Below are 144,179 nucleotides of genomic sequence, written 5' to 3'. Positions count from 1 at the left end.
TTTAAAAAGAATGGTTGAAAACTACCCAAATTTGGGGATGGAAATGGACATCCAAATTCATGAAGTCCAAAAATCTCCAAATAGGTTAATCCAGAAATCTACACTGAGACACATTATAATTAAGTTGTCAAAGCTCAAAGACAAAGAGAGATTTTGAAAGCAACAAGAGAAAGTGATTCACCATATGCAAGGGAACCCCCATGAGACTATCAGTGGATTTCTCAGGAGAAACCTTGCAGACTAAGGAGAGTGAAATGATATATTCAAACTAATGAAAGGAGAAAACTGCCGATCATGAATACTACATCCGGAAAACTGTCCTTCAAAAATAAAGGAGATACAGACCTTTATAGATAAACAATAACTGAGGGAGTTTGTCACCACTAGAAGTGCTAAAGAGAATTCTTCAAGTTGAAATGAATATACACTAAACAGCAACATGAAATTATATGAGAGTACAAATTTTCCTGGAAAAGGTAAATATATAGACAAACACAGAATATTATAACACTGTAATCGTGGCATGTAAACTACTTTTAACCCTAGTATAAAAATTAAAAGAAAAAAGTATTAAGAATAACTATAACCACAAAAAATGTTAATGGATACACAATATAAAAGGAAGTAAATTCTAACAGCAGTAACATAGAGTGTAGGGGAAAGAGGAGTAAAAATGTAGAGTTTTCATATGTGATTGAACTTAAGCTGTTATTAGCCTAAAATAGACAGTTATAACATTAAGAAGTTCTTTGAAAGCCTCATGGTAACCTCAAAGTAATAATCAAAGAGAAAAGAATAAGGCACATCACTACAAAAATTCATCAAACTACAAAAAGCAAGAAAGTAAGATAGGAACAAAAGAACTAAAAATCAGAAAACAAATAAAATGGCAATAGTAACTCCTTACATATCAATAATTACTTTAAATGTAAATGAATTAAACTCAGTAAACAAAAGACAGAGTAGTTAAGTGAGAAAAAAAACGAGATCTAACTATATCCTTTCTACAAGAGACGTGCCTTAGATTTAAGAACACAACAGGCTGAAAGTGAAGGGATGGAAAAACATATTCCATGCAAATGGTAACCAAAACAAAGCAGGGTGGCTATACTCATATCAGAAAAAAAAAATGGCTTTTAGTCAAAAACTGTCACAAGAAACAAATAAGGTCATCACATAGTGATAATAAGGTCAATTCAACAGAGAGATATAACAATTATAAATACATGTACACCCAAGATGAAAGCATCTATATGTAAAGCAAATATTGACAGGTGTGAAGGGAGAAACAGACAGAAATACAGTTAAGAGTAGAAGATTCAATACCCCACTTTCAATAATGGATAGATCATCTAGACAGAAAATCAATAAGGAAACAGCCAACTTTAACATTATAGACCAAATAGACCTCACAGACATACAGAACATTCCAGCCCAAAGGAACAGAATCCACATTCTTCTCAAGGGCACACAGAACATTCTCCATGATAGATCATATGTGAGGCCACAAACAAGTCTTAACAAATTTAAGAATATTGAAGTCATTCCAAGTATCTTCCAAATACAATGGAATGAAGCTAGAAATCAATAACAAAAGGGAAATGAAAAAATTCATGTGGAAATTAAATGACACACTCTTGAACAACAACTGGGTCAAAGAAGAAATCAGAGGGAAGTTAGAAAATATCTCAAGACAAATGAAAATGAACTCATAACACAGCAAAACTTATAAGACACAGCAAAAGTAGGACCAAAAGGAAAAATCATAGCAATAAAAACCAACATTAAAAAAGAAGAGTTCTGGTTCAAGATGGTGACATAGGAGGCTCCTGAACTCACCTCCTCCCATGGACACACTGGCTCTACAGCTCCATAAGCAACAATTCCCTGAAAGACATCTAGAAACTAGATGAGCAAATCCCACACGTTCAGGCACACAAGAAAATAACCAGATCAAAATGTGTAGGAGAGACCAAGACACAGTATCACCATAAAACCCACCCCAGGCATGGTGACATGCAACCAGGAGGGAACTCACAACTCACAGTTTCTCCCTGAGGAGCAAAGGGTTTGGACATCACAGACCTTAAAAGGTGTCCCACCTTTCAAGTCTTTCACCTGAGAGGTGGGATCTTAACAAAACATTAAAAAATATAAGCAATATATAAAAAGAATTATACACCATGACCAAAGGGGATTTAATCCAGGGATAAAAGGCTAGTTCAATATCTGAAAATCAATCAGTGTAATCTACCAAGTCAACATGCTAATGAAGAAAATTCACATGATCATACCAATTACTGAAGAAAAAGTATTTGACAAAATTAAACACCCACTCATAATTTTTTTAACTCTCAGAAAAAGTAGAAACAGGAAACTTTCTCAACTTGATGTAGAGTATCTACCAAAACAAAAAAATTTATAGCTAATAGGGTTCTTAATGATGGAAGGCTGATTTCTTTCCCCCAAGACTGGGAACAAGGCAAGCATCTTCACTCTCACCACTCTCATTCAACATGATAATGAGGGACTTCCGTGGTGGCACAGTGGTTAAGAATCCGCCTGCCAATGCAGGGGACATGGGTTCGACTTCCTGGTCCGGGAAGATCCCACATGCCACAGAGCAACTAAGCCCATGCGCCACAACTACTGAGCCCACATGCCACAACTACTGAAGCCTGTGCACCTAGAGCCTGTGCTCTGCAACAAGAGAAGCCACCACAATGAGAAGACCATGCACCACAACGAAGAGTAGTCCCTGCTCAATGCAACTAGAGAAAGTCTTCGCACAGCAATGAAGACCCAATGCGACCAAAAATAAATAAATAAATAAAAATTAAAAAAGAAACATAATAAGGAAAGTTCTAACCAGTGTAATAAGGCAAGAAAAGGCAATAAAAGACCTAGAGATTGGTAAAGAAAAAATAAAACTGTCCCTATTTGCAGATGACGTGATTGTCTATGTAGAAAATCCCAAGAAATTCACTAAAAAAAACTCCTAGAAATAATAAGTGAGTTAATCTAGATCACTGGGTACAAGATAAACATACAAAAATTAATTGTGTAATGAACATGGGAGCACTGAAATTTAAAATACCATACCACTTATAATTGCTCAAAAAAGGAGAAATACTTTGACTTAAATCTCTTGAAACATGTATAGGACTTGCATGCTGAAAAATACAAAATACTGATAAAAGAAATCAATGAAGATTCAAATAAATGGAAAGACATACTGTGTTCATGGATTGAAAGAATCAACGTAGTGAAGATACCAATTCTCTCCAATGTAATATATGAGTAAACCTGTGCATTTGTATCAAAATCCCAGAAAAATATCTTGTATACATAGACAAGATTATTCTAAAATTTATATGGAAAATCAAAGAATAGCTAAAATCATTTCAAAAAAGAAGAATGAAGTACAAGGAATCAGTCTACCCAATTTCAACACTTTGTACATAGCAACAGTAATCAAGACTGTGTGGTATTGGCTGAAGCATAAACACATAGGTCAATGGAACACAATAAGGATCTCAGAAACAGATGCATACAAATATTCCCAACTGATTTTTGACTAATGTGCAAAAGCAGTTCAATGGAGGAAGGATAGCCTTTTCACAAATTGTGCTAGAATAATTGAATAGTCAAAAAAAGAACCACAATTTAAACCTCACATCTTATATAAAAATGACCTCAAAATGGATCACAGAGTTAAGGGCAAAATATGAAACTATAAAATTTTAGAAAAAAAAAGAAGAAAATCTTCAGAACCTAGGACTAAGCAAAGTTCTTATACTGGATACCAAAATCATAACCCATAAAAGGAAAAATCAATAAACTGGACTTCATCAAAATTGAACAACATTTTCTCTGTGAAAGGCCCTGTTAAGAGGATGAAAATACAGGCTACAGACTAGGGGAAAAATTCTGTAAACCACATATCCAAAAAGGACTATTATTTACAGTCTGTAAAGAACTCTCAAGACTCAACAGTAAAAAAACCAAACAATCCAAGTAGAAAATGGGCAAAAGACATGAAGAGGCATTTCGGAAAGAAGATATATACATAACAAATAAGCACATGAAAAGATGTTCAACATAGTAGTCATCAGAGAAATGCAAATCAAAACCACTATCACCTTATATCACTACACACCTATCAGAATAGCCAAAATAAAAAATAGTGACACACAGGGAACTCTGCTCAATACTCTGTAACAGCCTAATTGGGAAAAGAATTTGAAAAAGAATAGATACATGTATATGTATAACTGAATCACTTTGTTGTACACCTGAAACTACCACAGCATTGTTAATCAACAATACTCCAATATAAAATAAAAAGTTTAAAAAAATTTTTTTAATAGTGACAACACCAAATGCTGGTAAAGATGCAGAGAAACTAGTTCACTCACACACTGCTGGTGGGAATGTAAAATGCTACTCTGGAAAATGGTTTGGCAGCATCTTAAAAACTAAACATGCAATTACCATACAACCCAGCAATTGCACTCCTAGGCACTTATTCCAGAGAATTGAAACTTATATTCATACAGAAACTTGTACACAAATGTTCATAGCAGCTTTTTTTTTGTAATATCAAAAACTGGAAACAACCTTGATATGATATTTAAATGAATTTTGATACATCATTACCATGGAAAACTACTCAGCAATAAAAAGGAATGAACTGCTAATAAATGCAACAACTTGGATGGACCTAAAGGGAATTATGCTGAGTAAAATAAAAAGCCAATCCCAAAAGGTCACATATTGTATATTCCTCTTATATAGCAGCCTTTTTGTAAAAATAATTCCCATGCTTAGCTATTTCTTTCTTTTTTTGTAGCAGCTTTATTGAGGTATAATTCACATACAATTCACCCATTTAAAGTATAAAATTCAATGGTTTTTACCATAGTTACTGATATGCACAACCATAACTGCAGTCAATTTTAGAACATTTTCATCACTCCCAAAAGAAAATTCATACTCTCTAGTTGCCACCTCTCGATCTCTTCATCTGCCCCTGCCACAGGCAAACACAATCTACTTTCTGTCTCTATAAATTTGCCTGTTCTGGACACGTGGTCTTTGTGACTGAGTTCTATCACTTAGTACAATTTTTCAAGTTTCATCCATGTTGTAGCATGTACCATTCCTTCTTTATAGCTGAATAATATTCCATTGTATGGATATACCACATTTTGTGTGTCCAATTATCAGGTGATGAACATTTGGGTTGTTTCTAACTTTTGACTATTATGAATAATGCTACTATGAACATTCATGTACAATTTTTCATGTGGACGTATGTATTTATTTCTCTTGGGTATATACCTGGGAGTAGAATTCCTGGGTCATATAGCAATTCTATGTTTAACCTTTTCAGGAACTTCCAGCCTGTTTTCCAAAGTGGCTACATGATTTTACTTTCCCACCAGCGATATAAAAGCGCTCCAATTTCTACATATCCTCACTAAGACTTATTATTATCTGTCTTTTTTTTTTATAGCCTCCTAGTGTGTGTGAAGTGATATTTCATTGTGGTTTTGATTTGCATTTGTCTGATGACTAATGCTATGGAGGATTTTTTTCATGGGCTTATTGAACATGTGTATATCTTATTTGGGGAAATGTCTATTTGGATCTTCTGCCCATTTTTTATTTGGGTTATTTGTAAGAGTGATTTGTTAGAGTCCTATATATATTCTAAATACAACTCTCTTATCAGTTATTATTTGCAAATATTTTTTCTCATTCAGTGTGTTGTCTTTTCACTTTCTTGATAGTATCCTTTAAGAAACAGAATTTTTCAATTTTAGTGACATCACATTTATCTGTTGTTTTCTTTGGTTGTTTGTGCTTCTGGTGTCATGGATGAGAAAACACTGCCACATCCAAGGTTATGAAATTCACCCATTTTTTTCTCTAAAAGTTCTATAGTTTTAATTCTTACATTTAGGTATTTGATCCATTTTGAGTTAATTTTTTTATATGGTTGGAGGTAAGGATCCAAAGTCATTCTTTTTCTTGTGGATATCCAGTTGTCCCAGAACCATCTGTTGAAAAGACTCTTCTTTTCTCATTGAATTATTTTGACATCTATGTAGCATTCTTGAAGTATCAAAATTATGGAGATGGAGAATAGACTAGTGGTTTCCAGTTGTCGGGGATGGGATAGGGGAAGGGAGGGAGGTGAATGTAGCTATGAAAGGGCACAGGAGGAATGCTTGTGATGATAAAACTGTCCTGTGCCTTGCTTGTATGAATGTTACTAAAGTGTGCTATTTATAGTAGATACATATAGGTTTTGATATTTTACCATAGTTTTGCAAGATGTTACCACTGGGTTAACTGGGTAAAGTGTACATGAGCTACCGCTGTATTATATTTTTACAACTACATGTGAATCTACAATTATCTCAAAATAAAAGATTATTTAATAAACATTTTAAACATGCACACATGTAGACACAAATGTCCCCATCTTTTCACTAGACCATTGTCTTGAAGCCTCAAGGATGCCTGAGAATACCAGGAATGTGCTGTTTCGGGAACTGGTATCATTTTATGATGCAGCTTTGCACTTCACAGATATGGAAGGGGAGACTTGACCTTGGCTCAGAGGAGACTCTAGGGATACATGAGCCTGGAGAATTACAGAACATAGTGTCTCTGTTTTTCCAAAGTTGAATCAGGGGCCCCCGGGATGGTGGTTGCAGCGCCTCAGCTTAGCAGTTTGTTCTTTGTCTTCAAGGTTTTCCAAGGATCAGGCTGGAGTGAAGGATCAGGCTTCCTACTCTAACTTTGCAGTGACCTTTGTCCATGAGTGTGGGGCTGGGTTCTGTGTGCATACACAAATATTACCTTCAGAACATTTGTTCCCAGGATGCAGAGAGCACCTACTGTGTGCCTGTTTTTTGTATGGACACTGGAGAAACAGTGGTGAACAACACAGGCAGGTTGACATTCTAGTGAGAGACAGAAAATAAGCACATGAACAAAGACAGAATATCAGAGACAAATACATGCTATGAAGTAAAAATAAGGGAGGGTGAGGGGATGGGGGCTCTATTAAATAGGGTAGTTCTAGAGGTTTTTGAGCAGAGATCTCCAAAAAGTGAGAGAATAAACTGGCTTGCAAAAATTTTGGAAAGATAGCTTCCAGGGAGAGGGAACAATGAGTAAAAACACTCCCTGACCCGCCAAGCACGCCTAGCACTTTGGGGGAATGTGAGGGGAGGGGCAATGTGACTTGAGCTCAGTAAACAGGGCAGGAGGCTGTCGGGGGACAGTAGGGGTGGGAAATGAGATTGAGAGGTGGGTAAGGCCAGATCATACAGGGCCTTGGAGAATATGATAAGAATCTTTTGTTTCATTTCAAGTGTCACAGGAAGCCAGTGAAGGGTGGAGAGCAGGACAGGAGCATAATCTAATTTATATTTTTAAAGTATCCCTCTGGCCTTTGTGTGGAGGATGAGTGTTTTGGGGCTCTAGAAGGGAAGCAGGGATCCTTAAAAAACTGAAAATAGAACTACCACATGGATCCAGCAATCCCACTCCTGGGCATATATCCGAAGAAAACCATAATTCGAAAAGATACATGCATCCCAATGTTCATTGAAACACTATTTACAATAGTGAAGACATGGAAGCAACCTAAATGTCCATCAACAGAGGAATAAAAAGAATGAAATAATAAAAGAAAGATCTACTCAACAAATTTCAAGTATATACAGTATTATTAACTATAAAAAAAAAAAAGAGGGGAAACAGGTAGACCACTATGAAGGCTGTCACGGTTGTCCAGGTGAGCTGTGAAGACGGCTCTGAATAGTGTAATAACAGTGCAAAGGTGAGAAGTGATTGGGCCAGAATGGTTTTGCAGGTAGAGCTGATACCTTGTTTCTGTGGATTGGACTTTGGGTATGAGAGAAAGGGAGTCCAGGTTTGGGCCCTGAGCAACTGGTTCAACAGTAGTTCTGTTTACTGAAGACTGGGGGAAAGCTAATAGACAAATATCTAATATAATGCTAGGTAATGGTACATGCTAAGGAGGAACTAGAGTAGGGTCAGAGTCCGGATCACGGTAGAGCTGGGTTGGGGAGGTGGGCAGGGGCAATTTTAGATAGGATGCCCATTGGGGCAAAGAAATATTAATAGGTGTTCCATGTAAAAGGGGGTTCCATGGGCAAAAAACATTTTGGAAAACAGTAGGTTAAAACAAATTGAAATTCCTGCACAATTCCTCAGAAACATCAATAGCCTAATGACATCATGAATCCAAAGGAGGGCAGGGGGAGGGCAGAATGTAGCACATAAAGGCTATACTCCTGTGATCATGGGTGCCCTCTGGGAACAGGGTTCCAAGGAATGCTGGTGCAGATTGAAGAAGAATACTGTTGATACACCAAGGTCCCTGCACCAGGAGCATGGGGCTCTGCTCTGGGAAGCCCTGTGGCCCCTCAAGCAATTTATCATCTTGTGGTGTTTTCCTTCCTGCCTAGATGTGGTGCCATCTCCCAGCTGGAGCCCAGAGAGCACCCCTGTGTTTTGGATTCGCAGGGGCTGTGAAAGCAGAGGCACAGAGGTCCACCCTGGAGAGTAAAGCTATGGAGCCTGTCTATGCACCCACTAAATGCCCTTACTTTCTTCCTCTCTCCAAAACATGATCAAAGCCTTTCTCACTTAACACACTCTCTGAGGCTCCTAAACTTAAGAAAGCTCTGTACCCTCTGACCTTTATCATTATCTGATTGAGAGTGACCTGAACTCTGCACCCTCCATTAGTCGACTGAGCAGCAATTGCTGTGACAAAGTCCAAGTGTGTGCGCCTCCTCAAACTCTGCCTTCCCTCAGCTTTTTTCAAACTTTCAATTTGGAAATGTTCAAACACATACAAAGTAAAATATAATAAACCCTGATGTATTCATCACTAGCTTCAAAAATTACCAACTCCTGGTCATCTTCTACCATCTAAATACCCACGTACTTCCCCTCAATCCTCCACATAATTTTGAAACAAATCTCAGACATTTTATTATGTCATCCATAAAGACTTCAGTATAAATAATACCACAATACTGTTATCGTGTCTTTAAAAAATTAATAACATTTCATATCATCAAGTATCCAGTCATTCTTCTCATTTTCCCAATTGTTTCACACAAACAACATATAGATATATTTACTTTCTGTGTTTTATCAACATCCAAATAAATTAGAAATATCATCATTAGTTGATACATCTCTTAAGTATCTTTTAATATGACAGTTCTCTCTTATTTTTCCTTGCAAATTTTTGTTGAAGAGACTGAGTCATTTTTCTGGTAGTTTCCCACAGTTTGTATGTTGCTGGCTGACTCTCTTTTAACATGCTTCTCTGTTCCTATATTTCCTGTAAATTGGTAACTGGATGCAGAGAATTGATCAGATTCAGGGTTTTTTATTTTTTTGTTTGTTTGGTTGGTTGGTTAGTTGTTTTTTGTTGGATTATTTGGGTTTTTTGTTTGTTTATTTTTTGTTTTGCTTAGATCCATTCTTTCATTGGGAGTGGCAATGACATCCTAACCCCATGGTTACCCACTGATTATCAGGAAAGCTTTTATAAAGGAGATTTCTCATCAAGTATTTGGTTATACTCATGTATGTACAGAATAAATGCTTGATTTCACATCCCCTCCCCCCCCCACACACACTTTATTTGCCAGTTTTCAAAATAATAAAGTGGTTCCCTAGCAGTAAATGAGGTTGTTACCAAACTCAGGTTTGGCAGCTCACCACTAGAAAGCCAATATTTGAGAGGCAAGTGCTGGTAGAAAGAAAAGTTGCTTTAATCGGAAGGCTGTCAATCTGGGGAGAAGGCAGACTCTTGTCCCCAAAACCAACTCCAAAGATTCTGCTAAGCCATGACAGTTTTTAAAGAGAAAAAGGGGAGAATCTCAGTGAATCATCAAGGCAGGTGGTCAAGCTCTGCATCATTTTCCATTGCGTGCAGGCTGGCTGACTCCTTGTGATCTTTCTTTAGGATGTTATCTCATCCGTGTGATCTGCCTGCAGGATTGCTAAGGGGGCTGCTAGGGGTAGAGAGCTAGTCATACTTTATTTAATTCTTCATTCTTACATCTTTTTTTTTTTTTTGAATTTTATTTTATTTATGTATTTTTTATACAGCAGGTTCTTATTTGTTATCTGTTTTATACATATTAGTGTATATATATCAATCTCAATCTCCCAATTCATACCACCACCACCACCACCATCCACCCCCTCCCCGCTTTCCCCCCTTGGTGTCCATACGTTTGTTCTCTACATATGTGTCTCAATTTCTGCCCTGAAAACCGGTTCATCTGTACCATTTTTCTAGATTCCACATATATGCGTTAATATAAGATATTTGTTTTTCTCTTTCTGACTTACTTCACTCTGTATGACAGTCTCTAGGTTCATCCACGTCTCTACAAATGACCCAATTTTGTTCCTTTTTATGGCTGAGTAATATTCCCTTGTATATATGTACCACATCTTCTTTATCCATTCATCTGTCAATGGGCATTTAGGTTGCTTCCATGAGCTGGCTACTGTAAATAGTGCTGCAATGAACACTGGGGTGCATGTGTCTTTTTGAATTATTGTTTTCTCTGGGGATATGCCCAGTAGTGGGATTGCTCCTACTTCTTTTAATCTAGGGAAAGAGTCAACAGATTCAGCAAGTTATTGTGTGCATTTAGTAGAGTGTAAGTCAGGAGTTAGGTTAAATGTTACCTAGTGATATCATTTCTATAAGGTTTAAGCGGAACAGAAATAGGCAAAAAGGGAAGGGGCAAAAGAGCTGCTTATAAATCTCCACTGTTAGACATCATTCCATTTCTATAGGATTAGGGGCGAAGGTCCATCTTCTGTAACTTCTTCATGCTAACATAGAGCGCCATACACTTAGAGTGGAAGATGTCGACCTGGGTCTGTAGCATCTCTTTGCTGACAATTTTAGTTGTTCACTTACATATATGGGCAGAGTAAGCTGCAATTATTTTGATGCCCCCAAAGATATAGGTTATTATGAGCAATAATGTTAATCCCATTCTCTTGAGGCCAGTTCGTGGAATTGTGCTAGCCATAGACCCTGTACTGCTCAAGATGGAGCAGGTTCTGTCATGGCTATAGTCTGGTCATCATGCAGTTAGCTTTTTCCCTCTGGTGGCAGTTATAGCATCTGTAAAACAACTCAGGAATGTGCATCAGACACTGAAAGATTCTGTGACTCTATTGTCCTAATCATTAACTACTGGAGCCCGCTCTTTTGTGACTCAGGGAGGCCTGGGAGATTTCAGCTTTTCTACAAACAAGAAGCAGGGGACACGGAGGGGCCTTTGTACTTGGCAATGGGGGGGAGGGTTTTGCTCAGTTTCAAGGTGTTGGATATTTTTCGATGCCATTATCAATCCGCGGATTTAAATTTATTAGATGTGTTTGGTCCACTGCAGTTATAATTCTCACTGAAGTGCAAATCAGTTTGCCCAAAGGGGGTAGCTTCAGGTTGGCCCCGGATTCCTCTTGCCTGGCCCAGGCGTTTCAGGTTCACTCCCTCCCCAGTCAGCCATTTCTCCAAGGACCCCTAGTTTCTCTGCTTCGCTAATGGGATTTATATATTTACCAGCCTTTTTTGTTCCTGGCCACGACTGGGGAGCTCAGAAAATGCTTGTTTCATTCTGCAGGAATTTCAATTCATTCCTAAAGGTCTACAGCCACCCCCGGTTTTAGGTTTAACTTTGAAACATGGTAAACTAGAGCTCCGAAAGCGAACTTAACTCTGTGGGTCAGCAGGGCGGCCAGAACCAGCGAGACGCGGTCCTCCCGGCCTCCTAGAGCGGAACCAGAACGTCACCAGAGGGCCTGTAGAGCGCAGCGCCCCGGCGGCCTCTCTGTCTTGGTTCCCTTTGCTCAATGGTTGGGGTCACGGCCGCAGTTGTTGGGGGTACAGGGCAGGGGCCAAACAGCTGTAGACTCCGGGACGTTAGATAGGTGCGGAGAGGTAAGGGCTGGAAGAGAACGTGTTCCCCTGCCTCTGGCTGCTGCGGAGGGAAGGGGTGGGCAAGCGCCTGTTCGTCCGGCGCGGTCCACTGGCTGCGGGAGGGCGGAGCCAGCGGTGGCAGAACTCGCTTAACCCCAAGGAGAAGTGACGGGGTAGTGGTGGGAGCTTGGCCAAGAGGCTTGCTCTGCGCCCTCTCTCAGTCTCCCCGGTTGGGATCTGGGAGGTCACACCTGCAGCGTGAACAACACGGTGTCCTCTCCAGAATCGAAATTTCCGCGTGGCATGGTGGATTTTTTTTTTTTTTTTCCTGGAACGGTGAAGAGTTATTTGAGTGGGGGTAAAATGTAGGAAAGATCATTGAATTAACCCTTCTTTGGGTGGCCCTTACTACCTCTGGCAGGGACCAGACTATGCCATCCCGAAATAGGCCCCTTCCGCATAAGGTTCGTTTTGAGGTAAAGGCAATTGAGAATCACGAGGTACAGAAAAGAGTTCTCTGCCCCTATCTGCCTAAGAACAGGGCATACATTTCCCCATGGGAAGGCGGTGCTCTGTTTGCGGGTACCTGGAAGAGGAAAGCCACTCTTATCCCCAAAGACAGAGTCTGCACCCCAGATAAGTCTGCAAAAATAAGCCTTAGTAAAATAACCCTTATCTTCTGTTGGTTCCCACATATATTTCCTAGTCACCTATCCAGAAATTGTCCTTTGCTACCCAAAACCTCATACCTTTGTTAAGAAGGGTATATAAGCTCTTGAATCTAATCTTTCAGTTTTGAAACTGAGTCCCTCTAAACCGAGTTTCTCTACCTATTTTATGGTTAACGTCTCTATCCAAAGCTTTTTTCTTTCTCTTATCCTGTACCTGTTCCCCTTTTGGAATGAGGAGTATCAAGGAAAAGAGGGGATTGAAACTGAGCAGGATGCTGCAGGGCCTTTCTCGTGCAAAAGCCCTGCCAGACTGCACCCCCCCCTTGAGTTTGTAGGAAAAGGCTTTAGTCTCCTAGCCCTTTCCTGAGTTCCAAAGAACAGATTCAAGCAGTTACTAATTAGGGAAGTGAGGGAATGCAGAAACAAAGGAAAAGCAGTCCAGAATTAATAGTTCAGCATAAAAACAGTTCTAATTCCTCCTCAAGTGATATATATATATACATATATACATATATGTCAATCTATATGTATATAATAATCTGATACATATCTTTGAATATTCAGCAGGAACTAAGGCCCCCACTCAGGGGGCCTTAATTTAACTTAACTACATGCTGAGACCCCAAACTGGTCCGAACCAGAAGGTTGATGATTGAGATTCCTGGAATACCACCCTGTTACCTCACCACCAACCAATCAGAAGAAAGTCATGCACCCTGCAGCCCTCACCCCAAATGTTGCCTTTAAAAAATCTTCCCTAAAAGCTGTTGGAGAGTTTGGGTCTTTTGAGCACAAGCTGCCCATTCTCCTTGCTTGGCCCTGCAATAAGACTTTCTCTGATCCAAACTTCAACATTTTGGTTTGTTTGGCTTCACTGTGGGTGAGGCATATGAACTTGGGTTCGACAGCAGTTTCTTGTCTCTTCTGTGAATTCCTGTGCATGTAAAATTTTAATAGAATTATATACCTTTTTCTCCTGTTAATCTGTGTTTTGTTAGTTAAATTCGTATGCCCTCAGTCACTGAATGTAAAAGGGTAGAGGGAAAGTTATTCCCTCCCTTACACTTCTAAGTGAATACCAGTTCAAAGTGAGTCTTAATCCTTTTTAAGCTCATGGGATAACTCTTTCCCTTTACAATGCTACTGTTGTCCTAAATCAGAAATAAATCCCAGTAAAGGGTCATGGTTGTCTTAAAGCAAAAGGACAGCTTTATTGTTTGAAAGGTTTGCAAACTGGGGATATGCAGTCTTTGGCTGTGACTGAAAGTACATTTCCCGGGAGTGGAGGAGGTGATGGATTTTTAAAAGCAAAAACTACAGAAGACACAGTTGGGAGGCTTGTAAGAGACTTGGATGGCTCTTGAAGCCTGACCACAAGTCCTTAGAGCTTGACTGAAACTCCTCAATGATTTGTTGTCATTGGAGCTTCTTGTTAGGGGCTTTCCAGGCAGGATCCTTAGCAGAATCAGAAGTCCTTATAGCTGTGTGATTGTGGTTTTTCTAAGAATACGGAATACATGACTGAACCCCCAGCCTGTCATAACTGCCTGGCTCCATTTTATTTTGGGTCCCTGTTAGCCATGCTGGGTCCATTTTGTATGTTCCTTCCACAGGGGATTCCTCTTAGTTTTACTTTTCCTTAGGGGATTTTATTTTATCTTTACACTAAGGAGCCCCACCGTACCTGCAGAATCACAGGCTGCATTTCCCCGCAGAACCTCTGTCCAGTCTCTAAACACTTTTTATTTCTGTAGCTTTAACTTTTCCTAGGATATTTTATCTTTCTTTCCACCCGAATCTGCACCTATGAGTTGGTGTTCCTAATAATTACACCTAGATCCATCCTCTCTGTTCCTCCTGGTTTTTGTGCCAACAGTATTTACCTCACAGGATTGTTCTGGGGATTAAATGAGATGGTCTGTGAAGTGCTAAGCCCCGCACTTGGCATATAGTAGGTGCTTAAAATGTTGGTTGCAGTTAATGTGGGTGCTGGTGTGTAATTTTCTCTTTCTTGGTCCTGCCAGCCCTGCCAAAGGGCTCTGCCACAAGCCAGGGTCTAGATGACACAAACTCAGTTTTGTCTGTCTTATCTGATTCACATTATCCAGGCTCACAGTTGACAGAACAACACAAACGCTAACTTATTAATTTACAATGGGCAATCTTATGTGTCAGGGACTGAAATATGCACATGGACAGGCATCATGGGGAGCCTTGGTAACCAGGAAGCTGAATTCGTAGTCAGAAGATCACCAGGATGGGCAAGGATGACTAAGACAAGGATGTTCTTTTAAGTACATGTATGTTCTCCCCCACTAAAACTACTAAGGCAGGCTTTGTTTACAGAAGTTTTGAAAAGTTTTGAAAAGCTAACAAACAAAAATGTCAAAATCCCACCACTAGAAATGAATTTCTTTCTAGCCTTTTTGCCCCACTGTAGAGAATGTTCTTCTGCATGTCTCTTTAAATAGGTAAATCATTTACAGTATAATGCTTTTTATCCTGCTCTTTCTTTCAATAGGAGTATTTTCCACCTTATGCCTACTGCCTCCCTATTTTCTGCAGTTCAGTGTTTCTCAGAGCCTAGTAGAATTCCTTGGAAGCTTGTGACAAATACAGTCTTAAGTACCACCCAGAGCTATTAAAACAATTTCTGGAGGGTGGATCTTCCCAGGGTGATTATTTTGTACAGTGGAGCTGAGAATGAAAGACAGTTCATATCCATTAACCAGGACTAGTTAGGAATGCTTTTGCTGCAAGTAATGAAAGACTGACTAAATGGCTTGAACAATGAGAACATTTCATTTTGTCATGTGTCAAGAGCATGGTGATGCAGACCAACATCAGGACTGGTGCAGCAGACCAGTGGCATCGATGGAGACTCAGGCTTACCCCATGTATTTGTCAGAGTACTCCAGAGAAACAGAAACAATAGCGGGAGAGAAACAGAGAGATTGACTTATTATAAGGAATTGGCTCTCACAGTTATGGAGGCCAGCAAGTTTTAAGACCTTCAGGGTGTCAGCATGCTCGAGACCCAAGAGAGCCAATGTTTTAGTTCCAGTCCAAAGGCAGGAAAAAAGCCAACATCCTAGTTTGAAGGCCATCAGACAGGAAAAATTCTCTCTTACTTGGAAGAGGGTAAGACTTTTTGTTCTATTCAGGCGTTCAATTAATTGGATGAGGCCCACCCACATAAGGGAGGGCAACCTGCTTTACTCAGTCTATCAAGTGTGAATCTCATTCAGAGGTAAAGAAAATGTGGCATATATATACAATGGAATACTACACAGCCATAAAAAAGAATGAAATATTGCCATTTGCAATGACATGGATGGACTTGGAGGGTATTATGCTAAGTGAAATAAGTTGACAGAGAAAAACAAATACTATATTATATCACTTATATGTGGACTCTAAAAATTTTTTTTAAAAAAACTAATGAATATAACAAAAAATGAAACAGACTCAAAGATATAGAGAACAAACTAGTGTTTACCAGTGGGGAAGGAGAAGGGGGAAGGGACAATATAGGGATGGGGGATTAAGAGGTATGAACTATTACGTAAAAAATAAGCTACAAGGATATATTGTACAACATGGGGCATGTAGCCAGTATTTTATAATAACTATAAATGGAGTATAACCTTTAAAAATTGTGAATCACTATGTTGTACACCTGTAACTTATGTAATATTGTACATCAACTATATCTCAATTTTTTTTAAGTTTTTAAAATGTGAATTTCCAGAATAGAAATATCTGGGCACCAGTCAGTTGACAAAAAATCAGCCATCACACCCTATCTTCTGCCCCGCACTCATCAGCTGTTTGCCTTTGGATTCTCCTGTGTGCTGCTTCATGGTTACAAGAAGACTGCAGGTGCTCCAGGCATCATACGGACCTTTAAGCAGGAAGAAGAAGGAGGAACAGGCAGTATCAGCCAGCTCTCTTCTGTGCTGGTTTCCTTTTTTTAATTAAAAACAAAATCTTTCCTAAAGCCCACAGCAGACTTCCCCTGAACACCTCAATGGCCCAAATTGGTTACCTGGCCTCCTTTGGCTACAAGGGGGAAGGCTGGGAAATTGAGTATCTGAAAAAACAATAAGAATCATTACACCAATCCTGAACAGTCTGGGCATGTTGCTCTCCCTTATAATTTGGGGGCTCTGTTAGCCAAGAAGAAGGGAGGAAGAATAACTACTGGGGAAGCGTCCAACAGTATCATCCACAGTCCACAAACTGAAATCCCATCCCAGAGTGCCTCTCTGAGACTGCACTCTTGGCATCATTGGGATTTGGGATGTTTATAAGCTCAATCACATTTGTATAGACAATTTCTTGTCTTATCTCCTCAAAACTGATTCTCTTTATTATACTGAAGTTTAGTAGTTTAATTCCTAGATGGTAGCCTTCTTCCTCCTGTTTCTGTGTCTCTTGGGGTTGAGGGAAGGTGCCTTGCTGTGGACCCCATATGTGGCCAGATTGAAACTTCTCAAGGTGGAGGATGGAGGTCCTGGAACTGACTATCAGCGTCGGTGGCCATGTGGTGCCCAGATCCCAGGGGCAAACAGCTCAGCTCCAGAGTAGCCTCCCACCCCTTCTGCAATCAGAAGCCTCCCCCTCTCCCCTTCTCCTGCTGGTTCTGACAGATGTCCTGGATGTGCTCACAGGTGATGCCTGTGCCACCTCCCTCCGCCCAACAGCCCATCTTCTTTTTTTTTTTTAATTTATTTTATTTATTTTTATTTTTGGCTGTGTTGGGTCTTTGTTGCTGTGCACAGGCTTTTCTCTAGTTGCGGCGAGCAGGGGCTACTCTTCGTTGCAGTGTGTGGGCTTCTCGTTGGGTGGCTTCTCTTGTTGCAAAGCACGGGCTCTAGGCGTGCGGGCTTCAGTAGTTGTGGTACTCGGGCTCAGTAGTTGTGGCTCATGGGCTCTAGAGCGCAGGCTCAGTAGTTGTGGCGCACGGGCTTCATTGCTCCGTGGCATGTGGGATCTTCCTGGACCAGGGCTCGAACGGATTCTTAACCACTGCGCCACCAGGGAAGCCCCAACAGCCCATCTTCTGACCCAGTGCCCCATGCTGTGCCATCTTGGATTGGGTGGAGTGGGGGGGGGAGTGCACATCTCTACAGGATGCAGATGAGATGTTGCTGCTTCCATGATTCAGTTCTTTCAGCAGATGGTACCCCACGCCTGCAGAATGGAGTCACAGGACCTGAGAATTTGGGATTTCTAAAAAAAAGATGGGGTCCAGCTGCAATTCTTACTGCCACCTCCCCCAAGTCTGATCTGTAAGGAAGTTCCTGTTCTTGAACTCTCCCTTCAAAATACACACACACACACACACACACCCAGTTTACCTCACCCTCAGCATGATCACTGCCTGGCCTGAGACAGGGTCTCTATCACTCTAGTTGCTGCTCCCTCAAGGATAGATGGTGTCAAATCCTCTTTTGAGGAGCCTTTACTATCCACTTCCACGCCCCAACCACTTTATTGTTACACTTAGTAGACTATACTGTAATAATTTATATGTCTAAAGTCTGAAGCACTAGGGAATTTGTGGCTTAGTTTTACGACCACTGCAATAATTAATGCTACTTGGACACGGGAATTGCAGACAGGTCATTGCAACTAAATAGATGCCCCATAGCAGAACTTTTTCTATGTAGTAATTTATATGATAAAGTATTACAGGGACTTCCCTGGTGGCACAGTGGTTAAGAATCCGCCTGCCAATGCAGGGACACAGGTTCGAGCCCTGGTCCGGGAAGATCCCACATGTCACAGAGCAGCTAAGCCCGTGTGCCACAACTACTGAGCCTGTGGTCTCTAGAGCCCGTGAGCCACAACTACTGAGCCCGTGTGCCACAACTACTGAAGCCCGCGCGCCTAGAACCTGTGCTCTGCAACAAGAGAAGCCACTGCAATGAGAAGCCTGTGCACCAGAACAAAGACTAGCCCCTGCTTGCCGCAACTAGAGAAAGCCCGCGCACAGCAATGAGGACCCAATGCAGCCAAAAATAAATAAATAAAGTATTACATATAAACTGAGAAGGTAAATGAGTAAATGGTAGTGGGACAATCAGTTCTTCGCAGGAGAGGGAAATTTTCTCTCTCTCTTTTTTTTTTTTTTTTTTTTTGGCCATGCCACACAGCTCGTGGGATCTTAGTTCCCAGACCAGGGATTGAACCCGGGCCCATGGCAGTGAAAGTGCTGAGTCCTAACCACTGGACCGCCAGGGAATTCCCAGGAAATTCATATTTTAAAATAAATTCTAGGAGGACTGTTGTGGTTTTAAAATATGTCCACAAATTCTTTTATATTCTTCCTTTCAAGAGATGAGGTTTATATGCAATATTTTGGTATGGTGACATATCATAACTAGACTTATCATAGTGATCATTTTGAAATGTATAAAAATATCAAATCACTATGTTGTGCAACAGGAACTAACATAATATTGTAGGTAAATTATACTTCAAAAACAAACAAATCATAGAAAAAAAGATCAGATTTTTGGTTACCAGAGGTGGGATGTGGGGGAAGGTGGAATTGGATGAAGGTAGTCAAAAGGTACGAACTTCCAGTTATAAATAAGTACTTGGGATGTAATGTACAGCATAAAAAATAAAATTAACACTGCTGTATGTTATATATGACAGTTGTTAAGAGAGTAAGTCCTAAGAGTTCTCATCACAACGAAAAATTTTGTTTTTATTTCTTTAATTTTTTATCTATATGAGATGATGTTCACTAAACTTATATGTGATAATCATTTCATGATGTATGTAAGTCAAATCATTATGCTGTGCACCTTAAACTTATACAGTGCTGTATAATTGTATTTCAATAAAACTTGAAGAGAAAAAAAAAGAGATGGAGTTTAATTCCCCTCTCCCTGAATGTGGGCTGGCCTTAATGATTGCTTCTAAATAGGGTGCAACTTCAGAGACTAGGGCATAAAAAAAACCTTCAGCGACTAGGGCACTGTGGCTTCTGCCTTGCCCTCTCTCTTGGATCACTTGCTGCCATGCCATGAGGACCCTGGAAGGGAAAGCCCCCCACCCCCAAACTTTAAGGGAAGACTCCTATGTCAGTTGAATATAAGTTTTGCCAACTTGTGTAACAAGTAAGGCCATGTTTTGACCACATCGTTGGATCATGCCAACTGAAGGTGCAAGAGTTCAGTGTGGCCAGAGAGCCTTTCTCTGTTCCCCTTTTTGAGCTTCCCTGACTATGGCAAGACTATTAGTGTTCACCAAATATCCACAAGCTCCCCCACTTCCCTGCCGCCTTTGCAGTTAGAATGGAGCTTTGTGACTTGGTTCTCTCCAAAGAGATGTGGGCGTCAGTGATGTAAGGCACTTCCAGGCCTGCCCCTTGAAACACTCCACAGGATCTTCCAGCTTTCTATTCTTTACAGTGACAACCCTGAAGTCCACCTATTCCAGATGTTATGGCTACAAGATGAAGGAGGGCAGGCTGATCTGCACTGAACTTTACATGAGCAACAAATAAATCTTCTTATGTTCAGCCACTGGGATGGAGGGTTTATTTGTTAATGCATCCTAGTCTAACCCATCCTGACTAAACCATTGCCTCTTTCTAGTATCTATCTCTAGGTCTTTGGGGTATTCCATGTATTCTCCAGGGCAAGTCCAGGTTGTATGTGTGTCTACACTGCTGTCCCCTCCAGCTTAGTTAGATTGCTTTGTACAAACAGATCATCTCCAGAGTTTTAGGAACACTGGTGCCCACCACACAGGTAAAAATATGGACCTCAGCCTTTTCTGTAATTTTCTCTAGCCCAGCCAAGAACAGGCCTTGATGTTTCACAAGACCTCACTATTGGGAGAAAAACCTACCACTGGCTACACTTGATACCCACAGATCCTAGGCAGTCTGGGTCCCTTACAGATACCCCCCTGCTAGAGGCAGGCCTGCTCCCCTAAGTCCTTCTCTGGGCTCCAAGAGAGCCAGACCCATGGAGAAGGAGACCACATTTGACCCTGCATAAAGCTGCACTTCCAAGACCTCAGGTCCTGTCTCAATATCTTTCTCTTCCCTGAGGAATGAAGGAGGATGATCTACTCCCCTCAGGAGCCAATGCCTATAGGAATGTGACCCCAGTAACGATAGTAGTTAATACTGATATAGTGCTTATTATATGTCAGGCCCTGCTCTAAATACTTTATATATACTAATTTATTTTTCACAACAATTCTATGAAGTAGGTACTGTTATTACCAATTTTCCAGATGAGGATGCTGAGACCCAGGGCAGTTAAGTACCAGCCCAGGGTTACACAATTACCTAGAAACCCAGAGCCCAACACTGATTCAAGAGAGATACCTTGGAGCAGGGTTCCATTTTCTAAGAGCTGGCTCTCCAAATTAGGGAAATAGAGAGCTCCTTTGATTTTCAACTTCCCCAAAGTCTTACATAACTGTGAGTTAATCCATGTTTACAACAGGAAGTCTAATTCTCTCTCTTTTAAAAAAAAAAAAAATGGCCTCCTACTTGGTCTTGTTGTCCTGTGGTCTGTGAGCGACAAGTGGAGAAAATTGGCCTCTCCAAGAAGAGATCAGTCAGCTGGGCTTGGACCAGCAGGTGCCAAAGATGTTTTCAAGACAATGTTTCAAAGATGTCAAAGAGGGCTTCCCTGGTGGCGCAGTGGTTGAGAATCTGCCTGCTAATGCAGGGGACACGGGTTCGAGCCCTGGTCTGGGAAGATCCCACATGCCGTGGAGCAACTGGGCCCGTGAGCCACAACTACTGAGCCTGCGCGTCTGGAGCCTGTGCTCCGCAACAAGAGAGGCCACGATAGTGAGAGGCCCGCGCACCGCGATGAAGAGTGGCCCCCGCTTGCCGCAACTAGAGAAAGCCCTCACACAGAAACGAAGACCCAACACAGCCAAAAATAAACAAATAAATAAATTAATTAAATTAAATTAAAAAAAAAAAAGATGTCAAAGATCATAGCTTCTAAACTGCCCAGCTGTGTATCCTTGGGTGATTTGCTTACCCTCTTTGTTTCCTCATCTATAGGATGCGAGGTGGTATATACAGTGCCTTCATCATAGGGTTGATGAGAAAATTCAATATGTCACTATATGTAAAGCACTTAGAACAGTACCTAGTACAAAATACACACCATAAGAGTGCTCAATATTGTTGATTATCACTGCAGATACAAGTTTCAGCCAGGACTTCTGAAAAAAAAAGACACATCTACTTTTGCCCCAGAAATGAGAACAGTAGGAGAACTACTGTCTCTTCCAGATCTTTTTCCAGGGATTGTGAGTTATCCCTTAAGAGTCCCTGATAACTGATGTTTCTGCAGGTTCCTCCCTGTCTCTCCTGCAGCTCAACAGTGCCACATAGGAATTTTACACATCCATTTAAAGCTTCCATCTGTGAAAGGAAATCACTGACATTAAAAGGCAAACAGCAAAGAGAATAGCAACATTTATAGCAAATTCAAAAGGTAAATTTCTTTAATACATAATGCATTCCTACAATGTATAAAAACTCCACAAAAGGTGTCAAGATGATACTTGATCTAAGAAGGGCCATGGAGGAGATCACTACAAGGGTAAGCAAATTAAACAAGATATGATTTTTTGCCTGGAAATTTAGAGAAAAAAACACACCTGTTAAAACCTAATCCTGGAGAGGTGTGTGTGTAAAGGGCTCTGTATTTATGGCTGGGGGCCTCGTAAATTGATATAATCCTTCTTGAGAGTAGTTTAGCAGTCTGATTCCATTTAAGTTTTATTAAGCTTAAATTAAAATTTTGAATAAATACTACACTCTCATGATTCAAAATGCAAGGAGTATAAGAAAGATATGCACTGAAAATTCTCCTTCCCACCTATCTCCTCCAACAACCCAGGTACCTCCCCACAGACAGCCAATGTTAGTGGTTTCTGGTGCAAACTTACAGGGATATTTTTATGTATACAAATATGTACATATTCTTTTCATCCTTTCTTACACAAAGTATAGCATATGATAACTTGGAACATTGACTTCTTGCATCTTAGAGATTTCCACACCATTTCGTAAAGAGCTCCCTCTTTCTTTTTTATGGGTGAATATTAGTCTGTTGCATGGTGTTCAGGGTTGTTTTGTATCCCCTTGAAAATTCTTCTGTTGAAGTCCTAACTCCTGACCCTGAGTAGCTCAGAATGTGATCTTATCTGGAAATAGGGTCACTGCAGACATAATTAATTAAGATGAGGTCACAGTGGAGTAGATGTTTCCAGTTCCAAGCTTGTACTGCTCATTGCAGGACAGGCCAATAAATTGAGAGATAAGTTGTTGGGGCAAGGAATAGCGACTTTATCTGAAAAGCTATCCAACCAAGAGGGGGTGGACTAGTGTCCCAAATAACCATCTTAGTTTTCAGGCTTCTTTTATACCAAAAGGAGGGTGTGTGGCTGATTGTTGCAAACTTCTTGGCACTGGAATCCTTTGTTCATGCAACTGTCCAAGTAGGTCTGGTCACAATGTTCCTATAAACCTCCAACAAGACAAAACTTGTTCTCTGTTCTGCAACTTTTTAATGGAAAAATGTTATATCTTTAAAAGTCAGATCCTTAAGAATGGGCTATCCTGTATATTTCAGGCTATAGGCAACATTTTTTTGCAGAAGGTGCAGAGCCAGCATGACTAAGCACAGGCAACAGAGCACAAAGGTTAGAGCTAAAGGAATAGATCCAATGTGGAGTCAGGTTTGTTCTCTGTTACATAGGTTGGGCCCTAATCCAGTATAACTGGTTTCCTTACATAAAAGGGAAATATGGACACAGACATGCACACAGGGAGAATGCTACGTGAAGATTAAGGCAGAGGTGGAGTGACGTGTCTACAAGCCAAGGAACACCAAAGATTTCCAGCAAACCACCAGAAGCTAGGTGAGAAGCATGGAATAGATTCTCTTTCACAGCTCTCAGAAGGAACCAACCCTGCTGCCACTGATCTTGGACTTCTATCCTCCAGAATTGTAAGACAATAGATTTCCGCTGTTTAGGCACCCCAGTTTATGGTACTTTGTTATGGCAGCCCGAGCAAACTAGTACATGTGGATGTACAAGAATTTATTTAATTACTTTCCTACTTTGGACTTTTTAGGTTTTCTTCAATCTTTTACTTTTAAAAGTGATGCAGTGAATGACTTTTGCACACACCATTTCATGAGTGCATGACTACACCAGTATGGTGAATTTCTAGAGCGGAGTTGCCAAGGCAAAGGATGTATGCGTAATACTGTATGATATTACTTATATGTGGAATCTAAAAAGCACAACAAACTAGTGAATGTAACAAAAAAGAAACAGACTTACAGATATAGAGAACAAACTAGTGGTTACCAGTGGGAAGAGTGAAGGGGGAGGGGCAAGATAGGAGTAGGGGATTAAGAAGTACAAACTAGTATGTATAAAATAAGCTACAGGACTTCCCTGGTGGCTCAGTGGTTAAGAATCTACCTGCCAATACAGGGGTCACAGGTTCGATCCCTGGTCCGGGAAGATCCCACATGCTGTGGAGCAACTAAGCCCATGTGCCACAACTACTGAGCCTGCACTCTATAGACTGCGAGCCACAACTACTGAGCCCATGCACCACAACTACTGAAGCCCATGCGCCCTAGAGCCCACGTGCTGCAACTACTTAGCCTGTGCTCTAGAGCTCGCGAGCCACACCTACTGAGCCCATGCGCCACAACTACTGAAACCCGCTTGCTCTAGGGCCCGCGTGCCACAGCTACTGGGCCTGTGTGTTGCAACTACTGAAGCCCACGTGCCTAGAGCCCGTGCTCTGCAACAAGAGAAGCCACCGCAATGAGAAGCCTGTGCACCGCAATGAAGAGTAGCCCCTGCTCGCCACAACTAGAGAAAGCCTGTGCACAGCAATGAAGACCTAACACAGCCAAAAAAGTTTTTTTAATTTAAAAAAATAAAATAAGCTATAAGGAAATATTGTACAGCACAGGGAATATAGCCAATATTTTATGAAACTATAAATGGAGTATAACCTTTAAAAATTGTAAATCACTAATTATATATCTGTAACTTATATAATATTGTACATCAACTATACTTCAATTTTTTTGCAGGTATTGACATTTATTTTATAAATGAGACAATGGGTATCTGTAATATCCAATGTCATGGTCAAGCCATAGCTGACCTGAAGAACTAGTTTCTCTCTCTTTTTTTTTTTTCTTTAATTTTTATTAGAGTGTAGTTGACTTACAATGTTGTGTTAGTTTCAGGTGTACAGCAAAGTGAATCAGTCATACACATACATATATCCATTCTTTTTCAAATTCTTTTCCCATGTAGGTTATTATAGAATATTGAGTAGTTTCCTGTGCAACACGGTAGGTCCTTATTAGTTATCCATTTTACATATAGTAGTGTGTATATGTTAATCCCAATCTCCCAATTTATCCCTCCCTGCCTTTCCCCCTTGGTAACCGAAAGTCTGATTTCAAGATCTGTGAGTCGGTTTCTGTTTTGTAAACAAGTTCATCTGTATCATTTTTTATTAGCTTCCACATGTAAGTGATATCACATGATATTTGTCTTTCTCTGTCTGACTTACTTCACTTAGTATGATAATCCCTATGTCCATCCATGTTGCTGCAAATAGCATTATTTTGTTCTTTTTTATGGTGGAGTAATATTTGATTGTATATATGTACCATATCTTCTCTATCCATTCCTCTGTCAATGGACATTTAGGTTGCTTCCATGTCTTGGCTATTGTAAATAGTGCTGCCATGAACATTGGGGTGCATGTATCTTCTCAAATTACAGTTTTCTCCAGTATACGCCCAAGAGTGGGATTGCTGGATCATATGGTAGTTCTATATTAGTTTTTTAAGGAACCTCCATACTGTTCTCCATAACAGTTGTACCAACTTACATTTCCACCAACAGTGTAGGAGGGTTCCCTTTTCTCCACACCCTCTCCAGCGTTTATTGTTTGTAGATTTTTTGATGATGGCCATTCTGACCAGTGTGACGTGCTACCTCATTGTAGTTTTGATTTGCATTTCTCTAATACGTAGTGACTTTGAGCATCTTTTCATGTGCCTCTTGGCCATCTGTATGTCATCTTTGGAGAAATGTCTATTTAGGTCTTCTGCCCATTTTTTGATTGGGTTGTTTGTTTTTTTAATATTGAGCTGCATGTGCTGTTTGTATTTTAGAGATTAATCCCTTGTTGGTCACATCATTTGCAAATATTTTCTCCCATTCTGTGGGTTGTCTTTTCATTTTGTTTATGGTTTCCTTTGCTGTGCAAAAGCTTTTAAGTTTAATTAGGTCCCATTTATTTATTTTTGTGTTTCTTGTCATTACTATAGGAGGTGAATCAAAAAAGATCTTGTTGTGATTTATGTCAGAGAGTGTTCTGCCTATGTTTTCATCTAAGAGTTTTATAGTGTCTGTCCTTACATTTAGGTCTTTAATCCATTTTGAGTTTATTTTTGTGTATGGTGTTAGGGAGTGTTCTAATTTCATTCTTTTTACATGTAGCTGTCCAGTTTTCTCAGCACCATTTATTGAAGAGGCTGTCTTTTCTCCATTGTATATTCTTTCCTCCTTGTCATAGATTAGTTGACCATATGTGTGTTGGTTTATCTCTGGACTTTCTATCCTGTTCCCTTGATCTATATTACTGTTTTTGTGCCAGCACCATACTGTTTTGATGACTGTAGCTTTGTAGTATAGTCTGAAGTCAGGGAGCCTGATTCCTCCAGCTCTGTTTTTCTTTTTCAAGATTGCTTTGACTATTCGGGGGCAGGGGGGTTCTTTGTGTTTCCATACAAATTGTAAAATTTTTTGTTCTAATTCTGTGAAAAATACCATTGGTAATTTGATAGGGATTGCATTGAATCTGTAGATTGCTTTGGGTAGTATAGTCATTTTGACAATATTGATTCTTCCACTCCAAGAACATGGTATATCCCTACATCTGTTTGTGTCATCTTTGATTTCTTTCATCAGTATCTTATAGTTTTCTGAGTACAGGTCTCTTGCCTCCTGAGGTAGGTTTATTCCTAGGTATTTTATTCTTTTTGATGCGATGGTAAATGGGATTGTTTTCTGATTTTCTCTTTCTGATTTTTTGTTGTTAGTGTACAGGAATGCAAGAGATTTCTGTGTATTACTTTGTACCCTGCAACTTTACCAAACTTGTTGATGAGCTCTAGTAGTTTTCTGGTAGCTCACTATACCTCAATTAAAAACAAAAAAAATTTTTTTAAAGGATGCATGCATGGTGATCCGCACTGCCCAGTGCCTTCCTGGGCGTTAGGAGAGTCTGCACTTCCTCCTGCACAGCAGGAGAGGGCTGCTTCCTCCCTTTTCCCATCACCACAGTGTGTTCTCAAACTTTTGGATCTTTGCCATTCTGATAAGAGAAAAATGGCATCTCCGTGAAGTTTGGGTTTGCATGGTTATTATGAATCATTTGTACATACGTTTCTGTGAACCCACTTTTCTATCAGATTGTTGGTCTTTCTTTCAGTTTTGGAAGAGCTCTTTGTGTAGCAAGGAAATTTACCCTTTGTGATACAAAATGCAAATACTTTTTCCCAGTTAGCCATTTGATTTTTCACTTTTCTTATGGTGGTTTTAAAATAAAATTTATTTGTGTGTATTTGAATTGATTACTCTTCACTTTTATGGTTTCTGGATTTTGTGTTAGAGCAACAAAGAAAAAAAAAAACCCTTCCTCATTCCAGTATGATCTTAAAAATGTCCTGTGTTTCTTTTTTCTAATACTTTTATGGAGGTGCTAGCAGCAGCAGTGATGGTTAGTGTGGGCAAGTTTTACATTTAATTCTTTGACACATCTGGAGTTTATCCTGGTATAAGAACAGAGGTTTGAATCCCAACATGCTTTTCTAATGCTTGACAGTTGTCCCCACACCATCTTTTCCCCACTGATTTGAAGTGCAACATTTATCAGACACTAAATACCCATGACTCTTTAGCCCTATTTTCAGACTTTATGTCTCATAATTACACCAACTTAATTGTTGATATTCTGTAACAGTGCTCCCCCATCACATTTTCTTTTTCTCAGGCATTTGCTAGCTAGAAACAAACAAGCAAGAGCTTGTTCATTTTCCCACATGAACTTTAGAATCAATGGTATGTTGCTAAAGAAGATTCGGTTGCTATTTTTTATTGGGATTAGTTATAGATTAATTTACAAATGACATTGTTCTGATGCTGAATCCATGTCTGTAAATGGTGCATCTGAGAATCTTTCCATAAGTTTAGCTAATCTTTTGTGACCCCGGGAGCAATGTAACTTTTCTTCACATAGGTCTTGCACATGTCTTGTTAATTTCTGGGTATTTGGCCTTTTGTATATTTGTTTCTACTGTAAACATAATCTTTCCTTCCATTATTCTAATTCTAGTTTGTACATAAGGAAGTGATTGGTTTCTGTGTGTTAATTTGGAACCACACCCCTTACAGAATTCTCTTCCTGTTTATTCTAGTTTTTTTTTTTTTTTGGCTGAATCTCTAGGGCTTTTCAAAAATGAAATCTTTTAATCTACAAATAGGATAATTATACCCCTGCTTTCCAGTGTTTATATTCTGCTTTCTTTTCCCTTATCCAGCTGCAGTGGGAAATAATGGTAGGAGGGGGTAACATCCTTGTCCGGTTCTCTGCTCTGATTGCTTCCAATGCTTCTTGACTCTTCTTACTAACTATTCCAAGGAAAACATAGAAAAGGCTTTTGCACACTACTATGTATTACAGTACCGATTTATTTATTTTTTTTAAAAAGACTTAGTAAGAACTTAAATTATTAAAAGCAGAAAAGTTGAAGAGATTATAGGTCAATAGAGTATCACAAAGAGTAACAACATGGAAAATGATAATGTATAGTTTTATTTGTAAAAACACTATCTAAAAATTGGAGATATAGTACAATTATAACTATCTAAAACTGAAAATTGGCGATAAAAAGGGAAAGAAGTTTACCAAGATGTTAACAGTGGTTGTCACTGGGTAACAGGATTAAAAGTGATTAGTTTTCCTAATTTTTCTTTTTTTTCCAAATTTTACATAATGAGTTGATATTATGCCACAGTGGGAGAAGGACTTTTGACCAAATTCAAGGACTAAAAGTGGAGTTGTAAGCAAGTTCCTTTGGGCGTAGCTCAACATTAATCTGTACTTGAACCACGCCAAAGGGGGCAGATGAACCCTAAAGGAAGGGCAAACTCTGGGCAGTTATTGCCGTACCTTTTGGCCTTCTAGAGCAGTGTCTAGAAACGTAATCTAGAAATGTAATGCCAGCCATGTATGTGATTTCTGATTTTCTGGTAGACACATAAGTAAAAAGAAACAGGTGAAATTCATTTTAACAATATATTTTATTTAACCCAATAAAACCAAAATATTATCACTTCATTATGTAATCAACATAAATAATAATATTTTACATTCTCTTTTCCTACCAAGTCCAAAATCCAGTGTGGATTTTACATTTACAGCACATCACAATTCAGACTAGCTGTTTAATATGCTTACCATATGCGGATAGTGGCTAACATAGTGGACAGGGGAGGTCTAGACACTGCTCTGATTTGTAGATTTCCAGAAGAGACAGGTGTTGGAAAAGGTGCATGCCTGCGCGTGTGTGTAGACACAAGGCCAAACAAAAGGTGCCTGGAGTATAGCAAAACTCATGGAGTAAAAAAATTACCTAAAATAAAAATCAAGATCATGCGGGCTTCTCAATGATCCCTGTCTCCCACTCCCCACCCCACCAAATACCTTTCACTGAGCAAAGCCACCCAGCCTGGACATAAATATTTTTCTACTTTGCTACATAAAGGATGAAAACAGTCTTCCTCTGCCATGTATGATAGGCAAGCCCAACATAGCAACCTTCAATCTAGAGTGTGAATCTTTCTGGAGGCATGTGAGGACTGCCCAAAGCAACATCTAGAGCCTTGCTGTCCAGTAAGGGGCTATTAGCCACATGTGACTATTTAAATTAACTGTAATTAAAAATTCAGATGCTCAGAGAACTAGCCACTTTTCAACTGCTCAATACCTACATGTGTTCTAGGCTACTTTTGGGGGTAGCTCAAAATCCCAGTCCTCAACATGTGCATGTGCTTTTGCCTAAAACCATGCAGCTGAAAAAGTCCTGGGGCTCTGCTCCCAGGGTTTGAAGCTGCCTGGGTCTTTTCTATGATAGAGCACACCTCGTACTGATATGGAGCCAAATGGATCAAAGACCCATTGCTACAAGAAATCCCCTTCTGTTCCCACTATTTACCTGCATCTATAAAAAATGTAAAAGAAGTGTGGAAATGATGCTGAACATTTGCTCACTCAGAGCAGGCAGACACTAGATATGAGCAAAGAAAGGAGGGGCACAGGCCAAATGGCAGGAAACCATATATCTTCTGAACACCGGGGCTCCTTGGGCAAACAAAGAAAAGCAGGAACCTCCAGACTGACAGGAAACCACATATTTTGGGGTGATGTGTCCTGGAGGCAAAGAAAGGTGAGAAAAGGTGGGAATCTCCAGTGTCCAAATGTAACTTTTTGCTCAATATGCCCTCATTACAATAAAATTAGCCTTGCAGATAAAAAGTTCCCATCATGCACCAATGCCATGACACTACCGATCAAGGCTAAATAAGGACAAAAATCACTCCTCCCCTCGGGAAGGTGGAGCTGGGATGAAAATCAGGAAATACGACCCCAAACCTCTCCCTCCCCAATGAATATTCCTTCCATTCATTTCTGCACCCCACATCACCGGCTTGCCAAAGAAACTCAGGGTAGCTTACTCACCTGGGTCTGCCCACTCTTCCTTTCAGAGCCTACTAGCTAGCGCTTAAATCCTCACTTTCTTTCTTGACCTCCATGTCTCATCTCTGAATTTCTTCTGCCGTGAGACAAGAACCTACTCTCCTGTAACAACTACAGCGATAAGTAAAATCCATCCAAGTAACTTGCATATATTGAACTATTAAAAAATCCATCTTATTAAAAGTTGTGCTTCCAAAGCATTTCACTTTTTGTCTAAGAATTGATAGTAATATTGTGCAATATATATACTTTTATTAATAATTCAGAAAATACTTAACACGAGAAAAAATTATAAACTTCTAATTTTGTTACGGAAATGCATGCTAGGGTGAACGATAAAACTTAAAGCATAAAACTATTTTACATTAGAATCAAATTCAGTGATGCACATAGAACTAAAATATTTTAGATTAGGATAAAAACCCTGTGAGGGACATAAAGATACAGGTTCAAAGAAAATACCCAAAAAGGTATTCATTCTCAAAGAATGAGAAGCAGTTTGGTTGTTTTTTTTTTAAATGTCAGTATTCACAATGTGCCCTCAAGATGTTTTCTGCAATTACTTAAACTTAAGATAAAAGATATTTAGATGTTACTCTAAAGAAAGGATCGCTTTTCAGTCATTTCAAGCTGCGGTTTCAGAAGCCGACACCGGAGGTCACTGCCCCGCTGCCGCCGCTGCAGAGTTGGTGTCAGGTCTGGTCCCTGAGCTGCCCTTCCCGGAGCGCTCCGCTTCGCTCTGAGGTCAGGAGCTCTCCAGCCGCCGCGCCCGCCCCTGTTAAGACCCTCAGGGGCCCCAGTCCCCGCCCTCTCCTCTGCCCTCATTCCTCCCTCCCGGGGTCGCCCACGCAGCCTCACTTTGTAACAAGTTACGTTCAAATACAGCGGTCATCAGGTGTTTATTCTACCGAGCTACTTATTTGCTTTATTGTCTGCCCCACCCCGGAACGTAAAGTCCTTGAAAACTGGAACTTCGTCAGTTCGCCCCCTGCTCGCGCCACAACGAGCACTGGATTTATCTTGATAGTAAAGGAACAATACTCCCTCTGCGCCCACGTCGTCGCGGAGCACCTCGGGTCACGTGCCCGAAACGGGAACTATCATCGAGTCAGTCCTCCAACCTCCCAGAGAGGACTCGGAAGTGCCCCAGAGCCGGCGTGAGTTTTTCCGGCCGGGCCGTCAGCGCTTTTGTCCCGCCGGCGGCCGGGCTCCCGCGGTGCCCCCACAGCCAGTACGTGAGTCCGAGGCCGCCCGGGCTCCCGCCCCCGGCCCTAGCCTGCCACGCCCTTCCCTTCTTGGCAGGGTCCTAGCTACCCCTGGGGTCTAGGGCGGGATCCGGGAGGAAGCGCGCCCCCTCCCCACACATACATCAGGAAGCGCGTTCCGGGGAAGTGGAGGGGAGGGAAGATTTCGGGCCGGCCGAGGGGTTTAGGGCGCGCCCCTGGAATATAATGGGCTCCTTGCGCGCCCCACCTCCGGCTGTCCGAGCGGGTCAGGGCCAGGTTGGGGCTGCCCGGTGCGTGCAGAAGGGCTGGGGCCCCGCACCCGTGTTTTTCAACTCTTCGCTGCTGTTTCGGGCGGGAGGGGAACCCTGAAAATTAGTGCTTTAAAATAAGCCCCCGTGGCTGTTCAGTTTGGCCCTGAGATTTGAGAATGAATACAAGCGTTGGAGGGACCCCTCCCCCCACACCTTTATTTTTCTTTGATGGGGCAGTGATGTTGAGAGACTCTTATCGCAGGTGTGGATCGAGCCGCTGGGAGGCGCTTCTCGGCCTTCGCCCTAGGGGAGCTCACCTGTTTTACAGACAGGGGATCAGGCTGCCTGTAGCTGCCTCTCACAAGTTGAGAAGGAATTGACTAGGTCCCAGGGAGAAGAAGGTCGAGGAGGCTCCTAGACCTGGGGACAGCCTGTGGGAGCCGAGGCGTGGGGATGTGAATTAGAAATGGGGAATGCCGGGGCTGGGTGTGCTGCTCTAAGACTTTTGGACTAGGAGGCCACCAGGAGTGTTTTCTTTTTGAAAGCACGAGGATTTTTTTCTTAAATAAGATTTTGACTATGTAATGTATTCATATGGTTCAGATATTAAAAATATGAAAAGATGTCAGTGAAAAGGTTTTCTTCTGCTCGGCCGTCTGCCTAGGCCCAACCCCAGTAGATAACCAACCACATTTGTTAGGTTATTTGAGTGTTTCTTCCCAGAGTTTCTTTATGCAAACACTGGCAGATTTGAATGTAGTTAGTTCCTCTTTTTTTACACAGGTGGTAGGGTACTGTTCAGAGTTCTGCCCCTTGCTTCTTTTGCTAAATCTATGTTAGAGGTCATCAGAACACAAAGAGCTTTTTTTTTTTTTTTTTTTTTAATACATTGCTGTGGTATTGGACTGGACATTGTTTGGATGTTTTGGATGTCCTGTAATTTTTTAGATCTATTCAGGCCATTTGCGTTGTTTCCAGTTTCTTTGTTACATCAAACAATGGCAAACCCAGGGACATTGTATCAGGGCTTATTTGAGCAAGGGTTTTTAAAGAAGGGATTAACAATGATAAAAAAAATTTTGTTTTACATTAACTCTGCCAGTTATTGGTAGATTGTTAAATATGTCAATATATTATTATAATAAGTCATGTAGAGTGTTTAAAGAACAAACTAAACCAAGTAGCTTTTCTCTCCTGAGACTTGTGTTTATGATACTTAGCCTTACAGTAGCCTAATCAACCATCTATTAATGACTGTCTTCAAGCCCCTTTAGCTTCAGAAAATCTCCTTTGCTTACCTTATTCCTTAGGATGACTAGAAATCTCTTCTCCCCTACCAAGTTTGAGAGTGCTCTATTTCACTTTTTACTTTAAGGAAAAATCACCTTTAATCATAAGGATTAAGCAGTAGAACCAACTTATGTTAACCAATTACAATTCTGATACTCGTAAACTTAATGCAATAACTAAATCACAAATCGTACTCTCTCTCTTTCCATCTGCATATCACTTTTCTCACTCCTTAGTCTCATCTTTCATTTGTCCCATCCTCCCACTTCTGTCTTCTGAGTTGGTAAGCATTTTGCCCTCACATTCCCTCTTATTTTCTCTTTTTCTTTCTCTGGTCACCTCCAAGTCCAGTATAATATCCAAGAACTTAAGACACATAATTCAGATGGTAGATTGATTTGTGGAATATGGTTGGTACTCTGGAAATCCACGGTAGCTGCATTTGTTGCACCTGTTGCTTATTGAAGTCTGTTGTTAAGGCAGGAACTTTCAACCAGAGTGAGCCACAGTTCCTCTCTTGTGAGTTGTCTACTCTCTTGAGAAGTGGCTCCTGACTCTCCTGGGCAGGGATAGTAAGAATTACGGACAGATTCTTACTATCTGCATGTTCTTTTCTAGGCATTGGTGGTAGAATATGAACAGCATGAAGCACACATTTGCCCGGAGGTGTGGGTCATGTGTAATTTGGAAGGAGTGGATGGCTTTCTGTGGCTGAAACTTTTAATTGATGTAACTAGGTTATTGGAATGTAGCCAGTTTTCTCTCTGTTGAAAACTCATTAGAGAGGAGTTCCCCATCATCAGCTTTGAGAACTTTTAAGAAATTAAACCTGTCTGTCCCTCTCTCTCTGCAGGAGTTGTGCTTTTGGAGCGATTCCTTTCTTGTGTCATAGGGGACACATGAGCTAGCCACCACATCAGTCTTGATTGGATTATAATAACCTCCTTCTAGACTGCAGGACTCAGTTCTCCCCCTGCCCCCAACCATTCTCCCATTGCAACTAGTATGAGTGATCTGTATTTCTTTTAATTTTATATTATGAAAAAATGTAAACATAACAGGAAAGTAGAATAGTACAGTGAACTCCATACATCCATCACTCAGATTCAACAATTATTAGGATTTGGCTACATTTGTTTCCCTTTTCCCTTTTTCATTTTTCTTTGTTGAAGTATTTTAAAGGAAATTCCAGACATCATGCCATTTTATCCTAGCATACATTAGTTTAAAAAAAAAAAAAAAGATAATGGCCACAGTGCCATTATCTTACACCATCCTAAATTAATTCTGATTCCTTGATTTTATCTAACAGGAATTGGTAGACTTCTGGGTGTATGGTCTGTTTTTGTATGGCCTGCAAGCTGAGAATGTTTTTTACATTTTTAAAGGGATGTTAAAAAGCAAAGCAAAGAGAAAAAAAGGAAAAGAAAAACAAGTAATAGAGTTGTATGTGGCCAACAAAACCTAAAATGTCTTCTGTCTGGCCCTTTACTTACTCCTGATTTTGATCGAATAAGTGATCTTTCAAAATGCATATCCGAGTTTGTCCCTCTTTGCCTAAAACTCCTCGGGATCAAGTCTGGACTCCTTAGTATGATGGGCAGAGCCTGGTGCAGCCCTTATTTTTGCCCACTTATCCAGCTCTGCCTGCCATCTTCTGTTCCAGATGTCCAGAGGGTGGTGGACACCAGCCCCTTTGCACCTGCTCTTCCCTCTGTTAGAACTATTCCTCTCTTCTTGAAGCTCTTCCTAGTTCTTTGAAGCAGAGTCTATCCCTACCCCTTCTTCCCTCATCCATGCCTAGTGTCTGCCATTTTTATTGTGTGTTGGTTGTTTTCCTGCCAGACTCTCATACTAGTTTGCAAGTCCTTATTGGCCAGGACTTGTCTTATCCATCTCTGTGTCCCTAGGACTAGCCCAGTGGCTGGAGAGAAAAGTAGGATATGGATCATTATATAAGTTCGCTGGGCAACACTCAGTCGGAGAGATAACTGAGATACTAGAATGTATCTTCAGTATTGTTTGTAAGGATAACTTAATATTTTGTTATTCTCTTGACTGTGTTTACAATTTAGCAGCTGTCTTAGTCCTTGTGGGCTGCTATAACAAAATAACACAGACTAAGTGGCTTATAAACAACAAATTTATTTTACATAGTTCTGGATGCTGGGAAGTCCAAGACCAAGGCCCCAAGGGGTCTCTGTGGTATCTCTTTTCTAAGAACACTAACCCCATTCATGAAGGCTCCACTCTCGTAACCTAAGTATCTCCCACAGACTTCCCACTTCTAATACCATCATTATATTTTAGTGCTTTTCTGCCTGTGTTTTTGACTGAACTTTTCTTAGTCTTAGTATTGATTAATATGAATTTCATTGCAAACCATCTGTTTTCAGTGAAGCTACACATTTATATTGCTCTGTTTTGATTTGTCATTAAGGGGATTGGATGAACTACAATCAGATGATGGGAAACTCTGCTTCCACCCAAACAGAGGAGGTTAAGCAGGGCTAGAACAGGGAGACTCCTGGAGTCTGCCTAGGTTAGAGAGGTAAACAGTGAAGTATTTGTGATTTCATGTAGACCCGGCCAGTCAGCAGCCAATCAAACAAGGAATCCGAGAGGACATGAAGGGAACTGAGAATTAGCCTGTCAGAGAGAGGGGAAAGGGTCCATCTGGGTCAAGCATTAGTAAGTGTGGTGTCAGCAAGGGGTGAATTAGCATGGCCCCTTTGGTGTTTAGCAAGTCATTCCAGCTGGCCAGATGCAGAAGGCTTCAAGCACACTAGGTAGCCTGGGAACACCCACTGGGGAGTGTTCACGTGTGCATTTTACAAAATTCTTGACAGTTATTGGAAGAGAATTGGAAAGGGATAAGAACGAAGGTAAGGAGACTATGGCAGGAGTTCAGAAGGGAATTTAGGAGGGCTTAAACTAAGGCCCTAGCAGTGGGAATGGAGTAGGGGGTGGCGACATGAGAACTGTGTAGGCAGTGGAATCAGCTGGTCTTAAGCGGTCTTTTGGATGTGGAGTAGTGAGGGAAAGAGAAGTGCCCGAGAAGGGTGGATATGAGGCTGTATAATTGAAGAGAGGAGTGTGGGCCAGAGACGAGGTTCTACAAGACAGCTTGTAGGAGCCACGCATATATATGGGACTGCCCAGGGAGAGCATGTAGGGTCACAAGAGGAGAGGTTCAAGACGGAACAGGGAGCCAGGAACATCCAAGGGCTAGCAGGCGGGGCAGTCAGCACCTGGCCCTGAAGAAGCTAATGCAGCATGGTCTGAGCGGAAGAATTCAGATTAAATAGATGAGGCATGAGGGGAGACGGGACGTGAAGACCACTTTTCCAAGACACAACTGTGAACAGGAGACAGAATGGCGAAAGCAGTACCTGGAGGGGAAGGTATAGTTGAGAGAATTTTAAATTTACATTTTGACATTTTAAAACTTTTTATTTGGAAATAATTTCAAATATATAGAAAAATTTCAAGAGTAAGAATAGTGAAAAAAATACCCTTTACTCATTTACCTGTGATTAACATTCTACTTCATTTTGTCTTCTCTCTTGCTCTTTCATGCATATCTATCCATCTATCTATCCATCTATCTATCTATCTATTTTTTTCCTAAACCATTTGAGGGTAACTTACATACATCATGCATGGCCCTTTATCCCTAAACACTTCAACGTATATTTATAGGGATATTCTCTTGCATAACTACAGTATAATTGTCAACTTGAATAAATTTAAAGTTGATATTACTTTTGCCTAACTTATCATACATACCCCAGTTCCATCAGTTGGCACGATTATTTTTTATAAAACTTGTCCCTTCACTACATATCCAGGTGAGGTCAGGTATTGAATTTGTGTTCAAATCTCTGCAGCCTTCTTTCATATGGAACATTTCTATAGCCTTTCTTTGTCTTTTATGGAAATGACATTTTTGAAGAATACAAATAGCTTTTAGTAGAATGTTCTTTATTTTGGATTTATCTAATCTACCTGATGTTTCCTTGTTTCATTTCAGGTAATGCATTCTTATAGGTGATGTGTCCTTCTCAGGGCATCACTTCTGGAAGCACATGATGTTTATCTGCCCCAGCTGGCAATATTAACTTAAGACCCCTAGCCAAGACTCTCCACTGTGTAATTACTATTTTACCCCTTGCGGTCTATGGGGGAATATTTTAAGACCATGCGTATATCCTGCTCCTTGTTAGAATTTCCCCCTAGATTTAGAATCCATTGATAATTCTCCCCTGATCCAGTCTTTACCTTGATAGTTGCAGAATGCTGAGTTTTTTCTTGCAACTCTACTACTCCCTCCACATTTTCCAACCGGCCCTGGCATTCTGCTGTCAGCAAGAGGCCTCCCTTTCTCCCCTATTTGTGCCTGTATGGACTCATGAAATCCTATTTTCAATGGCTTACAATTCTTTTTTTTTTTTTTTTTTAAACACTGTGAGGTGCTGCATTTTAATTTATTTATTATTTATTTATTTTTGGCTGTGTTGGGTCTTCATTTCTGTGCAAGGGCTTTCTCTAGTTGTGGCAAGCGGGGGCCACTCTTCATTGCGTTGCGCGGGCCTCTCACTATCGTGGCCTCTCTTGTTGCAGAGCACAGGCTCCAGACGCGCAGGCTCAGTAGTTGTGGCTCACGGGCCTAGTTGCTCCGTGACATGTGGGATCCTCCCAGACCAGGGCTTGAACCCGTGTCCCCTGCATTAGCAGGCAGATTCTCAACCACTGCGCCACCAGGGAAGCCCTACAATTCTTTACATAATTATTATGGAACCTAAATTCGGTGTTGAAGCTGGGTCTTGTGCCCACATTTTTGTTTTGTGTTGTTTTAAGCATCTCCTTATTTGCTGGCATAACAGGATGTCTCAGCTCCTTTTGTACCTATCCTGCCCCCAGCCTGGAATCCTCCTGCTTCCTTTTACTAGGTTATGGTAGTAGAGACCCAGAACAAGGTGCTAGATGTGTGCACGTTAACTCAGGTATTTTTGCTTCTTAGCTATCAGAGCTAGAGAATATATGTACATTTACACACGTATACATACAAATTTAAATACATGTGAATATACACTTATATGATGTGCACATTTATATATAATTTAGAAATCATGAGTTCACACCAGTACCTCCAATTTGTCCACAAAGGGTTCTTTCTTATCTTCCCCTGTTGCATATTTTTATATTCCTTCTTCCTCCGGAGGGCCCTGGCTCTCAACTAAATCAACACATTTACTCAGTCTCATAATAGATCTAAAATTGTTTCTGAATTGCTTTGCCCATTCCACTACAGAAAGCAAACCTGCTAAAAAGGATTGTTTGCAGCTCTTCCCCACTTCCCCCTCCAGCCTTCCCAAGACTGAGAGTATATAGTATAGTCACATACTATGTACCCAAGTGACATGGGTTAGTTCTTTGTTTCTTTTTGTTTCCTTCTTGTTATGGTATTCATGTGAAACACAAATGAGTTAATTTGTTTCTGTTCACTTTCTGGTTTCACTTTCCCGTTGTCCAGTTTTCTCACTGATTTAATTTTATTCTTTGAATCTGCAGAACATGATCATGCTTCCATGAGTAAAGACTATACAAAAAGCTGTACTCTGAGCGTCTTTCTCCCCTCCCTTCTGTTCTGTTCCCCCGCCCTACCCCTTATAGGTAACAGGCTTCACTGTTCTGTGGATTCTCTCATTACTGAAAAGATAAGCAGCTGTATGCTTGTTTTTTTATTTTCTTACGTAGAATGTAGCATATATGCTTTTTTTCACTTTACAACCTATCATGGAAATTACTTCCTGTCAATTTATAGAAATGTTCCTCATTCTTTTTTAGTTCTCCAGTGTGTATATGTGCCATAGTTTATTTAACCAGTCTTCTGTGCTTGGACGTGTAGGTAGTTTTCCAAATTTTGTAATTAAAAATAAGGCTACGATGAATAACTTTGTGCATATATACTTTTGTATTGTTGGAAGTGTATCTTTGGTATGAATTCCTAGATGGGATTTCTCGATTAGAGAATAATGCATACATAGTTGTGTAGATATTGGCAAATTTTCTTCAACAGGGGTTATGCCAGTTTGCATTCCCAGTAATGGATGAGAGTGCCTGTTTTCCCACAGCCTCACCCACAGAGCATATTGTTAAGTTTTTGAATATTTGCCAATCTGATAGATGAGAAAGGGGATCTTTGTATAGTTCTTATTTGCATTTCTCTTATTATGAGTGAAATTGAAAACATGTTTAAGGGCCATTTTAGTTTTTCTTTTTGTGAATTGTCTTCATGTCTTTTGCCCATTTTTCTGTAAGATTTTTAGTCTCTTTTTCTTCAACTTTTAAAAATTCTTTGTATATTAGAGATATTATCACTTATATAAGCACTAATATATGATGTATGTTGCAAATATTTTCTTCCACCTGTCATATATTTGTTGATTTTGCTTATGGTATTTTTGCCATGCAATTTTACTTTTATTTCTATATAGTCCAATTTATTAATCTTTTCATTTATTGCATCTGGGTCATAGAAAACTTTCTCTATACTTAGGTTATGGAGGCATTCACCCATGTTTTCTTCTAGCATTTGTATAGTGTTTTTAATATTTAGAGATCTGCTATGTTTGGAGTTTATTCCTGTGAATGGTGTAAAGAATGGATCTAATTTTATTTTTTTCCAAATGGCTTTATACTTGTTCCAACACTATTAAAAAGACCGTTTTTGCCTCAATAATTTGATATACCATCTTTATCATATACTTGATTTCTATGTGTAATTGGGATTATTCTGAATTTTTATTCTATTCTGTTTATTTATATACCAATACCACACTGTTTTAGTTATAGCAGCCTTTTGGCATATTTAGATATCTAGTATGGTTAGTTCTCCTCCCTTGTAGCTCTTCCTTTTCTTTTTTTCCCCCTGACAAATTTTGTTTGTTTCCCTGGCAATTTTAGGGGATTCGTTTTATGGCTGTAGAAACTTGAACATCTTTCTCTTCTCAGGGCTGAGGGTGAGTAGAGGTGGAGGGACCAAGGCCAAAGGGAATGGATGGAGCAAGGTCCCTGATGTGATGGGAGCAGGATTCAGATGAAAGGTGTGTTGCTGTTGATGGTCTGGAATTCCACTGCCCACCCAGTAGCACTCACATTTTAAATGGCATGGACTGCTCTGCCCAAGGTAGTAAAGAAAGGGAGTAAGGAACTAGGTCATGCCAGCATTCCTCAGTGACTTGTAATGATCTCTTACCTAATATTACTTAATAGTAATTTTGTGAAGCTTTCTCAGATGAACCACCTTTTTAAAATGTCTACTGAGTGATTCTTTATTTTATCTTCCTGGTGATATTCTGGGTTACTAGCTCCTCCTGTTCTGTAAATTTTAATTCAGAGTCCATCATTCCAATCCCATAAGCATAAGTTGGATCATGAGTGTGATTCTTTATATGTGTCTACTCCAGAGTATATATCTTAGTTTTAGTGCCCTTGCTTTCTCATCACATGTTCACATATAGTTTCTAAGTAGAACTACAGAGTACCGACCAAGAGGGTCTGATACCCAGAGTAAGAGGGGAAGTCTGAATTTTAACTAAGTCTAATCACAAATGTCTAAGGTTGGGGAACAACTAGTTTAGAACTGTTTCTTTTGTCCTCAAGAGTCAGTCTTTTAGCAGGTGGATGCTGATGGAGTGCCAGCTGTGTGTAGAGTGCCTTCAGGGGAACAGAGAGTCACTGCCTGGGCCCTAAAATCTGCTTGGAGAAGGGATTTACCTTTCCTGAGTCCTGTGGTTTATCCTCAGGTTCTAGCCCTGATCCAGTAACCTGACCTTGATTAAATAATAGATGGTATAGCATATAGAACTACCCAAGTGACTGGCATTGTTCTCCATACCTTATATATGTTATTTAATGTAATACTCACAACAGTTCTGTTGCCCTCATTTTACAGATGAGGAAACTGTGGCATAAAGAGGTTAAATAACTTTCTTGAGGTCATACAGCTAGGTATTTGAACCTAGGCAGTATTATTATCCTTTGCTTGATGGTTTGTGTTTTAGCTCCTGATCTTTGATATGCTCTGCCTGCAGTTAGCCTGTTCATAAAGTAGGAGTGAAAGCCTCTGCCTGGCAAGCCAGAGTGTGTTCTTCCATATAGAGTTCCTCCCTGACTAACCGCTCTCCAGGGTCAGTGTTTTCCTTGGAAGGGAAATCTAGGAGCGCCACACCAACGACAGGCAGCAGCAGCTTGTTTTCTTTCTCATGTCTGACATGACTGTCCTCATGATTTCATAACCAATTCCCCAATACCTCTACTCATGTACTGATTTAGTTTGGCTTGCCTGCCCTCTGCTGATTATATCTTCTTAGCTTTTGTTTTATTACTCTTTCAGTCTCCTATTTTTCAGAAATTACTTCTACCTACTGTTTGTTTTTCCAAGACTAGGTGGCATTTTTCAGAAATTGATCAATGTTGCCTTTGGTTCTGTGCATCATTCCAACCCGTTTCAACTTGCCCTCATGCTAAGCTGTTATGCAAGAATAGAAAAGCTCTCTGTTCCATTGACAATCCACGGCTCTAGCATTTTAGCATTAGCTCCACAGGGACAGAAATTTTGGCATGTCCACCACTGTATCCCCAGCAGTTAAAAATGGTACCTATCACACAGCATGTAGTCAATGAACATTTGTTGAGTGAATGAGTGAATTTGGATGTAATTCCTTCAGTTTCTTCTAAAGTGAAGGTATCATTTTCATTTTCTTGGTTTAGTGTCACATTTGAAGACGAGGGGCACTGAGGATGAGGAATCAACTGAAAAGTGTGAAAATATTGGAAATGCAGAATCTGTGTGGCCAAAAGTGGAAGGTCTTCACAAGGATCATATGCAGGAATCTAAGGTTGGTGAAACTTGTGATTGGGATAGCAAGGTAGAGAATCAGATGGAAAAGCCTGAGGGAAAAAGAATGAAGGAAGACAAAAGTGGCATCAGGGAAAAGATTGGCAAAACCAAGAATACAACAAATATAAAAACAGAACAGGAAGATGAGGCATCTGAGAAAAGCTTACATCTGAGCTCAAAACATGTTACACACCAGCCTGTCTGTATAGAACAGAAAAGCAGTGAACAAGGCAAATGTGTGGAGAGCATTAATGGAAACTCTCATCCCAGTCTACAGCAGAAAACCAGTGCTGTTAAGAAGTCACATAAATGTGATGACTGTGGGAAATACTTCAAATATAATTCCCGACTTGTTCAACATAAAATTATGCACACTGGTGAAAAACGCTATGAGTGTGATGACTGTGGAGGGACTTTCCGGAGCAGCTCGAGCCTTCGAGTCCACAAGCGGATCCATACTGGGGAGAAGCCGTATAAGTGTGAGGAATGTGGGAAAGCCTACATGTCCTACTCCAGCCTTATAAACCACAAAAGCACCCATTCTGGGGAAAAGAACTGTAAGTGTGATGAGTGTGGAAAATCCTTCAATTATAGCTCTGTTTTGGACCAGCATAAAAGGATCCACACTGGGGAGAAGCCCTATGAATGTGGTGAGTGTGGGAAGGCCTTCAGGAACAGTTCTGGTCTCAGAGTCCACAAAAGGATCCACACAGGTGAGAAGCCCTATGAATGTGACATCTGTGGGAAAACCTTCAGTAATAGCTCTGGCCTTAGAGTCCACAAAAGGATTCACACAGGGGAGAAGCCCTATGAATGTGATGAGTGTGGGAAGGCCTTCATTACTTGCAGAACACTTCTAAATCATAAAAGCATCCACTTTGGAGATAAACCTTATAAATGTGATGAGTGTGAGAAATCGTTTAATTATAGCTCTCTCCTCATTCAGCATAAAGTCATCCACACTGGAGAGAAACCTTATGAATGTGATGAATGTGGGAAGGCCTTCAGGAACAGCTCAGGCCTTATAGTGCATAAAAGGATCCACACAGGAGAGAAACCTTACAAATGTGATGTCTGTGGCAAAGCATTCAGCTATAGCTCAGGCCTTGCAGTCCATAAAAGCATTCACCCTGGGAAGAAAGCCCATGAATGTAAGGAGTGTGGAAAATCATTCAGTTATAACTCACTTCTTCTTCAGCATAAAACGATTCACACTGGAGAGAGACCTTATGTATGTGATGTGTGTGGAAAAACTTTCAGAAACAATTCAGGACTCAAAGTTCACAGGCGGCTTCATACTGGGGAAAAACCATATAAGTGTGATGTGTGTGGAAAAGCCTATATCTCACGCTCTAGCCTTAAAAACCACAAAGGAATCCATCTTGGGGAGAAGCCCTATAAATGTAGTTATTGTGAGAAATCCTTCAATTACAGCTCTGCCCTTGAACAGCATAAAAGGATTCATACAAGGGAGAAACCCTTTGGGTGTGATGAGTGTGGAAAAGCCTTCAGAAATAATTCAGGCCTTAAAGTACATAAACGAATCCACACTGGGGAGAGACCTTACAAATGTGAAGAATGTGGGAAAGCCTACATCTCACTCTCAAGCCTTATAAATCATAAAAGTGTACACCCTGGGGAAAAGCCCTATAAGTGTGATGAGTGTGAAAAAGCCTTCATCACATACCGAACCCTTATAAATCACAAAAAAATTCATCTTGGGGAGAAGCCCTACAAATGCGATGTGTGTGAGAAATCTTTTAATTACACCTCACTCCTTTCTCAACACAGAAGGGTCCACACTAGAGAGAAACCTTATGAATGTGACAGGTGTGAGAAGGTCTTCAGAAACAACTCAAGCCTTAAAGTGCATAAAAGAATCCACACTGGTGAGAAGCCCTATGAATGTGACGTGTGTGGAAAAGCGTACATCTCACACTCAAGCCTTATTAACCATAAAAGTACCCACCCTGGCAAGACACCCTACACATGTGATGAATGTGGAAAAGCTTTTTTCTCAAGCAGAACTCTTATAAGCCATAAAAGAGTCCATCTTGGGGAGAAACCCTTCAAATGTGTTGAGTGTGGGAAATCTTTTAGTTACAGCTCTCTCCTTTCTCAACACAAGAGGATCCATACAGGGGAAAAACCCTATGTGTGCGATAGGTGTGGGAAGGCATTCAGGAACAGCTCAGGCCTCACAGTGCATAGAAGGATCCACACAGGTGAGAAACCCTATAGATGCGATGAGTGTGGGAAGGCATACATCTCACACTCAAGTCTTATCAACCATAAGGGTGTCCACAGTGGGCAGCAGCCGTATAATTGTGAGTGTGGGAAATCCTTCAATTACAGATCAGTCCTTGACCAACACAAAAGGATCCACACTGGAAAGAAGCCATACCAATGTAACGAGTGTGGGAAGGCTTTCAATATCAGATCGAATCTCACCAAGCATAAAAGAACCCATATTGGGGAGGAATCTTTAAATGTGACAAATATGGGAAGTCATAGTAGTGCATCACAGAAGAGAACTCACGAGGGAGGGAATGCTCTGGATGGGACCAGGATGAGCATGTCTCTGTAGGAGGCAGAGCTTACCTAGTATTACAGAACCCAAATGGAAGAAAAATCTTATGAGTATAAGAGTATCTGAGGTCCTTGTTCATGGCTTATAATTTACATAGTATAAGTGAAACCATGAGTAATTTTTTTCTCTGTGATTTTCAATCATAGCCAGCAAGGAAGGTTCCAGTGTCAAAGTAGTTGAGCCCTTATGGAATATAAAATAGTTCCTACTGGGGATAAAACCTATCAAAGTTATGGAGTATGAGAAAACCTTCAAAATAAGTAGATATTTCTGGACATAAAAAACACATGAGAAAAAGACTTCAATTAGAAGTCTCATAGTCACCATCAGAAAGTTCATATTTGGGTAAATTATGTGAATAGAAATGTAGGAAATTCAGGTATAGCTTTGAATTCCAGTTATCCATTGGTCAGTGGAAAAGATCCAAGAAGGACCTCCAGTAGGCAAATTCAGGGAGAGGCAGGCTTCAGGGAATGTAAATTAATATCATAGTGATCATGAAGAATAACTTTGATTTAACTGATTTGCGGGGAGTGATGACAACTTCTGAAACAAAATTTGGATTTCATTGTAGGAAATGTAAAAAGTGTAGACTTATAAATCTAACAGGAGATAGGAGAGAGTCACTCATAAATAAATTCAAGTTGATTGGACTGTTGTAATGTTGTGATATACATTATTGAATGGGTGAAACTTTAAAAATTTTCAAATGAACCCTCTCAATGAATGATGAATGTGTGATAAGTGAAAACCTCACACATTAGCTACAAATGAAGAGTTCTACCATGGACAGAAATTCAGCACATTCAATAACTAATGGAACACATCTTCAACATGAATTTGTACCTTACACAAAAAGAATTGATTCAGGGATTCCTATGAATAGGAATGATGAGAAGGAGAGCATTTTATTGCAAGAGCTAAAAAGCTAAGTAGCTACCAGTAATGGAGGAATAGGAGGAAATTCATGCTTCTTAACAATCCTGTTAAATGTTTGATTGTGTTATTGTAAAGATGTCATGCACTGCGTGTGTGTATTGTCTGTTGTAAAATGTTGTGAGTACTTTATTCAGGGCTCACTCTCGGCCATGAAGAGCCAGGTAGTTGTGGCAAGGTAAGGTGAAACTCCAATAAAGGAATTCTTCAAAAGTAAACAGGCTGTGACATACTTTAGGTGGAGTATCATACAGAGAGAGCCATTTGTGTGTCTTATCTTTGGGGGGTAAGTTATACCAGATCCAAACCAAGGAGTGCCCAGGGGACTCATCCCACAGGGCTAGTAGCTCACATTTCATGAGAAATTAGGTTGTGCCTCCACCAGGAGAAGTGCAAATTGGATTAATCCTCATACTAGGGCTGGATCATAACCCCTGGGAGTGGACAGGCTGTGTGAGTGATGAGTCACAACATAGAAACAGTTCTCTTGGGAACAGATAGAATTTAACAAAATATTGTTAACTATGTATAAGACTATTAACTAGGTAACTCAAAGAGTGAAAAGCGAGTCTTCTGAGAATTAAGTAACCTGTCTGAGAATACTCCAGGTGGGGCTTATCAGTAGAGACCGAGTTGTAAGTCAGGTCTCTCTGGCTCCAAAATCCACTCTTTACAAGAGAATAGTCTCTGGTCAGATAGTTTTCTGATTCTCTCTAGGATTCCTGTTTCCATACATACAGTTTCCATGCCTCTCTTTAGAAGTATTTCTTTCACTTTGCCTCCAAACAAGGTAAGTTTTGATGGAGGAGGGTGGAGGTGGGGGAGGGATGGTTGTAGAAAAGGGAGAGGGAAAGAGCATTTCTGCCACTCAATTCCACTTTGAAATGTCATGACCACACTTGGTCTTTGTCCTTCTCTACATGCAGCACTGGCAAACCTGACCCTATCCACAGACTTGGATTAGTTTATTCAGCAAATACTTGTTGAGGATCTGCTAGGCGCATCCATTGTCCTAGGTACTAGGAAGCAGGAGTAGATAGAGGAGAGAGACCACAGCAAAGCCACCCTAATGGTTGCTGAACTAAACTGTGGGCTTTCCAAGGAAAGTGCCTTCCACCTACTGGGAAGGGAGGCACCGATGACATCTGAGCAGGATGTTGAGTTGGGTCCTTTTAAGAGAAGAATGGGAAAAATAGGATGGCCTGATCAAAGGGAGCATTGGAAATGCTCATGCATTGTCCAGAGTGGCCAGTCCCTGGCAGTTCTGGTGTACAGTGGGCAGAAAGGAAAGAGGCCATGGAGTATTGATTCCCAGTAGTCACTGAGCATCGACCAATCTTTTCATTGGCTGAATATAGGGCCAGCTCTGTTTTAGATGATCAGGTTACTTAAGGTTTCCATGTGGCCAGGGCTGTTGGTGTGCCTGTGGCTTGAAGTCCCCAATCCCCTCACATACACACATCTACATGAGCTCCACCTGGACCTAATGCATCACCTACTTTTGAAAAAGACACAGGTTAAATAACAAGGGAGAAGACAGCTACCACAGGAATGGGGATTCTGAGTGCCCCAGCTCACTGAGCACCAGGATATGTTCCTACTACAGCCTCCATTGACTTGGACACATGGAAAATGGGCCCACAGTCTACCTAGGGCCAGATATGTGCTGCTTGGACTGATCCCAGATGAGGAGGGGTCTTCAGGTCTCCAGCCACTCCAGGCAGACTGTGAAGAACAGATCCAGTGAGCTGGTGCAGCTGCACCTGTTCAAGCCCACCTCAGGACTTGAGCTGGTTTAGGGACCACCAGCCACCACCTCCTCCCAGAGGACGTCTGACATGCAAGAAGAAAAATAAAATTGCCAAGGTGTAGGTAAATTGAAACACTGTGTTTTTTAAAATGCCATGTCTAATTCTCAAGGCTAAAAGATAAATAGAATTGGAATATTGGACAATAGTAGGTAAATTGGAAGCTGGGACATCTGTGTGAAAGCAGGCTAAAGTGCTTGTATTATTTAGGAGGAGGGTGAAGATGCTGTTTAACTCTAGATTTTATTGAGTTAAATATGGTAAAATGTCATGGGCAAGCACTAAAAGGATAGAAATAAAGTATATAAATCTAAAAATCTGGACTGGAAAATCTCAAAGTCTAGAAAAGAAAAAATGATATTGAAAAGGTGAGACAGTACTTTGTTTCTGGTGAAGGTAGTCTAGGTTCTTTGGATCAGTTTCCCACCAAAAACATTGAAAAAGACAGTTTGGTTTTTTTTTAATTAATTAATTTATTTATTTATTTTTGGCTGTGTTGGGTCTGCGTTTCTGTGTGCGGGCTTTCTCCAGTTGCGGCGAGCGGGGGCCACTCTTCATGGCGGTGCGCGGGCCTCTCACCGTCGCGGCCTCTCCCGCTGCAGAGCACAGGCTCCAGACACGCAGGCTCAGTAGCTGTGGCTCACGGGCTTAGTTACTCCACGGCATGTGGGATCTTCCCAGACCAGGGCTCAAACCCATGTCCTCTGCATTGGCAGGCAGATTCTTAACCACTGCGCCACCAGGGAAGCCCAAAAAGACAGTTTTTTTAAATGCAGGTGGTGTGCCCTCCCTTCCCCTTAAAAGAGCATGGAAGCTGAAAAGACTGCAGTTTAAACAGGTAGGGCTGTTTTAAGATGGGATCTTGTCATCACAGGTGAACACCAAAGCAGCTTAGGCCGCAGACTTTGCTGATGATGCCGAGTTAGGCACCACTTCACCAGCCCCAGAGAGTGAGAGAGAAGGATGATAGGGCCAGGTTCACCCAAGGTGATGAATGTTATAGGTGACTTTTCTAAAGTTAAACTGGGTTCCCAAAGTACTACACCCTCAGGACAAGAAAAACCAAATCTAGACCCATCCCCCTCCCCACCCCCAGGGTACTTTAGAGACTGACCTCATTACTGAGCATAGCAATAGGATTGAAGAAAAAGAGAAAAGAGAACATCCTGACAAAGTGTGGTCCCTGACCAACCCTTACAACCCAGGTAAACACAACCTGAGGCCTGGCAGAAGCAAATAAAACTTCCTCAGAAGAGGACTCCTTCAATTTAGACCTCAGGTAACATAATTTTTCAGGGGAAATAGTCAGCAAGCAGTCAAAGATAATCAGGCATATAAGGAAAAAAGGCAGCATGACTGGCAACCAGCAGAAAAACAGACCCACATAGACGTCACATTAGAATTATTGGGTGCGTTTGTGAAAACGACTGCTTAAAATATTTAAAGATGTATTTGGCAACAGATTGTGAAACAGTAGGAATGAGAATTGGTGAGCTGAAAGATAGGTTTGAAGTAGTTATCCAGAATGCAGAATGGAGATAGAGAAATACGGGAAAACACAGAAAGATGGGATGGTCTCACTAGGAAGTTTTAACATATATTTAACCACAGTCTTAGAAGGCAAAGACGGAATAAAAGGGACAAAGGTAATTGGGCTGAGGATATTCCAGAACTGATGAAAAATAACAGGTCTATAGATTTAAAAGCTCAAAGAATACAAATTAGGATAAATTTACAAAGTCATATCTATGTGCATCGTAGTGCAACTGCAGGAAATCAAAGAAAAAAATTAACAGCCAAAGATTTAAAAATTACCTTCAAAGGAACAGACTTCTCAACAGCAACAATGGAAGCCAAATGAGTGGAATGAAAATGTCAGTATAAAGGTAGAAAATAACTGTCAACCTAGAATTTTATACCCGATGAAGATATCTGTTATGAATGAGGACAAAATAATCACATTTTAAGACAATTTGTTTCATTCATTCCCTGCTGACCCTCACTAAAGGAAATTTTAAAGAATGCACTTTAATATAGAAGGAAACTGATCCCAGGTGGGGTTTTGAGATGCAAAAAGAAATGAAGAGCAAAACAGGTGAGCAAATGTGACATTTTATACCAAACAATAAAAATGTAGAGTTGTTAAGATAGGCTTAAAATACCAGACAAGACTGATAAGTCAAGAGAGAGTAAAAAGGATTGAGGTATTAGGGTGAAGGTTTTGGTTACTCTCGTGAATATTGTAAAATCTAGAGGAATCATAAAAATACAACATATAATTCCAATACTAGTAGAAAATTTTAAGCAAAGAGGTAAATTTAAAAAGAGGGATGAGACCAAAAAAAGATGGTAAATCTTCCCCAAAAATACCAATATTTACATTTAATTTAATTTCACTAAATGACAAAGATTGTCAGTGTCTGTTTGGGCTGCTATAACAAAGTACCACAGACTGCATGGCTTTTAAACCACAAAAATGTAATCCTCAAGTTTTGGAGGCTGGAAGTCCAGAGTGATTGGAGATCAGCATTGTTGGGTGAAGGCTTTCTTCAGGGTTGCAGACTTCTTGTTGCATCCTCCCATGGCAGAAGGGGCTGGGGAGTCATGTGGGGTCTCTTTTATAAGAACACTAGTCCCATTCATGAGGGCCCCACCCTGATGACCTAATCACCCCCCAGAGGCCCCCCACCTCCTAACACCATTACACTGTGTATTAGGATTCCAACTTGTGAATTTTGGGGAAACACAAACATATAGACCGTAGCACATAGGGTGAAAGTACAAAACCCCACTATGTTGCTGCTTACAAAAGACTCAAATATACGGACACAAAGTCTGAAAGTAAAAGAATGGAAAGAAGTTATATGAAGCCAATAGAAAACTGGTGTAGCTCTACTAATATTAGATGGAACAGAGACTTCAAGGCACAAACCATTCCTAGAGATAAAGGGAGGTGTTACATTAAGACAAAAGTTTCAGGGAAGAAAAAACACTGGGAAGATAGAACCGTTATAAGTTAGTATCTACCTAATAAATATGCAGAACTCAAAGGAGAAATATAAAATCCACAATCATGATGAGAGGTTTTTTTTCACCTCTCTTTAGTTAATAGGACAAGCAGACTAAAAATTGGTAAAGACACAGATTTAAACAATAAGATTAACAAGCATTCTAACGCATATGCATGGAACATTGCACCAGTGGATCAAGGATGCATATTTTTTGTCAAGAACACATGAAACGTTTTCAAAAATTGATCTACACAATGGCATGTGTCAATTATATTCCAATAAAGCTGGGGGGGAGTGGGGTTGACATATATGCTGGACCATAAAGTAAATCTCAACAAAATTTAAATAATTGAAATTAAATTAGAAAGTAATAATAAAAAATACCTAGAACATGTCTATTCAGAAATTTACAAATACACTTTAAAATCATGGTTCAAAGAAGAAAGTATTTTCAACTGAATGACAATGAAAATACTACATGTCAAAACCAGAGGGATATTGCTTAGGCAGTGCTTAGAGAGAAATTTACAGCCTAGAAAGATATTTCAGAAAATCAGAAAACCTGTAATCACCAAAGCGACATCTCAAAAAGTAGAACAATCAAAATAAATCCTAACAAAAGTTAAAATAAGGAAGTAATAAAGAGCAGAAAAAACCAAAATAGAAAAATATAGAGAACAGAGCCAAATGTCTGTTTCAAATCTGGTGAGACTGATCAAGAAAAAAAGAGAAAGTGTGAATAACCAAAGTCAGGAATAAAAAGGGGGAATGCAGAGAACTGTAAATTTTTCTTCTCTGAACATACACTGACCTCCTTGCTCTCTGCTATTCTGAGAGAATAGCTCACTCCTAAATTCCTGAGTCAACCATTCCAGGAACAGGATGTAACAGGCACAATGAGCCAAATCAGGAAGAAAAACTAATTTCTGTAAGATTGCAATACCGACCTGACCAAAACCCACCAAAATCGCAGTGTTCAGTGCTGCTTTTGTTTCTTTCCCCTATAAAACCGCTTTCATTCCTCAAGTTTGATGAGACATTCCCTTTAAAACTCCCTGTTGCAACAGTTTGAATAAATTCCCTTTTAGTTGAAGTCTCAGCGAATTTCTAAAGTTTTATGTTACAAATGCTACAGACATGAAAACAATAAGATGTTATGTCACAATTTTTTGCCAATAAATTAGAAATTTTATGTGAACTGAGAAAATTCCTAGGGAGGAGAAAAACTTAACCAAAACTTACTAAAGGTCTCACAGCTTATGGATGTGGGGAGTATGGGAAAGACTCTGAAATGAGTTCAGTTAGTATGGAATTCACAGGAGGAGCAAGCGGAGGGAGGAGCAATAAAACAGGAAGGGAAAACCTTAATAAACAGTGAGTTTAGAAAAGGCTTCCATAGGAGTGTGCTCTCTATTTCTAGCAAATTTGTCGGAAAGTGAAAGCCTGAAAAATAATTTCATCTTGGTTTATGTACAGAGACACTAAGGGTGAAATGGTACTGAATACCAATCATGCAATGCAAGGAACTTTTCCCTCATGAGATTCAAAACTGAGAAATGGTCACCTGAGGATCAGTTAGCTGAGGACAGACAGTGGGGACGTGAAGTCTGCATCAGGAACTTAAGGTTTCCCAGGGAATTCCCTGGGAGGTCTCTCCATGCCTCTTCCCCAGATTCAGCTGAGGGCCTTGGCTGGAGACATGCAGAAGGAAGTCAGAATACTTAACTCGATTCTTCTTTCCATTGAGTGTTCCCATTTAGACCTGGCAGTTCTTCTCAGGCTATGAATAGTATCAGTTATGCTCAGGAAGGAGTTGTGTGAATCCCATGTAGAGAGGTGACATAGTGTAGTAGCCAAGAGAACAGTCTTTCCGCCATGAAGCCTGGGTTCAAATAAGGACTCTTTCACTTATTCCCAGATGACTTTAGACAAGTAACTAAACCCTCTGTTTTTTTGCTTGTGTGTCCTCATCTACCTCTTGTTGGGATAATAATAGTAACAACCTCAGAGGTTGTAATGAAGGTTGGAAAAGTTAGTGTTATTAGAGCCCTTAGAAGTGTGCCTGGACTGAGAAGCATTTGTTGAAGGGTGTGGGAAGTAAGTCTGGCAGTGTGGTGGCCCCTGCCCAAGGACTCGAACATCTGGACACTCAGGCAATGGAATGTAGGCCCTTCCTCAAGCCAAGAAAATCCTCCAAGGACCACCCTACACAGTATTTGAGAAAAAAAATTTTCTTGCATAAGTTTACTCAGTGGTATCTTTCTTCTAAGCAAGCAATCCACTGTTTCTAAGCAAACATGCTTTGTCTTTTTTATTCTGGAAAGGGGTCAACAGGAGGAGCCTCCAGCTCTAGTCCAGTGATTAAGAGTATGGGTGGGTCAAGGGCTGCTTCACACTTTCCTTGCTGGCTAGGCAGCCTGCCCACTCATGTTGTGCACATTTTGCTCCCCACTTCCTCCCCACCTCTATGTTTTCTTGGCAATAGATGTGCTGGCGATTACTGAAGTAAGGGTTGGTGAGAGCCAGGCTTCCACCATCTTAACCATGGGGTAAGTGTTCCTTAAGTTCTCAAAGAATAAAAGGAGGCCCTGGGATGGGCAGGAGAAGTTCCTCTGGTCTTGGATGCAAACCTTAGAGCCAGTATTTCAGTGAATGCAATAATTATGTCTATAATTTCCCCATCTGTAAAATGAGGGAAAAGACCCAACTCACAAGGTTGCTTTGAGGATTAATGAAAAAGCACTTGGTATTTTTGTAAAACTTCATACGAACATTATTGTCAAGTTGACTAATGATCTATCCCATTGTTTTAAAGTTAAAGGAAGGTAATAATGAAGATGAGAGCAAAAATCAATGAAACAGAAAGCAACACAACAGAGAGGATCAAAAGTCAAGGTTGGTACTTTAAAAAGAGAATTAAAATTCATAGACCTCTGGTGTGATAAGAAAGAACAGAAAGCACAGATAATTACAACAGATCCCATAGGTTATTTAGAAGTATATTTTTAATTTCTAAACATATAGGGACTTCTTAGTTATATTTTTTGTTATAACATTGTGGTCAGAAATCATACTCTATATGATTGCTGTCCATTGAAGTTTGTTGAGATTTGTTTATGGCCCAGTGTGTATTTGACCTTAGTGAAGGTTCCACGGGCACTGGAAAAGAACATGTGTTCTGCAAATGCTGGGTGCAGTCACCTAGATAAAGACATTAGATCAATTTTGTAATGTATTGTTCAGATCTTCTCTGCTCCATATGAATTTTTATCTGCTTGTTCTATTGATTAATGAGATAATTGTTGAGTTATCCATTTCTATTTATAGTTCTGTGAATTTTGCTTTATATATTTGAAGTCATGTTATTAGGTGCATGCAAATACAGAATTTTTATATCTTCCTGGTGTATTGAAACGTTAAGAAGTAAAACTTTGTCTGTAGTAATGCCTTTGGCTTATTTAGGCTATTTTTTTTCTGGTATTAATAACATCAGCTTCTTTTTGATTATTGTTACCTGGCATAGCTCTTTCCATCCTTTCACTTTCAACCTTTCTGTGTCCTTATTTTAAATGTGCCTCTTGGAAATAGCATATAGTTGTTGTTGTTTTAAGTTTGATAACTTTTTTTAACAAGAGCATTAGGTCTTTAATATACAACTTCTGTTATGTTTTGGTTTCAATCTTACTCACTGATTTTATTTATCCCACATAATCTTAAGTCCTGTTATCTCTTTTCTTGCTTTCTTTCAGGTTGGATTAGAATTATTCTATTAGAATTCTATCACAATTATTCTATTATTCTATTTTTCCCTCTGTTGATTTGGAAGTTGTACACTTTTTCTGTTCTTTTAATGGACAAGGAATTAAAAGATCCATTCTTGACTTATCAAAGCCTAGTGATAATTGATACTCTTATCTTCATCCTAGACAATGCAAGGATCTTAGAATACTTTAACTATTTATCTCATCTTATATGCTATTGTTTTTGTGAATTTTAATTATGTATGTATAAATGTATAGATATGTATTAAAATACATTATTATTATTTTCTACACCAAATATTTATTTAGATTTATCCATATATTTACTGTTATAATTACTTTCCATTGCTCTTCATTCTTCTCTCCCTCCCTAACCTTCCTTTTGCGGTCATTTTCCTTGTGTCCGAAAAACATTCTTTAGAACGTTCTGTCCTGTTAGAGGTAGAACCTTCCAACTTTTGTTTGCCTAAAAACAGCTTATTCCACTTTTGTTCTTTTTTTTTTTTTTGGAATTGAATAATGCCATTTATTTTATTTTTTTATTAATTAATTTGGCTGTGTTGGGTCTTAGTTGCAGCATGCAGGATCTTTCATTGTGGCGCACAGGCTTCTCTCTAGTTGTGGCACGTGGGCTCCAGAGCATGCGAGCTCAGCAGTTGTGGCACGTGGGCTTAGTTGCCCTGCATCATGTGGGATCTTAGTTCCCCAACCAGGATCGAACCCACGTCCCCTGCATTGGAAGGCGGATTCTTAACCACTGGACCACCAGGGAAGTCCCCCACCTTTGTTCTTAACAGATATTTTTTCTGGGAATAGAATTCTAGGTTGAGCATCACATTCTTTTGTCACATTGGAGGCATCAAGCCACCAATTTCTGACTTCTGCTCTAGCTGGTGAGCAGTCAGCTGTTCATCTGCCTGTTTAATATGTTCTTTTGTTAATGGCTTCTTTAAGATTTTTTCTCTGTCTTTAGTTTATTCCAGTTTTACTATGATACGTTTAGGTATGGATTACCTTTTTAGTAAGTAATCCTCTTTGGGATTCTTAGGGCTGTTAAATTTGTAGATATGTATCTTTCTTCAGTTTTGGTAAATTTTCAGCCATTGTGTGCTTGAATATTAGTTCTATACCATTATCTTTCTCTTTCCTTCTGGGACTCCAAATAAAGGTATGTTAGACCTTCTCACTGTATCTCTTATGCCTCTTAATCTCTCATTTCCATCCCTTTGTCCCCTCACTCCCTACCCAGGCTTCATTCTGGATATAACTTATCTTCCAGTTCACTGTGTAATCTGCTATTAAATATATACTCTATTTTTCAGTTGTGGACTTTCCATCTGCCTCCTTTCTTATAATTTGCCAAATTCTCAAATTTGTCTTTTATTTCCTTGAGCATTGTTATTTTAAAAGCTGTATCTGTATCAGCTTTCTCTCATCCCTGAGTATGTCACCAATCCCTTGCATTAGATTCCCTCCATCCAAATACTTATAGTGGTTTATATGTTCCTGGTTGGAACCTGACTGTCACACTGCTATCTGCCAAGCTCTCAACCCTGCGCCTTATAACTTTCTACAGAATTCTTTCACAACCTTTCCTTAGACTTTTAAAATCTTTTAGGAAAAGGGAACTTGGTTCAAGACCTTTAGAAGTTGTGGTCTAAAGCCAAGTAACTCACTGCATATTTTATACCATAATTTATTTAACCAGTCACCTAATGATAAACACTTAAGTTGTTTCCAGTTTTTTTCTAGTATAAACAGTGCTGCAATAAAATATATTTCCTTACCCTCAGCAGAATTGCTAAGGAAAATTTGCTTTTAAATTTTTGATAGATATTGTAAAATTGCCTTCCAAAAATATTACAACAAGTTATAATTCCAACCATGGTGTGTGAAACTTTCTGTTTCCCATACCTTCACCAACACTAGGTGTTACACATGTTTTTCACCTTTGCCAGGCTGATATTTGACAAATGGTATCATGCTGGGTTTTTTTTTTTTTTTCAAAATTAAAAAGAAATCTTGAAATAGTCTCAAAGAAAAATGGAAATTATAGTTTAAAACTGTTTTTTTCCCTGAATCAGTTAAGAATTTAGTTCCTAACAAGGCACCTCATTACATCTGAATACTTTTAGTGTATATTTCCTACAAGCAAGGACCTCCTACATCACCACCACATAACCATCAAAATCAGGAAATTAACACGGATTCATTACTATGAATGCTCTGACTCCATCCAGATTTCTTTAATTGTTCCAATAATGTCCTTTGGAATAAAAAGATCCAGTTTAGAATTGTGCATTGCTAATTCATTTTTGCTTCTTTTTAGTTTCTTTCAATCTAGAATAGAGCCTTAGTTCTATTCTCAAACTTGAGCAAGTGTCAGAATCATATGGAGGGCTTGTTAAACACAGACTGCTGGGCCCCAGAGTTTCTGATTCAGTAGGTCTGGGTTGGCTGAGAATTTGCATTTCTGTAAGTTCTTAGGAGAGGCAGATTCTGTTGGTCTGGGGACCACATTTTGAGAACTGCTGTTCTAGAACCTCTCCACATTAAAGTCCTCCAGCCCTGACTGGTTCCCAAGAGTTCACGAGGCAGTCAATAGGCTTGTGCATAAGGTGGAAAGTCAACACATAGTCTTGTCTTCTTAAAATTTAAAATAATGCTTCATACCATTAATAGGTACTTCTTTAAAAAAGGAATTACCAAATTTGGTTGTATTAGTTTCCACTTGCTGCTGTAACAAATCTCCAAAATTTGGTGGCTTAAAACAATATAAATGTATTATCTTAGAGTTCTGGAAATCAGAAATCTGAAATGGGTCTGAAATCTGAAATTGTGCTAAAATCAAGGTATCAGCAGGAGTTGCATTCTTTTTGGAAGCTTTAGAGGAGAATCCATTCCTTGTCTTTTTTAGCTTCTACAGGCTGCCTGAGTTCCTTAGCTCATGGCCCCCTTCCATCTTCAAAGCAGACAATGGCCAGACAAGTCTTTCTCATGCTGCATCACTCTGATACTGACTAACTCTCCTGCCTCCCTCTTTCACTTATAAGGACCCTTGTGATTACACTGGACCCAGGGGGATAATGCAGAATAACTACCTCATTTCAAGGTCCTAAACATCTGCAAAGTCCCTTTGCCATGTAAGGTAACATATTCACAGGTTCTAGGGATTAGGATATGGACATCTTTGGGGTCCATTTTTCTGCCTACCGCAGTGGTGAAAACCACTAGCTGTGTATCAAACTCTGTTCTCTCCTGTGGGCACACAGCTAGACTAACATCTTCCAGCCCTTTTTATAGTTGGTTGAGGACACATGACTAAGATCCCTCCAAAGGAATGTGAACAGAAATGTGTGTTCCTTCCATGCCAGGTCCGTGAGAACCTCCTTTGCATGCTCTGCATGTTCTTCCCATTTTCTCTAGACCTTAGAGGATGGTGGAGCCTGTGTGCCTAAATGATCACCAAGAGGGGAACTACCCACTGACCTGAATACCCATCCTGGACTGCTAAGGGTGCAAGAATTAAATTTCTATAGCATAGAGACTACACTGTAGAGCCATTGTATTTTGAGTCTACTTGTTATAGAATTTAGTCAGTCCTAACTAATACACTAACAAATGAGAATATTTCTTTTTTTTGAATTTTATTTTATTATTTTTTATACAGCTGGTTCTTATTAGTTATCTATATTATACATATTAGTGTATATATGTCAATCCCAATCTCCCAGTTCATCCCACCACCAGAGAATATTTCTTGATTCTCAATGCCCATTTTTCATAAGACCTAACCTCCTATTTCCCTAAGAAGACTGAGGTCATCTGAAATAGGCAACCACAATTTTTCACCTCTCCCCTTCAAACATTTATCGTGCAACAGGTACAGGGCAGGTACACTACTAAGACCTGTGATGCCTGCTTTTTTTTGTCTCTTTGAGCATACTTTACTTTCTTTCTTGTTGCCTTTTCTAAACCAGGTCCCCTTCCTTCAACTTTACTCCCCTCCCCACCTTCTCAACTTTCTCCTCTCCACTGGCTCTCTGGCTTCCACTTTCAAACATGCTGGCTTTGACCCCAGTGTTAAGTCAGCCTTCCTTTACTCTTTTGTACCCTGAAATACTTCTCTTTTCATGTGCTTCCTTGCACTGTCAGACTTCAGGGAAGAGTGGATGACAGCTGGGACCTCACTTTTCTCCTGCTCTACACCTCTTTTCCACCATTCAATCAGGTTTCCACATCTGCTTATCTAACTGAAATTTCCTGAGCCCCTCCTTGGTGCTAGGGATGAGGAAAGAGTGAGAGGGTTGCTACCCTTATGCTGTTTCATTCCAGTATGTAGAACCATTAGATGGTCATGACAATGACAGGGAGACGGGTAAGCAATGGTGGTAGAAATGATAGAAATCCAGAGGTAGGAGGGAGTGGAGACTGACCTGGTTTGGAGGCTCAGGGAAAGACAAAATGAAGAGGCAGTGTTCAAGCTGACAGCTGAGGGCTGATGGCTGAGGTTGAGTAGGTGTTAGCCAAGCAAAGGAGGAGGGAGAAATTTACAGGTAGATGGACACACAGCTAGAGAAAGGCTGACTTTGGAAGGCACCAGCAAGCACACATGGTAATTGGGGTCAAGGACGAGTGTGAAAGAGAGAAGGAGAGTGCTCTGGGGATGGGGTAGGGGGTGGGGGCTAGGAGTTGGTGGTGGGGTAAGGAGAAGAGTTGTTAGGGAGCAAGATGAGGTGTGGGGGGTCTGGGGGGCGCTCCTGAAGTCATAGCTCAGACCCCAATCCCTGCCCCTGCACTTTCAGAGCCTCCAGAAGTGCAATCCAGACCACCTGCTCCCTGCTCCACAGCTCTAGGAAGCATGGGACTCAGATTTTGACTAAAGGCCCATTCTAGCTTATCAAACCATGAGAGAAACCAAGAAGGAGGATGAGAACTGCGGGTCCTTTTCTCCTAGCTTGTTTTCCAATGATTTTTCCCCTGGCCGCCCTGTCTCCTGCAGAGGAGAAGGCCTGCATGTGCGGGGCTGCTAGCCAGGAAGCCCTGGATCTGATTCGCTCTCCTGAGGTCCTAAGCGCCAAGCTATCCTGGGGCCGCCCCACAAGGATCCCAGATACGGGAGTGAGGAGGACTGTGAACACTGCAGAAGAGCTCTTGGCGCATAACGACCCCACCCGTATCCTGCATTGCGAGACAAACAAACACCAGCATAGTTTTTAACAGCTCAAGGCCATGTCCCTGAGGATGACTACTCCAGCCCTCTGAAGTCCCTGCCTGGGAAAACTCAAAAGAATGTTCTGTTTGTTCCAGCCAACACTTGAAGATAGGGTCCCTGTCTCCCAGTCTCTGTAGGAGGGTAGGAGCCTAGCTTCCGTAACCGTCAGCTAGCAAATCCCAGTGGCTTAATCACGCTTTTTGTTTGTTTCCATTTCCCTGACTCTGCTCCCACCCTTCCTCGTTTCCTCCTTCCTCCTCCCTCATTCTCCCTTTAGAATGCCCGGTTTTACACAAATTGAAGTAGAGTTTAGTTTACACTGGACCCTCTTCCCTATTGCAATAGTTATCGAATAAAATCTGTCCTTACTGCTTTGATTAGTATCTAGCTTTATCTTTGACAGCTGGAAAGTAGTATTTCACCCACCTCCCCCATCACCACCAATTAGGATGGTGATCGATGCTTTAAGTGAGATCTTAAATGAAGGTAGTTTAGACAAGATGAAGATCTGAAACAGCAGCTCAGGGCTGCTATGGTGGCTCTGCAATCTTCAGGGACTCAGGCTCCCATTATCTTGTTACTCAGCCTTCTCTTGTGCTGCTTCCTTCCTGTGGGCCAAGGAGGCTACCCCAGATCCAGCCATCTGATCTGCATTCCAGTCAGCAGGAGCTTCTTGGAGGAGCAGGATGTGACAGACACACTTGGCTCAAGGGGAGATCAGCATTTGCCTTGAGGGGCGTCCTGGAAATGGGGTGGGGGCAGCCATGAGACCTGACAAATACCATTCTCATGTCAGAAGAAGAGCCAGATATGGGGATAACTAGCCCCCCCTCCCATCCCACCTCACCTAGTACCTCTGAGGACAGTGAGTGAAGGGGGACTTTGGTGGTAATTACTGGGGGAGAGTGAAGATGTAGCACATCCACTGTGAAGACATTTCATGAGGAAACCCAGTAACTGCCCTTGAAGCAAAATGGAATTTTTCAATCTTGGTATTCTTATTTTCTCCTGAGGTTGAGAACTGTTAGGTATGAGTGGGGAAGAGAGATTGGGTGGGGGGAGGGTGGGAAAGCAGATGAACTTCTTATGTGAGGAGGTGGAGCCTGGCTTTGGACAGTACCACCACTCACCTCAGATTCCCCTGACTGAGTCAGAATGGCCATGGCCAGGGGTTCAGGCATAGTTCCAAGTTGTAACAAGTGCTTTCGGCTGAGTCACCTCACTGATTTGAGCGTCTCTCTTCTTTTTAAGCAGAAAAACTGATTTCTCAGATAGAAATTTAGATAGAAACCTCAAATAGGTGATAGGGGAGCTTCTCAGGTAGAGAATAGAAAACTGGCGTGTTGCCCACTGGGTCAGATTCTTATGAAGGATTTGAATAACCTCCAAAGAATTAGGTATGGCAGAGACTCCTAGCTACTCAGAGGCACCCAGTCTTGCCTTCTTCCACGTAGTAATCAGATCCCTCCCCGCAGTTTTTGGCAGGGCATGTGCCCAGCTTCCCTTCAAGCTTTTGGACAAAGGGATGTGAGCAGAATTGAAGGACAACTTTCAGGTAATGTCCTTAAAAAAAAAAGCTTTTTAGCCCTCTGCTTCTTCTGCCCCTTCCACCTGGCTGGGAAAGGGGACAACTGAAGTGGCACTGGAGTGACATCTTGGATCCACAGGTGGATGCCATGTATTGATGATGGCAATGCCAACATTCCTGCCTCAGTACCCAATGACCTTGTGGAGCAGTTCAGCTAGTGCTCTGTACCGTCTACCTGCCCATCTCTGTACTGTTACCTAAAAGAGAAATGGAGGCCTGTCTTGTTAAAGCCAATGTGTTTGGGGTCTTTTTGTAGAAGTGGCTTAGCCAGTTGCCTAACTGGAAAACCAAGTCTATAAGGAGCACTGTTTGATACCCTCTACATTACTTACTCCAAGCCTTCAGCAACACTCAACTTATGAAAGACCATGTTGCTTATTATGTCACATGTCCCCATGTGGCTTTGGCCCACTTTTAAAGCTTCCTCAGTTCCACCCCAATGGAGAAATCTGTAGCCTGGCTGGATGAGAGTATCAGAAAAGTTGGTTTGCCCAATCAGTCAGATGCTAATTTATAAACTGACACAGGAACACAAAGCAAATTAGTAGAAAATATGATTTCTGTTCCTTTTTCTCCTTGCATCATTTCCTGCCAACTCCCACCTTTTCTTTATTCTTATCACTCCTCCTCACTTCTCTTTCCCCTTGGTTTTTCTCTAGAGTGCCTAAATAAGTTGTTCAAACGTGTGCCATTCCATGGGTCATCAATGATGGCTCATGGAAAAATAGGAAGGCAAAGCATCCAGGACACAGCTGACTGCTGGCAACTCAAGCACCAGGAGATGGTGAAACCACATGAGAACTATACACTGTAGCAGGGAATTTTCTTCTTGTTGATACACTGCTCAGTTTCAGAAGGAAAACAAAAAGGGTGGAGAGTCACCTGCAAATAAAAAGCATCAGTAAAAATACTGATACGTAGAGTGTTCAATGAACCTTCTTTTCAAATTGAAAACTTAATAGTTGTCACCATTTGTCAGGTGTAAGTCTAGGTGTCTCACATATATGATCTCTTAATTTTTACAGATCCACTCAAGGTAACCATTCTTATTCCCATTTTACAAATTAGAAAACTTGAGTTCAGATGAGTAAGATTTGGGATTTGAACCCACCTTTGACTTTTCCCCCCCATATCACTCTGCCTCCCACTTTAGACAAGAAATATAAAGTGTTAAAAACTAGCCTTGGAAGATGTAATGTTTAATTTCATGTGTCAGCTTGGCTGGGCCATGGTGCCTAGATATTTGGTTAAACATTATTTTGGATGTTTCTGTCAGAGTCTTTTTGGATGAGATTTACAAATTGATTGACTTTAATATGGGTGGGCCTTGTCCAATCAGCTGAAGGCCTGTATGGAACAGAAAGACTGACCTCCCCTGAGCTAGAAGGAATTGTGCCAGCTGTGAGCCTTTGGACTTGAACTGCAACATCAACTCTTCCCTGCAGCTCTCCAGCCTGCTGGCCCACCGTGCAGATTTTGGACTTGCCAACCTCCATAATTGCATGAGTCATTTCCTTAAAATCAATCACTCTCTTCTCCTTTTCTTCCTCCTCCCTCCTCCCCCTCCTCCTCCTCCCCCTTTTCCCCTTCTTCTTCTTCTTCCTCTTCTTATTCTTCTCCTCCTCCTCCCCTCCCCCTCCTCCTCATTCTCCTTCTTCTTCTTCTTCCTCTTCTTCCTCTCTCTCTCTCTCACACATGATAAGTAGATAGATAGATAGACAGACAGACAGACACATGCTCTTTATTCTGTTTCTCTGGAGAAGCCCAACTAATACGAGGAGGAGAGAGAATTATAAAATGGAGGGAAGAAAACTGTTCTCAGAAATGAATGGTGGTAGATTGCAACCGACAAGAATCAGAGAGAAAGTGAAGGAAGTTGATTTACCGCTGTATGCTGCTCTGAACTGCTTTCCTGCAAATTTCAGGGATTACTCTGAGGATGGCACAGCCACACACATACTCAGGAAGTAAGTGAGCTAATCTAAAAAGGCTGAGGCCAGAGCAGAGTCCTCTCCTAGTTTATAACTATGCATCTGTTGCAGAGTTCCTCTTCCTGGCTTTGTAGGGGGACTACTATTCCCACTTTCCTTTGCAGTTAAGGGTGATCGTGTGACTGAGTTCTGGCCAAGGAAATGTGGATGGTGTGATATAAGCTGCTTCCTGGCTTGGTGCATAAAAAATTCTGTAATCTTCCAGCTCTCTCTTCCACTGTTCCAGAAACCTGGGAAGTTTATATTTCAAAATTAGTTGACTAGAAGATGTAGGAGGGCAACCAGCACCATATTAGACTTTGCATGAGCAAGAAATAGACCTTTAAGCACATTAACTCACTGAGATTTGGGGTTTATTTGTTCCCTTCTCTAGGCTACTCTGTCCTAAGGAAGGCAACATCCATTAGTCTCTGTCTTGCTTTTGCCCATTGTCACTTCCTCCAAGGCCTAGCACAATGCCTGGCACAGAGAAGACACTCAGTAAATACTTGTTGAATGAATGAATGAATGGTGTACTAGCTAACTATGGTTCTAAGATGCCGTAACAGAGATGCAAAAATCCAGCAGTGTAAATGACATATGTGTAACAGTCCAGAGGTAGGACTGGCAGGACAGCTGTGCCATCTGCCTCTGGGCCAGATGACTGCTGCAGTCCCACCATGCCCCCAGGTGATGGGCAGGGGAAAGACAGGGCATTCCCAATCCTTACAAGGGCAAGGCTGCACACATTTCTTCCCCTCATATCCCTTTGGCCAAAACTTAGTTGCAAGGACACACCAAGCTGCAAGGAAAGCTGAGGTCAATTGAATGATCTGCATGCAGTTCTTCCTCTCCTCCCTGCTCTTGGCGATGTTCACCAGGATGGAGAGTACTTCGCTACCCCATTGATTTTGGGCTTCGGCCAGAGGCATATGTGGCAGAAGTGACAGTATATCAGTTCTGAGCCAAGGCCTTAAATGGCCCCCTGTGTTTCTGTTCGCCCTCCCGGCACAGCTGCCACCCTACATTGAGAAGAGCCTGCCCCAGGTAGCCATTGGTCCAGAGGATGAGAGACAAGTGGAGCAGCCCTAAATCAGTTCATAGCCTGAAGCAGAGATGCCTCTGCTGACCTGAAAGAAAAATAAATGGCTTTTTTGGGAAGCTACTGAGATTTTGGGGTTGCTTATGCAGCATTAATGCAGCAGAAACCTAATGCTGTGGTCATGAACTCAGCCTTAACTGAAGAGTTCTACTATTAAATAGGGGGAAATGAGCATTATTAGTGTACTATGACCATTCTGTGGGTATAAGAAGAACCCCTCCCTGGATGGAGCAGAAACAACCTGACCTGTGGGGGACTTCTTTATGCGTCCAGAGCATTGCGTAGCCAGCCTAGTTAGCATGAATATAATGTGAGGTGGCACGCTTTCCTGGGACTCTGTCATGGGTGGAGGCACTGAAGGTCGGCTAACCTGGGGCCAGTCACCTTGGTGAGAGCAGAAGGGGGCGTGGGGGTAGCAATTCTGTCTGGAGGCATATTGGGAATAAAGTGTAAGTTGTGGGTAAGAGGAATGGTGATAATAGAAAACTCTCAAAACAAATGCAATAGTCACATTAACAAAAAAAGTTTGGGAGGAGTTTTCCCCATGAGTCAAGAGGTGGTGCTAATAATAGAAGCCTGAAATAACTGTGTATATTACTATATTAGTTAATTCATATCTATCTGTTGCCAATACAGCTGTAGAGAATGATGCTATTCCTATCTGAATCCTATACAAGATTTGCAATGCATGGAAAAGATAACTGATGCCTCTATCAGATCAATCAAAATTTACGTCTAAAATACATTTTCTCCATGGTGCCTCAGTGCCTCAATACTCACAGTTTGCGCCCTGGAAAGGTTTTTCAAAGGAAGCAGCTCTGTACTGCTTGCTGGTTATTATGCCAACTAAGAATTGAGGTGTGCGTAATGGCATCAAATTTTTTCTCCTTGGGAAATTGCTAGAGACCTGCAAGAGGTAAAAAGCTTTTGAAAGCATAGCAATTTGGGTGTGACTATCCATTTTGAGGTGGATGAATTAATCCCTGATAAAGTATTGGCTGCTTACTGGAAACTGAGGAAAATAAAACATGGTTTAAAATATTTCTTCAAATGTGAATATATCCTACATTTTACCTAGATTTTTTCGGTATTTATCTCCCGACATTTTATTGTGAAAATTTAAAAACACTTAACAAGTACATTATGCCTTCCATCTAGATACAATGGTTGTTCACGTTTTACCATATTTGCTCTCTCTCCTTCTTCCCCACCCCCCAACCACACATACACCAAGACACATCAGTTTTGAAACTAAGTTGTCAGTATGACATCATGATCCTTAAATACTTCAGCATGAATCTCCTAAGAATTAGGACAATCACCTGTATAACAACAATGCCACTATCACACCTAAGAAAATTAACAATCATTCTACAATCACAACTAATATCCAGGCCATATTTAAATATATATATATTTTTTTATACAGCAGGTTCTTATTAGTCATCCATTTTATACACATCAGTGTATACATGTCAATCCCAATCTCCCAATTCATCACACCACCACCCCCACCACCCGCCGCCGCTTTCCCCCCTTGGTGTCCATACGTTTTTTCTCTACTTCTGTGTCTCAGTTTCTGCTCTGCAAACCGGTTCATCTGTACCATTTTCTAGGTTCCACATATATGCGTTAATATACGGTATTTCTTTTTCTCTTTCTGACTTATTTCACTGTGTATGACAGTCTCTAGATGCATCCACATCTCTACAAATGAGCCAAGTTCGTTCCTTTTTATGGCTAATATTCCCTTGTATATATGTACCACATCTTCTTTATTCATTCGTCTGTCGATGGGCACATATTTAAATATTTTTAATTGTCCCTTAAAGAATTCTATACAGTTTCGCCTATGATCTAATCAAGGTTTGTGGAGTCTATCTGGAGGTTAACCTAGAAAATCTCCCCCACCTTAACTTCTGTTTGGTTTTGACTTATGACATCGACTTTTGAAGAGTCCAGGCCAGGGGATTTATAGAGAGTTGCACATTCTTCATTTGTCTGATTGTTTCCTGACGGTGTTCTTTAACTTTTTCTTTTATGCCTGTATTGCCCTTAAAATGGAAATTCAGTCTGGAGGCTTGATTAGTTTTGGGTTAAACGTCATTTGCAAGAATGCTTCAGAGGCATCTCATGAAGAGGTTCACATGTTGGGTTTTTCCACTACTAGTGATGCTAAAGGTGATGACTGGGTTGAGAAAGTAACTGCCATACTTCCATGGACAAGCACTTGCCTGGGAACAGAGACTGAGGCAAAGTTTACATGCTAGTGTTTTATGATGGGTACGATCCCATGGGAGCCAAAAAGGGGAAAAAGAATTAAGGCAGAAAAGGAGGGAAACGAATAAAAGGTGGTTCATTGCTGAGCTGGCAATGGCTTCATAAGCAGCCTGGCTGGTCACTTGGTCATGTGGGACATCTTTAGAGTTGCCGTGTGACACTATTACCTCCTGGAGGACCCCTCCAGGTTAAAGTCTGTGGGGTGTTGATGTACCTGTACTTCTGGACTGTGTTACTAGGTGCCTCTGGGCAGCCACTGGAAAAACCAGGGCCTCCGTGGGTCCTGCTACATTGGACCTGGCCATGGGAGCAGCTGCAGCTTCGGCCCTGGAAGGTGTAATGACAGCCTTGCCAAAGCAGAGACGTCTGTCATTGTAGGAGATGAGGTGACAAGGTGGAGGCTGGAGCTTTACAACCATCACTGGGGCCAGTTTACCCAGCAATCAGGGCAAGTGGGTCCTGAGGGACAGGCAAGGCCAAATGCATCTGTGGGGGTGGGTATACATTGCATCGGGTACCAAAGGAACATCTTCCCCTTTGAAAGTAATAATGATCTGTGGAGTGGTACTTCGCCCCTGTGGGAATAACCTATTGATTGCCCAACCACCTTTCATGTAGTGATTGTAGTACCCATTTGATTATTCTTGCCTGTGCCAGTTATTATATTGGGAGATGCAAGATAAGGGGGCTAGTTGGACTCATTGCCACAAGAGTGTTGTTTCTAGGCTCTTTCAGGAACACAACTAGAAGACCATATATACAAATATATATGGGGGGGGGAATATGAATTGTATGAGTTCATATAGTCATTGGCATTCAACATAACAGTGTTTTTTCTTAAATTCTCTTTTATTTTTTCCCTCTTATACTGGAAATTCCTTGTTCCCCATAATATTACTGTATGTACAGTCAGAGTAGAGTGTTCAGGTGACCCCAAATAAGTTTCTTTTTCATTGTTGTTTGAATAACCAATTTTATATAGAGTTGGGCCATTTGTTTCTTTTAAGGTCCAACTTTAGGGCATTTTTCCTTTACGATTTACTCTTATGTCTGAATATGTAAACTACATGGTTCAAAAACCAATATTGTATAAACACGTTTAGTCAGAGAAGTCTCACTCCCATGAATATCATGTCCACCCTGTTCCAAGCTACCCCTTATAGGTAACCATTTTTATTAGTTTCTGGTTTCTCCTTTCCTATACTTTTTTTTTTTTTTTGCAAAGATAAGCAAATACATATGTACATCTTAATTTCCACTTCTTTCTTATACAAAATGTGGCACAGTATATATTGTCTTGCTTTTTTTCTCTTAATATATATCAAAGGACTCATTCCATACTTTAAGTTCATAGATAACTTAAATGCTAAAGTTTACTAGCTGTTTACTATCTATCTATCTAGTCTATATCTCTCTATATATCTCAAGTGTATTAGAGTAGGCTAGTCAATGCTGCAGTAACAGGAAAACCCCCAAATCTTAATGGCTTTACAAAGAAAGGTTGATTTCTTGCTTACATAAAGTCTTATGTGGGTTGGGCAATCTTCCTTTGTCTTGTAGCCACATGAGCTAAAACATGTGCCCCCATGGTAGCCAGGTTAGGTAGCCAGGCCTAGAAATAGCCCACACCACAGCCCAGTCACACAGCCCCAAACTAACTACAAGGGACGTTGAAAATGTGGTGTCAAGTTCATAAAGAGGAAACAGAAATGGAATTTGGTGAATATATAGCATTGTCTCTCCCATGCCAGGCTTTATATTTATTCTCTCATATAAACCCACAACAGCTCTACAGGTTAGGTACTTTGATTTTTCCCATCTTACATTTAAGGATGTTGAGGCTCCAAGGCCTTATGTGCCTGTCAAAATCACAGTGTTCCTGTGTGTCAGAATTAGTTTCAAATCCTGGTGTATCTGCCTCCAAAGCCTGTACATTCCGTGGCCAACCAGTATCGTCCACTGAAAAAAGCATGGCAAATCCATTTCATCCACACATAAATGCAAAATTTGGAGAAACAGAGGTTGGAGCAATTGGTACAGGACAATAAGTATTTATACTTAAGATTTATAAGCTATTTTCCTACAAAAGAGTTCAAGATAAAAATTAAATCCCTGGATCAATAAAGACTAAAACATCATAGGACACAATGTTTTAGTAACAGTGGATGATAAAATAGCTTTATTTATAATTTTTGAATCAAGAGCTAATTGTTATAGGAATTTTCAAAAAATTCAAAGTGAAACTGCAAACTTTTTTCTTCCTCTTTCTAAGTAAAAGCATCATATATTCTTTGCATGAGAGAAATTATGACTCTTTCAAAACCATTTACTTGGGGAATTATCCCAAGTAATCTCCATGGATTTCAAAGTCGAAAAGCCTTCCCTTTAGAGGAGGAAATAAAACAAATGTGAAAAACCACTATGGCCATTTGGACAGTGCCTTTAGTTCCACATTAACACATATTTAATGCCTAAGATTGGGTACAACAATATATGATTCCAATGTATGCTTTTAGTAAGTGATTACAGCAAAATGAACAACACTGGGAACTCTAAATGATTTAAATGAAGCATTGGCCATCTATATGCAGAGACTGCAGATTCCATGAAAAGATAAGGTGGTTCCAGAGGGTGATTTTTCCAGAACAAGGCAAAGCTTACCCTATCCTGTGAGTGTGAAACCAAATCATCCTGGCTGTTGATCCAATACAGTTTTCACAGTAATGCCCTGCAAGTCTCAACATCATATCAGTACCTTTCAAACATTTTGGACCCCGACTACAGTTAGAAACATCATTAACTATGTACACACACAGTGACTCACAGACACAGAAGATTTTTTTGAGATAAAATGCAGGCAGTACACTCTGATCGCCTCCCCTAACCCACCCTACCCCCTACTCAAAATGCTGGCATGACCTGGGTTCACAACCTGTAGGAGTTGTGACCCGCAGTTTGAAACCCCTGAGCTATTGCCTATTGCTTTGGCTGGCCAGTCAAACTAGGCTGTGTAGAATATTTCTTTTCTCTTTTTGTCTCACAGCTCCCAGAGGGAAGAGGGACCCAGTGCTTGGAGAGGGAACTGTCACCTGGGAGTTAGTAACCAAATCCCAGGGCCTGGAGAAGTCAGCACCATTTGTGGAAGCTCCCACCTTTGCCAAGACATGACAAAACCCTACTACTTTAATACCATCCTCAAAATGTTGAGGTTCACTTAGCATGTTGTCCTGTTACTAGAAATGCCAGATTTAGCAAGACAAATTTTTTAAAAAAGGACACTCAGTTAAATTTGAATTTCAGATAAACAAGGAATAGTCTTTTTTAGTGTAAGTATATCTCATGCAGTAACAATTATTCCGGTTGTCTTTTTTTAGTGTAAGTATGTCTCATAAAATAGCAATTATTCCTTGTTTGTCTTTTTTTAGTGTAAGTATGTCTCATGCAATAACAATTATTCCTTGTCTGAAGTTCAAATTTAACTGGGTGTCCAGTATTTCATCTGGCAACTCAACTGGTTGCATGCCCTGTCCCTTTACTTTGAAGGTCCTCAATCTGATGGATGGATCTAGGCTGGACAGGATGTGGGCACTGCTGCTGGGAGGAAGGGGGGACACCTATTTCAGTCCCCTTCTGCTCCCCTCAATTTTCATTGCTGGCTTCACACCCTGCCGCCCCCTGAAGTGTTTGTTCCCTTATCTGGAGGGCAGTGTATTTCAGTGGATTGGCAAGGTGGCACAAACCCGGCTCCTGCTGTGTCCACTTGACTCCTCGGTCCTCCTGGACCTTGGCATGCCAAACCTCTGGGATATATGCTGTCCCGCTGCCACCTCTAGCTCAGTGGCAAAGGGACAGTCACCAGCCCTATCCAGCTGTTGAACAGAACCCCAGTCTCTCCTTCGTGTAGTCACTCCAGTCTCTGCAAGTGATCTGCTCAGTGAGGGAGAGCCCACTGGGAGGACAGGAACTCACTTCCTACTTCACTCCTCCAGAGCCTACATCCCCAACCCCCTCTGCCTCCCCTTGCCTCCAATTCTATACATCCCAAAGGAAAGCCTTGCCTCTCCATCGAAGCACACTCTCTGTCCCACGTAGGCCAAGTCTATTCATCCCCTCAGAATTAGGACCACTGGACTTGGTTTTTCTTCTCATTTCCCCTTCCCCACCCCCCAGCAGAAAATTGGTTGGTTAGAAACGGCTCACAAATGGATGGTTTAGTGAAGTGATTCGATCTTCCCTGCCTCCCTGCTGTTCCCAGTGGTTCCCTTAATGTTTGATTACCAAGAAGGACAAATGTCACCTCCTGGTCAAAGCTTCAGGTTGAGTTCTGAGCTCTGGTGCTTTGCAGGGCCTCCCTCCATGGCCTGGGTTGTGTTGTGAGGCTGTTGACCTGTCTGTTTCTTCAATGGGCTGTGAGCAGCCCGAGGACAGGGGCTCCACACTTGTGGAATCACACATGAAGTGGAGTCCTCTGTAGCTGGACAGAGAGGGGCAGTTGAAAAGTATGGGCCATAGTCCTTGGTATACCTTCTGTTTGCTTTCATCAAACTTTTTTAGTAAACACGCCTTCTTCCCTCTGACTACCAAGACCCAGCGAGACCTGCTGCCCAGGTCACAGTTCCTTCTGGGGCCTTCTCTCCCTTTGTTAACACTTACTCATCCAGACCTTTCTGCCAGGGCCATCTGGGTCTTCCAAAGTGGCATTTAAAAAAATAAATAAACGATTCATTGCTAATGTGTAAATGATTGTCATTGGGATACATTTGAAATTTTGTATTTTAAAGAAACTAACAGGTATTATTAAGTTCTGCTATACGTGCCTCACATTGTTAGTGTCACGTAAGGTTAAGACAGAAGTTCCTGCATTCAAGAGTCATACTGGAAGACAAGATTTAAATACATAAAAACCCATTTTAAAATGACCCAAAGAGACTAGTAGGTAATAAAATGCATTTCAAGTGGCTTATAAAGGTCATAAAATGACACTGTGTTTCATCATCTGTGAAGGACTTGATAAGGTTATTCCTGAGGTTTCTTTATTTGTTCCAAATAAATCACCAAGTAGATCTTTCAAATTTTATAATGTATAATAAAGTAACATGATATGGTACTCACTATGTGCCAGGCACCATTGCTGGCAACTCCTTCGGTCTTTACAAGAATACCATGAGGTGGCCATTATTCATTTCCCATTTGGCAGGTGGGGGAAACTTAGGCATTGAGAGGTTAAAGAATTGCCCACGGGCACAGAGCTTTGTGGTGGAGCTGGCAGTTGAATCCAAGGCATGAGTGTGAACATAATGGCTGTGCCATGCATGGCGTCTCTCTACAAAGACCTAAACTTGCACTTTCCTGTACTTTTCAGATTGCACTTCCTTACTTTTTAAATGGGAACACCATGTATTATTCTTGGAATGCCTATTCTATTTTCCATTACCCCACAAACTTGGCCCTCTTTGTTCAAACCTGTACAATCTGCAACCAAGTTTCTAACATTTTCTTGGCTGTATCTCTTCACTAGGGATTTGGTTGAGTGGAATCTATAAATTTCATTCAGATTTGAGCCCGAAGTCCTGCCTCATCCACTACACCACATTTCTTCTTTTTCTCAAAATTTATCAGGTTAAATCTTCAACATTTTGTATTTTTCTTTTCTACCTTTTTTAAAAAATTAATTAATTTATTAATTTATTAATTTATTTTTGGCTGTGTTGGGTCTTCATTTCTGTGCAAGGGCTTTCTCTAGTTGTGGCAAGTGGGGGCCACTCTTCATCACGGTTCACGGGCCTCTCACTGTCGCGACCTCTCTTGTTGTGGAGCACAGGCTCCAGACGCGCAGGCTCAGTAGCTGTGGCTCACGGCCTAGTTGCTCCGCGGCATGTGGGATCTTCCCAGACCAGGGCTCAAACCCGTGTCCTCTGCATTAGCAGGCAGATTCTCAACCACTGCGCCACCAGGGAAGCCCCTCTACCTGTCTTTCTTAATTTCGATTCCACAGCCTCCCTGGGAGGATTTCCATGCTAAAGGGCTTCACTGAAACTGTGATTTCTTCTGTGGCTGCTCACACGTCTACTACACCCTGCAGCTGCTCACACTCCACCGGAGTCTCTCGAGATACTGCTGGGGGTGAGGTGGAACTGAGGGATGAGGAAAGGTGTGAGACTAGGGACATCTGTACCACAATGAATTCCAATACAAGGCAAAGAAGAATCAGCGCTGACAGCTACTGAGGTTTCAAGGAGGGAGTGGCATTTGAGCTGGTAATAGAGGACTTCTGAGGACTTTGGTGGGTGGAGAAGGAAGAGGTGGCACCCCAAGCTGAGGGAGGGGAGATGAATCTGGAGTCTCTGTGCTCCTCAGACCAGCCAGCCCTGATCTCTTCCCTGGAGCAAACTGCCTCTGGTTTTTCAGGTACTGACAAAGCCCAGAAAAAAAAGTAAATCAAATGTTTTACTTGAAATCTTCTCCTCGCTCTGGGTTGCAGCTGAGTAATGTGATCCATTTCATACATCACACCCAATTCTCTACTGAAATTCCAATTATTTTTCGCCCACTCAAGAAGGCATGTCAGAATGCAAGTTTAATATTCCCTGAGACGTGACCTCAAATGGGTCTGATTTATTTAAAAGCAGCAATCATCTGAAAAGCTCAGTCCTTTAACAGTTACCAGGAGTGAATCAGTGCATGACACAATGCAGAGGTGATTGCCACACAGCAGTGAGATAACTGGGAGGTGGCAGGCAGAGGAAGGAGTGGATTAACTCCAAGAAACTGGTGGCTCCTTAAAAAATTTTTTTACTTTTTGCCATGAACAGTTTCCAGATGATACCTAATGAGTGTTTGCTAGGGGTGTTGGATTACCTTTAATTTCTGTTCTTCCATTATTCTGGAGGAGTCTAATATTGGTTTGGGGGTGGGGGGTAGGGCATGTGAGAACCACACCTTTGTCCCAAAACAAGGTGGAAAACAGTGAATCACACACCTAGCAAAAGATCAGAGATGGTATTTTTTTCTTTTTGGCATAAAAAAATTTTTATTAGAATGGTTCAAATATGGTTGTAATAGTTTCAAGGTGGAAATGCTATGATTTCCTGACTGCTAGTGTATATTTCCTCATGACTCAGAATTTTTTTTTTTTATACAGCAGGTTCTTATTAGTCATCCATTTTATACACATCAGCGTATACATGTCAATCCCAATCTCCCAATTCATCCCCCCCCCACCCCCCCCCCCCCCCGTTGCTTTCCCCACTTGGTGTCCATACGTATGTTCTCTACATCTTTGTCTCAACTGCTGCCCTGCAAACCAGTTCATCTGTACCATTTTTCTGGGTTCCACATATATGCGTTAATATACAGTATTTCTTTTTCTCTTTCTGATTAATTCACTGTGTATGACAGTCTCTAGATCCATCCACGTCTCTACAAATGACCCAATTTCGTTCCTTTTTATGGCTGAGTAATATTCCATTGTATATATCTACCACATCTTTATCCAGTCATCTGTCAATGGGCATTTAGGTTGCTTCCATGACCTGGCTATTGTAAACAGTGCTGCAATGAACATTGGGGTGCATGTGTCTTTTTGAATTATGGTTTTCTCTGGGTATATGCCCAGTAGTGGGATTGCTGGGTCATATGGTAGTTCTATTTTTAGTTTTTTAAGGAACCTCCATACTATTCTCCATAGTGGCTGTATCAATTTACATTCCCACTAACAGTGCAAGAGGGTTCCCTTTTCTCCACACCCTCTCCAGCATTTGTTGTTTGTAGATTTTCTGATGATGCCCATTCTAACTGGTGTGAGGTGATACCTCATTGTAGTTTTGATTTGCATTTCTCTAATAATTAGTGATGTTGAGCATCTTTTCATGTGCTTCTTGGCCATCTGTATGTCTTCCTTGGAGAAATGTCTATTTAGGTCTTCTGCCCATTTTTGGATTGGGTTGTTTGTTTTTTTAATATTGAGCTGCATGAGCTGTTTATATATTTTGGAGATCAATCCTTGTCCGTTGGTTCGTTTGCAAATATTTTCCCCCATTCTGAGGGTTGTCTTTTCGTTTTGTTTATGGTTTCCTTTGCTGTGCAAAAGCTTTTAAGTTTCATTAGGTCCCATTTGTTTATTTTTGTTTTTATTTCCATTACTCTAGGAGGTGGATCAAAAAAGATGTTGCTGTCATGTATGTCAAAGAGTGTTCTTCCTATGTTTTCCTCTAAGAGTTTTATAGTGTCCGGTCTTACATTTAGGTCTTTAATCCATTTTGAGTTTATTTTTGTGTATGGTGTTAGGGAGTGTTCTAATTTCATTCTTTTACATGTAGCTGTCCAGTTTTCCCAACACCACTTATCGAAGAGACTGTCTTTTCTCCATTGTATATCCTTGCCTCCTTTGTCAGACTGGTTGACCATACGTGCGTGGGTTTATCTCTGGGCTTTCTATATTGTTCCATTGATCTATATTTCTGTTTTCATGCCAGTACCATATTGTCTTGACAACTGTAGTTTTGTAGCATAGTCTGAAGTCAGGGAGTCTGATTCCTCCAGCTCCACTTTTTTTCCCTCAAGACTGCTTTGGCTCTTCAGGGTCTTTTGTGTCTCCATACAAATTTTAAGATTTTTTGTTCTAGTTCTGTAAAAAAATGCCATTGGTAATTTGATAGGGATTGCATTGAATCTGTAGATTGCTTTGGATAGTATAGTCATTTTCACAATATTGATTCTTCCAATCCAAGAACATGGTATATCTCTCCATCTGTTGGTATTATCTTTAATTTCTTTCATCAGTGTCTTAGAGTTTTCTGCATACAGGTCTTTTGTCTCCCTAGGTAGGTTTATTCTTAGGTATTTTATTCTTTTTGTTGCAGTGGTAAATGGAAGTGTTTCCTTAATTTCTCTTTCAGATTTTTCATCATTACTATATAGGAATGCAAGAGATTTCTGTGCATTAATTTTGTTTCCTGCAACTTTACCAAATTCATTGATTAGCTCTAGTAGTTTTCTGGTGGCAGTTTTAGGATTCTCTATGTATAGTATCATGTCATCTGCAAACAGTGACAGTTTTACTTCTTCTTTTCCAATTTGTATTCCTTTTATTTCTGTTTTTCTCTGATTGCCATGGCTAGGACTTCCAAAACTATGTTGAATAATAGTGGTGAGAGTGGACATCCTTGTCTTGTTCCTGATCTTAGAGGAAATGCTTTCAGTTTTTCACCTTTGAGAATGATGTTTGCTGTGGGTTTCTCGTATATGGCCTTTATTATGTTGAGGTAGGTTCCCTCTATGCCCACATTCTGGAGAGTTTTTATCATAAATGGGTGTTGAATTTTGTCAAAAGCTTTTTCTGCATCTATTGAGATGATCATATGGTTTTTCTTCTTCAATTTGTTAATATGGTGTATCACATTGATTGATTTGCGTATATTGAAGAATCCTTGCATCCCTGGGATAAATCTCACTTGACCATGGTGTATGATCCTTTTAATATGTTGTTGGATTCTGTTTGATAGTATTTTGTTGAGGATTTTTGCATCTATATTCATCAGTGATATTGGTCTGTAATTTTCTTTTTTTGTAGTATCTTTGTCTGGTTTTTGTATCAGGGTGATGGTGGCCTCATAGAATGAGTTTGGGAGTTTTCCTTCCTCTGCAATTTTTTGGAAGAGTTTGAGAAGGATGGGTGTTAGCTCTTCTCTTAATGTTTGATAGAATTCACCTGTGAAGCCATGTGGTCCTGGACTTTTGTTTGTTGGAGGATTTTTAATCACAGTTTCAATTTCATTACTTGCGATTGGTCTGTTCATATTTTCTGTTTCTTCCTGGTTCAGTCTTGGAAGGTTATACCTTTCTAAGAATTTGTCCATTTCTTCCAGGTTGTCCATTTTATTGGCATAGAGTTGCTTGTAGTAGTCTCTTAGGATGCTTTATATTTCTGCAGTGTCTGTTGTAACTTCTTTCCTTTTTCATTTCTAATTTTATTGATTTGAGTCCTCTCTTTTTCTTGATGAGTCTGGCTAATGGTTTATCAATTTTGTTTATCTTCTCAAAGAACCAGCTTTTAGTTTTATTGATCTTTGCTATTGTTTTCTTTGTTTCTATTTCATTTATTTCTGCTCTGATCTTTATGATTTCTTTCCTTCTGCTAACTTTGGGTTTTGTGTGTTCTTCTTTCTCTAGTTCCTTTAGGTGTAAGGTTAGATTGTTTATTTGAGATTTTTCTTGTTTCTTGAGGTAGGCTTGTATAGCTATAAACTTCCCTCTTAGAACTGCTTTTGCTGCATCCCATAGGTTTTGGATCGTCGTATTTTCATTCTCATTTGTCTGTAGGTATTTTTTGATTTCCTCTTTGATTTCTTCAGTGATCTCTTGGTTATTTAGTAACGTATTGTTTAGCCTCCATGTGTTTGTGTTTTTTACGTTTTTTTCCCTGTAATTCATTTCTAATCTCATAGCATTGTGGTCAGAAAAGACGCTTGATAGGAATTCAATTTTCTTAAATTTACTGAGGCTTGATTTGTGACCCAAGATGTGATCTATCCTGGAGAATGTTCCGTGCGCACTTGAGAAGAAAGTGTAATCTGCTGTTTTTGGATGGAATGTCCTGTAAATATCAATTAAATCTATCTGGTCTCTTGTGTCATTTAAAGCTTCTGTTTCCTTATTTATTTTCACTTTGGATGATCTGTCCATTGGTGTAAGTGAGGTGTTAAAGTCCCCCAGTTATTGTGTTACTGTCGATTTCCTCTTTTAGAGCTGTTAGCAGTTGCCTTATGTATTGAGGTGCTCCTATGTTGGGTGCATATATATTTATAATTGTTTTATCTTCTTCTTGGATTGATCCCTTGATTATTATGTAATGTCCTTCCTTGTCTCTTGTGACATTCTTTATTTTAAAGTCTATTTTATCTGATATGAGTATTGCTACTCCAGCTTTCTTTTGATTTCCATTTGCATGGAATATCTTTTTCCATGCCCTCAGTTTCAGTCTGCATGTGTCCCTAGGTCTGAAGTGGGTCTCTTGTAGACAGCATATATATGGGTCTTGTTTTTGTATCCATTAAGCAAGCCTGTGTCTTTTGGTTGGAGCTTTTAATCCATTCACGTTTAAGGTAATTATCAATATGTATGTTCCTATTACCATTTTAATTGTTTTGGGTTTGTTTTTGTAGGTCCTTTTCTTCTCTTGTATTTCCCACTTAGAGAAGTTCCTTTAGCATTTGTTGTAGAGCTGGTTTGGTGGTGCTGAATTCTCTTAGCTGTTGCTTGTCTGTAAAGCTTTTGATTTCTCCATCGAATCTGAATGAGATCCTTGCCGGGTAGAGTAATCTTGGTTGTAGGTTTTTCCCTTTCATCACTTTAAGTATATCATGCCACTCCCTTCTAGCTTGTAGAGTTTCTGCTGAGAAATCAGCTGTTAACCTTATGGGAGTTCCCTTGTATGTTATTTGTCATTTTTCCCTTGCTGTTTTCAATAATTTTTCTTTGTCTTTAATTTTTGCCAATTTGATTACTATGTGTCTTGGTGTATTTCTCCTTGGGTTTATCCTGTATGGGACTCTCTGTGCTTCCTGGACTTGGGTGGCTGTTTCCTTTCCCATGTTATAGAAGTTTTCAACTATAATCTCTTCAAATATTTTCTCGGGTCCTTCCTCTCTCTCTTCTCCTTCTGGGACCCCTATAATGCGAATGTTGTTGCATTTAACGTTGTCCCAGAGGTCTCTTAGGCTGTCTTCATTTCTTTTCATTCTGTTTTCTTTATTCTGTTCCGCAGCAGTGAATTCCACCATTACTTCCAGGTCACTTATCCGTTCTTCTGCCTCAGTTATTCTGCTACTGATTCCTTCTAGTGTATTTTTCATTTCAGTTATTGTATTGTTCATCTCTGTTTGTTTGTTCTTTAGTTCTTCTAGATCTTTGTTAAACATTTCTTGCATCTTCTCCATCTTTGCCTCCATTCTTTTTCCGAGGTCCTGGATCATTTTCACTATCATTATTCTGAATTCTTTTTCTGGAAGGTTGCCTATCTCCACTTCATTTAGTTGTTTTTCTGGGGTTTTATCTTGTTCCTTCATCTGGTACATAGCCCTCTGCCTTTTCATCTTGTCTATCTTTCTGTGAATGTGGTTTTTGTTCCACAGGCTGCAGGATTGTAGTTCTTGCTTCTCATGACTCAGAATTTTGATGGCTCTCTCTTGCCTGTTTTAGTATGTAGATATCTATATTTCTCATCCTATTAATTACTTAGACCTCCTTCACTGACTTCCATCCCCAACTTAAATATTTCTCTTTCATTCTGTCTCCCATCTCAGCCTCTTTGTTTTGTTCGGTCCAGTTATGTTACTGTCTCTCACATGCTTTTGCTTGCTCTTTTCTGCTGTTTTTTTTAAATACTAAAAAGGCCTAATATCAGAGATGGTACTTTCAAAGACTAATGTATGTGTTTCTCTTTTTATGATTAATAAAGACTATTACTGATAATTATTTATAATGTTCCTAACAATTAAAAATAGTTGTTCTGGTTTAAAACCCATTTCAAAAAATATAAAGGAATTATGAAAAGGTTATAATTTTGGTTTGGGGGTAATAGTTGTAATTGTTTTCCCCAAAGTACTTTTCAACTGCTCCTGCACAAGGAAATGCTTTAAAGGGTTTGACGGGGGTGTGTGAAACCTGGTCTCTGCAATCAGGACAAGCATCAAAGCTCCTGGCACCAGGCCCAGCTTAGATGATAAGGATTAGAAATATTCCCATTTGAGCTTGGTTCTACTTGAAGTAAGGAAGGATTTATGACAACTAAACCAGGGGTTCCTCTCTCCTGGTTCCCTGCAAGACCTTGCTGGTGAGCCACCTACCCTCAGGAAGTATTCCTAATTTAAGTTTACATCCCTCTAAACACTTCTTTATTCTTTACACCAGCACTTCTACATGTCTTTAGTGTTTTTTTTTTTTTATGCCATCTCGACTGTGAGGTTTTATTTATTTATTTATTTATTTATTTATTTATGGCTGTGTTGGGTCTTTGTTTCTGTGCGAGGGCTTTCTCTAGTTGTGGCAAGTGGGGGCCACTCTTCATTGCGGTGCGTGGGCCTCTCACTATCGCAGCCTCTCTTGTTGCGGAGCACAGGCTCCAGACACGCAGGCTCAGTAATTGTGGCTCACGGGCCTAGTTGCTCTGCGGCATGTGGGATATTCCCAGACCAGGGCTCGAACCCATGTCCCCTGCATTGGCAGGCGGATTCTCAACCACTGCGCCACCAGGGAAGCCCTTTAGTGTTTTACTTGTAAGCTTCTTTGTTCTTTCTTGAGAACCAGTCTCCTCTCTCCCCGTGAACTGATACATCCTGAAGGCAAAAGACACTTTTATTTCAGAGTGTTCTCACTTGACTGCCCCTTCTCCCTCTCCACCCCTCTCCCCACCACTCCCCGCCAGTGGAGGCCCGTACAGGAAAACCTCAGCTTCCTGGCATCAGTATCCGAGGTTTCAAATATTCACTAGGTAACTGGACAACCTCTGCTGATGGAGCTGGTCTAAGGGAATACTGACCTGAGAAAAATGCTTCTGGTTTAAATGCAAATTCAGATTTAAAACCAACCAACCAACCAACCCACCAACCGAGTGACAATCAGAACTTATAATATTGTTAAAGAAAGGTGTTTAAAAGCAGACTGGCTTTCTCTATGACATGATAACACTTTGAGAGCCCTGAAAAAGGGAGAGGCCAGGTGAGAAACGGAAGCAGCTTCCTAAGGGAGGGGATGCTGAGGGCTTTCTCTGTTCTCAGATGGAGAGGGCATTGAGGGGTTCTCCCCTGAAAGCTCAAAGCTACTAGCACCCTGGCACTTTCTGATTGCTATCTGGAAACTTCTAAACACAATAAATATTTACATAGCTCTTTTCAGTTTTAAAAGGGTTCTCACAGTCTTGGTTTCATTTGATCCTCATGAATGCCTTGCCAGGAATGAAGGACAGATTTTACAACCTGAGCCTTGGGAAAGGAAATCAAATCTCCTGAGTCCACTGAAATCAGAGGAGCCAGAATCTGAGCTGGCAGGTAAATGTTTGTTGAATTGAACAAATTCAGAAATATATGAGTATGATAAGGTAAACAGGGTCTCTTCCTTTCAGAAGCTCATAATCTAGTTGGGGAGAAATGCCCCAAATTAACATAATTAAAATAATACTAGGATTAAATAAGGGAAGACCAGACACAAGATAGTAAGTTCATCCTTCATTATGAAATGAAGCAAGAAAGTGCTATGATTTTAAGTGTACTTAAATAGCTTTCATCCCATGATTGAACTGAAATTCCCTAGTGTCCTCCATCCACCACCCCGCCTTCATCCTAAGTCTCTGCTTAATATTCTGAGTTTCACTCAGATTCCTTACAGCATCTACACAGTCTTCAGCTTTACACCTTAGCTCTGGAGATGTCTGGGCTTGTCACATCCTCTTCAGTTCCATATTTGCAGTGCAACTCTGGGCCCCCATACCCAATTATTAATTTATTTATTTACTTTTAGCCACAAGGAACATAAAAAAGGGAGTGGGGGTTATCTTTCTTCAGTGTTCCAGAAAGTCCACCCTCACCTCCTGGAAGTGCTGAAGGGAGCAGATTTTAGAAAATGGTATAATGACTAATAAATCACACATGAAGAGATACCTATAGGCAGAGGGCATTTCAGGAAGGAAAACCAACCAGGCCAAGGACAGAGTGAGTGAGAAGACAAGGGGAAGGTCAGAACATGCCTATAGTCAGGACTGCCTCCACCTGACACAGAAGAAACATGGTGTGATGATTATGCACATACTAAGAGTAGGGATAACAGATCATTTAAAATTGGGATTTCCCCACATCTAGGAGGGCACTGGCCCATATCCACTGCTTTCCAGAAAACACAAATTCCTCCCAAATACCTCTTTCTTCATCTGGGGATTCTGTAGGCTTTTATGTGGAGGCTGTGGTCCAGTCTCTTTATTCATTCCTTGTATCACACTGGGAAAAACAGATACTACACAGTGGAAACAACTTAAATATCCATCAACCAATGAATGAATAAACCACATACATACAGTGGAATGTTATTCAGCCACAAAAAGGAATGAAGTGCTAATACATACTATAACATGGATGAACCTTAAAAACTATGCTAAGTGAGAGAAGCCAGACACATAATGTCTGATGCCATTCATATGACATGTCCAGAACAGGCCAACTGGCAGAGACATAAAGTAGATCAATGGTTGCCAGGGGCGAGGGAGGCAGAAATGGGGAGCGACTGCTAATGGACATGGGGTTTCTTTCAAAGGTGATGAAAGTGTTCTGGATTAGTGGTGATGGTTGTATAACTATGTCAGTATACCAAAAACCACTAAACCATACACTTTGGAAGGATGCAAAATAAAAACAGGTGTACAATGTTAGAGTTTCAGTTATCAGGTTAATACAATTTAGTATTAACTAAATTGTATTAACCTGATATTTGCCTGGGAACATTAGAAACATCAAAAATAGAATAAGCATCACTAAAAAACTATTCACAAAACATGAAAAATGGCAAAGAAACAAAGACATAAAAATGAGGGAGGTGGGAGATAGTCAAATGAGTCCCAACATATACAAAATTGGTATTCCTAAGATGAGAATAGAACAAATGAAACAAAAAAAATGTAAAGAAGTACTAGCCTGAAACTTTTCTGAATTAATCGTAAGAACAGTAACTGACATTTACTGAGCACTTACTATATATGTTGGACATAGTTTGAAGAACTTGACATGCACGATCTCACTGAATGCTCATGATAACTGAATAATGTTAGGTAGTGTTATCATCCCCACTGTATCCATGAGAAAACTAAGGCACAGAGAGGGTTAGTAACTTGCTAAAGGAAATCCTGCAGTAAGTGGCATAACTGGAATAAAATAAAACTCATACCTGCAGATTTAAAGGGTGTAATGTGTCCAGGAAAAACTGGTATAACTAAGTCATTCTGGTTAAGTGTACTGCACTTCATAGATAATGGAAAACCTACATGGGCAGCAGACTGAAAAATCTATTTCTCCCAAAGGGAAACATCAAGTGGCTTCAGATTGCTCCTTAGCATCAACTCATGTCAGAAGGTCAGAAGGTTGAGCAGGGCCAACAAATCTTGAGCAAGTGTCCTCCAAGACTTTTGTCCTTTAAGTAGAAAATCTGAAACTATCGCCATTCATGCTTGAGCTTTGCTGAGAGAAACTTACTCTGAATTCAGCAAATCTCAGGAAGGAGCTGGCTGGCCAGGCTTGAGTCCTGTGTGACCCAATTCCTATGGTCACGGTATGAGCTGTACTGACTGGCCCAGGTTGGGAAGAGACAGAGAGAAGCGCATAGTCATGAAATAATTGGGAGATGAACTTTGAGGGGTGTGCTGATTGATTGGATGTGGGAAATTTGTGGAGGACTTGGATTTCTGGCACAAGCATTTGGCTGGATGATGGAGCTACTCACTGAGAAGGGGAATGCTGGGAGAGGAGCTGGGAGGAATACTGTGAGCTCAGTTTTGGACACTTGAATTAGAGCTATCTGTGAGGGGACCAAGTTGAGATATCAAGCACACAGCTGGATATATGGGCCTGGAGGACAGAAGAGAAGGGACCTGGGGGGCTTATTTGGGTGTCTCTGACACAGAGTTGATAATGGAAGCCACGTGACTTCTGTGGGATTGTAAGCAGCTTTTGGCAGGAAAGAGCTCTTTGCAGGAAAGAGCTCTCTGCGGGAGGCCCCTTTTGTCTTGACACTAATGTTAAACCTGGCATCCCCATGCTCTACTCATCTCTGGCCCTAGCACACCTTTCAAATCTTTTAATCACATAATACCTTGCCTAACATGTGGGTTCTTTCTGTAGATCAAAGAAGTAGAAGTGAAGAATAAGTAACCGATGACCAGATCTCTTCCCTAGCTTCCCCTTCAGTAACCTCGCGAACAGACTGTGTGAACAAGATAGCATCTAAAGAAAAATCACAGGAAGTCGACAAACATGCACACAGTGGGGAATCGCCGATTCTGACCCCCTGTTTCAGTGGTTAACTGAGATTACTTCCTTTTTTCCCTTTAAAAACTTTCATGGCTGAGCAGAATCTTCAGAGATGGCTTTGGGGGGAAACTGAGTCCACCATCTCCCCAGATTGCCGGCACTCGGATTAAAAGTAACTTTCCTTTCTACCAAGATTTGTCTCTCTTGAGTACTGATTTTTGAGCGGTGAGCAGCCAGACCTGAGTTTGGTAACAGGATCATCTAAAGAGAAAGTGTTGGGTAGAGAATAAGAGGGAGGAGGAAGAAGCTAGTCAGGAAGGCTGAGAAGGAGTGGTCAGAGAGGGAGGAGGGCACCCAGGAGAGTGTGGTGGCATGGGAGTCAAGGGGGAAGAGTGTTGGAAGGAGAGGTGCACAGTCAGAGGTGCACAGATGAGTGGGTCAGAAGTTGCTAAGAGGTACAATAAGATAAAAGGAGAAAATGAATATGGCTGTTTCCTTATGGGTCAGAATTCTAAAATACATTCCAGGATAAAAGAACATGTGACAAATAGAAAATATACAAACTGACTGTTGTATCTATCTGACTTTGGACTAAAATCAGTACAAAGAATACTTGAAAGGGTAAGGAGGAGCCCATTAAATTATAAAAGAGTATCTAGCTTCTAAAATGAATCCAAAATAATTATCATCTGAAAAATATATGTTGGAAAAAATATATTTGTGAAAATATCCAAGAAAACATCGAAAAACAAGATAATAGGGAAGACTTAAGATGGTGCTGGCAGGGTGTGAAGAAAAGGACCCTCCTGCTCGCTGGAGTCAAAGCAGTGACATCTTTCTGTAGGTCTCACATGCATCAAAAGCCTTCAACAGTGACTGTACCTTTTGACAACAGTTTCAGGATTTTATCCTGAGGAAATAATTAGGGATATGCTCAGACATTTAGCTACAAGTAATTTCGCAGAAGTAAAAAGTTGGAAACCAAATGTACAAAAACAGGGACAATAATTATGGTACATTTGTATAATGGAAGATCACACAGTCATTAAAAATGCCATAGAAGTATATTTTCTGACATGGAAAAATGTTTACAATATATAAAGCAATAAAAGCTAATTATAATAGGATCTCAAATATGCATATATATGAACAGAACAGATTGATTATTTCTGGCTGCTGGCTTTACATATGGTTATTTTAAAATTTTGCTTATTTGTGATTTACTATTTTTCTGTAATGAATATATACTTCTTTTACAATAATTTTTAAAAACCTGGTAATTTTGTAAAGGTGAAGGGAGAAAAGAGTTCACTAGAATTAAACTATAACTGATCATTGATAAATAAGCAAATCATAAAGTGCTAACATTTATCCTGAGTTAACCAGATTCAGTTTTTCTGCTATCAGAGGCAATGAGGCCTAAAAATAGAAACTGCCTTGTGTTATACAAAATAAAGTTACAGTTCAGGCATACTTGTCTTTGAACTGTGACATCTGTATCTGTTACATATATATGTGGGTATGGAGAAAATATTTGGAAAGATATCCACTAAATTTAAAAGTAGTTCCCTTTAGCAGGAAGGGATTAGTGGAGGTGGGAAGATATTGACTTTTTCTTTACACAACTCTATTGTTTGCTTTATTATAACAAGCATGCAAAAAGTCTAAGTACGTTTTAAAAAGTGGTTATAATTTTGAAAGTATTTAGAAACATGATACTATCTATTTTATGATGATAAAATATCATAATGCAAAATATGCATACTATGCTTATCACTATGTTCAGGTATCTGCAGGATAAGAATACTCCACCATGAAAATAGTTGTTCAAGTTCATTCATTCATTCATTCATTCCACAAATGTTTGTTGAGCACCTACTAAGGGCCAGGCACATGGTCCTGTTCCAGGGACTTAGGATACAGCAAGGAATCAAACAGCCAAATATGCCTCCCCTCATGGAACTGACATTCTAGTGGGGAAAGACAGACGGGAAACAGTAAGCATAATAAATAGGTTGGGAGTTGGTAAGTGAGTGCTACTGAAAAAATGGAGCAGAGTAAAGGGAAACTGGCAGTGCTGTGGGTGAGGGGCAGGGTTTAAATAGGTTGGCCAGGGAAGGCCTCACTGAGAAAGGTGACATTTGAGAAAATATTTGAAAGAGTAATGAAAGTATCCAGAAGAAGAGCTTTATACGCAGAGAGAACAGCTAGTGCAAAGGCCCTGAGGTGGGTTCAAGGAATGGCAATGAGGGTAGTGTGGCTGAGACAGAGTAAGCAAAGGGAGAGCGAGTTAGGGGTAAGCAGGCCAGTTGGTGTTGGGCTCTGTAGGCTGCTGTAAGGACTTTGGCTTTTTATTCCAAGTGAACTGGGGAGCCACTGTGGGGTTTTAAGCAGAGAAATGCCAGGATCCCTCTAGCTGCTGTGTGAAGACTAGGCTACTGAAGGAGGGGAGTAAGGACAGAGGGACCTGGTTGTCCAGGTGCGCGATGAAGGGGGCCGTGAGAATGCTGAGATGTTGAATCCTAGACAGAGCTTGAAGATAGAGCCAACAGGATTTCCTGACAGACTGGGTAGAGGATGTAAGAGAGTAAGATGAGGATGGCTCTTGGCATTCCAGCCTGAGAAAATGAAGTGGTGTTACCATTAATTCAGATGAGAAAGACAGCTTTTTGTGAAAAGATCAGGAACTTATTTGTGGACCTGTATTGTTTGAGTGTGGCAGCAATATAAATTTTGTTTTAAGAATGTTTCTAATATTATGACATCTTTCCAAATTAAAAAAAATCATTTCATGACTCCTGACCTAGCAACTATTACATTCCCAGTATTGAAAATATGCAAGTTGGTCACTGCTAGTAATCTGGAGAAATCACGTGGATAGAAAATATTCCAGAAGACTGGAACCTAGGTTCCAGTTTTCAAAAAGGGGGGAAAGACAGACGCTGTAAATCCGTCCATAGTCCTGGCAAGATTCTAGAACATGTCATTAAATGGATGAACTCCTAAAATTAGTAGTAGCTCCTCTTGGATTCAGCCTTAAGTTAAGAGCAAGTCAGATCAACATATGTACTAGAAAAACCCAGTCTTTTATCCTGTGTGTCTTCTTTACTACTCATACAGAGCACTTAAGTTCTGACATCAAATGTGTGGAGGCTTTCTCCCACCAAGCAGTTCTCTGTGACACCAGCTGCTTGTCCTACAATTTAACTCAATTCTGACACAATCTGGAATAACATCAGATCCCACAGGTTAGGGGCTCAGTACCACCAGACTGACTCCGCTTCAGATACCAATTGCAAGTAGTAGGTCCCCAAGTTACTCACAACTTCTGTTCTACCTGGAGGTTCCCGTGACCTCCTACCCCTTGGATTCGATTATTTGCTAGAGCAGCTCACAGAACTCAGGGAAACACTTATGTGTATTAGTTTATTAAAGGATACAGATGAATGCCAGACGAGATACAGCGGTCAAGGCCTGGGAGGGTCCCGAGCACAGGAGCGTCTGTCCTTCTGGAGTTGGGGGTGTGGCACCCTCCCAGTTTGTGGATGTGTTCACCGACCTGGAAGCTCTCTGAACCCCATACTGTTGGGATTTTAATGGATGCTTCATCACCTAAGCATAATCTATCATTAGCTCCATTTTCAACCCTTCTCTCATCTCAAGAAAATGGCGGGGGTGGGTGAGTGCCTGGGGAGGGGGGTGCTAAAAAATTCCAACCTTCTAATCACAGCTTGGTCTTTCCAATGATCAGCCCCCATCCAGAAGCTATCCAGGAGCCCACCCAAAGTTGCCTCATTAGAAAAAATGACACTCCTATCACCCAGGAAATGCCAAGGGTTTCAGTGGCCCTGTGTCAGGAACTAGGGTCAAAGATCAAATATTGGAACAAAAGATCCTCCTAGTGCTCTTATCACTTATGAAAATTCCAAGGATTTTAGGAGCTCGGTATCAGAAACTAGACAAAGACCAAATACATATATTTCTTCTCATAAATCACAGTATCAAAGAAGATATGCTGGAAGACTGGAGCCTAAGTTCCAGTTTTCAATAAGAGGGGAAAAAAACAAAGGCTGCGAATCCGTCCACAGTCCTGGCAAAATTCTAGAACACGTCATTAAATGGATGACATATGAATAAAAATTAGTAGTAGCTTCTCTTGGATTCAGTTTGAAGTCAAAAGCAAGTCAGACCAATACATTTAGAAAAAAGCAACCAGGGAAATTTTGGAACTTGTAAGTCCAATGTTTGAAGGTGTAGAAAGGTTTAAGAGGAGACTGGTCACAGGTGGCGCACGACAGTGGCAACATAAGTTAGTGTCACAGGCTGGGAAGTTCGCGTCCAGTCTCTATCACTTTCTAGCCACGTAACCTCGGGCAGAGCTCTCTGCTGCTCGGGGAATGGTAACCGTGGTCCCGACCTGTGGGTACTAATAATTGAAAAGTGTTTCGCACGAGGCGTGTTCAACAGAGAGCTGTCCTGGGGACGCGCGGCGGGGGGGGCTTACTTTATGAGTAGTCTCACTCTCTTCTTTCTCTTTTCAGACCCAAGGAAGGTCCTGCCTCCGTGAGAGATGCAGCGAGAAAAAGTAAGCAATGAACAAAACAGCTTTCCTTCAGTACGGCTACAGAGCTCTCAGCACAGGAACGGGTGAACATAAGCCTTGGTGCTTCCAGAATTGCTTCTCACCAGCACTCGCATCCAGAGAGGGGAGCACTCGGGGCTTTCTCCAGAACACTGAACAAGCGGGCGGTTGCTAGGCGACCCTAAGACCAAGGCGGACTAGGTGAACCTGCCCCAGGCCGGCTCCGCCCCCACTTCCGGGCTCCTCGCTCCGCCCCCTTTCCGCCCAACTCCCTCCAGGCCAGGCAGTCCAAGCACCAACCCTCGCCACCCGACCGAGGCGTCGTGACGCATCCGCTCTTCTTCCCGCGCGGCTCGACTTGACGCGAGCTCCGACTTTCCGCCGCAAACTCTGTCCCGCCCCTTCTTGCACGGCCGTTACTGTCGTCCCCAGCTCCGTTCTCACTCACACCCTGTCCTGCCCACGCCTCGTCCCCAGTCCTGTTAATAGTGACTGCAGAGCAACCTCAAGTCTTGCTCCCTTGGTGGCGGTGGTGATGGGCGGGGGGAGATAAGGCGGGTGACGGGTGGTGGCAGTTGCCACGGACTCACTTCCGGAGGACGGGCGGAAGTGGCTGCGGTAGATGGTGGGAGGGGGAAAGGAGTGCGAGGGGAGGGCCGGGCCGCCGGAGGTCGAGGGGGTGGGGCTTGGGCGGGCAACCGGGACCCGGCCTGGGCCCTGGAGTCCGACCTGGGGCGGGCCGCGGCTCCCTGCTGAGGTTGGGGGGAGGTGCGGGGGGACCCAGGTTAAGACCCAGCGCAGATAGGGCGAGGGTCGTCTGGGCAGCGGAGGGGTAGGGGGTCAGAACCTAGAGAGGGTCGCGTTGTCACCCCCTTTCCCCGTGAACACCGAACGCGGGGTTCTGAGGAGGGTGGGAGGAGTTAAATTCTTGGCTGGGTGGGGGGCGTTCTTGTGGGCGCCACGCCCCTACAGGAAGGAAGGGGGAGAGCGCGCGCGCGTTTGTGTGTGCGTGTGTGTGTGTGTGTGTGTGTGTGTGTGTGTGTGTTTAGGAATACACTTAGAAGGGAGGGGGCGGCCAGGGTGGACCACCGGATTGAAAAATTGGAACATCACTGGGGCTATTGCTGGTAGGACTCAGGCTTCTAACGTTTCAGGAGAGTGCTCTCGGGAGTTGGCCCCGGGAAGGAGTTTGACGGAGATTGGGAATTACATCCATGGCACAGTTTTGGAAGCAGAGGGGGAGGTGCGGGTGAAGGGAAGGGAGCAATGAATGCTTGTAGAAGGTGCCAGCATCTAGGTGTGGAATGGATTTAGTTCAGACTGGGAGAGCTGGCCGATTAAAACACTGCACACCCTAAGAAGCTTGGGAGATGTAGGGCGATTAGTGGGTGGCACTAACAAGGCGAGAAGAGGAGGAGAAATGTTCTTTTCTGTATTTCTTAGAAGACAGTCTCCACACTAGTGCTTTCGGTTACTTTTCCTATAGTGCGGTTAGGTGCTGTCTTTCCTTTATCTTGAGCCTTATATGTGTATACATATTGATGAGATGACCGTTTTGGGGTGCAATATGTGAGTGAGGTAGGAACTTTGTATAACCTTGTGGAGTGTTTAAGGAAGGGTTTTTGATGATAGAGTCAAGGGGTCTAATTTAGGTAGGGAGTCTTAGAAATCCCTTTGGGTATATAATAGATTAGAAAGTGTCATGATGTTTAAATATTATGCAGGTTAACACAGAAATCCGCCTCCTGGGCCATGTCGGTTCTAAGGCCTGTTTCCTCTCATGAGCCTCAGCAGAAGACGGACTCGCCAGCCCTCACAGTGGATGACTTCCCCTCCCTGAACAAGAGATGGGATAGTACCGGGGATCTGCCTATCACCAGACTCTGGGCTTAATAAACCAGCTGAATGAAGGGATGTAATAGACCTCTGGGAGGGACACTGAAGCCTGCAGTGGGGGGGGAGGGGCCTGGACATACCCCTTCCCCCCCAGACTCCTCCCCCTCAGAGTCCACTCAGCCATGGACTTTGGACCTGGACAAGAGGAGAGAAGCCGCACTTTGTTTGGTGTATCTGATTTGGGATTCTCAGTTTGGAAATGGAGTGCTGGATGGGGGTTTGATGATCTCCAGGGGAGCAGCTGAGAGAAGAGAAGAAAGGTAAGGTTCCCGTCTCATTTCCCACTTGGTGTCTTGCTGCTCCTGTGCAGAAAATGTTGAGTGGGGTAAGTCTGGGGACACTGTCATTGAGGAATTGCCGTGATGGGAACCCTTACCCTGAGGGGTACACAGGAAACTTCACCTCTCCTTCACTCTCGGGGTGCAGGCTTGTTCCCAGCTGCTCCTTACCCAGGTAGGAGTACCTTGTAAGGGGTTGTGAGCAATGGCAATTGTGAGGTTAGACCAAGGAGAACATGAAAATAATTTAGGCCTCTGAAGGGAGGTTGTGTTCGATTACTTGTAAGGGCTTTTTCAATGCTGAGATAGTAGGATTCCAAGTCAGTTTGGGCTAAGCACAACTCTGGAATGGATTACCCAGGCTGAGGCAGGCTGCTGTGTTTTGGGCAGCTAACTGAATAGAACTGCCTGGGGGGGCAGGTAGCAGATGGTCTAGGTAACCTCCTAAGTTGCCTCTCCTCCTTCCCCTATAAGGGAATGTAGGCCGTGAAACGTCATGGTAAGAGCAGAGGAACAGAACACAGGTTTGGGAATCAGGATTTGCGTTCTAGCTCTGCCTTTCTTAGTGTACAGCCCTAGGTATGTTGGTTAAGCTCTGCCATGTTCTCTTCACTTGCAAAATGGGGATAACTAACTTTCCAAGTCCCTTGCAGGTTGTTCACAAGGAACAAATGAAATGATAGATTTTGAGAAGTATCCAGGGCCATGTACATGTAAAACAGTAACATTGCCATTGCTTCATATGCCTGTATAGTTACACAGAGAAAAACTCTAAATTAGGAGTTTTGTTCTTTTATTGAAATAGGGTTCTGGCAAAAGCCTTATTTGTCCTTAATTAAAAGCCTGCCCTGAATTTGTCTCATCCTGTTGCTGTTAAACAATACCTGGGATCATGAAGTGGTGGCAAAGGTGCACGGGTTCAAGGAGAACTGAAATTGAGGGATTCTGCCAGATACCTTGTTGGCTCTCAGAGCTCTCCAGTCAGCGTGGCAAGTGTGCCTCTTTGGGGTAGCAGATTAAAGAGGGGTGGAGGAAAGTGGAAGTCTCAAGGACCGAGTGTCTGTTTAGGAGATGGAGCGCTGGGCCTTTCCTTCCTATGCCATATCGTGGTCTTCTCTCCTGCTCAGACTGCCATTTTTTAGCCATCTATAGGCTGTTCATGGTTACCTTCTTACCTGCTGCTCACTCCTTCTTTGAACTCCAGTTTACCTATGCCAAGATGCCTGCTTTTCTCGGTGATGATAACAGTAGAAGGGAGAGGTGTTGGGAATTTTGATAGACAGTGGGGTATGGTGGCCTGGGCAAGGGGTAGGAAGCTTGGCTTCTAGCATTTCTTTGCCTCTCACTAGCTGTGTAACACCTGGGCCTCACATACACTGGGGGCTGGCAACAATAACAGAGGTCGTTTGCAAGCTGAAGATCACATATTTATGACTTAATTTCTTTTTTCCCTTCCTTCCTTGCCATAGGAGTCCCTGAGTCCCCCAGTGGCCTGGGTAGGCAGGGTAGGCAGACCTGGGTGGAGTTCCTGGCCCTAGATGTTTCTTCTCTAGTCTGATGCCTCAGGTCCCCTTTGAGGCCAGGCTTCTACTTTAGAAGGTCTGGATTTCAGGGTGGGCCTGTCACCTCCCCTAGCTTTGTCCAGCAAATTCCTGGTGCTAGTCTTTGCTTAGACACCGGGATCACAGTGATCCCTCAGGGATGTGTGGTCCCAGGATGCCTCTGCAGCCCTCATCGTGCCTGGAAGGACGGTGAGTGCTTCGAAGCACTTGAAGTACCACAGAGTCGTGCTGTATTTGTACAGTGCTTACATTATGTGAAGTGTCCAGGCTGTTGTGTTGTGTAAGTTTTTCGTCACCACATTGTTGTGGGGAGAACAGAGCAGGGATTATTCTCCCAGTTTGATACGTGAGGGGAAGCTACAGAAGCCCTGATTAGGAAGGGCTTGCCTAAGTGTGGAGTGGTAGATGCTGTGATTGCCTGCCCAGTGCTGTGCTGCTCCTACAGCATCTGACCTGAGAAGGGCCATTCGGATTCTGCTGCAAACCTCCAGGGAGGGGAACTCAAGTGCCCTGTCAGACAGCCTCTCTGCTAAGATGTTTCTTCCCTGGAGCGAGCCAGAATTCCCTCTCCTGTTGTTTCCACCAAAAGCAGTAGCCCTGCCCTCAGCCTGACCCTTACACAAGACAGTCCTCTCAAGACAGTCACAGCCTTCTCACAGGGGTACCAGGATGTCAGGGGACAGCACTCATTGGGTGTCCAGCTACTTATCCACAATAATAGACTGAAACCACATATTGTGTGTGTGTGTTGTAACTGAATTTATTTATACCCTTCTTTTTTCCCAAAGGAACTGTAGGTGGCTAACCAAAAGTTCCATTTCACAGACATCGCTCAGTGATTATTGTATTAATCTTTTTTCTTTGATCTTAGTGAGCTGAGTTTCTGGGTCTTTATGAGGAGTAGGGATATTGAGAGGAACGGAGAGGGAAAAATAGATACATCATTGATTTAAAACTTTGCTTTTACCTCTCCTGATGGTTTCAGAGCATGAATTCTTAAGTTCAGAGCATGAATTCTTTCCAAATTATACAAAAATTCAGGGTATCTTGGGCATTGTTTATGGGAGGGTAGTTTCCTGGAACAATTTTCACTTCCTTCTTATCTCTCCTCTCCTCTTTTGGAAGTAGTGGGGGTTGGCTGGGACCAGATCTTCCTATTCCTTCCATTTTCACATAATCCATTCCCAGTTTCATCCCCAGAATTCAGGCACCTGGCTCCTTGTTTCTGCCCTCCTTCCCCTATAACCCTTCTGCATGAAACCTCCATCAGGAGCCCAGGGCCTCTTTTCCCAGGTCAATTTGGCACTCATCACCCTGCTTCTTGCCTCTCAAACCAAATGTTTTCTCTTGCTTCCATCCAAGAATTCAGCTCATTCTTATTCTCTAACCAGGCCCTTTGTTTTGGGACAGTCATGGAATTTCTACTCTTAGATCTTCCTGTGAGCCTTGGAATTTAAACAAAGGACTATAATGCTGGGGCGCGAGTTTTGGTACACAGTTACCTGTCCTGTTCCCCATTGAACAGCCTTAGATGGAGAAGGATTATTGGTAGAGGTGGGAATCCGACATCTCATGGGCTGGTTGGTTTCCCCACCTTTCAGCATCCCACTCTGGCCTTTGTCCTGGGACAGTGACTTTAGCTCCTGATATCTTGGCTCTACAGTGTTTCCCAACTTTTTACATTTTAAGAAACTGTGGTTTTCCCTCTTGCCTTGACATGGAGTATTAGTATGTAGGCCTTCCATGTCTCCTACATGAGGAAAAGCTTAGAGAAGGGGCAGAGGTACAGAAACATTGGCTGCTGGCTGGCTCCCACCTCCTGCCACAGTCCACACAATCAGCTAAACTGGAGACCTTGCACACACACACACACACACACACACACACTCACACACACACCCCCCAGTCCAGCCTCACTGAGGTGTCAGCTCTTCTTTCACTCTTCTCCTTCAGGGCTGGGCTCCAACTGCAGGATTTCCCTGCTGCCCCACTGTGTGCCTGTCATGCTGGACACACAGCTATCACAAAGAGCACTTGCACTCAAGGCTGCATGAGGAGAGGGAATGAGTGCCATCTTTGGAAGCAGGAATGCCTGGGTCTAAAACTTGGCCATGACCCTCATTAGGTCTTGTGACCTTCAGCAAGTTGGCACTTAGCTTGAGTCTCAAACTCTTCATCTGTAGAATGAGATGACAATGTGTACTCTGCAGAGCTGCTAGGAGGGTTAAAGGAGAGGCTGGGGGTGGGGCAGGATGCAGGTCTGGCATGTGATGGCCTCTGTGCAATTTTGTTTTAGCTTCTCACCCCCATGCAGGGAACTTTAGGGCATGTCCTGCCTTCGTTTCTCTAAAACCCCACATAATTCCTAGTTTCACCTAGAAACAAGTTAGTGAGTGAAGTCAGTAACCATATACCACAAAGTTCTGGCCTGCTCTGTGCTCTGGAACACAGGGGAGGGAAGTGGATGGGGGCACGTGCTGGTGCCAGAAGAGTGTGTCCTGATCACATGGTAGGGCTGGCCCTGGACTCAGTCCTTCTCAGGAAAGTCATCTGCATGAGTAGCCAGTAGTTCTCAGCTCCCCACCCTTACTTGCTAGGGTCAGATACGGACATCCAGGCTTTTCCAGGGTCCTCTCTCACCCCCTTTCACAGGGCTACCACAAAGCCTGATTGAGGCCTTTCCTCTTTAGGTCTGGTGGGTCTACCCTAGGGAAAGGTCTGTCTCTCTTTGCTCTTCTGCTCCAAACTAACAGCACTCATTACCCACCCCGAAAGGAAAAAACAAAACAAAAAACAGGAAGCCCAAAAAAAAAAAAAAGCTAGCTTGCTCTTTCTCGATTTTGGCTGCAGGTGTTTCCTCCTTGGCTTCCTTTTTGGCATCCTGGTTCTTGTTCTTACTTCCCTGCACCCTCTAGCCTCTCAAATGCCCTGGACTCCTCCCTCCTGGAAGCCAGGGGTTGGGGGGAGCAGGCCCCCCGATCCTTGGCTTCGGGTTTGGTAAACGCACTACTGAGGCAGGCTGCTTGGCCTACCTCTGGCAGGGCTCTTCCCCTCAGCCCCACGAGGCTCTGGGCTCTGGGGCTGGGGAGACCCGAAGAGAAGTCTGACTGGAATGGGTTGAGTGTGGTTGGGTTTATGGGTATCGACCCGTGGAGTTGCGATTGAGAGCGGCAAAGGGCCCAAAGGTAACAGCTGTCTCCACAGCATCTCCAAAAGTTGGGGACCCCGTAAAACTTGGGGTGCCCAGACCGCGAGTCCTTCTGAGAGGTCGGGCGTTGGAGGCGAGCCGGGGAGAAGGGGTCCCAGGCGAGTAGGGGCAGCCGGCCCCGCCCCTCGGCCTGCCCCGCCCCGCCCTCCCCGGGGAAGGGCCACGTTGCCCGCCCGGCGGTCCGGCCCTCGAGCGCCGCAGGAAGAGCCTGCCTGGCGGAAGGCGCCGGCGGCCTCCGCGCTAGCGCTTGGAACGCGCCGGGGCGCCGGGCTCGCTCCCCAAGCCCCGGGGCAGGCCAAGTTCAGGGCCGGGAAGTTGGGAGGACCTGGTGAGTGGGGGCCGGGGGACGCCAGCGTCCGTCAGTTCTGGGGCTTGTCCCCGGAAAGGGACCGAGGTCTGACTGAAGGAGGCCCCGCAGGAGCGGAGAGGGCGCTCCGGGGCTGGGGTCCCGGCTTGGGAAGCTGTCCCTTTCCGAGCCCTCCGTGTCCCCCGACAGCCCCGGTGCCCGAGAGAGGGACTTGGCCCGGGCCGCCCCGGGTCCCGGCCACGGGCCCCTTTGGAGCCGGGAAGTGGAGCTCTGCGTTCCGCTTTCGGAATCCCGGGCCTCCAGCTGGTGAGAGAGGGCGGGCTCCGCGGGGAGGGGGCTGGTTGTGAAACTCAGCCTCTGGGCCGACGTGGGTGTGGGGCCTGGAGGCGCTGGGGTCGCTGGAGAGGGTTTGGGGAGCGGAATGCGAGGTGGCCCTTCCCCAGACCCCACCCGCGCGTCCATTCCAAAAGTTACTAGGGGTTCTTTCTCCTCTGCCGGGAGGAAGAATTGACTCGATGTGGAAATAAGTAAATTGTCAAGAAAACTTTCTCCTACTTGTTAGCTCATGTGTGTGGAGTAGGGGGCCCCTGAGACGTGCAGGGCCCCATCTTATAAGCCCTGGAGCACAGGGGCTGTGGCCGGCTGGTCTGTGTCTCCACGGGACAGTGAACCCTGGAGTGAGGCTCCACCTTGGTTAACCTTTGCCCCTGTGATGCGTTTAATTAGTCCTCCCTTTACGAACATCACTGGCTGAGATTGTCCAGCTTTATTTTCTGTCGTTTATAATACTTCTTAGACCATGTAGACTTTTCTTTTAGATGCTTACATCCCCCCTGCGTCTGCCTCGAACTGTGAATCACCCCTGCCTGACCCCATTACCCGAGACCATTGAGGTCTCTCGGATCTCCCCTGTCCTTTTCTCAGATTAGAAGGCAATGTAGTATGTCTAACCTCAGTGGCTTATGTGACAGGTTAAACTCATTTCCTGTTTGGGACACTGGGGAAATTGTCACTGTCCTTTTCATCATCAGAGCCCAGGGGCCTTGGAGATGATCCAAATCAGCCCTCTCCCTGTTCAAATGAGGGAACTAAGGCACAAGTGACTTGCCCAAGGTTACTTGGTTTCCCAGGGCTTCATGCTTTTTGCTGCACTAGCATCATATATCCCTTTAGCCTTCCCTCTAGGTCTTATTCTCTAAGTCCTTGAATTATTTAGTGTATCTTCTCTGACTCCCTTTCAGTTCTAACATCCTTTTGAAATTATGGAGCCTGGTACAAGGTACAGGAGTCTAGCAGAGGTCTAATGAACAAGAAAGTGATTCAGTTAAGTCTCCATTATCTGTGGCATGTTCTATACTTTCTGGTTTTTTTCAGGCAATGCTTTTTAACGTACTAAGCAACACAGAGATAGAAAGGAAGGTCTGTCAACATTCCTTTGACTTCCATACTTTCTAAAAGCTAAATAAGACTTCTCCATTATTGCTCACAGTAAGAAGTTGACTATCTGGTGTTCTCTTGCTGTTTAAGAAACATTTTCTTGTCAGAGAGAGAGAACTGGCTAGAGAATACCATAGGAATCAGAGTTTTAAAAAGGGATCTCACAGCTCATAGGCAGTTCTTCAAAAGAAGAAACTGAGCTAAATGTCCATCAACAGAGGAATGGATAAAGAAGATGTGGTACATATATACAATGGAATGTTACACAGCCATAAAAAGGAACGAAATTGGGTCATTTGTAGAGACGTGGATGGACCTAGAGAGTGTCATACAGAGTGAAGTAAGTCAGAAAGAGAAAAGCAAATATTGTATATTAACGCATAAATGTGGAATCTAGAAAAATGGTATAGATGATCTTATTTGCCAAGCAGAAATAGAGACACAGACATGGATAACAAACATATGGACACCAAGGGGGAAAGGGGTGGGGTGGGAGGAATTGGGAGATTGAGATTGACACATATACATTATTGATACTATGTGTAAAATAGACAACTGATGGGAACATACTGTATAGCACAGGGAACTCTACTTAATGCCCTGTGGTATTCTAAATGGGAGGGATATCCAAAAGGGAGGGGCTATATGTATATGTATGGCTGATTCATTTTGCTGTGCAGTAGAAGCTAACACAACATTGTAAAGCAGCTATACTCCATAAAAGTTAATTTAAAAAGAAAAAAAAGAAGAAGCTGAGACCCACGGGAGTTGGTGGCACCTGCTCAGAACCTCCTGGGTTTTGGTTGAGGGTCTTATTCACTAAAAAGGCTCACGCCTCATCTCCCATCACAGTGCAGATGTCTTTGTACTTGGTGGTGTGGACCAGCTATGTGACTTCCCTGAAGGAGTTGTGAAAACTCTGGCAAAAAAAAAAACCTAGTGTGAGTTTGTGCCTTTTGCAGGCAAATGTCATTAATAACAGAACATCAGGTACTCAGGTCAAGGTTAAGGACTGTTGTTCTATTTTAGAAAAGGAAGATGTGGCAGATTGTCTTTTCCCAAAATGGCCACAACTTTAAATATCCCGCTCTACATTGTTACAATAGGACGTTGCCCTCCTCCCAGCCGGTGGTGGGGGGTCTGTGTTCCTTTTCGCTTGAATGTAGGCAGCGACTCGTGATACCCCTGGCCTGTGAGTAAGTCAGAAGTGATCCAAGGTTTTGGATCGCTGTGGGTTTGCTCCTGGCCTTTCATGTAGTTGCATTCATATGTGGCTGGGGTTGGAATCATCTGGAAGGCTTCCTCCCATGTCTAGTGGCTGATGCTGTCAGCCGGACCTTAGCTGTGGTTGTCAGCTGGAATACCTAGAGGTATCCTGTCCACATGGCCTGGGCTTCCTCTCACCTTGGTGGCTGGGTTCCAAGAACAGGCGTCTCAGGAGCACCAAGTGGAAACTGTATTGCCTTTCATGAGCTAGTCTTGTAAGTCACATAGTCATCACTTCCTCTGTAGTCACAGATCAAAGAGAGGGAACATAGACCGCATCTCCCCCAGCTCTAGAGGGAGGAGTGTCATTGTCACTTTGTAAGAAGAGCATGTGAGATGGGATATTTGGTAGTCATCTTCGGAAAATGTAATCTTTCACTGTTAGGCTGCTAGTTTGGTCTTCTTTCTCCCCGATTTAGTGAATAATGCAAGCAACCCTCTATCTAGCTACTTGAACTTCGTACATGTGCCAAGCACTGTCAATAGGTATACAGATCATAGAGCCTTTTCTCTAAGGAGTAAGGTGAGAGCCAGGTAAGTACAGCCACAGGTTCTGTTACAGTGTGGAGAGGAAAGACAGGAGGTGTGGAGAGAGTACGGTGGGAGTATAGCTGTGGAAAGCCTGGCTCTGCCTGGATGTTAAGGAACTGGGTTCTTAAGGATGTATAATGCTTGTAGGTGGGGCTTTGGATAATATTTCAGGATGCGGGACCAGCCAGAGGAAAGAAAGCAGTGTACAAAGGGTACTTATTGAGGGAAAAAAGTAGCCTGTTGAGGCCAGAGTACGGAGTTCATGGGGTTAGTGGTCGGAGGTGAGGTTGAAAAGGAATGTTTGAGTCAGTTTGTCGTGAAGGCCCTGTGTGTCATAATAATGATTTTGAGTTTCAGTCTGTGGGCAGTGGCAGTATGGTTTTTAAGGCAGGTTAGTGTTGGGACCAGTTGTGTACTTTAAGAAGGATGCTCTGTCACTATTGGGAAGATTGCTTAGAGGGAAACAAGGTGCGTGATAGGTGAACCAGCTGAGAAGCCACATCAAGAGTTCGGTATTTAATAATAAGGGAAGAGAGTTCAGGTTTAAGCGTTTGAGATCTTGAAATGGGATGATGGCAGTGAATGAGTAACTTTCTCTTCCATTTTCATAATTCTGAAATTCTTGGGGCTGGATATGTTTCAGAATTTAGAATTTTTTGGATTTAAAAAAGATGATCTGGTGCATTTATGATGTAGTGAAGGTCTGGAGCAGCATACCATAATCCAACATGCTTATTTCTGTAGCAAAACATATGAACGGGATAAATAAAGACTATACGTAGCCTCACGTTAGATCAGATTTCTCCGAATGAGGTTAAGCCAAACAAGTGTGGAAAACTTCTGTTTTTCAGCACTTTTTGGACTTGGGAATTGCAGTTAAGTGATCGTGGGTGTGTGGCATCCACATGGAAGCCACTTTTTTGTTGCAGGCAAATCTGAATGTCGAGGATCCTAGCATAGCAGCTTGGCAGCACTGGGGGAGCTGGTCCGCCTCCTCAGGTAGCTGGTAGTAGAGGGGATTTGACAGATGTTGAGCGTGGGGTTGTGCTGGTGCTGTTGGTTGTGAAGGGGAGGTGGACCTCACAGGGTCCGAAAGCATCAGGGAAGGTGTCCTGGCGAGGTGTGAGTCAGAACACACTAGGTGAAGAAGAGAGAGAAGAGCCGACCAGGCATACCGGCACGTGCAGAGGCCCTGAGGCAGGCTCGAGTGTTTGGGTCCTGGAAGGAATCTCATAGAGTGGAGTAAGTAGAGCCAGTGAGAGAGGGGACTGGCTAGCAGAGTGACTGGCTAGCATTTATGCTGTCATATGCTGGGCACTGTTCTAAACACCTGATGTGAATTATCTCACCCAATCCTCACAGCAACCCAATGAGGTATTCTGTTATGGTTTCCATCTTAGAGGTGAGAGAATTGAGTCTCAGCGATGTGAAAAAACTCGGAGTGATGCCAAGCATTGTCCTGGGCTGTTTGACTTGCCCTTGTGTCTGCCGTACCCTCCTGATGGTAGGACTCAGAGCAGTGCTTCCTGGATGAGTGCATGGGCTCTGCTGGCCAAAAGCTGGCCTTCTGGACTTGCTCATTCCGCAGGCACAGCCAGCTGCTGGAGAGTGCCTGCGCTTGTGTGTTCACACACCACTAACTTCTAGACAGAGTGGAGGATCCTGCCCTGGAGAATATGTGGAGAAGCAGTAGAAAATGGCACTGGGACTCTGGGTGAGTCCGTGTGGAGAAGGGGTGGGGCCTGGGAATAGGTGCATCACGTACTCTTACGGCAAGAGAAGCAAGTCCTGTTTGAGAATTTAGAGAAAAGGGTTGTGGGGTGGAGGCCTGGCTGGACTGGGGCAGCTGTTTCCTGTGGGCTGTCTAACATTTCTCGAGGTTTATAGACTTGCTAGGAATACAGTCTGCAGAGGGGCTGAGAAGATTGCTTTGATCTGCCTGGCTTAGAAGGTGTTGGGAGGTCTTCCAGGCCTCAGGGTAGTGGGTGTGGGCCACCTAATTCTAATGTCTGGAGAAGGGTGCAGGGTAGAGAGGATGTGGTCCCGTGGGGTTTTGCTACCTCTCTGAGAGCCTGCTGGTTTGAGGTGGCTCATTGATAAGTCAGAGACAAGCCTGCCCCTCCAGCCCTGAAGCCAACGCTTCGGCTGATGGAGCTCAGTTTCTCTTTTCTTTCCCCCATCTCTTTATCTAAAGACTATTCCTGCCCAGTCAGTTGGGAGGCAGGATGTTGGGGGTTAGGGAATCCAACATTGACCACATCCTGAGGGGGAGTGAGGAAGAAACTGGAAATCTGTGTGTGTTTCTCTTCTAGGAAACCCTAATTGGTATATGAGCACTAATAAAATGGAAATTTAATGACACAGTAAAACTGAAATGGACTTGAGGTTTCTGAGAAGACTGGTGCTATGGAGTTGTGAGGGTGGCTGGTTTCTAGGAGGAAGACAGGGGGTGGTAGTGCTTGCAGGGGCTGGAGGGGCCTCTGAGGAGGGAGGCAGAATCCATTCCCTTTAGAGACTCTTAAAGATCAGCCCTTTGATCCTTGGATACTGGATCTGCCTGCTTGAGAGTCCAGGAGCACAGAGATGAGGTCTGGGACTCAAGGTTTTAGCTAGGGTTAGAGAACTGGTCTGTGAGGCAGAGGGGAACTGACAGAGCAGTCAGCACAGGAGAGTGCAGACCTGAAGCTTTGAGGTATGAGGTGTTGAGACCAGAGGCAGGAATGCCAGGGAGAGAGTTGCATGGTCAGGAATGGCAGCTGTCCTGGAATGGGAGGGTACGGTAGATCCTTTCAGTAATGAGGTCTGGTGGAGTGAGGGGGTTGGCAGGACCATGCCTTTTTCTTGTTGGATGCGTGCCCCAGTCCCTTCCCAGAGCCTGGCAGAGAGCAGGTGTGTGATGCATGTCATGGCGTGATTGAGGAGTTCAGGAAAAGTGGATTGTGTCCCAGTTCTTCTTACTGATGTGCCCAGCTGGGGCCATATTGGATGAAGCTAGTCAGAGCTGTGGGCTATGTCCCTATATTTGATTTTAAGAAATTGTATTTGAAAATAACTTCAAACTATAAAAAAGTTGCAAGAATAAAAATGGTATAAGAATACTCATATTCCCATTACTCAGATCCACCTATTAACATTTTGCTCCATTTGCTGTTCATATACATACATGGTATTTTTGTTCTGAACCGTTTGAGAAGTTGCACCTACCATGGCCCTCTACCCCTAATTACTTCAGCGTGTATTACCTAAGAATTGGGATAGTCTTTTATATAACCACATTATGGTTATCAGTCAACACTGATACTTTGATCTACTGTCTATATTCTAATTTTGTCATTTGACCCAATAATATCTTTTTAAAAAAGTTTTATTGAGGTATAAATGACATACGGTAAACTTTACGTAGTTAAAATGTACATTTTCATAAGTCTGTACATATGTATATACCCATGAAACTATGATCCCACAAAGTTTCCTAGTGTCCCTTTGTAATACCTCCCCTGATGTTCTCACTGCCCCCATCCCCAGGCAGCCACTGATCTGCATGTACTCTTTCACATCTTGAATAATTATTTTGAGATTCGTCCACGTGTCGTGTGTATCAGTAGTACGTTCCTTTTTAATTGCTGAATATTATTCCATTCCATGGGTAGACCACAATTTGTTTATCCATATTCCCATGTTGATGGGCATTTGAGTTGTTTCCACTTTTTGGCAATTATGAATAAAGCTGCTATAAACACTCCCTATAGGTTTTTGTATGGACATATGTTTTCATTTCTCTTGGGTCTGTATGTAGGAGTGGACTTGCTGGGTCATATGGTAACTCTCTGTTTAGCATTTTGGCTAGCTGCCAAACTGCTATAAAAGGACATTAGTTCCATATCTCACACCATATACACAAATTAACTCAAAATGAATCGTAAACCTAAATGTAAAACCTAAAACTATAAAACCTAAAAAAGAAAACACAGGGAAAAATCTTTGTGACTTTGGCAAAGATTTCTTAGATACAACGCCAAAAGCATGATTCATAAAAGAAAAAAACCCTGATAATTGGACATCATCAAAATCAAGAACTTCTGTTCTTCAGCTGACTCTGTTACGAGAATAGGACAAGTGTTTGAATTTTTGCCAGTCTGATGGGTGGAGAAATGTTATCTTAGTATAGTTTTAATTAGAATTTTTCTTATCATGAGTGAAATTAAATACCTTTTCATACGTCTAAGGACCATTTTAATATTTTTGTGTGTGAGTTGCCCTAGTCTTCTAGACAAGAGTTTTGGCCTTTTTTCCCCTCAGTTTATAAAAGTTCTTTGTCTGTTAGGGTATTGGTTTATTATTTGTGATGTATGTTGCAAATATTCTCTCCCAGTTTGTTATTTGTCTTTTGACTTGGCTTATGGTGTTTTTAGCCATGCAAAAAGTGTTTTATTTATTACTGCATCTGTATTTTAAGTCATACTTAGAAAGCCTTTCCCTATACTAAGGTTATAGAGGAATTGACATATATTTTCTTTCAGCACTTGTATGGTTTTATTTTTCTACTTAGATGTCTAGTTCTCTTGGAATTTATTCTTGTGTACGGATCTTATTTTTTTTCCCCAAGTAGCTATATAACTGTTGTAACACTATTAATAAGACCATTTTTTGTGCCAGTAATTCTAAATATCCCCTTTATCATACATTAGATTTCTGCATGTAGTTGGGTGTATTTCTGGAGTTTAAATTCTATTCCTTTGGATGATATGTTTGTTTACATACCAACACCACATACTTTTAATTATAGAGGCTTTGTAATGTTTAGTATGTTAATATCTGGTAGGGCTAGTCCCTCTTCACTGCTCGTTCGTTTTCATCATTTTCCTAGATGTTCTGTTATGAACTTTTGTCTAGCTCTATAAAAAAGTATTTTTATTGAGATTTTTGATGATGCTGAGATGTCCTAACCAAGAACAAGGGATATTTAAGTCTTATTTTGTGTCTTTTCGGGAATTATAGGAATTATAGGTTCATGTAGGTTTTTGAATATTTCTTGTTAATTCCTAAATAGTTTATCATTTTCATGGCTGTTATAAATAGGGTTTTCTCATTTGTTGTTTTTTTAATGAGTTATTATTTGTGGATATGAAGGCTATTGATTTTTGCATGTTAATTTTTATATCCCACTACCTTGCTCAATTCTTTGATTGTTTAGGTTGGATTTATCATTGATTCTCTTAGAGTTTTCCAGGCATATTCTCATAGCATCAGTACATTGAGATACTTTTGCTTCTTTTCCACTTCTTCTGCCTATAATTGTGTTCTGCAGTCCAGTTGCATTGGCTGATCCCTCCAACAGAATGTTAAATAGTCATGTAGATCTGGGGTGGCTTGGCTTTGCTCCTGACCTTCGTGAGAATGCCTCTGGTGCTTCCTTATTAGGTAAGGTGCTGGCTTTAGCCCTGAGGTGTGATATTAGAGTTTTAAAATCAGTAATCTTTGGGCAGTTTGATTTGAGGCATGGGAGGCAGATGGTCTAACCACCACCTCTCCTAAGCTCTGGATAGAAGATGGTAAACAAAATCTGTCAGGTAGGGAAGGGGGAAATGGGATTCCTTTGCTTCCTGTCTTCCACCAACATCACTCTCTACACCACCCCCCCCCCAAAAAAAAACCACGTTGCTCTTCAGAGGACTCATGAACTCGTTTTGGAGTGTGGGAACATGCTCTCCTAATCCTATTCTTCCACACAGATGGACCCTCCAGATTAGGGAACAGGCAGCTATCTTTTAAGAGAGCTTTGGAGTTAACCTCCTGGCCTTCCTTGTCCTGCATTTTTTCATCTGTTTCTGCCCCCCATTCTTCCACTCCAGGGCAGCCCCACGCCTTGTGATGATGGTTGTTTTTCTCCTCTCCTCAGGTGCATGGCTGCTTCCTAAGCCTGGAGCCCAGAGGAAACATCCCTAGGACTGTGGGAGCGTGAGCCGGGCAAGCCAAGGGCAGCCTCGAGCCCCAGCCTTGCCCGCCTCCCCCGCGGGGGCCAGGATGCTGAAGAAGCAGTCTGCAGGGCTTGTGCTGTGGGGCGCCATCCTCTTTGTGGCCTGGAATGCCCTGTTGCTCCTCTTCTTTTGGACGCGCCCGGCGCCTAGCAGACTGCCCTCAGACAGTGCTCTCGATGACGACCCCGCCAGCCTCACCCGTGAGGTGATCCGCCTGGCCCAGGACGCTGAGGTCGAGTTGGAGCGGCAGCGGGGGCTGTTGCAGCAGATCAGGGAGCATCATGCTAGGTGGAGCCAGCGGTGGAGGGTGCCCACCGCGGCCCCGCCTGTCCTGCCGCGAGTGCCTGTGACCTCTCCGCCGGCCGTGATCCCCATCCTGGTCATCGCCTGTGACCGCAGCACTGTCCGGCGCTGCCTGGACAAGCTGCTGCATTATCGGCCTTCGGCCGAGCGCTTCCCCATCATCGTCAGCCAGGACTGCGGGCATGAGGAGACAGCCCAGGTCATCGCCTCCTACGGCAGCGCCATCACGCACATCCGGCAGCCTGACCTGAGCAACATCGCAGTGCCACCCGACCACCGGAAGTTCCAGGGCTACTACAAGATTGCTCGGCACTACCGCTGGGCGCTGGGCCAGGTCTTTCACAGGTTCAAGTTCCCAGCGGCGGTGGTGGTGGAGGATGATCTGGAGGTGGCTCCAGACTTCTTCGAGTACTTCCAGGCCACGTACCCGCTGCTGAGGGCCGACCCCTCCCTCTGGTGTGTGTCTGCCTGGAACGACAACGGCAAGGAGCAGATGGTGGACTCAGGCAAGCCTGAGCTGCTCTACCGCACAGACTTTTTCCCTGGCCTGGGCTGGCTGCTGTTGGCCGAGCTCTGGGCTGAGCTGGAGCCCAAGTGGCCCAAGGCCTTCTGGGACGACTGGATGCGCCGGCCAGAGCAGCGGCAGGGCCGGGCCTGTGTGCGGCCTGAAATCTCCAGAACGATGACCTTTGGCCGCAAAGGTGTGAGCCATGGGCAGTTCTTTGACCAGCACCTCAAGTTTATCAAGCTGAACCAGCACTTCGTGCCCTTCACCCAGCTGGACCTGTCCTACCTGCGACGGGAGGCCTATGACAGGGATTTCCTTGCACGTGTCTACAGTGCTCCCCTGCTGCAGGTGGAGAAAGTGAGGACCAGTGAGCGGAGTGAGCTGGGGGAGGTGCGGGTGCAGTACACGAGCAGGGACAGCTTCAAGGCCTTCGCCAAGGCCCTGGGAGTCATGGATGACCTCAAGTCCGGTGTCCCCAGGGCCGGCTACCAGGGCATCGTCAGCTTCCTGTTCCGGGGCCGCCGTGTCCACCTGGCCCCACCCCAGACCTGGGACGGCTACGACCCTAGCTGGAATTAGCAGCACCTGCCTGCCCCTCCTGGGGCCCCTCCTGGCAATATCATGGCCTAAGATGGGACCGCAGTCCCTGGGCTGCATCATCCCCTCTGTGTTTCTCTCTTGGGTCCATTTATCTTCTGGGTTTTTTTTTTTTCTTTTTTTGAGTGGCATTCAAGTGCACAGATGATAAGGTGAGGCTTAGTCTCCCATTCTCAAGGGGGTCAAATCAGGGGAATCTTTCTGGGGTATGTTGGGGGAGTTATTAAGCAGGAAACCACTGTGTGGTAGGGAGAGACTTGGGCTTGTTGGGGCCACAAAATCCACGTTCCAGGTTTTCTCCTAGGACATCTGTGGAGAGGTTGGCTACTTTAGTTCTCTTGATCAGGCCCCTTTTCCCTGTCCTGGCTATTCTAGCCAGAGTATGAGCCATCCTCCTGTACCTGTCCCCCACCATCTCCACCTTCCCCTAACTGGAGCAGGGTGGGAGGCTGGATTATGTGAGAAGGAGATGTACTTGTGGCCAAAATGAGACTAACCAAAGGGGTTTCATCATCATCAGGGTCTGGGCAGAGCTGTTAGGTTGTCAGGGTTTACTCCCTCCTGCCTGTATTTCTCTTCTTCCCCCTCTCCTTTATCCCTGACCTCCTCTCAGCTCTTCTTTCCCTGCAGCCTAGCAGTTCGTGATTCTAAGATGAAACGGTGAAGGGGAAAAGCAGAACCTCTCCTCAGCTCACCTGCTGGGGTTGGGGGAAAAGCCTTGGGTGCTGGGGCGCCCCTCCCTCATCCTTCCTCCAAGAAACAGACTGCCCCCTATCCCGTCCTTTCTAAAAACCAATCCTTTCCCTGTCGCTCTGGGACGGTTCATGCTAGCCTGGCCCGTGGCTTCTGGAGGCCCTCTCAGTGTGAGGTAGAGCAGCCAAGACCATTCAGCCCAGCCTCCTTCCCTTCTCCCCCAAGCATTCCCTTCCCGTGTGCACAGATTAGGACGCAGATGGTGGGTTGGAGAGCAACGTGTATGTTTTTCTTTCTTGCCTGACCTCAGTTCATGGAAGAAAGTTGAAGCTACAGAATTATTTTCAAAAATAAAGCCTGAATTGTCTGAAAAACTGTGTGTGTTTGTGTGTCCTGGTAAAGGAGTTGGGGGTGGAAAAGGGAGGAGAAAGGTGGAGGAAACAAGGAAAAGAATGAGGACTAAAGGAAGGGTCTGCACAGGCAAGAGGAAGTAGGTCAGTTGGAGGAAGGAAAGCAGATGACAGGAGGATAAGAGCAGGGAGTAGGAGAAAAGGCATAGGAGAGCTAAGGAGGGGCCTAGGTGGGAAAGAAAGGCCAGGCTTGGAGGTGGAGAGGGCCCAAGGCTTCACTCCCCTAGTGCTAATCTTCTCTAGAGCTGGGCTATGGGGCCCTCAAGGCCTGGTCCGAGAGAGAATGCAGGCAGTCCCTCCTGAAATGGGCACCTTGTGTAGGATGCCCTCTGCTGGCCCAGGCAGCATTCCCTAGGAACCTTCCAGGACACAGAGCTGACAGCTGGATCAACGCTGGCAGTAGCACTAAGAGTGTGAGGATGCCTTTTACACTGCCACCCAAAACACCCACACATAAATGGCAAACTTCGCCTGAAACTATCCTGAGAGTTTCTATTTTCCACTAATTTTTTTTTAATGCTGCTTGTGACCTACCAACTTGATTTCCATCAGTGGGTTTGAAAACCCTGGGCTAGGTGACTTTGTTGACAGAAACCATCCTCGAGCTTCACACCAGATGGATGAGTTGTGGAGAAGGGGGTGTCACCAGGTCCCTGAGGGAGGAACTCTGGCCTCCCTTCTGGGCTAAGTGAACCAGAGTCAGAAATTCATTTTAACTTTTCAGATCGTTGTAGAGCTAGTTTTGTCTTCCCACGTGCTCTTAGATGGATGTTTAAACCCTGTTTTGGGGTAGAGAGATGATCATTATCCGCGATTTGCAAGGCTCGACACAATTGGGCCAGGTGTGCTTTGGCTGCCAGAATCCATGTTCTTAGCACTAAATTAATTTAACAGTTGCTTACCAAGTGCATTGTTCTGAGCGCTCCACAAATTAAAATGAACTCCTTTAATCCTCAAAGAGATCATGGGTAGTTAAGTATTGCTCCGTTTTACAGGTGAGGAGCAAACGGGCACAGAGAGGGTCCTTTGCCCAAGGCCACACACCTGGTTGGGGTGGAGCCAGGATTTGAATGGAACCCATGTTGTTAATCACTACTTAATCAGGACCCTTCCCTTTCTATCCTTTACAGCCTTTCCTCCAAGGCCGTCTCCTCTGCCTTCCTTGTACTCTGGTCTCCCCTCCCACAGGCTCCAGGTTGGTGGGTGGGCCTGGGCTCCCAGGCCAAACAGCAGGTGGGGGTGGGAGGGCAGCCCTCCCAGGGAGATTGTAGAGGAAGAGACCCTCAGAAGATTCAGGCTGGTTTCTCAGGTTTGTCCTCAAGTGAGGAGCCCTTTCAGGGGGTCTCTGTGTCCTGTTTCTCTTCCTTTTGATGTGGGTCCCCAGAGAGGCCACGTTCACTATGCCAAGGCATCCTCAGGTGTGATTCATGTGTGCATGCTGCCATCCCTGGAACATGATCCTCCTGTGGATAACAAAGCAAGGGGACATACCAAATGGAAAAACATGGTGTCCTTAAATCCTTCAGAATTCTGCTAACCTTGACTTTGGAGATTAAAGATAATACCAAAGAGCTCACCCAGCTCAACATGGCTCCCAGGCAGGGTGGGCCTGATCTCGGGAGACAGCAGTGAGTGGTGGCTTAAAGCAGGATCTTAGTCCCCTGCCCAGGAATTGGACCTGGGTAACCTGGGTGAAAAACCAGGAATCCTAACCGCTAGACCACCAGGGGCCAGAGGCTAGAAGCAAAGTTCCCCTGGCTCTTGCCCCATTTGAAAAATGAATTTCTCAATGAGGCAAAAACTGTAAAAAAACAAGTACAAAGTTTATTATCAGAGACACAGCATAACATGTGGGAGAGAACACAGAGAAACTGTTGATTTATTTAAGACAGGAGCAAGGCAGAAGTATACACCAGGAGAGAAAGGGTGTAGGTGTTCTCCCTAGTGGGGAGGAGCCCAGTAAAAAGACAGTTAAATCATTTATATAGGGCAGTTTTTCCCGGTCTTTGTTTACCTTTGGCCAATTATCTTGTTTCTTTTCCCACACCTGACCTGCCCTAGGACCCTCCCCATATGCGTGCATGACATTTTGCCAAGATGGATTCCAGCATAGAGGCCTGTGGGAGTTTTGGCATCACCTATTGTGGGGTGGCACCCCCTCCTTTTTGACCCCCTAGGAGCCTTTCTGCGCATGTGTAGTCAGGGAGGTCTCCTTGATCTCAGGAATGGTCATCTTATCTCTTTACTCCAGCAGAGCTCAGCTTCTGCCATTCACTTTGGCCTTGGAGTGTCTGGGTGAAAAAAAGCTCCAGTTTCACTCCACTTGACAAACACCAGCTGTCCAGCCCAGGGGCCCATCTACCTCCTACCTCAGGCCCTCACTGAAACGTCGGGGACCGACTGGCAAGGTGCTTGCAGGTTGCAGGTCCCTGTGGGCGGAGGGTTTGTCCGCGTCTCAGCTGCCTACAGGAGGCCTCACGGGGACCTGGTGTGTTTGTGGGCCCAGAAACGGCTTGGGCCATCCCACCACTCCTGCGCCTTGGCCTTGGCCCTTCAGCCTCTGCCAGTGACCCAAAGCCCTTCCTCCTCCATTTCCTGCCATTCTCTCCAACCACTGCTGTTTCTGCCTTCCCTCCACTGCACAAGTCTCTCGGCCTAGGTCCTCTTCTCTTATCTGGGTCATTCAGGTGGGATTTTATTTGTGGGCTGAGTCATCCCGGTGTGGACAGATGTGTTGGATAGAGTGTCTGGCCAGGGTCCCCCTGAGCCTTGGGTTGATCCCCTGGGATTTGTTCAAAACCGGACCAAGGCTGGGGGTCGCACCTGGGGGCGTGGTAGGGGGCCAGGTGTAGGGCTGACGGCGGAGTTGAGGATGGGAATTGGGACCGGTGGAGGTGGGGTGGGGGGAAGGGGAGCTTGGGGGTGTGTGTGCTGGGTTTAGATTGTTAGATACAACAACCTTGTAAAGTGAAAGGTATCATTTCCTTTTTTTCTTGTTACGGAAGCAAAATATATTCATTTTAGAAATCAGAAAGCAGGTAATAAAACATTCACACGTACATACCCACCCCCAGTCCCGTCTCTGTTTACTCCTATCAGGCTTCTTTCTCCCATATGTAGATAAATAGGTAAATCATCTATAAAAGCCATAAATTTACATAAATATTTATTTAGCTTTCTGTAAGTTAAACATTTATGTATAACCATGTCAAATATTCACCTTCACCATAATTTTAATCATTTACCCTCTTCCTTAAATATCTTTAACAAACACTTGGGACTCCAGGCTACCTGAAAGGATTTCCTTAGAGATCAGGGGTTTGCCTACAGCCCAGCTGGGGCCTTGAATCTCTGTCTGTTCTCCCACACACCCTCCACCTACGAGCAGAGGTCAGGGCCCTTGCTGGTATGGGGACAGACACCGTATCTCCTGTCTTGAGGCACAGAATCTTGCTTGACTGCTTTCCATTGCTTCTGCATTTTCTCACTTCGCTGATTAAATTTGCTCTTTGGAACTCAGGGAAGGCCTAGATAGCTAAAGCTTTTTCACAACAAGAGTGGGGGTGGTGGAGATCTGTCCCCAGAAAGGCCCCACGGGGTCCTGCTCTGTTTCACAGGGATCTGTGTGTCCCTTCCAGGAGATGCACTTGTATTAAAAGCAGCAGACTTTTACCTTATAGTGTATCGAGTCTGGTAGCCGAAACACAGAAACCCAACACGATGGTGGCCTAAATAAGATGTTTTAATTCTCATTCACTCAGAAGTCCAGGTGGGTGGTATTTTGAGGCTGCTACAGCAGATTCACACCCACCAAGAACTGAGTCTTCCATTTCTTCATCCTACCATCTTCAACACATGGTTCCCAGCACCCAGTCAGAGATGGTGCCCTGGCTCCAGTCAGATAGGAAGGAAAGAGAAGGGGAGGGCAAGCCTCTTTCTTTTTAGAATGAAACCTAGAATTTGTGCATATCTCCTTCCCGCATCTCCCAGTCACCAGAACTTGGTCTAGTCCCCCCATTTGCAGGGGAGACAGGGAAATGGAGTGGCAGCCATGTGTTCAGCTAAAACTTCTCTTACCATGGTGGTACTAGCCACCTTGGCCTACATGAAATCATGCAGTGGGCAGGAGTGAGGCCCCAGGTCATGAAAGGGGAGCTGGGTTCTGCCTCATTTGCTGGACTGCACAAATTCTGAGCCTTGAGCTGTGTGGAGCTGCCTTGTAAGAAGTCCAGTGACCCTGAGACTGCATTGCTGGAGAGGCTACAGCCACATTGTATATGCAGCCCGGGGGGGTCCTTGGACGTCTGCTGCCCTGCTGACACCTACCTGAAACTGCATGGGACACCCCAAGTGACAACTGCCCAGCCAAACACTTCCTGAATTTATGACCCACAAATAGGGAGCAAAATAAAACAGTTGTTTCATGATGCCAAGTTTTGGGGTAGTTTGTTAAGGGACAGTGGTACCTGGTGGTCTTAGGTACTATGTTCTGTCACTGAAATGTAAGATTTTATGTAACCAGAAGGGAATGTTTAAACAAATATTTTGAGAATAAGAATTTTTAAACATTTACTCATCAATCCCTAGGGGTGAGGATATTGCTATCTAGGAGACTGGCTCTATTTTTTAGGTAGAAGTGGTCCTTGAATTAATAGATGTGAATATCTTTTTTTTCCTCCCCAAGCTTTTTTTTTTTTCAAATTTATATTCAAAATACTCCCCAAGTTGTTATTATGAAAATTTTCAAGCCCATAGAGAAGTTGAAAGACTAGTACCAAGAAGACTCATATCCCTTCCATTGAGATGATATGACAATTAATATTTTGTAATATGGCAAATATATATAACTTTCTATACCATTTGACAGAAAGTTGCAGAATAAATCTTATTTTCACATAATTTTTCTGATCTTATAAGTAGTGTATATTTTCATTGTATAACTCTTGTAAGATGTAGAAAAATAAAAAGAAAACAAAGTTCATCCCTAACCCCACTGCCCAGATTAACTGCCTTGAGGCAAGTTTTTAATTTGCATTTGGTCTTCATTGGGCAGGGGCGCCCTCTGCTGACAGTAGTGTGAATTGTCAGGGAGTGGAATTTTCATTTACATAGTCTCTTGGGGATTTTGGTTGCATTGATTCCTCAGATTTATGAATAAATCAAGAAACCTGAGTTTCTGAAACTGCAGACCTGAGCCCCATGGCCACCTACCTGGGGATTTCATCAAAGTCTTGGGCGAGGGGCTTCCCTGGTGGCGCAGTGGTTGAGAATCTGCCTGCCAATGCAGGGAACACGGGTTCGAGCCCTGGTCTGGGAAGATCCCACATGCCGCAGAGCAACTAGGCCCGTGAGCCACAATTACTGAGCCTGCGCATCTGGAGCCTGTGCTCCGCAACAAGAGAGGCCGCGATAATGAGAGGCCCGCGCACCGCGATGAAGAGGGGCCCCCACTTGCAGCAACTAGAGAAAGCCCTGGCACAGACACGAAGACCCAAAACAGACATACATAAATAAATAAATAAATAATTTTTTAAAAAGTCTTGGGCGAGGCCTCACCTGAAACAGCTAGTCTGATCTACCATTCCTTGTTCTATTGCTCCCTTTTATTGTCCATAATAGATGGACATCCAGCCCCAATCCACACCCTCGCAGTTCTACATCCGGTTACACGGCACACACATGTGGTTCCAACACCTCTCTCCCCAAACTGAACTGACTGTTTTTTCCTAGATTCTTTTTTTCCCCTTCCTTTGATTCATCCTCCCTATCCACTTTTCTCCAACCACATCTTGTCTTCTTTATACTTCCCACCTTCTAGGGCCTCTGGTGTAAATTCACTTCACATTTGTTCTTTTTTCTATCAACTTCTGCCTTACTGAAAATTAGCAAATTCACTTATTCACATTTATACAACAAGGCCTCTATAAGATTTATAAAAAGAATATTCTCCTTCTCTCCCTTTCTATTCTTCCCTCCCTCCCTCCCCATAGGAAGTCACACTTTCCCTGGAAGTGGTATTCTGCCTGTTGCTTCAGGAGTTCCAAATAGCCATCGCAGTGAGCTCACACTGAATTACCTTGTTGTCTGCCTCCATTCCACGCTCGACAGGAACTGAAGTGATTTTAAAGTTACAGTAAATGAATAAAGTAATTAAACATTTTCAAGGTTGATTGTCATACCCCTTCTATCAGGAAAAATTCAAGGAAAATAGTCTGGCTTTGTGGTAAGAGTGTGGGGAGAGGAGTGAAGGAGGGAATGAGCATTTGAACATTCCAAACACTGGAAGCATCAATGTAGAGTGGGCTGACATGCAATGAAGAGATGGGACCGTGTCGCTCTCAGCTTTTTTGGCCAACAGTCTTGTCTTGTTGCCTCACTTTGCCTTATGTCACACAGCTCCTTCTCAAGGGGCTCCAGAGCCTCATGCTATGCAATTTGAAACAATCTCAAACCCTCTGCTTGTTTGGCACATGGAGATCCATGACACGACATCTAGAGGAGATGCATCTCTCTCAGTGCTCTCCATTTAAGCTGACCTGGACCTGCTCTCATCTTACCTCCACTAGCAGGTGGGAAGCCTTCTTAAATACCTGACCTCTGCCACTGCTCACAATGTCAGATCCAGTTTTCAGTGGGTACCAGACAACTGCCCTGCCCCAGGCCGCACAGAGCTCTTTGAGCTACAAACGTGTGGAAGTAGACAAGCTCCACCTAGACAGGTCTCCGACCCCCGTTCTTGTTTTTCAAAACACCCTCCTTCCTGGTCTACTCCGATGTTCGGCAAAGTCACGTAGACAGGGAATACTTTGTTTTTTTTAATTGAAGTATAGTTGATTTACAGTATTATGCTAGTTTTAAGTGTACAACATAGTTATTCGATATTTATGTAGATTATACTCCATTTGAAGTTGTTATAAAATATTGGCTATAGTCTCCATGCAACATATTACATTGTATCTTATTTATTTTATACCTTGTATTTTGTACCTCTTAATCCTCTACCCCATATTGCCTCTCCCTCTACCCCTTTTCCTACTGGTAACCGCTAGTTTATTCTCTGTATTTGTGAGTCTGTTTCTGTTTTATTACATTCATTTGTTTGTTTTTAGATTCCACAGATAAGTGAAAACATGTACTATTTGTCTTTCTCTGACTTATTTCACTCAGCATAAAACTCTCCAGATCCATCCATGTTGTTACAAATGGCAAAATGTCATTCGTTTTATGGCTGAGTAATATTCCATTTTATCTCTATCTATACCTATGTGTATAACTAGGTATATAATTATATGTATAACTAGATATATAATTATATGTGTGTGTATATATATATATACCTAGGTATATAACTAAATATATATATCACATCTTCTTTATTCATTCAACCATTGATGGACACTTAGGTTGCTTCCAAATCTTGGCCATTGTAAATAATGCTGCTATGAACATTGGAGTGCATGTATCTTTTTGAATTATGGCTTTCGTTTTCTTCAGATATATACCCATGATGGAATAGCTGGATTTTTAGTTTTTTGAGGAAACTCCACACTGTTTTCCGTAGTGGCTGTGTTAATTTACATAACCGCCAACAGTGTATTAGGGTTCTCTTTTCTCCACATCCTGCCAACACTTGCTATTTTTGGTCTTTTGATGATAGCCACTCTGACAGGTATTAAGTGATATCTCATTGTGCTTTCGATTTGCTATTCCCTGATGGTTAGTATGTTGAGCATCTTTTCGTGTGCCTGTTGGCCATCTGTATGTCTTTTTTGGAAAAATTTCTATTCAGGTATTCTGCCCACTTTTTTTTCACTTTGATCTCTCAGATTCCTTTTTTTAATTAAAAAAATTTGAAGTATAGTTGATTTACAATGTCATGTTAGTTTCAGGTGTACAGCAAAATGATTCAGTTATATACATGCATATATCTATATACATATATATTATTTTTCAGATTCTTTTCCCTTATAGGTTATTACAAAATATCGAGTATAGTTCCTTGTGCTATACAGTAGGTCCTTGTTGGTTATCTATTTTACATATAGTAGTGTTTATGTGTTAATCCCAACCTCCTAATTTATTCTTCTCTCCCTTTCCCCTTTGGTAACCATAACTTTGTTTTCTATGTCTGTGAGTCTATTTCTGTTTTGTACATAAGTTCATTTATTTGATTACACATATAAACAATATCACATGTTTGTCTGGTTTACTTCACTTAGTATGATAATCTCTAGGTCCATCCATGTTGCTGCAAATGGCATTATTTCATTCTTTTTATGGTGGAGTAATATTCCATTGTGTATATATACCATATCTTCTTTCTTTTTTTTTTTTTTTAGAAGGACAATACCATTTATAACAGCTCCAAGAAAATAAATACTTAGCTATAAATCTAACAAAACGTATATAGGATCTGCATGCTGAAACTACAGAATGCTGATAAAAGAAACCAAAGATGTAAATAAATGAAGAGATACATCATGTTCATGGATTAGTAGACACACTATCATAAACATGTGAATTCTCCCCAAACTTATATAGATTTAATGTAATTTCAATCAAAATCCCAGCAGTGTTTTTGTATAGATAAGCTGATTCTAAAATTTATACAGAAAGGCAAAATTGATAGAAAAGCCAAAATAATTTTGAAAAGAATAAAGATGGAGAAATCACACTACCAGATTTTTAAGACTTATACAAGCTACCGTAATCTTGACCATGTGGTATTGGTAAAAGGAGAGACCCATAGATCAGTGAAACAGAATACAAAGTCTGGAAATAGACCCATACAAATATGGCTGATTGACTCTTGACAAAGATACAAAAGAAATTCAGTGAAAAAGAATAGTCTTTTAAACAAATGGCTCTAGAACAACTGGACATCCATCTATATGCTCCCCAAAACAAAAAACATAAACCTCACATTTAAAAAAAAATTAACTCAAAACAGATCATAAGCCTAAATGTAACATATAAATCTATAAAATATTTAGAAGAAAATATAGGAGGAAATCTTTGAGAACTGGGGCTAGACAAAGATTTCTTAGACATGAAGCCAAAAAAATACAATCTATAAAAGGAAAAAAAGTTGATAAATTGGATTTCATCAAAATTAAAATTTTTGTTCTATGAAAAATACTGTTAAGTGAATGAAAAGACAAGTTGCAGACTAGGAGAAAATACTGCAAGGTACGTATCTGACAACAGATTTGTATCCATAATACATAGAGATTCTAAACACAACAGTAAGAAAACTAACGACTCAATTTAAAAATGAACAAATGAGCGACTTCCCTGGTGGTCCACTGGTTAAGACTCTGTGCTTCCACTGCAGGGGGCATGGGTTTGATACCTGGTCCCCTGGTTGAGGAACTAAAATCTCACATGCCATGTGACACGGCAAAAAAAAAAAAATCACAAGGCACATGAAGAAAGAGGGAATCGCGGCCCAATAAAAAAGGAACCAAAAAAAAAAAAGAACAAATGAGTTGAACAAACACTTTGCCAAAGAAGATACACAGATGGCAAGTAAGCACATGAGCAGATGTTCACCATCACCAGCTATTAGGGAAATGCAAATTAAAACCATGATGAGAATTCACTACGCGTCTATTAGAATGGCTAAAATAAGAAGCACTGACAATATCAAGTACTAGTGAAGATGCAGCGCAACCTGTAACTACCTTTTTGCTGAATAACAATTTTTTTCTCAAACACACTATAAAAATACACACTATATAAATTTTTTTTTAAATGAGGTTAGACCTCTTTTTTTTTTTTAATTTATTTATTTTTTTATTTATGGCTGTGTTGGGTCTTCGTTTCTCTGCGAGGGCTTTCTCTAGTTGTGGCAAGTGGGGGCCACTCTTCATCGCGGTGCGCAGGCCTCTCACTATCGCGGCCTCTCTTGTTGCGGAGCACAGGCTCCAGAGGCGCAGGCTCAGTAATTGTGGCTCACAGGCCCAGTTGTTCCGTGGCATGTGGGATCTTCCCAGACCAGGGCTCGAACCCGTGTCCCCTGCATTGGCAGGCAGACTCTAAACCACTGCGTCACCAGGGAAGCTCTATAAATATTTTTTTTAAAGAAGTTTTTTCTTTTAATAAATTTATTTATTTATTTATTTATTTTTGGCTGTGTTGGGTCTTCGTTTCCGTGCGAGGGCTTTCTCTAGTTGCGGCGAGCGGGGGCCGCTCTTCATCGCGGTGCATGGGCCTCTCACTATAGCGGCCTCTCTTGTTGCGGAGCACAGGCTCCAGACGCACAGGCTCAGTAGTTGTGGCTCATGGGCCCAGTTGCTCCACGGCATGTGGGATCTTCCCAGACCAGGGCTCGAATCCACGTCCCCTGCATTGGCAGGCGGATTCCCAACCACTGCACCACCAGGGAAGCCCTATAAATATGTTTTTATAAGAGGTAATATTTTGACATTGACATTGTGGTTTCAGGCAAAGACACACTCACCAGTTGACTCAACACAACAGTTTCTCATCAGAGAACATATGGAACAAATTTAAATTCGCACCGTATTTGAATGAACTGTAAAATGATTTTCTTTGCATGGTGGAATCTTCTAGATTTCAGCCTGTTGTGTGCATTCACTCTTTACTCATTTTAAAAAGCTCTCTTATATTCAGCCTTGATTTTGTCCTAAAGCAGGGTCAGCAAACATTTCCTGTAAAGGTTCATAGTAAATATTCTCAGCTTTGCGAACCATAAGGCCTCTGTTGTAACTACTTAACTCTGCCCTCAGCAGAGTAGCCAGAGACAACAGGCATTCATTTCTACTGGGCGGGTTCCAATGAAACTTTACAAAAAAGGACTGCGACTTGATTTGGCCCATAGGCCCAAATTCACCAACCCCCATTCCAGGGGCTGGAGTAGGAGATGATGAAGCTGTGGCACGTTTAGAACATGGTTGGCAGCGATGGGACAGGGCCAGCTTCCATGGACACTAAGCATTTAATTAGCATCTCAACTACTTGCATGTACTGGTCCTGAGGGAGTTTCAAGAGGTGGCCCCTTCCTAACCCAGATCTCCTGCTTCAGCAGCACGTCCACGTTCTTAAGTCCTTTCACCATCCGTGCAGCAAGGGTGGGTGGAGCCTGAGGCGTGGAGGGGCTGAGGGCCTCTCTTAAGCTGCAGAGCTGTGTCAAGAGCCCAATTCTCCTGACCTCAACTCCAGGTCTTACCACTGAATGAGCCCCCCTTTACAGGCAGGGCGCTCCCCAGAAAAACAGGAAGTATCGTCACCTGTCCCAACATGAAAGGAACTGAAGTGTTTCTCAGGGTTGTCCAGGGCTGGCATCAGAATCACCCACTCCATCGGCATCTCTGGGGGTGGGACCCAGGTGACCTTGACGCACACCCCAGGAGAATAAGCAGTTCCTATTCCTCCAGCCCATCCAGCGGCCCGAGACAGGGCCAGGGTCCAGGGCTTTCTGCAGAGAAGCCCAGTCTTCATGATACTCACAGCAGGCTTGAAGGAATAGACTTTATTACTCTAGCTCTCAAACATTAGAGGCTAAAATTCAGCTGAACTCTAACAATCTATTTACAGAGTGCTGTCAGCAGACCAGGCAAGGCTGGGCCTGGGTCTTCCCCGAACACCCAACAAGCTCAGCCTCCCGACAGGCCCGAGCCGCTTTCCACCTGTAGCACACAGAGGACATTTATATACACTTGACTGAACCCTCAGCCACAGGATACCAGGCAGGATGGCATCAGACCAACAGAGACACAGACAAACAGACACAGATGAAGGCTGAGACTGCTGAGCAGGCCCGAGGGCCTGGCTCAGTGCTTCTTCGGGCTGTAGGCCAGGCTGCCAGGGACCCTGGTGCCCTGCAGGGGCGGCGAGTTCCACACGGCAGAGCTGGTGCGCTTATGGCAGCGGGGCTTGCTCTTCTTGAAAATGTCCTCCAAGTCCAGTGGGAGAATGGTTCTGAAGAGCTCCAGAAGGTTCGGGGGGTGGTAGTACTGCTGTATGACGGCCTGGCTAAGCTGGGTGCCTCTGGCCCAGTTGGGGATGGGCTTCCGGGGATGGGCCTCGTCATCGGTGGAGTCATCGCTGTTCAGATCCATCCCGTAGTTAAGTGGGTTGATCTTGGGGCGGGGTCATTTGCTGCAAGGTACAAGCTGGAGATTGCACGTCCACGGTCACGTTCAGGCTTTTGCTGGCCACCGCGGCCTCCTTGGCTTTCTTCTCCGGCTCCTCCTGCAGCCGCTGCTCAGCCAGGCGCTGCTGTGCTTCCTTTTTCTTCTCCTCCAGCTCCCTCTGCAGCCGCTCCTTCTGTAGCCGCAGGACCTTCTCCCTCTGCTGCAGCTCCCTCTCGGCCTGGAGCCGCTCCTGCTCCCGCTGCCGCTCCTGCTCCGCCGCCAGGCGCCGCTCCTGCGCGCTGCTCCGCCAGCCTCTTGGCCTCGGCCGCCTTCCGCAGCCGCTCCCGCTCCCGCCGCCGCTCCTGCTCCGCCGCCAGGCGCCGCTCCTGCGCGCTGCTCCGCCAGCCTCTTGGCCTCGGCCGCCTTCCGCAGCCGCTCCCGCTCCCGCCGCCGCTCCTGCTCCGCCGCCAGGCGCCGCTCCTGCGCGCGGCTCCGCCAGCCTCTTGGCTTCGGCCGACTTCCGCAGCCGCTCCCGCTCCCGCTCCCGCCGCCGCTCCTGCGCGCTGCTCCACCAGCCTCTTGGCCTCGGCCGCCTTCCGCAGCCGCTCCCGCTCCTCCTCCTTCCGCCTCTGCAGCAGCTCCTGGTGGCGCCTCTCCTCCTCCTCCTGCCTCTTGAGCGCCTCCACCTCCTCCATCTTCTCGGCCGCTGCCTTCTTCGTGGCCTTCTCCTCGGCCAGCCGCTCCTCCTTGGCCTTCTCCGTCTTCTCGTCGATTTGAGCAAACTTCTGCTCGATCTGCCTCTTCTTCTCCTGCTTCATCCGCTCCACCCTTTCCCGGGCCTGCAGCACCTTAGGGAGGCGCTCCTCACGCTTCAGCTTCACCGCCTCCAGCCGCCGCCGCTTGTCCTCCTCCACCTTCTGCCCGCGGAGCTGCTCGGCCTCCTCCTAACGCCGCAGCTTCTCCAGGCGCTGCCGCTCCTCCCTGGGGTCCACGCGCAGGGGAGCGTTGCGCTTAATGAAGGATTTCATGATGCTGCTGTTGGGGGTCGGGGTCGGGGTCATGAGCATCTCGTTCCTCTGCACGGCGTGCAGGAAGGTCCGGAGGGGCCGCACCACCTCGCTGGCGGGACAGGGCGGGGAAGGGGTCTTGCTGCTGGGGGGCTGCAGCCCCTCATCCTCCAGCTGCTGTTCCTCGTCCAGCTCACCCACTGCCTGCTTGTAGCTGCGCTTCCTCCTGACACTCTGAGGCGGCTCCTTGGGGCCATCTGCTTGGTCGGTCTCGGCCTCCTGCCGCCCTTCAGAGGGCGTTCCCTGGCCACCGGCTGCAGGCTGCGAGCCGGGCATGCTAATGGCGATCTTGGTGGCACTGCGGAGCCGCAAGGCACTGCCATTGTTCTTGGGGACCTCCGGCTCGGCCTCCTCCTCTGGCTCAGCTTCCTTGCTGGGCTCCTCCGCCTTGGGGCTCGCTTTCTGGGGCACCTCGACATTCAGGAGCCTCTCCAGGTAACTGTGGCAGATGATGCGGGCGGAGGCGGCCGGCTCTTTGGTGGCCTTCCTGGCAATCCTTCTGCTTGATCTTCGGACGGTGCTCTCCTCTTTGGAAACCAGGGAGCCATTCTGGGCCAGCGGGACCTGGGGACCCGGGGAGGACGGGGCGATCAGGCTGCGCCGCACTGACCCGCGGTCCACACGGGAGCCCGTAGGCGTGGAGAAGTTATCCCGCAGGATGGGAGCCAGCACCCGCTCCCGCCACGGGGAGGCCGGAGAGCTGGGCGAGTCCTGCGGGCCTGGGGAGGTCGCCACAATTCTGAGCTTGGAGGCGGACCTTTCTGCCCCGCCCCCTCGGCCCTTGGGGTCCTGGGGTGTAGTTATCAGGGAGCTCACGGTGACAGATTCCAGTCTTCCGGCCTCTGGCTTCTGGGGTGTTGAGTCCTCCTCCGAGGTCAAGGTGATCTGGGAGGCCGAAGCCGTGGCCGGAGCCGGGGTGGGGGACGGAGCCTGGGCAGACTGGAGCTGGCTGAGGTGCTGCTCAGCGCTCCGGCGCTCGCGATGCCAGTCTCCACCACGGGTACCAGCTGGCACTGGGCCAGGCTCTCCTTGGGCTTCTTGGTCAGCACCGTGGGAGACTCAGGGGTGGGCGAAGGAGCGGCTGCCGCGGAGGTCGCTGCAGCTGCGGCCGCAGCACGGGTCACCCGCCGCAGGACGGAGCCGTTCTCCCCCACCACTGTGTCCAGCCTCACCACCTTGTCCTTGCTGCGGAGGTGCCGGGAGCTCTGACGGCTGCTCCGCGTCTTTCTGTGGGACAACCTTCTCCGGATGGGGTATCTGTTTTCATCTTGAACATAAGAAATCCGTCTCTTTTTCCGTCGGTTCTTCTGAGAAGGTGTTTTGGGCATCAGCTCGGGCTCTTTGCTGAATTATCTGGTGAACGTGCACTCGGCCTCCTCCTCGATCTCCTCCAGCCACACTATGTCCTTATTGTCCACGTTGCAGACAAGTTCCATGAGCTTCTGGTCACAGAGCTCCAGCAAGTGAATGGGCCCTGGGGCTGTCGTCCCCATGATGGCTCTGTTCGACTGCACCGTGTCTCCTAAGTGCTGCTCCGATCCAAGTCCGGGGCCCTTCCCAGCACAGATCTCAGCCCGCCCGAGTTCCACTGCTCCCGGCCTCCAAAGCTCGCGGCTGCAAGGAAGCAACCTACCATATCTTCTTTATCCATTCGTCTGTCGATGGACATTTAGGTTGCTTCCTTGTCCTGGCTATTGCAAATAGTGCTACAATGAACGTTGGGGTGCATGTGTCTTTTTGAATTATGGTTTCTCCAGATATATGCCCAGGAGTGGGATTGCTGGATCATAAGGTAGCTCTATTTTCAGTTTTTTAAAGGAACCTCCATACCGTTCTCCATAGTGGCTGTACAAATTTACATTTCCACCAACATTGTAGGATGATTCCTTTTCCTCCACACCCTCTCCAGCATTTATTATTTGTAGACTTTTTCATGATGGCCATTCTGACTGGTATGAGGTGGTACCTCATTGTAGTTTTGATTAGCATTTCTCTAATAATTAGCAGTGAGCATTTTTTCATGTGCCTGTTGACCATCTGTATGTCTTCTTTGGAGAAATGTCTATTTAGGTCTTCTGCCCATTTTTTGACTGGGTTGTTTGTTTCTTTGATACAGAGTTGTATGAGCTTTTTGTATATTTTGGATATTAACCCCTTATTGGACATATCATTTGCAAATATTATCTCCCATTCAGTAGGTTGTCTTTTTGTTTTGTCTATGGTTTCCTTCACTGTACAAAAGTTTTTAAGTTTAATTTGGTCCCATTTGTTTATTTTTGCTTTTGTTTCCCTTGCCTGAGAAGACAGATCCCCCAAAATATTGCTAAGACTTATGTCATAGAGTGTACTGCCTATGTTTTCTTCTAGGAGTTTTATGGTTTCTGGTCTTACATTTTCAGGTCTTTAATCCATTTTGAGTTTTTTTTTTTAATACAGTTTGAAAAAATGTTCTAATTTTATTCTTTTACATGTAGCTGTCCAGCTTTCCCAACACCACATATTGAAGAGACTCTCTTTTCCCCATTGTATATTTTTGCCTCCTTTGTCATAGATTAATTGACCATAGGTGCATGGGTTAATTTCTGAGCTCTCTATTCTGTTCCATTAATCTATGTGTCTCTTTTTGTGCCAGTACTCTTTTGACTACTATAGCTTTATGGTATAGTATAAAGTCAGGGAGCATGATACCTCTAACTTTGTTCATTTTTCTCAAGATTGCTTTGGCTATTTGGGGTCTTTTGTGATTCCATATGAATTTTAGGATTATTTGTTATAGTTCTGTGGAAAATGTTATGGGTATTTTTATAGGGATTGCACTAAATTCTTAGATTGCTTTGAGGAGTATGGACATTTTAACAACATTAATTCTTTCAATTCATGAACAAGGGATATCTTTCCATTTATTTGAATTATCTCCAGTTTCCTTCATTAGCATTTTATAGTTTTCAGAGTATAGATCTTTCACCTCCTTGGCTAAGTTTATTCTTTGGTATTTCATTCTTTTTGTGAATGGGATTGTTTCCTTGCTTCCTTTTTCTGATAGTTCATTATTAGTGTATAGAAAACAATAGATTTATGTATATTAATCTTGTCTCCTGGAACTGTACTGAATTCATTTATTAGTTCTAATAATGTTTTGATGCAGACTTCAGGGTTTTCTATATAAAGTATCATGTAATCTATAAATAGTGACAGTTATACTTCTTTCCTTCCAATTTGTATGCCTTTTATTTATTTATTTATTTTTTTGGTCTGATTGCGACATTAAATAGAAATGGTGAGAATGGGCATCCTTGTCTTGTTCCTGATTTTAGAGGAAAAGCTTTAGCTTTTCACCATTGAATAGGATATTATCTATAGGTTTGTCATAAATGGCCTTTATTATGTTGAGATATGTTCCCTCTATAGCAACTTTGTTGAGAGTTTTTATCATGGATGGATGTTGAATTTTTTCAGATACTTTTCCTACATCTATTGAGATGATCATGTGATTCTTATCCTTTCTTTTGTTAATGTGGTGTACTGAATTGATTGATTTGGGAATATTGAATAAATCCCATTTGATTATAGTATATGATTGAATTTACTTTGCTAATGTTTTGTTGAGGAATTTTGCACCTATAAACATCAGATATATTGGCCTGTAATATTCCTTTTTTTTCATGTCTTTGTCTGGTTTTGGTATCAGGGTAATGATGACCTCACAGAATGAAGTTGGTATTTCATGGAAACAGAAATGACAAGAAAGCAGGGTTAGCAATACTCATATAAGACAAAATAGACTTTAAAACAAAGTCTATAATAATAGACAAAGAAAGGCATTATGTAATGATAATAGGATCAATACAAGAAGAGGATATTACACTTGTTAACATATACACACCCAATACAGGAGCACCTAAATATGTAAAGCAAATACTAAGAGACATAAAGGGAGAAATTGATGATAATATAATAATTGTAGGGGACTTTAACACCCCCACTGACATCAATGGACAGATCATCCAGACAGAAAATCAATAAGGCTACAGTGGTCTTAAATGACACAATAGATCAGTTGGACTTAATTAATAGCTACAGGACTTTACATCAAAAACCAGCAGAATACACATTCTCTTCAAGTGTACATGGAAGGTTCTTCAGGATAGATCACATGCTTAGTCACAAAACAAGCCTCAACAAATTTAAGAGGCTAGAAATTATATCAAGCGTTTTTTGTGACCCAAATGGTATGAAACTAGAAATCAACTAGAGAAAGAAAAATGGGAAAAGAACAAGCATGTAGAGACTAAACAACATGCTACTAAAAAACCAATGGGTCAATGAAGAAATCAAAGAAGAAATCAGAAAACACCTTGAGATGAATGAAAATGAAAACACAACTTTCCAAAATCTATGAGAGTTCTAAGAGGGAAGTTCATAGTGATACAGGCCACCCTCAAGAAACAAGAAAAATCTAAAATAAACAACCTAACCTACCACCTAAGATAATTAGAAAAAGAAGAACAAACAAAACCCAAAGTCAGCAGAAGGAAGGAAATTATAAAGATCAGAGCAGAAATAAATAAAATAGAGATAGATAGAAAACAATAGAAAAGATATATGAAACCAAGAGTTGTTTTTTTTAAAGACAGACAAAAATTTATAAACCTTTAGCCAGGCTCACCAAGAGAAAAAGAGAGAGGACCCAAATAAAATAAGAAATCATACAGGAGAAATAACAACTGATACCATAGAAATACAAAAAATCATAAGAGAATACTATGAACAGTTATATGCCAACAAATTGGACAACCTAGAAGAGATGGACAAATTTCTAGAAACATAAAGTTCTGCCAAGACCGATTCAAGAAGAAACAGACAATTTGAACAGACTGTTCACTAGAAGTGAAATTGAATTTGAAATTTAAAAAACTCTTAGAAAACAAAAGTCCAGGATCAGATAGATCACAGGGGAATTCTACCAAACATATAAAGAAGAACTAATACCTATCTTTCTCAAATTTTTCGAAAAATCAAAGATGACGGAACACTCCCTGATTAATTTTATGAGGCCACCATTACGCTGATACCAAAACCAGACAAAGACACTACGAAAAAAGGAAAATTACAGGCCAATATCTGATGAATATAGATGCAAAAACCCCCAACAAAGTATTAGCAAAACAAATACAACAATACATAAAAAGGATCATACAGCATGATCAAGTTGGATTTATTCCAGGGATACAAGTGTGGTTCAACATTCACAAATCAATCAATGTGATACACCACATTAACAAAAGCAAGGATAAAAATCACACAATCATCTCAATAGACACAGAAAAAGCATTTGACAAAATTCAACATCCATTCATGATAAAAGCTTTCATCAAAGTGGGTACAGAGAAACATATCTCAACATAATAAAGGCCATTTACAACAAACTCACAGCCAATATAATGCTTAATGATGAAAAGTTGAAAGTTTTCCCACTAAATTCAGGAACAAGGCAAGGATGCTCACTCTAACCACTTCTATTTAACATAGATTTGGAAGTTCTAGCCACAGCAATCAGACAAGAAAAAGAAATGAAAGGCATCCAAATTAGAAGGGAAGAGGTTAAACTGCTGCTATTTGCAGATGACATTATATTTTATATAGACAATCTTAAAGTCTCCACCCCAAAACTATTAGAAATAATAAATTAATTCAGCAAAGTTGCAAGATACAAGATCAATATACATAAATCTATTGCTTTTCTATACACTAATAATGAACTATCAGGAAAAGGAAGCACAAAAAAATCCCATTTAAAGTCACATCAAAAAGAATAAAATACCTAGTAATAAACTTAACCAAGGAGGTGAAAGATCTGTATGATGAAAACTATAAAATGTTGATGAAGGAAAGTGAAGATGGTACAAAGAAATGGAAGCATATCCTGTGTTCATGAATTGGAGGAATTAATATTGTTAAAATGTCCATAATCCCCAAAGCAATCTAAGGATTAAGTGCAATCCCCATCAAAATACCCATGACTTTTTCACAGAACTATAACTAATAATCCTAAAATTCATATGGAACCAGAGAAGACCCCAAATAGCCAAAGCAATGTTGAGAAAAAAAGCACAAAGCTGGAGGTATAACAATCCTAGACTTCATACCATACTACAAAGCTACAGTAATAAAAATAACATGGTATCAACACAAAAACAGACACGTAAATCAATGAAATAGAATAGAGAGCCCAGAAATAAACCCCTGCACCTATAGTCAATTATTCTATGACAAAGGAGGCAAGAATATATATAATGGGGAAAAGATAGCCTCTTCAACAAGTGGTACTGGGAAAACTGGACAGCCATATGTAAAACAATGAGATTAGAATCTTCCCTCACATCATATACAAAAACAAACTCACAATGCTTTAAAGACCTAAATGTAAGAACAGAACCATAAAAGTCCTAGAAGAGCACATAGGCAGAAAACTTTTTGACATAAATCATAGCAATATTTTCTTGGATCTGTCTCCTAAGGCAAATGAAATAAAGACAAAAATAAACAAATGAGACCTAATTAAGCTTAAACATTTTTGCACAGCAAAGGAAATCATTGACAAAATGAAAAGACAACCTACTGAATGGGAGAATTTATTTGCAAATAATATGGCCAACAAGGGGTTAATATCCAAAATATACAAACAACTCATACAACTCAATATCAAAAAAACCCAAACAACCCAATGAAAAAATGGGCTGAAGATCTGAATAGACATTTTTCTATAGAAGGCATACAGATAGCTAACAAGCACATGAAAAGACACTGAACGCTGCTGATTATTAGAGAAATGCAAATCAAAACAACAATGAAATATCACCTCAGAATTGCTATCATCAAATGTCTACAACAACAAATGTTGGATAGGATGTGGAGAAAAGGGAATCTTTGTACACTGTTGGTGGGAATGAAATTGTGCAAAAGTGTCAGGAAGCCAAAGAGTGCACTGCCCGATGTTTTATATTAGAGGAACAAAGTTGTCCCTCTGAAAAAGCGGGGAATAATAATTTTCTAAGGGTTTTATGGGCTGTGTAGCCATCACAAGTCAATGCTTTAATGATCCAAGGGACCTAGTTAAGACAGTTGCCTTAGTCTCATATGTTGGAGAAAACTTAATTCAGGGTTAGGATAAGGTTAGGATAAGGTGCTGGGAGTTTAGACCTCTGGAAAGCAAGAGAGTTAATGGAGAAGGATTAATAAACACTGAAATCTCCTGGCTTATAATTGGTATCCTGGGAACAGAGAATCAGAAGAAAAAGTCCTTTTTGTCCAGACCGGGGTCTTGTTATGTAGTAACAAGAGTGGATGTACCTAATGAACAGACATAAAGAGCTGTAAACATCTCCTCTGCTGCAGTCCCTGAGCTTGTATAACCTTGGCATGGACAAGACCCAGTTGTTGCTTTTGGAGTCCTAAGTCTGACTAAAGGACCAATGCTTGACCCCCTTCTGCTGTCATCTGGGGACAGAGCTTCAGTCTCCATTATCAACCATCCAAGAATGGATTCAGACTTCCACACGGAGACCTTCCTCTCAGAGTTCCCATGCAGGAGATTCCAAGAGCCCAAAAGACACTGCAGGAAAAGGTCAGAGAGAATATTTACCAGAGGTCACCTGAGAACCATTTCAGCCTAGCCCAGAGCCCAGAGACCACTATGGTTGTTCGCTTACTTGATTAAATATCAATGTATTTTTATGATGCTAAAAAGAGAAGTGAACACTGAAGTCAGTAAAGCAATGTTCAGTGATACCAATTAAATGACAGGAATGGAAGCCCAATTAGAAGAGGGATGAAAGGCATAAACTGCTTCCAGTAAAAGTGAAACAGTGTCCTATATCTTATTAATTAACTGGAGTATAAAAACAGGGCATTAGCGATGGAGGCATATAAAACATAGTAAGGGCATTTCTTTTTAATTTTTGTGACAGGGTATATTTGACCATGTTTCCATATTGATGAGAAAGATCCACACCAAGGAATTATTGCAAATGCATCCTTGAAACAGCAGTTGCAAAAGGCATACCCTTCACATTATCTTCTGTGAAAAAATTGAAAAAAAAATTAAGATATGAAGAAGAGTGTACTAATGACCTTACTTTGCAATTGTTTCATTACCTCTGAGGCTGAATATGTATGTGGATTTCTTAGCCATTTACTTTCTCTATCTCCTAATATCTGTGTGAATCCTCTTTTGTCTAGTAGGATCTGTGAACTTTTATTCCTCTTTTTAAGTGCAATCTCTCAAACAGAGAATTCAAGTTTTTCAAAAATTGGCTGTTTGATTTTAGTTTTTTTAAATGTAAGTATAGACGTATTTAGAGGAATTGTGAGTGTATGTAAATTTTGTATAGGCACATCTACCAATGTCATACTGTGTTCTCTTCATTGCTTTTCTTTTTTTTTTTTTTAACATCTTTATTGGAGTATAATTGCTTTACAATGGTGTGTTAGCTTCTGCTTTATAACAAAGTGAATCAGTTATACATATACATATGTCCCCATATCTCTTCCCTCCTGCATCTCCCTCCCTCCCACCCTCCCTATCCCACCCCTCTAGGTGGTCACAAAGCACCGAGCTGATCTCCCTGTGCTATGTAGCTGCTTCCCACTAGCTATCTATTTTACATTTGGTAGTGTATATGTGTCCATGCCACACTCTCACTTTGTTCCAGCTTACCCTTCCCCCTCCCCGTATTCTCAAGTCCATTCTCTAGTAGGTCTGTGTCTTTATTCCCATCTTGCGCCTAGGCTCTTCATGACCAATTTTTTTGTTTGTTTTTTAGATTCCATATATATGTGTTAACATACGGTATTTTTTTTTCTCTTTCTGACTTACTTCACTCTGTATGACAGACTCTAGGTCCATCCACCTCACTACAAATAACTCAATTTCGTTTCTTTTTATGGCTGAGTAATATTCCATTGTATATATGTGCCACATCTTCTTTATCCATTCACCTGTTGATGGACACTTAGGTTGCTTCCATGTCCGGGCTATTGTAAATAGAGCTGCAATGAACATTGTGGTACATGACTCTTTTTGAATTATGGTTTTCTCAGGGTATATGCCCAGTAGTGGGATTGCTGGGTCGTATCGTAGTTCTATTTTTAGTTTTTTAAGGAACCTCCATACTGTTCTCCATAGTGGCTGTATCAATTTACATTCCCACCCACAGTGCAAGAGGGTTCCATTTTCTCCACACCCTCTCCAGCATTTACTGTTTGTAGATTTTTTGATGATGGCCCTTCTGACTGGTGTGAGATGATATCTCATTGTAGTTTTGATTTGCATTTCTCTAATGATTAATGATGTTGAGCATTCTTTCATGTGTTTGTTGGCAATCTGTATATCTTCTTTGCAGAAATGTCTATTTAGGTCTTCTGCCCATTTTTGGATGGGGTTGTTTGTTTTTGTGTTATTGAGCGGCATGAGCTGCTTGTAAATTTTGGAAATTAATCCTTTGTCAGTTGCTTCATTTGCAAATATTTTCTACCATTCTGAGGGTTGTCTTTTCGTCTTATTTATGGTTTCCTTTGCTGTGCAAAAGCTTTTAAGTTTCATTAAGTCCCATTTGTTTATTTTTGTTTTTATTTCCATTTCTCTAGGAGGTGGGTCAAAAAGGATCTTGCTGTGATTTACCTCATAGATTGTTATGCCTAGGTTTTCCTCTGAGAGTTTGATAGTGCCTGGCCTTACATTTAGGTCTTTAATCCATTTTGAGTCTATTTTTGTGTATGGTGTTAAGGAGTGTTCTAATTTCATTCTTTTACATGTAGCTGTCCAGTTTTCCCAGCACCACTTATTGAAGAGGCTGTCTTTTCTCCACTGTATATTCTTGCCTCCTTTATCAAAGATAAGGTGACCATATGTGCGTGGGTTTACCTCTGGGCTTTCTATCCTGTTCCATTGACCTATATTTCTGTTTTTGTGCCAGTACCATACTGTCTTGATTACTGTAGCTTTGTATTATAGTCTGAAGTCAGGGAGCCTGATTCCTCCAGCTCCACTTTTCTTTCTCAAGATTGCTTTGGCTATTGGGGGTCTTTTGTGTTTCCATACAAATTGTGAACTGTTTTGTTCTAGTTCCGTGAAAAATGCCAGTGGTAGTTTGATAGAGATTACATTGAATCTGTAGATTGCTTTGGGTAGTATAGTCATTTTCACAACGTTGATTCTTCCAATCCAAGAACATGGTATATCTCTCCATCTGTTTGTATCATCTTTAATTTCTTTCATCAGTGTCATAATTTTCGCATACAGGTCTTTTCTCTCCTTAGGTAGGTTTATTCCTAGATATTTTATTCTTTTTGTTGCAATGGTAAATGGGAGTGTTTTCTTAATTTCACTTTCAGATTTTTCATCATTAGTGTATAGGAATGCAAGAGATTTCTGTGCATTAATTTTGTATCCTGCTACTTTACCAAATTCATTGATTAGCTCTAGTAGTTTTCTGGTAGCATCTTTAGGATTCTCTATGTATAGTATCATGTCATCTGCAAACAGTGACAGCTTTACTTCTTCTTTTCCGATTTGTATTCCTTTTATTCCTTTTTCTTCTCTGATTGCTGTGGCTAAAACTTCCAAAACTATGCTGAATAATAGTGGTGAGAGTGGGCACCTTGTCTTGTTCCTGATCTTAGTGGAAATTGTTTCGGTTTTTCACCATTGAGGAGGATGTTGGCTGTGGGTTTGTCATATGTGGCCTTAATTATGTTGAGGAAAGTTCCCTCTATGCGTACTTTCTGGAGGGTTTTTATCATAAATGGGTGTTGAATTTTGTCGAAAGCTTTCTCTGCATCTATTGAGATGATCATATGGTTTTTCTCCTTCAATTTGTTAATATGGTGTATCACATTGATTGATTTGCGTATACTGAAGAATCCTTGCATTCCTGGGATAAACCCCACTTGATCATGGTGTATGATCCTTTGAATGTGCTGTTGGATTCTGTTTGCTAGTATTTTGTTGAGGATTTTTGCATCTATGTTCATCAGTGATATTGGCCTGTAGTTTTCTTTCTTTGTGACATCTCTGTCGGTTTTGGTATCAGGATGATGGTGGCCTCATAGAATGAGTTTGGGAGTGTTCCTCCCTCTGCTATATTTTCGAAGAGTTTGAGAAGGATAGGTGTTAGCTCTTCTCTAAATGTTTGATAGAATTCGCCAGTGAAGCCATCTGGTCCTGGGCTTTTGTTTGTTGCAAGATTTTAAATCACAGTTTCAATTTCAGTGCTTGTGATTGATCTGTTCATATTTTCTATTTCTTCCTGGTTCACTCTCAGAAGGTTGTGCATTTCTAAGAATTTGTCCATTCCTTCCAGGTCGTCGATTTTATTGGCATATAGTTGCTTGTAGTAATCTCTTATGATCCTTTGTATTTCTTCAGTGTCAGTTGTTACTTCTCCTTTTTCATTTCTAATTCTATTGATTTGAGTCTTCTCCTTTTTCTTGTTGATGAGTCTAGCTAATGGTTTTTCAATTTTGTTTATCTTCTCAAAGAACCAGCTTTTCGTTTTAATGATCTTTGCTATTGTTTCCTTCATTTCTTTTTCATTTATTTCTGATCTGATCTTTTTGATTCCTTCCTTCTGCTAACTTTGGGGATTTTTTGTTCTTCTTTCTTTAATTGCTTTAGGTGTAAAGTCAGGTTGTTTGTTTGGGATGTTTCTTGTTTCTTAAGGTAGGATTGTATTGCTATAAACTTTCCTCTTAGAACTGCTTTTGCTGCATCCCATAGGTTTTGGGTCATCATGTTTTCATTGTCATTTGTTTTGAGGTATTTTTTGATTTCCTCGTTGATTTCTTCAGTGATCTCTTGGTTATTAAGTAGTGTATTGTTTAGCCTCCCTGTGTTTGTAGTTTTTACAGATTTTTTCCTGTAATTGATATCTAGGCTCATAGCATTGTGGTCGGAAAAGATACTTGATACAATTTCAATTTTCTTAAATTTACCAAGGTTTGATTTGTGACCCAAGATATGATCTATCCTGGAGAATGTTCCATGAGCACTTGAGAAGAAAGTGTATTTTGTTGTTTTTGTATGGAATGTCCTATAAATATCTTGCCTCTTCGGCAGCTCCAGAGTTTTTCCCGGACTCCCTCCTGGCTAGCTATGGAGCACTAGCCCCCTTCAGGCTGTGTTCACGCAGCCAACCCCAGTCCTCTCCCTGGGATCCGACCTCCAAAGCTGGAGCCTCAGCTCCCAACTCCCACCTACCCTGGCGGGTGAGCAGACAAGCTTCTTGGGCTGGTGAGCGCTGGTCGGCACCGATCCTCTGTGCGGGAATCTCTCCGCTTTGCCCTCTGCACCTCTGCCCCTGTTGCTGTGCTCTCCTTCATGGCTCCAAAGCTTCCCCCCTGCCACCCACCATCTCCGCCAGTGAAGGGGCTTCCTAGTGTGTGGAAACTTTTCCTCCTTCACAGCTCCCTCCCACTGGTGTAGGTCCCATCCCTATTCTTTTGTCTCTGTTTTTTTCCTTTTTCTTTCGCCCTACCCAGGTACATGGGGAGTTTCTTGATTTGGGGGAGGTCTGAGGTCTTCTACCAGCGTTCAGTAGGTGTTCTGTAGGAGTTGTTCCACATGTAGATGTATTTCTGATGTATTTGTAGGGAGGAAGGTGATCTCCACGTCTTACTCTTCTGCCATCTTGAATGTCTCTCCATACGTGACTTCTGAAAAGCATCATTTAGTGCCTTCAATTTTAACCTCCATTTCAGGCACTTTTTTTTTTATATCAGTACATAATATTTACTGAACACTTGGCATGTGCCAGGTATTGTTCTAAGAGCTTAATTTTCATGAGCTCATGTGCTCCTTACTGTGTGAGGATGATACTATTTTCATCCAAAAATTTTTTAACATCTTTATTGGAGTATAATTGCTTTACAATGGTGTGTTAGTTTTGCTTTATAACAAAGTGATTCAGCCATACATATACATATATCCCCATATCTCCTCCCTCTTGCATCTTCTTCCCATCCTCCCTATCCCACCCCTCTAGGTGGTCACAAAGCACCGAGCTGATCTCCCTGTGCTATGTGGCTGCTTCCCACTAGCTATCTATTTTACATTTGGTAGTGTATATATGTCCATGCCACTCTCTCACTTCGTCCCAGCTTACCCTTCCCCCTCCCCATGTCCTCAGGTCCATTGTCTATGTCTGTGTCTTTATTCCTCTCCTGCCCCTAGGTTCTTCAGAACTTTTTTTTTTTTTTTAGATTCCATATATGTGTTAGCATAGGGTATTTGTTTTTCTCTTTCTGACTTACTTCACTCTGTATGACAGACTCTAGGTCCACCCACCTCACTACAAATAACTCAATTTTGTTTCTTTTTATGGCTGGGTAATATTCCATTGTATATATGTGTCAGGCACTTTTTTTTTTTAATTTTTACTTTATATAGGAGTACAGTTGATTAACAATGTTGCATTAGTTTCAGGTGTACAGCAGAGTGATTCAGTTATACATATACATGTATCTATTCTTTTCAAATTCTTTTCCCATTTAGGTTATTACACAATATTGAGCAGAGTTCCCAGTGTTATACAGTACCTCCTTGTTGGTTATCCAGTCTAAACATAGGTGTGTACATGTCAATCCCAAACTCCCCATCTATCCCTCCCCCCCCCACCCTTCCCCCCTGCCAACCACAAGTTCACTCTCTAAGTCTGTGAGTATGCCTCTGTTTTGTAAATAAGTTCATTTTTATCATTTTTTTAAAGATTCTGCATATAAGTGATATCATACGATACTTGTCGCCCTCTGTCCAACTTACTCCACTTAGCACAATAATCTCCAGGTCCACCTGTGTTGCTGCAAATGGCGTCAGGCACTTTTTTTAAAAGCACATATTGGATAAGTCAATGGAGAAGGAGGTGCAGTTCTGGCATCTCCACCTGTGTTTCTTGGCTGTGTGAACTCCTTTAACAGGTGTAAATTCAGCTTGGTTGGAGTCAGGTGGCTTATAGGACACAGCATTTGACTCCTGCCAAGAGATATCTGGACAGTCTTGACTAATGCCTTTGGCGGGTTCTTTTGGATCCATCTCCATCAACAGGGATTTCGCAAGGCTCATGAAGGACTTTGCACTGAGGGTGGAGTATGAGGCACAGGATGAGAGGACTTTGAAGAAGAGGACAATGGAGAGGAAAACTGGTTTTCTGCTCAGAAAGGAATGACGCACTGGGAGAGCTATCTAAAGGCCCCAACAAAGATGACCCTGTGGACTGAGCCAATGGCACTGTACTTAATACTTGTGTTACTGACCAGGGTTCTTGGCCTTCCCTTATCAATAGAAATTGATAAGAGGCCAGACAGGAAATTCCGGCAAGGCTTTACTGGGGCTCCTGCTGCAGCAAGGGGGAGCAAAGGCAAGTAACATGTTCCCTTGCTCACTCTCAGGGGGGTGGGGTGCTAGCTGATTCCTTATATGGGGTGAGGGTAGGGGCGTGTCCAGGGGTCAGTCTGGAGAGGTGGCTTAGGTGGTTTGCCCACCCCTTTGATGGTGTTGTGTGCAGAGGGCATGCACAGTACCCTGCTTTTGTTCCCAGCTCTTTGGAAGTGGCATTTGGGTTTTTGGTCTCTTTGTATCTTGTCCATAATTTGCCCCAACTGCACGTGCATGCAGGTATTTTCAGTCCCTTATAGTTTCTTTGTATTTTGTTGCTGGAGGAGTCATTTGTCCAGGTGCAAGCACTGCAGTAAAGGGTCCCAGGTCCCAGATCCCAGCCTCTCTCCCTTGCACTGCCAGAGGAGTGGGCTCCAACAGCTTTACAGTGCTGGAAAGTATGTGAAGGAAAAGGAACCCTGGTGCATTGTGATGGGAAAGCAAATTGGTGAAGCCACTCTGAAAAACAGTATGGAGGTTCCTCAAAAAATTTAAAAATAGAACTACCATATAATCCAGCAATATCACTTCTGGGTATATATCTGAAGGAAATGAAATCACTTTATCAAAAAGCTGTCTGCACTCGAATGTTCAATGCATCATTATCCATAACAGTCAAGATATGGAAACAATCTAGGTTTCCACTAGCAGATGGATATAGATAGATATAGACATATATAGCTATAGATAGGAAATATACAGGACTATTATTCAGCCATGGGAAAAAATAAATCCTGCCATTTGCCATAACATAGATGTACCTGGACTGCATTATGCTAAGTAAAATAAACCTGCCAGATAAAGACAAATACTAATAAGATCACCTATATGTGGAATCTAAAACAAAAACAAACAAACAAACAAACAATTACGCAGAAAGTGAACGTAAAATAGCAGTTTCCAGGAGCGGGGGTTGAGGGAAATGGGGAAATGTTGGTCAAATGGTAAAAACGTTCAGTTACATGTTAAATAATTTCCAGAGATCCATTGTATAACATGGTGACTACAGTTAACCATACCATATTGTATACTTTAAAGTTATTATGAGGGTACAGCTTTAGTGTTCTCACCATAACAACAACAACAACAACTAAATGGTAATTATGTGAGCTGAAGGATATGTTAGCCAACCTTCTTCTTGTAAACTTGTAAACTTTTCACAATATATATGCGTTTCAAATCATCCCATTGTACACTTTAAATTTACACAATGTTATATGTCGATTATATACCAATAAATCTGAGGGGAAAGTCCTATAAGAATTTAAAAAGAATGAAAGCAATATTTAGTTGAAATGGAGGATAAAATTAATAGAGAAATATTTTTTGAATTCATATAAAAGTATGACATGAATGGAAAAGTTGTAAACAACCATTTCCTCCCCACACAGAATGATTCATTTTTGGAGTAAGCAAAGAAAAGAACACAAAACCCTGAGGTATAATTTTCCAATTAAGAAATTACATCAATTTGATTTTTATTTTTGAGGTACAGACAACATTTTTAAACAACAGGACACAAAGGTGGGGAGTTGATGTACGTAACTATTAGCAGGCAGCTACTTATAAATTTGGTTTGGATTTGGAATAGTATTCCTGGGAAAAAACAATCATGTTCAATTTATAATACATGTAACAGTATTTACTACAGTAAAATGCTAGCTTCTGTAAGTCAAAAGTTCAGTGAATATACAGATGACCAAAAAGCACACGAAAAGATGCTCAACATTACTAATTATTAGAGAAATGCAAATCCAAACTACAATGAGGTATCACCTCACACTGTTCAGATAACCATCATCAAAAATTTTACAAACAATAAATGCTGGAGAGGGTGTGGAGAAAAGGGAACCCTCCTACACTGTTGGTGGGAATGTAAATTGGTGCAACCGCTATGGAGAACAGTATGGAGGTTTCTTAAAAAAACGAAGAATAGAACTACCATATGATCCAGCAATCCCACTCCGAGGAATATATCCAGAGAAAACCATAATTTGAAAAGATACACACACCCCAATGTTCATTGCAGCACTATTTACAATAGTCAGAACATGGAAACAACCTAAATGTCCATCGACAGATGAATGGATAAAGAAGATGTGGTACATATATACAATGGAATATTACTCAGCTATAAAAAAGAACAAAATAATGCCATTTGCAGCAACATAGATGGACCAAGAGATTATCATACTAAGTGAAGTAAGTCAGACAAAGACAAATATCATATGATATTGCTTATATGTGGAATCTTAAAAAATGGTAGAAATGAACTTATTTACAAAACAGAAATAGAGGCACAGATGTTGAAAACAAACTTATGGTTACCAAGCGGAAAAGGGGAGCAGGGACAAATTGAGAGTTTGGGATTGACATATACACACTACTAAATATAAAATAGATAACTAATAAGGACCTACTGTATAGCACAGAGAACTCTACTCAATATTCTGTAATGACCTATATGGGAAAGAACCTAAAAAAGAGTGGATATATGTAGATGAATAACTGATTCACTCTGCTGTAAGCAGAAACTAACACAACATTGTGAATCAATTATACTCCAATAAAAATTAATTTTAAAAAAGAAAGAGGGGCTTCCCTGGTGGCGCAGTGGTTAGGAATCTGCCTGTCAATGCAGGGGACACGGGTTCGAGCCCTGGTCTGGGAAGATCCCACATGCCGTGGAGCAACTAAGCCCGTGAGCCACAAATACTGAGCCTGCGCATCTGGAGCCTGTGCTCCACAATGGGAGAGGCTGTGACAGTGAGAGGCCCGTGCACCGCGATGAAGAGTGGCCCCCACTCGCCGCAACTGGAGAAAGCCCTCACACAGAAACGAAGACCCAACACAGCCAAAAATAAATAAATAAATAAATAAATAAATAAATAAATTTATTTATTTATTTTTAAAAAAAAGAAAGAAAAACCCACAGTGAAAATTATACTCAATGATGAAACACTGTATGTTTTTTCCATAAGATCAGGAACAAGGTAAGTGTGCTCACTTTCACAATTTCTATTCAAAATAACACTGGAAGTTCTAGCCAGAGAAATTAAGGAAAGAAAAAGAAATGAAAGGCATCCAAATTGGAAAGGAAGAAATAAATTTATGTCTGTATGCAGATGACATAATCTTATATGTAGAAATGCCTAAAGATTCCACAAAAATACTAATAGAACTAATAAATGAATTCAGCAAAGTAACAGGGTACAAAGTCCACACAAATAAATCAGCTGCATTTCTATATAAAAACAATGAACAATCTGAAAAGGAAATTACAAAAACAATTTCATTTACAATGGCATCCAAAAAATAAAATAGTTAGGAATTAACATAAGCAAGGAAGTAAAAGACTTGTACAATGAAAACTATAAAACATGATGAAAGAAAATAAAGAAATAAATAAATGGAAACACATCCAATGTTCATGGATTGAAAGACAATATTGTTAAAACGCCAATACTGTCCAAAGCAATCTACAAATTCAATGCAACCCCTATCAAAATCCCAATGATGTTTTTTGCAAAAATAGAAAAATCCAACCTGTAATTCATATGGAACCTAAAAGGACCCCAAGTAGCCAAAACAGTCTTGATAAAGAAGAGCAAAACTAGAGAACTCACATTTCCTAATTGATCTTGAGTAATCAGAATAATGTAGTACTGCATAAAGACAGGCATATAAGCCGATGGAATAGAATAGAGAACCCAGAAATAAATCCTCACATATATGATCAAATGATTATTGACATGAGTGCCAAGACCATTAAATAGAGAAAGGACAGTCTTTTCAACAAATGGTGCTGGAAAAACTGGATATCAACATGAAAAGAATGAAGTTGGACTCTTACCTAACACCATATACAAAAATTAACTCAAAATGGATCAAAGAACTAAATGTAAGACCTAAAATTATAAAACTCTTAGAGAAAATAGGGAAAAGTCTTAGGACATTGGATTTGGCAGGGATTTTTTAAATTTGACAGGAAAAGCACAGGTAACAAAAGAAAAAAATAGACAAGTTGAACTTCACGAAAATTTTAAAATATTGTGCACCAGAAGACACTATGAACAGAATAAAAAGGAAACCCACAAAATGGGGAAAATGTTTTCAAATTAAATATCTCTTATGAGATTAAAATCTAAAGCTCAACAAAAACCAAAAAAAAAAAGGAAAACAACTTAAAAATCATCAAGAACTAAGGTGATACAGAATGATTTCAGTGCTACAGCTGCATATCCAGAATTATGTGACCTGGGCAGCATAACCTAATGGGAAAGGTATGTGATTTGAATGTGGGCTCTATAGACCATTCTTTGGGTCTCAGCTCCACAACCTGTTAGCTGTATGATTTGGGGAAATCATTTAAACCTTCTGTCATGGCTTGTATGGTGTCTCCCCAAAATTCATGTCTGTCCAAAAACTCAGAATGTGACCTTAGTTGGAAATAGGGTCTTTGTAGAGGTAATTAGGTTAAGTAATTAGGTAATCTAGGTCATCCTAGATTAGAGTTGGCCTTAAATCCAAAGACTGGTGTCCTTATAAGAAAAGGAGAGGGCACACAGAGGAAAATGCCATGTGAAGACAAAGGCAGAGATTAGAGATGCATCTGTGAGCCAAGGAACACCAAGGATTGCTGGAAACCACCAGAAGCTAGGAGAGAGACACTGAACAGATTCTCCCTCAGGGCCTCCAGAAGGAAACAACAATGGCGATGCCTTGGTTTCAGACTTCAGGCCTCCAGAACTGGAAGTGAATAAATTTCTGTTATTTTTTTAAACGGCCAAGATATGATCCTGCAATCCCACTACTGGGCATATATCTGAACAAAACTATAAATCAAAAAGATACATGCATCCCAATATTCATTGCAGCACTATTTACAATAGCGAAGACATGGAAACAACCTAAATGTTCATCAACAGATAATTGGATAAAGAAGATGTGGTACATACATGCAATGGAATATTAACCATAAAAAACAATAAAATAATGCTAGTTGCAGCAACATGGATGGACCTAGAGATTATCATTATAAGTGAAGTAAATCAGAAATGGAAAGACAAATATTATATCACTTATATGTGGAATCTAAAATATGACACAAATGAACTTATCTACAAAACAGAAAAAGACCCACAGACATAGAGAACAGACTTGTGGTTGCCAAAGGGCAGGGAGGTGAAGGAGGGGTGGATTTGGAGTTTGGGATTAGCAGATGCAAAATAATGTATATAGAATGGATAAACAACAAGATTCTACTGTATAGCACAGGTAACTATATTCAATATCCTGTGATAAACCACAATGGAAAAGAATATGAAAAAGAATATATATATACATATATATATATATGTATATAACTGAATCACTTTGCTGTACAGTAGAAATTAACATTGTAAATCAACTATACTTCAATAAAATATTTTTTTTAAAAAAGGAGAAAATGAGCAAGAACTTGAATAGACATTTCTCCAAAGAAGATTACAAATAATCAATAAGCACATGAAAAGGCGCTCAACTTCACTAAACTTTAGGAAAATGCAAATCAAAACTACAATGAGAAAACTTCTCACACCCATTAGGATGGCCATATCAAAAAAAAGAAAACAAGTGTTGGCGAAGATGTAGAGAAAATGGAACGCTTGTACAGTCTTGGTGGGAATGTAAAGTGGTACAGCCACTGTGGAAAACAATACGGTGGTTCCTCAAAAAAATTAAAGGTAGAATTACCATATGCTCCACCAATTCCACTCCTGGGTATATACCCAAAAGTTTTGAAAGCAGGCTCTTGAAGAGATATTTATACACTAGAGAAGCATTATTCACAATAGCTAAAACATGGAAGCAACCCTAGTATCTACCAACAGATGAATGGATAAGCAAAATGTGGTATACACATACAATGGAATGTTATTCAGACTTGAAAAGGAAGGAAATTCTGCTGTATGCTGCAACATGGATGAACCTTGAGGACACTATGCTAAGTGAAATAAAGCAGATACAAAAAGACAAATACTATACGATTCCACTTATATGAGGTACTTAAAGTAGTCAAAATCATAGAGTCAGAAAGTATTGATAGAATGGTGATTGCCATGGGTTGGGGAGGGGGGAAAATGGGGAGTTATTGTCTAATGGTCATAGAGTTTCGGTTTAACAAGATGAAAAGAATGTTGGATGTGGATGGTGGTGATGGGTGCAAAATAATTTTAATGTTTTTAAGGCCACTGAACTTTAAAATGATTAAGGTGTTATATTTAATCTTACATGTATTTTACCACAATAGAAAAGTTGAATAGAAAGGTAGGATAGACAGATAAATTTATCCAAAAGAAACAAGTAGTGATATCTTTATGGTGTCACACACCTCACAGATTGAATATTCCACGAGAAAAATGAGCAAAAGAAATAAACCAAAAATTCACCCAAAAAAATATACGAAGTATAACAAAAATTAGGTATTTTTTTACATTAAACAGTGGAAGACTTTTTCTTGTGCCCATTCCATATTTATTAAACCAGTTGGTTTTTATGTGGTCCAACAGGGGATGAGGCAAGCCCCTTTCTCACTTTTCTTGCATATCATCTTTTCTTTGCTATTCTTGGGCTTTAGGGCACAAGCCCAAATGTGCTCTAATGGGCACACTCTAGTCTTCATCCAACACGCAAAACCCTCCTCAGACCATACTCTATAAAATCCTGCACACAGCATGAAAATTTTATCCTTTTACATGGAATAACTTTCTTCATATAATTTATTTGTGAGGACATTATGTCATGCAGACATTTATTTCATCATACTGTGACTTCACCATTATAATGCAAGATCCAAATAAGCATGAAATTTACCTGTTTTATTTATCTTTGTTTTTTCACAAAGGTATGTGAATATATGTGCACTAATATAGATATATTTTTAATGGAAAGTTATGAAATAAAAATAAGCAGGGGAATAAGACCAGGATAAATACAATGGTTTCCCCCCAAAAATGTATTAAATAGAATTGAATAGAGCATCAAAAACTAACTGAAGGGGCTCCTCTGGGAGGACCTTCAAGATGGTGGAGGAATAAGTGGAGGTCACCTTCCTCCCCACAAATACATCAAAAATACATCTACATGTGGAATAACTCCTACAGAACACCTACTGAACGCTGGCAGAAGACCTCAGACTTTCCAAAAGGCAAGAAACTCCCCACGTACCTGGGTAGGGCAAAAGAAAAAACAGAGACAAAAGAGTAGGGATGGGACCTGCACCTCTGGGAGGGAGCTGTGAAGGAGGAAAAGTTTCTACACACTAGGAAGCCCCTTCACTGGCAGAGACAGGGTGTGGGCAGGAGGGAAGCTCCAGAGTCACAAGGGAGAGCACAGCAGCAGAGGTGCAGAGGGCAAAGCAGAGAGATTCCTGCACAGAGGAACTCACCAGCCTGAGAGGCTTGTCTGATCACCTGCCAGGGCAGGTGGGGGCTGAGAGCTGAGGCTCAGGCTTTGGAGGTCAGACCCCAGGAAGAGGACTGGGGTTGGCTGCGTGAAGACAGCCTGAGGGGACTAGCATGCCACAGCTAGCTGGGAGGGAGTCTGGGAAAAAGTCAGGACCTACCAAAGAGGCAAGAGACCATTGTATCGGGGTGCACAAGGAGAGTGGATTCCTTTCCTGTCTTCCCAGAGTAGGCAGAGCACCACCTAAATGAGCTCCAGAGATGGGCACGAGCTGCAGCTATCAGCTCAGACCCCAGAGATGGGCATGAAACACTAAGGCTGCTGCTGCTGCCACCAAGAATCCCGTGTGCAAGCACAGGTCACTATCCACACCCACCGCCCCGGGAGCCTGTGCAGCCCACCACTGCCAGGGTGCCATGATCCAGGGACAACTTCCCCAGGAGATCACACGGCTCACCTCAGGCTGTTGCAACGTCATGCCAGCTTCTGCTGCTGCAGGCTTACCCCACATTCCAATTATAACTACTGAAACCCTCCATCCCCCAGGCCTGAGTGAGCCAGTGCCCCCTAATCAGCCGCTGCTTTAACCCCTCCTGTCTGGGCAGGGAACAGATGCCTGAGGGTGACCTACATGCAGAGGTGGGGCCAAATTCAAAGCTGAACCCCAGGAGCTGTGCAAACAAAGAAGAGAAAGGGAAATTTCTCTGTGCAGCCTCAGGAGCAGCAGATTAAATCCCCACAATCAACTTGATGTACCCTGCATCTGTGGAATACCTGGATAGACAATGAATCGTCCCAAGATTGAGGCGGTGGACTTCAGGAGCAACTGTAGACTTGGGGTTTGCTGTCTGCAACTGATTTATTTCTGATATTTATGTATATCTTAGTTTAGTTTTTAGTGCTTGTTATCATTGGTGGATTTGTTTATTGGTTTGGTTGTTCTCTTATTTTTTTAATTAGTATTATTTTTTATGTTAATATTTTTTAATTATTTTATTTTTATTTTTTTCCTTTCTTTTTCTCTCCCCTTTCTTCTGAGCCGTGTGGCTGACAGGGTCTTGGTGCTCCAGCCTGGTGTCAGGCCTGAGCCTCTGAGGTGGGAGAGCCAAGTTCAGGACATTGGACCACCAGAGACCTCCTGGCCCCATGTAATATCAATCGGCAAGAGCTCTCCCAGATACCTCCATCTCAGTGCTAAGACTCAGCTCCACCCAATGCCCAGTAAGCTCCAGTGCTGGACGCCACATGACAAAAAACTAGCAAGACAGAACACAACCCCACCCATTAGCAGAGAGGCTGCCTAAAATCATACTAAGTTCACAGACACCTGAAAACACACCACCGGACACAGCCCTGCCCACCAGAAAGACAAGATCCAACCCCAACCACCATAACACAGGAACCAGTCCCCTCCAGCAGGAAGCCTACACGAGCCAATGAACCAGCCTCACCCACTGGGGGCAGACACCAAAAAAAATGGGAACAGTAAACCTGCAGCCTGTGAAAAGGAGACCCCAAAACAGTAAGTTAAACAAAATGAGAAGACAGAGAAATATGCAACAGATGAAGGAGCAAGGTAAAAACCCACCAGACCAAACAAATGAAGAGGAAAGAGGCAGTCTGCCTAAAAAAGAATTCAGAGTAATAATAGTAAAGATGATCCAAAATCTTGGAAATAGAATGGAGAAAATACAAGAAACGTTTAAAAAGGACCTAGAAGAACTAAAGAGCAAACAAACAATGATGAACAGCACAATAAATGAAATTAAAAATTCTCTAGAAGGAATCAATACCAGAATAACTGAGGCAGAAGAACAGATAAGTGACCTGGAATATAAAATAGTGGAAATAACTACCACAGAGCAGAATAAAGAAAAAAGAATGAGAAGAATTGAGGATAGTCTCAGAGACCTCTGGGAAAACATTAAATGTACCAACATTCGAATTATAGGGGTCACAGAAGAAGAAGAGAAAAAGAAACAGTCTGAGAAAATATTTGAAGAGATTATAGTTGAAAACTTCCCTAACATGGGAAAGGAAACAGTCAATCAAGTCCAAGAAAGGCAGAGAGTCCCAT

General features: G+C 42.1%; 3 protein-coding genes across 14 annotated transcripts; 2 read left to right on the top strand and 1 right to left on the bottom strand.

Moving 5' to 3' along the window:
• Positions 1 to 31,721: 31,721 nt before the first annotated feature.
• On the top strand, positions 31,722 to 45,513 carry ZFP62 (ZFP62 zinc finger protein). 4 transcript variants are annotated; one of them, XM_061190136.1, is made up of 3 exons: positions 31,722 to 31,796; positions 40,350 to 40,441; positions 42,111 to 45,513. In XM_061190136.1, the coding sequence occupies exons 2-3, from the start codon at positions 40,435 to 40,437 to the stop codon at positions 44,825 to 44,827; spliced, it is 2,724 nt and encodes a 907-aa protein (XP_061046119.1). In that variant the 5' UTR covers positions 31,722 to 31,796; positions 40,350 to 40,434; the 3' UTR covers positions 44,828 to 45,513. The 4 variants fall into 4 exon arrangements, with proteins under 4 accessions (XP_061046119.1, XP_061046122.1, XP_061046118.1 ...); XM_061190138.1 differs by lacking the exon at positions 31,722 to 31,796 and adding an exon at positions 36,713 to 36,736; XM_061190139.1 differs by lacking the exon at positions 40,350 to 40,441 and having other exon boundaries at positions 31,744 to 31,796.
• On the top strand, positions 31,780 to 107,027 carry MGAT1 (alpha-1,3-mannosyl-glycoprotein 2-beta-N-acetylglucosaminyltransferase). 9 transcript variants are annotated; one of them, XM_061190153.1, is made up of 5 exons: positions 42,170 to 42,238; positions 53,401 to 53,480; positions 88,049 to 88,092; positions 89,814 to 90,245; positions 104,474 to 107,027. In XM_061190153.1, exon 5 carries the CDS (start codon positions 104,599 to 104,601, stop codon positions 105,940 to 105,942), a length of 1,344 nt encoding a protein of 447 aa, XP_061046136.1. In that variant the 5' UTR covers positions 42,170 to 42,238; positions 53,401 to 53,480; positions 88,049 to 88,092; positions 89,814 to 90,245; positions 104,474 to 104,598; the 3' UTR covers positions 105,943 to 107,027. The 9 variants fall into 9 exon arrangements, with proteins under 9 accessions (XP_061046138.1, XP_061046136.1, XP_061046137.1 ...); XM_061190155.1 differs by lacking the exons at positions 42,170 to 42,238; positions 53,401 to 53,480 and adding an exon at positions 31,780 to 31,796; XM_061190154.1 differs by lacking the exon at positions 53,401 to 53,480 and having other exon boundaries at positions 42,222 to 42,238.
• Positions 107,028 to 118,858: 11,831 nt separating this feature from the next.
• On the bottom strand, positions 118,859 to 121,721 carry LOC133090246 (inner centromere protein-like). The gene is given in 6 exon segments (XM_061188592.1): positions 118,859 to 119,174; positions 119,176 to 119,460; positions 119,501 to 119,557; positions 119,595 to 119,620; positions 119,722 to 121,208; positions 121,211 to 121,721. Coding segments are annotated over 6 exon segments (2,682 nt in total).
• Positions 121,722 to 144,179: the final 22,458 nt, after the last annotated feature.

Source organism: Eubalaena glacialis, chromosome 4, assembly GCF_028564815.1.
Source record: "Eubalaena glacialis isolate mEubGla1 chromosome 4, mEubGla1.1.hap2.+ XY, whole genome shotgun sequence".
Classification (NCBI taxonomy): Eukaryota; Metazoa; Chordata; class Mammalia; order Artiodactyla; family Balaenidae; genus Eubalaena; species Eubalaena glacialis.
The sequence above is the reverse complement of the archived record's forward strand: the minus strand, read 5'-3'. Positions and strand labels throughout refer to the sequence as shown.

Bases quoted from the DNA above. Each gene is read 5' to 3' on its own strand.
- MGAT1 (XM_061190155.1), top strand. From the start codon at position 104,599: ATGCTGAAGAAGCAGTCTGCAGGGCTTGTGCTGTGGGGCGCCATCCTC.
- ZFP62 (XM_061190135.1), top strand. From the start codon at position 36,709: ATGGCGAAAGCAGTACCTGGAGGGGAAG. The intron at 36,737-42,110 runs GTATAGTTGAGA...TTCTTGGTTTAG, and splicing joins AGCAGTACCTGGAGGGGAAG to TGTCACATTTGAAGACGAGG.